This window comes from Aplidium turbinatum, chromosome 5, assembly GCF_918807975.1.
Source record: "Aplidium turbinatum chromosome 5, kaAplTurb1.1, whole genome shotgun sequence".
NCBI lineage: Eukaryota > Metazoa > Chordata > Ascidiacea > Aplousobranchia > Polyclinidae > Aplidium > Aplidium turbinatum.
The window spans coordinates 25793653-25937831 of NC_137476.1; the positions used below are offsets into that span (position 1 = coordinate 25793653).

Consider the following 144179-nt stretch of genomic DNA (forward strand, 5'->3'; position numbering starts at 1 on the left):
CAGAGTTGTATACGTACAGTATAATGGTTTATTGAATTATTATCTTCGAAGGTTCGACTGCAAAAAAAGAGAACTCACTGACATTTCAACTGCGTCATTTTACTATACAGTGAGTTGGAATAGTTAGTCCGATGCTTCCCTAGGACATTGATATTTTCAAACCAGCTCCTGAAACGGAAGCTATGTTTAACTTGTTTCATGACAGGTGATCAAAGAACAAGGATAAACGTTCCAGACTAACTTTATAAAAATGGAGAACTTTGTATTATACTGTTCTGTTTAAACATCAAAAGCCATAATTTTTCCAATTTTTTTTTTAAAAACTCAATATGCACCAATATATTTCAGGCGAATGACAGACGTACTAGGCTATATGAGCAAAGGTGGCTTACAAGCTGAGACCTTAGAAGAAGCTCTTGTAAAAGAGAGAAAATAATCAAAGCTGGACCACTAGTTTTTATGAAAATGCCGTTTTATGACGTAAAACGTAACCATAAAGAGCCCTAATCTTTACGTTTTAGTGCATTAGAGAAATCTGCCCGGTTTAGTGACTCCCCCAACGAATGGCTTAACTTTTCTTTTTTTTTTTCAACCAGATTCAATTTAACGAAACCTTTGAATGGCAAAACAAATTGTAACCTGCAAGTTTCAGGGTTGTAGCCTATACCAGAAAGAAAACTCACTCTCTCTAGGTTAGGCCTACATAACTGACATTAATTGAGGTGGTAACAACTATGCAAACGCTTGGCAAATGCACAAAAAAAACTGAGAATATAAACGTGGCGTTTAAAAAATCAACCGGACACAAACAAATGGATCAATAAAGTACTGAACCAGGACAGTTAAACCTTTGTGTTGATATTATTCTAACTTTTTGTCATTTTTTCCTAGACTTTATGTCAGGAAAGAATGGTAAATACCTTTGACATTATAAAACTAAAAATGCTTGAACTGTATTGACCAATCCGGTTTGCTGTCTGTCAAATGTGGTATTTTCAGACTTATAAATTGAAAACGATTCAATCTCTGCACGATGTATAAGAGCAACTGAATGCTAATACTATGGAAAACACTGGTAATAATATTTTCTTATTCACATTTATCGTGATTACACAATTCTTGCTGTATCTATTAGCTTGCTTGCTGCAACATTCTTACAGGCTTTTGCCTTCTTTATTCGAAAATTCCAGCTGCATCATGGCTGTCAACGCCTGGAGCTTTAATTTGACTGCTTTGTTAACAAGTTGGTTTCTCAAATAACAACAAGTCTATTTCCTAAATTGAACAATAGGACCGCTGTGAGGTCAAATAAGGTTAATGAGTTTATTTACTTTCTCACTAGTTGTTGCTGTGAGGCGAAACAGCTGCGATATTTTAGTCAGTGTTTGTTTGAGTTCTGGTTAGCCACTGGTCATTTTCAGACACCACAAACCGATGGGAAGTCCTGCAACTTGAAATGCTTTTTGAAAGTGTTTTGTGTACGACGTTACGGCAATAGCCTACGCTAACTAGTAGTTAACACTTGAATTGTTGCTGTAAAATTAATTAATTACTAGCTCAGTTACCACACTTCAGCCATCCCAGGAAACATTTCTAATTGTTTAAATTTTACATCACTTAACGTATCTCTGCAGAATAAGCAGAAAGGTTATCAGGTTACAATTAGGCAAATATAGCATTGCATGATGACAATAATAATCCTTACACTGTCAACAAAAACATTAGCTCTCATTGACTGTGACAAAAATAATTCGTTTGTTCCAATTAATGGTTGCCATTTTAATTCAAGATGAAGCAAATAGCAATTCATAATAAAAGTATTTAAATGAACCTGACCGTGGGAATATGCTTCCTAAGTAGCTGCAGTGTGACTGACGATAAAACCTATTATGACTGTCATTCTTTTTATTTTTTTGTAGCAAAGCATAATGAAAGTTTTGTAAGGGAAATTCAAATTTACCCTTTCAATTTTTGAAAGCGAAAGTACAATACTGGAAGTTGGTGATGAAATGTCATTTCCCTGTCGTTTCAATTCTTTTAATCGACTCTTGTTCCATGTCGCCTGCAGGTGTGATAATTCATAAATATATCACACTATGAATGCCAAAACACATCGAATTCAGACAAAAGTAAAGTTTAATAACCCCGAAATTGGACTAGGCTACATACTTTAGGAAGTTTAGGTCTCCGCAGTCCGCAACACTCGTTCTGGGAAATACCCCTACCAAACTTGCCCTTAGTTTAGTGCTTCTTCATTTTCTCTCTCTGTGTGGTTTGATGAAGATTTATTGACTTGTTTATCGACAAAATTGCAACAGCAATAAATGGTACACTGCGTGTGATCGACGTTTCAGCCAACTCTCACAAATTTAAGTTTGTGAAAACTGACACTGCAAGCTCAGTGAAGAGTGAAGCAAAAGTTCTCTTTTCATTAATACTGTAGAAAACAGATAATGTGTAATGTAGACTGTAGATTTCTGCTCAGCTACTATAGTTAACTGATTTATCAATCCGGCTGTACAAACTGCCTCCTTTTCTGCCAACAACTGACTAGCGGTGAACCTTTGCTGACCGTTGATAAAAAGTAGTGGTTTTAAGTCCCATGTCATTTCATTTTTAACAGCAATGATAAAAGCCTGTTCAGAATAAATGCTAACCAAGGAACAAAGTAGTATTGTGTACACAAACGTGCGGTACGTGGAAACCGCACACATGCGCATCGAGTTAATCAAACAAACTCATTTTCAACTACATACCACCAAGCGTTTTCAATCTTCTGAACAACGACGGTTGATTGCAATTGAAGGTTGTAATTGTAACAAGTTACCGTGGCATCTCTACTTGTAGTTCTAGCAATCTAGTCAAACCAAATAGAAAAATTTGTTGCAAAATCCATTCAGAAACGCGTTTTTCTCACCTTTTCTACGAACGTTTTGTGAATGATTAAAAATCCACTAAGTCTTGGAATTGAAAAGACCACTTATAGTCCAAAGCAATAAGTCCATTACAAACAGCAATGTGTGAAGAAAATAACACTAGCATAAAGCCGATTAAAAGTGGAACAGTTTGAACCCAGGGTAGCCAGGTGGTCTCAATTTCTGAGCACACTGCGCCCCGGCCAGCAAATCACATATTTTTAACGTTGATTCAAGATCTGGAGTCTTTGAATGATTGTTGAAAAGACCTAATTTAATGAGCGCGTCATAGTCGAGTAGTGAGAGCCCTGGTACTGTATTTGGAAGGACCTCTGTTCACTACCGCTCAAGAGCACGTGGAGACGACAATAACGTAGGCTACAACGCTATTTAGCTCTCTTGCAGCCAAGATAAACTTTAGCGGTTCAAACGCTTTGTAAACAGTCTTGATAAGATATTTATCGGCTGCATCATGGACTGATTCATAAAGTAGTCTATGGCTGCATGGCCGAGCAAGGCCTCTGAGAGAAATTTTCACTAGGGGTACGAAGAGTCATTCCGGGCCCCCTTTGTCTTGCACAAAACGCGTGATATTTGCTTAGGCGTATTGCACACCATTTTACTGCAGATTTGGACATATTTGCGCAATAATAGTATCAGGCTGCAATAAAAATGTTAGTGTTTTGTGTTGTGCATATCATGTGATCTGTCCCTTGCCAATTTGTGTATCCTGCATTGAATTTGTGTGTCAGTTGTTGATGGTGCTGTTGAGCGGTGTCGCTTGTACAGCTTTAATGTAAAATTTTAAAAGTCATTTGTTTATTTCTCTTAGATGTAGCCTATAATTATTCCTGATGAGGACACTATGTGGTGTCAAAAACTTTTGGATTTAGTAGTTTTTTCTTGTTTTTTGTGTGTTTAGTAAAAAATGTTAAATCCGTTAACGTTACTGAGTATTTTATGCATGTAGGCCTATCTGGTGCAGTCAAGCTCTCTACCGAGGCTCAAACATAACATCTTGTAACATAACTAGATTAGTTATCTGACCAATAACCTTTCTTCACTTTTGCATTCACCACATGCCTAGCACTAGCGGAGGTGAACGAAGTCACTTTTTTTTACTCCAGTTCCGCTCCTGCTCCGAAAGTATTCTCCCGCTCCTGGTCAAACTCCGAAATTAATTTTGAAGTAAAATAAGCGTGAAACTACCGTTTTCAAATAGTTTTTAAAAAACACAAAAATACCAAAAATACCCGGGCTTTTTCTCAAACCTGCTTTTGCTACACTATGCCCTTCCCCTCAGTAGTGGGAGAGGATTGCCAGGACCCCCAAACACGGCTGGCGCTAGAGAGCAGGATATGACGTTTTTTCCGATCGGTTTCCGGTTTGATTAAAATTTTATAGGGGAATTTTTATGAATAATTATATAGTTTAAACTTGACATTTAAATCAAGATATAAATTTAATTTCAAGATAATAATAACTCAAATTTATAATATTATGATGAATAGTTTTGTTAAAAATTATGATAATGCTTAGTTTAAAGTACCTTAACAGTACTTAATTAATTATGCTTGTATTACTTGTAATTTTAATGTGACTTATTCTTAGATTAGTTGTTGGTTTGTAGTTCAAACACATGTTTTTTGTTGTTTTGTTTGTTTTTTTTTTTACATTAAAACAGTCTTCTTTTTTTTTTTTCATATAAACATAAGTCTTAAATATACCTAAAGTATATTGAAAAATCATAAAGGTTTAATAGGCTATGTTATACCAATCTAAACATATTAACTAGTTCAATGTTGCTGCGCTTATGTCTTCAAACCTAAATCAAAGATTAACACTAAGCTTTTACTTTTCTTATTTAGCCTACTAGCTTCACAAATTACTTATAACAGTAAAACTTTTCAACATAAATAGCAAACAGCATCATCATCAAGCCCAAAGTATTAGATTATACTAAATAACAAAGGTGATCAAAGTTTAATATGCTACTTTTTCTTTTTTTTTAACTATATCAAAATATTAATCTAACTAGCTCATTGTTGCTCTCAGTTTGTTAAGCTCACCCAAAAACTAACAACAAGTTTCCATATTTCACATTTATTAACTTCACAAACTACACGAAATGATAAAGTTCTAACATAAAAAGCAAACAGCAGCATGTTTTGAATACAAGTAGGTTTGATTTGAAATAAATCTTCTTTTAATTATTTCTAGTTTAACACAAGTTTTGTTTTAGGTAAACACATATTTGCTGTTTGTTCTTTCACATTTGTATTACATAAAACACATGCAAGTTACATGTCTTTGCAGTATAAAACACTACAGTTATAACATCACTTCTTCAATTGTGTTGTTTATGACATATTGTTTACAACATTGATATTTGTCATTTTATACATTTTACTATATCCACATAAACTTAAATACACAAAGAAACATGACAACATCTCTCCTGTTACTGATTATGTTATTACACAACGCTTGTATTCACGGTAAATATACTCACATACACAAAGTTTACATTTTACTGTGTTCATTAACACTCAGCAAGTTCATTCTAAGATCAAGTGGGTTTTTCCATTTAAAGCTTTTTGTTAAATAAAAGCATTAGTGATTTTAACACTACTCTTTATGGCAGTGTGCAAGTGAAGTAAGCAACTACCCAGGTTTTAAATTTGTAACGGTAAAGTAGATACGCCATCAGAAAATACTACACGTTTTGGGTAGAAGTATGATAAAGCTTGTTTTGGTTGTCGGTATGTAAACATTTTATTGTCTTTTACCCGAAATGAAGTGTTAGTGCCTCCAGAGCTTTGTTGATTTTTGATAACGTTGAGATAGTCATCTTTAAGAAAGGGATTTTGGTTAAGTTTTAGACCCTTTGAGACCTGTTTATTGGACGTACCAAAGCAATAGTAGGTTTTACTGCATAAGCCTACCATCCCCTGCCCTGACCATTCTAATTTAAATAGACCAGGAGTGCGTTTGTCAAACTTTTGCTGCGCAATGCAACACTCCAGAGGAGTGAATTCTCCACCACTGCATTTAATAGAAATAAAATCAGCACGGTGAGAAGGACAAGCAATAGAAGGAAACCATAAGTGGTAGTTGGTAAAGAATTCGACACGTTTTTCTGGTTTTACCACTTCTTCTAAAGATGTTGCAGATATGGCAAAGTATAAGGAATCTGTGTCCATCTCGAGGCATTGAAAGTCTTTACGGTCAACAAATTGATCCAAACAATCGTAGTAGAACTCTAACATCCTTAGTTTAGCGTATCCATAAACAAAGAAACCTATCTGGATTGGAAGATCAAATTTAATAGTTTTCTTGAAACTTTCCACTTCATAACAATTTTCAGAAATTTGGTTCAGTGCATGAAAAAGAGGTTCATTGATAGCGTGCGTGACATTATCTTCATCAAAGTACTCAACTGTTTTGTATTTTTCTTTGTTAGTCACTGTTTTCCCATAAGCTGAGTTTCCCCACAGTTTGAAAGTGTCAGCCAAAATTTTTTTATTTTGGTCCATATCCCCACAACGGCGGGCGCTCGAGACTTGTTTTCCAAATTTTTCAAAGCAATTCTTTGGTTGGTATTGAATAACTTCATAGATTTTTGTAACAACAAGACCATGATTTATATACCATTTTAACAATGGAGTAATCAATAAGACTTTTGCACCAAAGAAGCTTGAAATCAACATTCGTCTGGGTTTAGACAATAGCTTGTTTTGTTCAGCAAATTTCTGCATACACTCTCCTATATCCTCACGGGAAACTTCAACATTTTTAAAAATAGGGCAGAATTCTGAAAAATAACTTTTCAACTCTTCAGGAGTTTCTATATCACACAAGACAAGACCAAACAACTTATCATCTAAAATTAGGTTCAAGAAATCATTCTCTTGTAAGTGATAGAACGGTCGAATGATTTGAGGTGATGTCTTCAAAAAATCTCTAACATCTCTAGACTCCCGTAATCGATGCCACTCACACTCATAAATTTCAACCACTTTGTAGCCCAAATCGTGCAAATACTTAGAATTTTTTTCAGTGTTTTCCCTCAGTTTTTCCATTGAGACACCGTTGGATGCATTTGTCTCTTTCAACAGCCCCGTTGAAGGATCGATGTTCAATTGACAACAGTGGCCGTGCCAATCCATCCTCGGGTTTGATGCGAATGCTTTATACCTTAGTGCAATCATGAAACCAATGCCAACTGGCTTCTTCATTAGGTACAACTCTGACAATGAATTTCGACCAGTAATTAGTCAAAAGTTTGGTTATACTGCCATGCAATGGATAGAGTTTACGGCTGCTGTTGATGGAGTTTTTATTCAGCACAAATTCAATGGTGGTGAAAAGCAGATTGGGGCTCGTCGACTTTATGTAGATGGTTACTGCAAAGAAACTCAAACAATTTATCAGTTTCATGGATGCTTTTGGCACGGCCACTGTTGTCAATTGAACATCGATCCTTCAACGGGGCTGTTGAAAGAGACAAATGCATCCAACGGTGTCTCAATGGAAAAACTGAGGGAAAACACTGAAAAAAATTCTAAGTATTTGCACGATTTGGGCTACAAAGTGGTTGAAATTTATGAGTGTGAGTGGCATCGATTACGGGAGTCTAGAGATGTTAGAGATTTTTTGAAGACATCACCTCAAATCATTCGACCGTTCTATCACTTACAAGAGAATGATTTCTTGAACCTAATTTTAGATGATAAGTTGTTTGGTCTTGTCTTGTGTGATATAGAAACTCCTGAAGAGTTGAAAAGTTATTTTTCAGAATTCTGCCCTATTTTTAAAAATGTTGAAGTTTCCCGTGAGGATATAGGAGAGTGTATGCAGAAATTTGCTGAACAAAACAAGCTATTGTCTAAACCCAGACGAATGTTGATTTCAAGCTTCTTTGGTGCAAAAGTCTTATTGATTACTCCATTGTTAAAATGGTATATAAATCATGGTCTTGTTGTTACAAAAATCTATGAAGTTATTCAATACCAACCAAAGAATTGCTTTGAAAAATTTGGAAAACAAGTCTCGAGCGCCCGCCGTTGTGGGGATATGGACCAAAATAAAAAAATTTTGGCTGACACTTTCAAACTGTGGGGAAACTCAGCTTATGGGAAAACAGTGACTAACAAAGAAAAATACAAAACAGTTGAGTACTTTGATGAAGATAATGTCACGCACGCTATCAATGAACCTCTTTTTCATGCACTGAACCAAATTTCTGAAAATTGTTATGAAGTGGAAAGTTTCAAGAAAACTATTAAATTTGATCTTCCAATCCAGATAGGTTTCTTTGTTTATGGATACGCTAAACTAAGGATGTTAGAGTTCTACTACGATTGTTTGGATCAATTTGTTGACCGTAAAGACTTTCAATGCCTCGAGATGGACACAGATTCCTTATACTTTGCCATATCTGCAACATCTTTAGAAGAAGTGGTAAAACCAGAAAAACGTGTCGAATTCTTTACCAACTACCACTTATGGTTTCCTTCTATTGCTTGTCCTTCTCACCGTGCTGATTTTATTTCTATTAAATGCAGTGGTGGAGAATTCACTCCTCTGGAGTGTTGCATTGCGCAGCAAAAGTTTGACAAACGCACTCCTGGTCTATTTAAATTAGAATGGTCAGGGCAGGGTATGGTAGGCTTATGCAGTAAAACCTACTATTGCTTTGGTACGTCCAATAAACAGGTCTCAAAGGGTCTAAAACTTAACCAAAATCCCTTTCTTAAAGATGACTATCTCAACGTTATCAAAAATCAACAAAGCTCTGGAGGCACTAACACTTCATTTCGGGTAAAAGACAATAAAATGTTTACATACCGACAACCAAAACAAGCTTTATCATACTTCTACCCAAAACGTGTAGTATTTTCTGATGGCGTATCTACTTTACCGTTACAAATTTAAAACCTGGGTAGTTGCTTACTTCACTTGCACACTGCCATAAAGAGTAGTGTTAAAATCACTAATGCTTTTATTTAACAAAAAGCTTTAAATGGAAAAACCCACTTGATCTTAGAATGAACTTGCTGAGTGTTAATGAACACAGTAAAATGTAAACTTTGTGTATGTGAGTATATTTACCGTGAATACAAGCGTTGTGTAATAACATAATCAGTAACAGGAGAGATGTTGTCATGTTTCTTTGTGTATTTAAGTTTATGTGGATATAGTAAAATGTATAAAATGACAAATATCAATGTTGTAAACAATATGTCATAAACAACACAATTGAAGAAGTGATGTTATAACTGTAGTGTTTTATACTGCAAAGACATGTAACTTGCATGTGTTTTATGTAATACAAATGTGAAAGAACAAACAGCAAATATGTGTTTACCTAAAACAAAACTTGTGTTAAACTAGAAATAATTAAAAGAAGATTTATTTCAAATCAAACCTACTTGTATTCAAAACATGCTGCTGTTTGCTTTTTATGTTAGAACTTTATCATTTCGTGTAGTTTGTGAAGTTAATAAATGTGAAATATGGAAACTTGTTGTTAGTTTTTGGGTGAGCTTAACAAACTGAGAGCAACAATGAGCTAGTTAGATTAATATTTTGATATAGTTAAAAAAAAAGAAAAAGTAGCATATTAAACTTTGATCACCTTTGTTATTTAGTATAATCTAATACTTTGGGCTTGATGATGATGCTGTTTGCTATTTATGTTGAAAAGTTTTACTGTTATAAGTAATTTGTGAAGCTAGTAGGCTAAATAAGAAAAGTAAAAGCTTAGTGTTAATCTTTGATTTAGGTTTGAAGACATAAGCGCAGCAACATTGAACTAGTTAATATGTTTAGATTGGTATAACATAGCCTATTAAACCTTTATGATTTTTCAATATACTTTAGGTATATTTAAGACTTATGTTTATATGAAAAAAAAAAAAGAAGACTGTTTTAATGTAAAAAAACAAACAAACAAAACAACAAAAAACATGTGTTTGAACTACAAACCAACAACTAATCTAAGAATAAGTCACATTAAAATTACAAGTAATACAAGCATAATTAATTAAGTACTGTTAAGGTACTTTAAACTAAGCATTATCATAATTTTTAACAAAACTATTCATCATAATATTATAAATTTGAGTTATTATTATCTTGAAATTAAATTTATATCTTGATTTAAATGTCAAGTTTAAACTATATAATTATTCATAAAAATTCTCCTATAAAATTTTAATCAAACCGGAAACCGATCGGAAAAAACGTCATATCCTGCTCTCTAGCGCCAGCCGTGTTTGGGGGTCCTGGCAATCCTCTCCCACTACTCCCCTCTCCCCGCACACGAGAATAACCAACTTTTATGATTTAATTTAGGGTGCTTTTGACAGAACATTTCTGCACGTAAAGCATTTTAAATCACCACTTTGGGCCCCTAATTTGCTCGCAATGCACTCAATTACCTTTCCGGGCCCTTTTGCTACACTGCGGGGCCCCCAGGACTAAAGAATAGCAAGTTTAATTCTTAAATTTAGTCGTTTAGGATGGTTTTAATCAAACATTTTTGCACGTAAACTATAAAATCACAATTTTGGGCCCCCCAACAAACACAGGCCTGGGTCCTCAAGGTTACACCGTACTCTCCGTACCCCCCTCTCATAGGCCTTGTGGCTGAGTGGTGAGAGTCGTGGTTCAGCTTTCGAAAAGGCTCAATGTGTGCCAAACATAATGGGTTCGCTATTAACACGTCAACCCAAGTTTTCAATATATCACACTGAATAGGCTACCATGCTGGAATTTGGAGTAGCCTACATAGCTTCGGCTCATTGCAAGTTTTCTTTACTTCTACTTTCCAAAGTGTGCTTAGTGCCTAGTCGCCACCACAGTGACCAGACCCAGAAGGTAGAAACAGAAATTTTGTTTATACGTTTTGTTCTTGATACACACCATGAAATGAATGCACGTGGCACTATGGTAGGCCATCACGCCCTTCAACTAGTAAACTATTTGTTTTAATTTACAGAAGGGTAAATTTGTCGTTGCTTAGTGTTGCAGCAAACAAGGAACCGAACTACATTAAGATGGTGGCTGCTTAGTTTTCACAATGCGGTGTACCAATATAGTTAGAATAAGCCCTTTTTCACGACTGGCTATTTCGGTTGATTGCAGGCGATTTATATGAAATATATCACTCTCTAGTCTCTAGTACTTCTGTATGTCATTAAACTGATAGATTAGCATTTATATCCTCTGACTGAAAAAGTGTTTTATAAGCTTGAGCCAAGCATTTTTGAATACTTGTTGAAGTGTGAACGCTAATACAGGCCTGCTTACTGCTACTGACAGTGTGCTATCCACTGATGATGATGTTCGTCCTTCGTTTTCGAAGATGGCCAACGAGTCTGGATTAACCTTTACTATGTGGTCGGCGTGCATAGTCAGAAAATGACTGATGAGGCCTATCTGTGCGGTGAAGCTTCTGCTACAGGATGGTCATGAGAAAGATGGTTAGATAGAATACTTGTTCATGGCTCGGATGCGCAGTTCCCATTTTTTAACAGCAGACAGCGTACGTTCTTTCTCGGCTATTCTAGACACTAGATTTCGCTAGAAAGTCATCTACACGAGCGCACACAAGAGAGCAAACCACAAGCGGTTCAATTGATTGTGACAATCATTGTCTCGGATTGAGGCAGCTTCTTCGAGAACTTAATCCTGATAGTGTCACATACTTGTGAAGGCTTTAGATCACTGACGCGGGTCCTGTTTCCAAGACTGACCATTGTCACCAACTAAGTGACCTAGGCTATGTGTTGTCTGCGTTCTGTGATGGGAGAAGAATCTCTGTACATTTTGTGAAATAGCTACAGAGGTTGTTTGCATATGTTTTGCTAAATCGGAGTTGTCTAAGAATATCGGAAAGTTGTCTACTTAACTATCTTAACAAACTGAGATGTTCGGTTACGGCAAATAAGCCTAACCACTTAGCTTTCTTTAAAATTTAAACTTGTTAGCTGTTAAATGTCATGGCCTAGCCTACTTCTAAATTATACCCGAGCATTACGAAACTTCGTTCGCTGAACTGACTTCTAGAATAGAGAATTCAAAACTTTTTGAATTTCTAGCAACTTCACTGAGGGAATCTATTACAAGTTGTGCGCTCTCATGATATCATAAGACAAATTTACGCTTTGCGAGTTTGGCCAGAATTTGCTCTTGCAACGTAACATCACGTAAAAAATTTACACCAACAATACAAGCTCACCATGACACAACCTGTAATGCAAAAAAACTAGCATGTTGTTTGCTGGATCAAGTTTATTTTTATGCAATTACACTACGACATAGTTATTGCCAGCAATCTCAAGGCAAAACTTATCCTCATAACAAGGCATAAATGCAATAATTCACCTTCAAAGTAAGGAAATAAGCGTTGTGTTTAACAATCAATGCACTTTTCAACTACATTTTCATCATATGCTATTTACATTTAAATCGCGTTAGCAGACGATGTTGAAAGCAGATGAAAGATTTCTAATCGAAACTTTAGTTTAATTCAAGCTGTATATTGAACTCCATTATTTAAGTCATCGGAAATTAGGCTTTGGTACAGATTTTCCTCTCGTTTGTGTCGTCGGTAGCGGGTTGCTAAGGAGACCGTTACTGTGACCAATGCTGCCAAGATAATGAAGCCAGACACTCCGACAATCGCCCATAAAAAAGAAGGTGCTGAGTCCGCTGCCGAAGTAGCACTTTCTGCAAAGTATTATAAACCTCTGATTTGTACACAATATAAGGATAACCTCTCCTATTGAAATCCGAAACGCAGGCATAGTGGTTGCCTCAGAGCCGTTGAGAGGATAACTTTGTCCTGGTACCAATGAGATCTCCAGGCCTCAAAATCAAGACCCTTCCAAGAAAAACGCGTTGTAGCCTATCCAACAAATACGAGATGGTTTCTTTAAGCTCCCGGGCTCCTTAGAAAGGTTATGGACCCCTAAAATCATCTCGGGCCTAAAAGTACCCCTAGGACTTTTTGTTAACGCTACTGGGTAGCCTTCAACCAAGCTCAAAATAGGATAATTTTAAAAACAAAATGTAAAATTGTATAATCTAAATCGTCGAAGTTGTCACGGCGCAATGGAAAATTAAATAAAAAGTTTACCGGCTAAGATTATCCTCTACTCAAAGAAAATTGAAGTTAAAATATTTTACACTGCAGATAAATCATTTGCTCAGAATTTTTTATTTGCATTTAAAAATTCATCTTTTTCGGAAACATAAGTAGGCTATAGCCTACATGGAACTCAAAAGACCCAAAAAACAGCATCACGTTTCAATACTCCTTTGAACAAATACTTGTAACATTTATAAACCTACCAGGCAATGTGAGAGCATAACTGTATCCCAACTCTTCGGCGGGAAGAAACATTTCCTTGTTGCTCACTGGAGGAAAAAATGGGACCATGTTGAAGTTCAGGTTGTGGCCGATGGGAGCGCCTTCTTGTGGATAATTTAGAGAAGTCATATTTGTCCTAAACGGTATAAAGCACTTTGCTGAAACCATAAACAAATTATTTAGCTTATTAATAATCATTCGCTATCTCCGCTTGCAGCAGATTGCGCATCAACATGGGTTATTTGATAGGGTTCGATGTGATTTTATGAGCCACACTGCTTCCATGTTGGCTCAAAGCAGATTGGAAGAGGGTGATATGTCACCAGATTATTACCCGATTTATCTTCACTGCGTTATGCAAAAAAGAACACAATCGGTACCCTTTTTAAAGTCTTTGGTTATGACCCGACCTGGAATCGAACCCAGGGATACCAGCACCAGAGCCGAAGGCGATAACCACAGAGCCACATTTAGCTTATTACACCAGTTAAAAATACATCAGAAGTGAGAAATCAAATATAGTTATTAATCCCTAAACCCTTGACAAACCCCAAAGCCTGTTTCACCCTAAAAGGAAGGTTATAAGAAGGTCCTTGTGAAATGTGCGGTAAACGGTTTTCAATTTCAGCTTTCAACGAAAAACGCTTTGATCATTTAATCTTCTATTGTAAACTATCACTTGAGTTTAGGTTCATTTAGGGTAAAAATAGGCGACAAACTATTACTGTAAATGACATACTGTATTAGTAATTAAAAATAAATTACGAATTTAATTCTTCTTTTTTCAGAATACTTTTCAAACCTTATCATCCATTCATCAAAGATCGCGTCTGTGAATGTGTGAAGAAGAACAAAAAGAGGATCATTGGCGGACGCGTGTGTGATTCCTCCAGTACCGTTCAAGAACAAATGAGCAAGATTATGTAAAGAGCGAACTCCTTCGTCAAACTGGCCATTTGCAGCAGCATAGCCTGAAGTACCAAGACTGTGCGTTACATACAAGCAACAATTCTATTTAATCTATTTTTCGTTATTGGAATGCACAAAAAAGCAGACAATGCAAAAATAATTCCAATAGTTAAAAAAAATCTAAATCACCCTTACAAAGTTTAGTTAAATCATAAAATTTCTTTTAAGGAAGCTAAACACTTTCAGCTGTCTTCAGTCCCCCCCGTTAGCTCAGTGGTTACGCGCCAGGCTCAGGATCACGCGGCGCAAGTTCGACTCTCGGGGTTCGCGGTTGAGCAACGCATTTCAGGACTGCTCTCCATTCAGCGGCGCCTAGTGAATGCAATAATTCCAACACTTCAACAATCGGAAAACTTCACTCTGTCAATCTCGGTAACCGTCCCTGCGTCAAGAGCCTCTACAAGTATGCAAAACTACCAGGAATAACCAACCATGGCTTTGTCAGTCCGAGGATAAAGATTCAAAACCAACCAACCAACCAAACCAATGCAACTAATACTTCACAATATTGCAGATTCTACAACTAGCATCACAAACCTCGATTTTTTTAAACTACTTTCTTCGAACAAGGAAATGTTCTCTTTTGGCCTGATTTTTAGCAAGCCAGCTGCGATTCTTCTGTGTTAAACTTGAATTTATATGAAGAAAACGGTTAATTGCTTTTGGAGAAATCCTGTACGGTGGCTAAGTTATATATTGCTTTGCATTTATCTTCTAATGAACTGCTTTGTTATTTAAACCTCAATTTGCTTAGCTAAGTCAACTTACTTTCTGTAAAATTTACATTTACATACCTTCATTCAGACAATAATTCTCAAGTAATATATATATATATATATATAATAAGCCAACTGTCAGAATAAAACTTTGCGTGTAGCATTATTTAGTTTGTGTTATAGTTCGGTAGTAAAGTTACCTTTTTTTGCTTTTAAGGACATTAAAAAATAAAATTAAATTGAAAAAGTTCAAAGATTTAAAAAGCATCTGTCAATAGTTTTGTTCTATGTTCTATTTTCTGCTCTTAACTGGTGGTTGCGCAACTCGTGATTTTAGAAATCCAATTGTAGTTTTCAGATGGGTCTTAATTTAGTTTTGCAACAAAAAAAAAACAAGTACTATAAGTCAAGCATGGTCTAACAATGCATTTATGATTTATTTTGTTACCTTCAAGAGTATTTCTAAAACTTCCATCAGAGTCGGAAAAGAAAGGAGGAGTGTCGTACTCATCAACTTGCAAGCATTGAGCAACATCTTCCGGAGTTGGAAGAGTTTGCACTGATGGACGATCTGTGTTTCCTCCAGGATTACGGCGGATGGGACCTTCACATAAATAGTTATGAAAATGAAGCGACATATTCGTTTTTTCATGTGGCTTGAGAACTTTAGTTTTCCTTGTGGAATTAATCGACCAAACCAAGTGTTCTATTGAACGGCATCCAGGCCGGATAGCGACTGTCAAAACAGCGACTGTCATAATGGCGACTTCATAATAGCGACGTAATGAAGTGAGCGACTGTCAAAACAGCGACTGTCATAATGGCGACTGCATTAAAACAGCGACTGTTATGATAGCGACTTAACACTTTAAACCGAACCAAACCGAACCCAGCTACTACAAGGCAGAGACCTGACTCAGCGAATGAAAAGATACGTGACAATGAACACACGAATCACTGTTGTACAGCAAAATCGAGGCCAGTATGATCTGCGGCAGTTCCTTCGAGCCCTTGCTCACAATTTAGAAATAAACGTGGCTTGATTTTTATTGCAAGACTTTTGGTTGTTTTAAAGTCCCTTTTGGTTTCAATCTTTTTCTAGACCCTGAATTTTATTGCAAGGCTTGACGACTTTCTGTTGTTTGGCTTGACTAGCCTATTTCTTTTTAAATCATGTGACTTCTATGGATAGTCCAAATAAAATGTTGTTTTAAAGTCCCTTTTGGTTTCAATCTTTCACTACGCAGTGTTTGCCTATTTGTGCGTGCATACGTGTGTAGAGAGGTGTGGGGGATGGAAGGTATGTGTGGAGGGGGTGAAAGAGTGCGTGTGCGCGTAAGCCTTGGATTTAATAAAAGAAGTGAGGTCGCTGTTGTGGCAGTCGCTGTTTTTGATGAATCGCTGTCGTGTAGTCGCTCTATTGACAGTCGCTGTTTTAAATGAATCGCTGTCGTGTAGTCGCTCTATTGACAGTCGCTGTTTTAAATGAATCGCTGTCGTGTAGTCGCTCTATTGACAGTCGCTGTTCTGACAGTCGCTATTTGGAACCCGAGCCCTATTGAACGTGTCGGCTTTGGGAAAAAGTTGCTTTTAGGTCATTGCCTTCTCGATTATAACTCACATTGTCAAAAAAATTTTCAACAGTTAATTTTCCATTGCGTTCAAAATTTATAGTTGATTTATTATTTAAAGTTTCTGAAACTTTTCAGCAAAACAAAATAACTTAAAAATTCAAGAGAATGATTTACGTTAACTAAACTCAAATTGGGCGATTCTTATGAGCGGCTTAAGGAAAAGCGGCGAAAAGACATATTTTTGATACAATTTAGCAACAGATGAGAGGGTATTCACAAGACTAAGATATTGATAGTAGTTTAGTCAAAAATCCTCTATTCTATAATTTTTCATGTCTCACAGTTTCCCAGTCCACCTACGTTATCAAAAAAACTTCGATTACCTTCAGAGGTTCCATTGCAGAGCTTCACGTTATCATTAAACCAATCCAAGTTCAAGCAAATTACATCCCAGTCCACAAACCTCGAGTTACTTCCTAACAGAGTCTGATCTGCATCATCGCTTCCTCCAAGAACATTGTCCGTACATATATCACATACTGATCCTGAAACATTTGTATTATACCTTTAAGTTCATTTGTTGTTATTTCTATCGTACAATAGTTTTTAGACCTTCATAGAGTTTCGAATTTCAAGACCGTATACTCAAAATAATAGCCTGATATATCTAAGCTTAATACTTAATTGACACGTATAATGGCAAGTCTGCTTTAATGATTTTGTAAAAACCCAACCTCCAGAGGCAAAATTCCAGTAAGGAAGAGTGAAGGAAGTGTCTCCGCTCATTTCTTGTAAATCACTTTCAAGCATCAGGAGATGCATCCTATGCCATGTAAGAAAAGCGGGACCTTCGTGCGAGAAATCAATGGCTGTGTAAGCTTGTCCAGGTCCAAGCAGAGTGTCGCGCACGGAGTAATAGTGCATCCAAACAAATAGATTGTAGATGGAAACGTTGACAAAGTTTGGAGGATCGGTTCCATTTTCTCCCATCAAATTTCTAAATAACGCATTTACATCTTACCTTTAGTATTTGCTTTGGTATATTTGGGGTAAAACCTGCACACTAGCTTTTCAAAAATGTTTAATTTAACCGTTGTGTTCACTATTATGTCTCATCATCAGGGTGCCTTTACTGCATAGGAGATTTGAGAAAAACCTAAGTTACTACAAAAAACATGAGAGACCGTTTTAAGTAAAGTGATAAAAAAATTGCGATTAGCGGTAATAGTGGCATGTGATTTTTAGTTTTTTCCGTTACTCATCTTAATTTGAAATAATTGTAGCTTTTCGACCAACTTTCATAATGAAACTTGTCTCTACAGCTTTATCATATGTTACCTGTAATGATCTTGTGCTATCACATAATCTGGATGAAAAGTGGTTTTAGATTGATCAAGGACATTCAAAAAAGTTGCTCTGTCTGACTCAGTCATGTTCAGGATGTTTTGTCTGACAGAAAAAGGACGCCTCTCTTGGCAACCATCTCCTTGCCAACCAAACTTGCACTTCGAGCAATCAAAACTTCCAAAGTTATCATTGCAAAAGCATGTCCTAAAATAACCATCACTCATTAACATATAGGTTAAGAAAATTAAGGTAAACTGATATTTAAATGGTAGATTATTTGATGAAGAGTGATAGCTAGAATGCAGTATACTCCTTTGAAAATAAGCATATCGTTGCCTAAGCCTACTTTCTTGCAAACACTTTTATATTTCTCTGGTAGCCTACTCACCTGTTAAAGAATCTTTCCGGCCACCGCTCTCGATCATCGATTCCCACAAGAGCATATTGCGGTCCATGCGGAGAATCGTCAATTACAATGTCATCGCATTTTCCTCTGCCCTCCTCTTCCCCGCAGGGACTCCCTGTACCATTGAGAAGGGGACAACACTCGTGACTTAAGATTGCTTCAGTGGTAGTGCACAGTCGAGGAAATTGACCTCTCACAGAAATGAATTTCAAAGCTAATGAAATGACCAAAAACGCGAAAGGTTTTGCTAAGCAATCAATCATGTTTCACTGAACTCAAACTCAGAGCTGTTTAAAATGCGTTTCTTGCTCCCGGAATATTAAAATTCTGGGTGAAACTGAAAGTGTTCTGCTTTTATACAAACAAAAACAATTCATTTTGATCCTCGTGATATCCGTGATAGGATTATCGTGATTTACTGACTTGTGACTTGCACTATTGCAATAATAAATTGTAATCAATCTTTACTATAAGCAACTTCACAATGCGATAAAGCTTTGCTGAAAGCCGATTAGGCCATGAAACACAATATTGAACTGTAGATCTTCAGTTCAGTTCAGTTGTTTTTTTATTTCTGACCATCATATCAAAACAATACACGTCAACATAGCAAAGGTCAAAAAAAAGGTAGAAGCGACAAAACGCGAACGTTAAAACGTGCTTGTGATCGAAGTAAGTTATTGAGTTGAAAAAAATTTGGCACGGTCGCAACACCTTCGAACTTGCTGGTTACATAGCCCACTTTTAAAATGTAATGAAGATCATGCATACCGAAACTTTGATGTAGCCTGGTATAAGCTAATGTCTTGTAGCCTATTGATGAGATACAACATACCTCGTAAGAGTTCAACAGCTTGGTTTTAAACCAAGAAGCAGTTACAAACTTTTTGGCTTTTGATGAGAAGCATAATGAAGCTATCATTAAAAGTTATTATCAGTGAAAATTCACATCAAAGTTTTTCTTCACTTGCATTTTTATTTTTACTTTAGCCTGTGAACTTTTGGTGGCACATTTAAAACTCAGGTACCGGTATTCACAGTTTGTTTGACAATGGAAAAAAATGCTTTTAGTTTCATGCGGTGGCGTAGCAGCCACCTGGCGGTTCTGGCTCTGCGCCAGGGGCGGCAGGCTGCAAGGGGCGGCAAAATGAGGCTGCACAGTGCACACAGCACGAGGTGGACTTTTTGGAGTTAGCTGTGGAAATTGACAGATTTAAGAGGCTGGTGCGAAGCAGTGAAACCACGTTTGATCGTAATGCAACAGCGTTTGATGTTTTACAGTGGTTAGCTCCCTGGGTTAGCTAAATCACACCTACTTGATTCGACACCATATTTATGCTTGTGTCTGAAACTTCATCTTACCATTGGTGTTTCAACTGCGAGCTGTGAGAGGAGTTTCTCAAAGCTCAGAATGATAAAGTCGTATTTTCGTTCTATCATAAATGATGATCGGCTATCAGCCAGGGGCGCGGGAACGATTTTTGACTGGGGGGGATGAGGCAGGATTATGAAAAAAGGGCACTTTTGTTGCTGAAAAGCCAATTTTTTTTTTAAAGTTTTAAGACAAGATATAGCGATAATGCTCATCCATCAGCTCACTATCGAGTAATGACACAAGTGGCTGGTACACAAAGAAGGGCATCATGCTATGTTATAATGATGTAACTCACTGTGTTGCAGAATTTTGGGTCTTGAATATTATTTTGAGGTAAAAATGAAAGATTATAATTAGGCTAAAAGCGAATAGCAGAAATTGTTATATTGCAAAATGTGCAGTAGGCTACCGGTAGCTTACATGATCTTAAAAGGGCACCATTGCCCCCCCCCCCCCCTGCCCCTCCATCTAGAGAAAAAATTGAAGGCAAGGAGGGCATAAATCGCTGTAAATTGAAGGCAAGGAGGCCTAAATCGCTGTAGCCTACGTCGCTGATATTTTGGAGAGACATGCAATAATTTATATCTCAACATGTGCCGAAAACTTCAACTTCCAGTTTTAATGACATACGAAGCTAAGTAGGCCTATAAACAATATATTACAGTTGGGGAGATTGAACTATAGTACTTTTTTCGATGGATTAATTTGAGATGCAGTGATGATGACGTATGCATTATAAAGATTGAAAAACCAAAAAATTCCGATTTAAGCCTTGGGAGAGTTGCTTGACAAGCAGAAAAGAGTTTGAAGATTTTGCTGTAGGCAGGCAACATAATAATAATAATGTTATGGTTTTATTTATTGTCGCTCTACAACAGCTAAGGTCTTTTAGCGACAGGGCTCATTTTTCATTTATAACAGGTTTACGATGTTATCAAATTATTACCCGACTCATTCTCACTGCGCTATGCAGGAAATAACACAATCGGTACCGTTTTTAAAGTCTTCGGTTTGACCCGACCTGGAATCGATCTCAGATCTACCAGCACCAGAACCGAAGGTGAAACCACTCGGCCACTGAGCCACATGTCTGCATGGAAAACCGTACGCTATACATTAGTTTGATTTAAGAAAATTGCAAAACACATACGGCTTTTAACTCGGTCTTTCGAGATCAATCCTGTTGGTATGATTTAAGTCTAAAGGGCGATGTGAGCATTTCTTTAAATCGTGCAAATGACATAATGACCCAAAGAACATTAAGAAAACAGTTGATGTCATAAGCCATCTGTAATAACCTCTGGTGGCTATACTTTGGTATGATGTAAGTTTGCAATGTTACCAGAAGTATATCTGAAGTCAAGGAAACGGCAGCGAACACGAAGGTTCTCCTCATAATGTTTCTCACAATAGATTCTGTCTTCTTTCTTGATTTTTTCGAGGCAATCTTTTCAGCTGAATCACATGAGGTAGAACTTGTATCAATATTTCCAGTTGCAATTGTTGGTAACGAGTGTTGTTGTGGTTTGTTCTTTTGATTCGTGCTTTGTTCAGTGTTTACTGTTAGGTCATTATTAGTATTTGGGTGGACACTCAGAGGTACGCAACTTGTAGAAGGTACAGTAGTACATCTGTCATTTGAATCTTGCAAACTTTGTTGGACCATTCCTTTTCGCAATGGGTATATGAGCAAGAAAAACAAAAAAGTTTGAGGGAACATAAGAGACAAAACGCTCACTACAAATACAATTGTCGTATTTCCTTGGTCAGGGACAAAAGTACACCCGTATATACTCGATGCATAGTTATGTGGGATGGTAGTGATGCATACGGCAGGGATTGCAACCACGATGATGATAATAATACTCAGAGTACTGCACACTTTAATCGTTTTATTCAAACTTGCAGCGATAAATTTATTTGAATAAAAAACTTTTTGACGAACCCACAGAAAAAGAAAACTAGACATAAGCACTAAGCAGTACAAGACAACAGCTGCATCATTTACCATGTCGCATTCTTCGTCTTTTCCTACTCCAAACCCAACATTGTTTGCCACCTGGTTTGATGCCAGTCTTATCAGGCACATGACGCAGGTGGTGACAACAAAAGTATAAATTATTCCCCCGTTTAGTTTGTCCGAGCTGTTTCCTTTCTTTGCTTTCCATCTTTCTGTTATGATTCCATAATCAATCAGCGATATGAGAATCCAAACTGTAAACAGAGTCAAAGTTGTGTTGACAGTGACCGGAACAATCCATTCTGGATCTTTAGTTCTGTCATAAGCAATCGTTTCGTTTTGAGTTGCTGTATTATGGTCGTAGACTGTCGTCATCATCAAGCTGTCAGTATGATTTTAGCTTTAGTTTTTGCCTACCTCGTGTTTCTGTAACATTATACTTGTCGTTACACAATACACAGCCAAAGCAAAAACTAACAGTAGGCCTAACTACTATAGCCTATATCTTTCAATACCACGATTAGCTCAGTCCGACCCGTTTGCTCAGTTGGTAAAATGCCCGCCTTTACGAATATTTTACGAATAATAAAGAAACTTCAAGATCAAGCAGTGCTGGCCCGACTCTTGGGATGTACGCTTGAGCAATGCATTTCAAGGACTACTCTCCGTTTAGCGATACCTACTGGATGGAAATATTGTACTTCAAACAATAACACTTTAACAATCGGAAACTTTACTCTGTCAAACTCGGCGACCAGACATGGGTCAGTGGTTCAAAGCCTCAAGTATTTTTAAAGAAGCTTTGTCAGTCTTAGGATAAAGATTCAATTAATTGATCAATTATGGGATGGCAAAAGCATAGACTCCAGGCCTTAAAATTTCAAACAACGACAACGCTTAATAGAAAAGCACCACTAAAATGGAAAAATTTACACGACAGTGATCACTTGAGCAACACAATTTAAGGGCAACGGCACCTGGCGGATGAATAATTCCAAGGCAGTGACACTCCGGCAAGCGGAAACTTTACTCTTGTCAATCTCAGTAATCGGGCCTGCGTCAGGGATTCAAAGCATTTTTACGTACTGATGGCCTATATGAAACTGCCAGAATTAAGATCTCAAACAACCTTTCTCAGTCCGACGATAGACATTTCCACGATCAATCAACTATTTAAACATTTTAGTGTCGGACACAGAGTGGTTTGGTTTTCAGGTTATGCAATGCAGGCAAAATGGCAAAAGACTGTGCTTTTTTCTTTAACCCTGAGATGTATTCAATTTCAAACTGGCTACAACTTTCTCAAATAAAGGTACCGTATGCTTTTCACACCACAACAAAAAAAACTCCGTAGGCTACGCCACTGGCGTGGACACTGGTGGCAATAACAAGGACATCAGAATATATCAGTCATTCAAAAGTCTGTATTAAGCCAACTTTATCTATGTAGAAATTTTTCCAAGTAAAATGCTATTATTGATAAAGTAGACGCTGACGTTCTTAATCTCTGTTCCGGTTTCTCGATGTTATTGAAAATGAAAAGTTTTCATTCTTGGATATTGCATATTATCAAACATTATTTAGCTTAAATAACGGATTTGCACATTCTTTTGTTTGCGTTGGTATTTAATACATTTAATATTCAGCATTTTGTTTTCATTTTTTTTAATTTCATTTTTTATCTATGCTCTTTATAGCCTACTCCTGCTGTGATTTTCTTAATCGATCAGTGGGATGAGAGTCGTAATTGTCGCTTACGCCTTATTCTAGGTCTCTGCTACGTTTGACATTATATTGCTTTGTATTGTGATGGTCAGAAATAAAAATAAACTGATTGTTATCACAGTCAAACTGATGTTGACCGTGACAGTGCCAAAAGGGAGCCAGGAATTTGCACTTTAGCAGAACGTTGTTTTTATTTTGTTGTCAAGGGACATGATCCTTGTTTTTTGAACATCATTACAATTTTTACATGGTATATTATTGTATCAGTCTTGCTTGTAAATGATGGTCAACCAACCCTAAACGTTGGTATGTTTTGCAAAAAATCAAGCACAATATTTTTTCTAAACCACCCATGAAGTTTATAATTATTGCAAAATAAAGTTTAGAGTCCACTCAATTTTTTATACTAGGAATGGTCAATTGAACGAGCGGCACAACAGATGATATTGTTTGAGAAAATTATTGCTCTACATATTTATTAAAATACCTTATGCTTCAATGAAATCGTCGTTCTTCACAGCAGGTCTGTTGTAAACTCTTAGCCCACCCATTTCAATGAAAGTTAAGCTCTTTCAAATTGTTCAACGTATAACTTCCGTTGCTTTTTGCAGTAACACCAGATATGGAAACAAGCTTCTAAATGCTCACACTTGCTTGCATCTTGACATATACACAGAAACGCGCAATGATAGGTGTTTTATTGTAGCTCTTATTTTGACGCTTTCGACACTAAGACTCAAATATAGTGATGTCACTTAGGCTACGTCTAAAAACGTGGTGGCCCTTGTGCCACCCCACGGCTACGTTAATGACAATAATAATCCTATTTTTAATATAGGCTATCGTCTATTTCAGTGGTAGGCCCCTAATAGCTATTGTTGTCACAATGCATGTGATTTAATTGTCATATCACTTATTGTTTAAAATTGCCTGCCTGGTATTTCTGTAAGTGTTTTGTCATCAGCGTGTCCATGACGAAAGAAAACATTAGTTCTACCTGCTGCTATATTTTGCACACCACCTTGCCAATAAGGAGAAAACTATGACTAAACTTTGAATTTCAGAAAAAGTTGAAATAACGCCAGATCTAAAATAGGCAATATAGTGACTACGACTGTACTCTGTAGTGACAGTTCGCGTGCAATCACTATCACAACACAAACCAGTTCGACTGCCCATAACTTCTACTCAATGCACAAAGTGGGACACAGTTGAGCATACCTTTATTGTATAGCAATGTAGGCTAGGTAGCCTACCTGTGGACTATCAATGACGTTAAGGCTATAGAAAGATTGGCTTAACATCGTCATGTGTTTACTTTTATGATGAATTCGTGTTGTATGCGAACACTATGACAACTTTAACACGTTTATGCTTTTTTAACTTAATAATATGGAAATAAGGAGGCTTTTTCAAAGAGTCTACATACATCGGGTGAACAGTGTTTGCCGATGTCACTTCACGTTGGAAAATATGAAGGTGGCCAAATTTGAAAAGTCACCTGATTTTTTTCAGCAGCATCAACGTGCGGTAGCCCATAAGAGAGTTTTGGCAATGATTTGGTTAAAGCGTTGCTTTTAGCATATAAAAGGTATACGTTTCTGTTCACAAAAGCTTCGACTTCAGCCTAAGATCAAAATTGAATACTCGCTCGGTCACTAACCATCTGTAGTGGCCAGTCGTGTTGACAGGGGGGGCCCAGGGGTACTTTTAGACCGGGGATGATTTTAGAAGCCCGTAACCTTTAAGAGACCAGGGAACTTGAAGAAATAAAACGTATTTGGAAATAGTGCAATTTTTTTTAGAAATATTTTAATTTAGGGCCCGAGGATCTCATTGGTACTGGGCCCAAGTTATCCTCTTAACGGCCCTGGTAGTAGCATTTCTCGTGTAGGCTAACCATCTTCTCGTGTGCCGACATTAACTGATATACGCAAGGTGAGATTTGTCTGTTTTAGTTGAAGAGTGAAAGCATGCACTAGCCTGTGGCAAACGCAGAAGTTAAAAGCTACGTTGAAGTAGGTGCTATCGTTAGGCTACCCTACAATATGCCAAAATAGCGGTGTTATAGGCCTACTGTGCTACCGCTACCAGTCGGTGAAAACTCACACTCTACAGCCATTCGGACCAAAATTATTGCACGCTGTCGCTATTTTCTTCTTAAATCGACACTGGAAAGCTTTATTCAAGTAGGCTGCTTTGTGAAGTGAAAATAGGCCAACCTTGAAAACGAATGATATCATCTTTCAGTATCTGATTCGTTTAGGCCAGGGGTCACCAAACTTTTTTCTCTGAGGGCCGGATTGCTGCGAGATTAACAGCTACGGCCGGATGCAAATCGCGAAAAGATAGGCTACACAACTATTTAGAATCTGCATTGACTTGAATAGAGCACAATAAATAACAAAGTCAGCGGTGGAATAACAAAGTTGTGATGAAAACCGAAAGGTTGCTGGAAAAGTTATCCCCTGCTTTGATACAAGGGCATCGTGCTCTTGAGAAAACATTACATCTGTCAAAATTTGGCCTAGGCTGTCCCCATTTGTGGTGACCTAATGATAAACAGCAACGTCAGTACTTTACAAAAAGTTTGGTAACTTATTTCGTTAACAGTTGTAGTGCAGCTGTTATTTCCGCAGCATGTGGTGGGCCGGATGAAATCAGTTCGCGGGCCGTAGTTTGGTGACCCCTGGTTTAGGCTTAGTTGCTATTTCAACGTCATCATGAAAAAGAAGTTTTTTTGTGCAATTTTATTCTTATTCTCTAGTATTTCCATCAAAAATCTCTAAAAACGATTCATTTTTATACTTTAAGATGCACTCTTTGTATGTGGCTTATGGCCTTCAGTCGTTTTGTATGTAATTAAATTCATCAAACTAAAATTAGTCTTGGTTAAAGGATTGGTTTAAATTTAACTCACCTTACCATTTCAAAAACAAAACAAAATTCATTTACAATCACAGAAGAATTTCAATGATGTATTTCTTTATAATTTGTGTAGCCTTTCACCAGGATAGAACTTCAAAAATCTATCCCCTGATCTATCTAAGCCTAAGGTGTCCCCACCCTCGCTTCACCAATAGTAAGTTATTTTCACAGAACATTTTACTGCAGGCTATAGCCTATCTCCCTCACTGAAATTTAACCCTATAATTGTAAATTAATGAGCCTATTTGAGTGAGCAGTGTACTGTTTAGCCTACTTCAGAATATTGCAATATTTTGTTAGTTTTTTGTGGGACATAAAAGCTTTTTACTTTCTTCACAGACAGCAAATCAATTATTTTTTACATTGATTGAACGTCTGCAGACGTTGAACCAATGTAAAAAACGGTTAAATTACTGCCTTGGTCTATCCACTTCTAAAACTACGTATGCCAAAGATCGCTGGATTAGTAGGCTAAATAAAATGTAGCCTAGTTGAGCGAGGAAAGTGAGCGAGAAAATTTTACAAAAATAAACAAAAATTAGGCTACATATTAGCCTATATGTTAAAATTACAAGCCGAAGAGCTCTGCACAAACTATAAATGTGCGTGGATCCCCAGCCGGGAGGTTGGAAGCAGCCTTAGCCTACATGATTTAAGATATTGAATAATTATCGAACTTTTGAAGCAGCTTTTTTTAAAACATTAAAAATGCCAAAGTGACTGAGTCTCCAAACAGTTGTGCCTCTCCCCCGGCTGGGTTGGCACGAGAGGCGGTTAACACGGCTCCACAAACAGATTGTAATTATCACAACCAATAATTAAAATCATAACCAACTGAATGCTTCTTCTTCTTTCGTTTGAGGCCGCCACAGATCACGTTGTTACATCCAGGCGCAGCAGCCAATGGATTGTGTATTCATCGAGCGTTATTAGGTCCACATGTCTATCTTGTGGTCGGTATACAGGACATTGATAGATAATGTGGTGTGCAGTTTGAAAATCTGAGCCACACGCACAAGATGGTGAATCGGCGAGGCCCCACTGGAACATGTTGCTGCTAAAACGGCCCACTCCAGTCCGCAGGCGATTGAGCTTCACCCATTCCTTCCGGGTTAGTTCTGCTCCAGGTGGGGTGTTGGTATTGGGAAGGACTGTGAATTGGGTTGGTCTCGCAACTTCTCTCCATTCACGGTTCCAAACTTCGGAAGTGTGGAAGTTCGATTTGCACATAGCTGCAGCCAGTGATGGGCATTATCGGCGATAATTTATCGGCGATAATTATCGGCGATAAATTTTTATCGTTTATCGTTATCGCTTAATTATTTTTTCAGTTATCGTTTATCGTTATCGCCAAGGGCAATATTTGATTATCGCCGATAAATTTTATTTCCGATCAATACACAAGTGGAAAGACCATGAAAAGTAATATTTTTACTAGCCACCCAGTTAATGAAACTAAAATTGAAACTAGTTGTTCTTCAGTGCCTGAAGTGTGTGTGCACAGGTCGTTGTCAGGGGAGGGGGCACGCCCCCCTGCAGCGACGGCCCTGACAACACAATAATTTTTAGAGTTGCAAATTGCAATGCAATGAAATGCATGCAACAAGTCTCTTGTTGTTTTGCTGCAATCGCGAGTGAATTTTACAATTAAAATGTCAGCGCACGGGCGGTACAGATTCCTTTGAAGCGAAGCGAAAGAAATTGGCAAGTGGTTTGTGAAAGTGTCGCAATACCAGTTTACATCGGAAACATGGTCTTTCGCGCCACCTCACGTCACAAACTCAGTTTAAAAGACAAAATTCATACACACAACACAACACAAGATCGGTTATAGACTGTAAGATCGATTTGTTTCTAGCTTGGCGATATAACTTTAATCCAAAAATAATAACCAAATGCGTAAGTGCCATTTAACTTAAAAAGTTAACCCATTTGTGCCGAAAGTGAAAGTAGGCCTATTAAAAAAAATTTCGGAAAATTTAAATATTGCATAATTATGACCTAAAAAACATATCACAATTATTTTTTTCCTAATTGTGTTTGTACTTTTTGAGAAAAAAGCCGTCCTATATATAAGACGCTAGGCAAATCCATTATCAAATTTCACAAGTTTCTTGTGCGTAATGCTTAATGCGCGTAATGCTTAAGCGTTATTACATTTTATTTATCGCTCAAAGTGATAAATGGGAAATGTCTTGTTCATGTTTTGTCATGTCATTGTTGTCATCGAGCATTTATTGAAATGAAAGTTCAAAAAATATGAAGATGAAAATTAGCAAAGTAACACATCAACATCACTGAAACAATTCATTGCGGAATATGATATTGCTTGAAGCATTTGACATGCAGACCGACATCATATTTTTTGCATCTTGTAGTAGTTTTTGCATGACAATAGGCGCATCGAGTTGCGTGGTAAAATTATGCTAAATACAGTATTACCTTTCTCATTTACCTATGCGACATAGCCTACCTCAATCAAATATTTTTATTCCCACTAATACAGTGCCTATATTGTAATTCTTATCTCAACAACTCTGCGTTCTGCCATTGCTTTAATGATGGTGTTCACAAAGTAAACAAAAAAAAAAATTATCTGAAATTATCAGTAAATTACGATAATTATGTTATTGTTCTAAAACAAACACCACTAATTTGACAAGCGTGATGGATTTCACAGTATGCACATTTTTACTACCAATAACGCTTAAGATTACTGATAAATTTTCAAGCATTTTGCGTTTTTTGGAATCTTTTCAATTATTGCTGACTTTGCTGTAAACAGCCCTTTAAGCAGAAAGCAAAATACAAAGTTTGAAATTTTTTATGGTATTTTCATTTGATTCAATTACCAGCTCAGTGGCCGAGTGGTTTCGCCTTCGGCTCTGGTGCTGGGGTAGATCTGAGATCGATTCCAGGTCGGGTCAAACCGAAGACTTTAAAAACGGTACCGATTGTGTTCTATCCTGCATAGCGCAGTGAGAATGAGTCGGGTAATAATGTGATAACATCGTAAAACTGATACAAATTAAAAATGAGCCCTGTCGCTAAAAGACCTTAGCTGTTGTAGAGCGACAATAAATAAAACCATAACATTATTATTATTACCGGTATTTGATTCAATTATTTTGCCTACTGCACGTAAGCGGCAGTGTAGCTCAATTGATAAAAGCATCCAACTGGTATCTGAAGGTATAATTATGAGTACGGCAGTTACCTCAGTGGTTTGATTCTGGATCAAGAGGTTGAAGATTCAATACCTACTGCCGCTGTTGCGATTCTATTTATGCATAACTTACAAAAAGTTTTGTCCCTTTACACTACAGTATATTATGTTCGATTTTTCGTCATGTTGATGAAAACAGTTCGTGCTGCATGGGATGGGGCAGCGCTAATCAAGAAAAAAAATTATCGTTATCGGACATTATCGGCGATAATTTATCGTTTATCGTTATCGCTTAACTTTTTTTGATTTATCGTTTATCGTTATCGCTTTAGGTATTTTTCGTTTATCGATTATCGTTATCGCTTAACTGAAAAATGAGTTATCGCGCCCAACACTGGCTGCAGCATGTCGGGAGAACGGGCGTCGAGATTTCAAGCGCTGGGGCTTTTGGGAGTACGAGTTTAGAACAATCTGGTTGAGGAGGTGGTCATCCCTTGACATAGCTTGTAGGACCAGACTACGTACGTGGTTTTCCCTACGAAGTCTATTTGGAGCGATGCCTGATAGTACCGGCAGAAAGTCAGTGGGAGTTGGAAGCAGGCAACCGGTGATTATTCTCATGGTGGTGTTGAGGGCAGTGTCAATTTTGGAAGTGTGTACGCTGCGGCACCAAGTGGGGGAAGCATATTCGGAGGTGCTGTAAACAAGTGCAAGAGCACTTGTACGGAGTGTGGATGTACTAGCACCCCAGGAAGTTCCAGCTAGGCATCTCAGCAGGTTGTTGCGTGCTGATAGCTTAGCATGGAGGGCTTCAGCATGGTGTTTGTAGGTTAATTGTCGGTCGAGCTTCACTCCTAGGTAGGTGGGACACGGGTTGTGTGGGAGTGGGTTTCCGTTGAGAGAGACTGACAATTGGCGCGTAGATTCCATGTTGCAAAGGTGAAAAGGTGTGACGGTGGTCTTTGCCAGGCTCAGTTTCAGCATCCACAGCTTCAGGTAGTCTGCGATTTGGGCCATGTCATCTGTAAGTGCTTCCTCTACCACATGCCAGGACTTGTCAGAATTGAGTAGTGCCAGATCATCAGCATAGCCGTACTGGCGTGACGTAGTCTCTGGCATGTCACTAATGTAGATGTTAAATAGTAGGGGTGATAAGCATGATCCTTGCGGAACACCGTTTTTTAAGCGGCGGGGCCGGCTGCACTGCCCATCACTCGTCGCAAAAAGGTCCAATTTGCAAGAATATTTGCGAGAAATCGCACTATCTTTTTGTCTGGGATCATGCGGAAGAGCTTTAGGGTTAGCCCTTGGTGCCACACAGTGTCATAGGCAGCAGTGAGGTCCACCAAGATTACTCCTGCTTTGTTGCCCTTCTCAAAACTTTCCTCTATATCCTCGGTAAGCTTGACTGCTTGATGAGTCGTACAGCGTTCGTGCCGAAATCCAGCTTGTTCTTTTGGTAGCTGGGGATCAACAACTGGCTCAAGTCTAGTTAGCAGGAGCCGTTCCAGGATCTTGTATCCAGGGACTCATGTTGCCAACCTCCTCGTAGTGAGTCCTGGTAATTCATATTAATGAAGCGAATGGCAACAATCAGAGACCGCAACTCACAGGGCACCTGGGGTGGTAAAAGGATAAACCCTCGGCCCCGGTGTCCAATGAGAGAAATTCATCCTGTCGGAGTAACAATCTTGCAGCTAAACGTTGAAGGCCTTACCAAAGCCAAATGCGACATGTTGGAACTGAATGCTGAGAAGTTTAAACGTTTAGCATAATCGATTTAAATTTGGTAACTTTGGTTAGTAACATCGTGTTTCCAATTTTTTTCCTCCTTTTCTTCTTCAATAGCCTTGTCCTTGCCTGAACCAGGCATCGACGTCCTCGGATGGATAATTAAACCAAGCATTCCTAATGATATAGGCTAGCTTATGGTGCATAATAATAGAAAAACTCACTGTGGAAAATATAGGCCTACTTCCTTTGCAAAAAGTCTTAGAATGGGCATTATCAAAACAGGAGGATATTGTTCGAGGGAATGTTTACCAAGAGCTTCTCGTTTATTACATTGAAAAGTATAAACTTGCAGTCCGTACGACAATATTCGAAACACAAAAACATCTTTATTTAAACAAAAATAACTTTGAAAAAGTTTTTAAGAAGTGCTAGAAAAGAAATTGAACACCTTAAAGGCAGCATCCTAGGTGACTGCCTAGCTCACCTTATGGACGCGCAGGACCTGACCATCACAGGCAAGAAGTTACAATATAGACTACTTAAGAAAGTATTTGGAACAATTCATATGGACACGTTTTTGCAAGCAGCTTATCTTCTTTTTCTTCTTGTCCGTGCCATTAGCTCAGTGGTTACGCGCTGGGCTCAAGATTACGTGGCACAAGTTCGACTCTCGGAGTGTGCACTTGAGCAACGCATTTCAGGACTGCTCTCCATTCAGCAGCATCTAATGGATGGAATAAATCCCCCGCAACAACACTTTAACAATCGGAAAACTACACTCTGCCAATCTCGATAACTGGCCCTGCGTCAAAAGCCTAGGCCTAGTCTATACAAGTAAGCGCGAAACTACCAGGAATGATCAATCAAGGCTTTGTCAGTCCGAGGATAAAGATTCAAAACCAACCAACCTTTTATCCACTCTACAATCTAAGTTGGTTATTGGGTGGTTTTGGCCTACTGATATTTGCCCAGAGGTGGGCAGTACCGAGCTACTTTTGGAACGCTACCACTTGCTTGCTACTTTCTTGGTAGCGGCGCTAAGTTTTTGTAAAAGTAACGCTTGCAGTAGCGACGTTACTTTTTCCTAAAGTAGCGGAAAAGCGCTGGTCACAGCGGTAAACCATTATCTCTTCGTGGGAAAATTGTAACGTAAGATTCCCAAATCCGTTCGTCTGCATGCAATGACCCAAAAATAAACACACTTTCGAAACGTCTATTCAAAAGTGTATTCCAGTAAAATTAGCCCGAGGCTATCGAAATGACTGGTGCAACGCCGTACACCTAAAAACTGTCACTACAATACAAATTACTTGGATAAAAGACGGAACCTTTGTCCAGCTAGCAAGCACTAAGCCAACAGTTAAATGTGCGGCCAACTTTCAAACAATCATTTTACGAATGACCAGAATAGATATCAATATCTCAAATTCACATAGAAAGTAACTGTGACGCAATAAATGAAAGACAATTATGAAGTCATTCCAACAGGTGTTTAAAGCTGATGTAATATTTCCTGTTTAAACAGGCCCAAACAAGTCCAAACAAGTTTGACACAAGTCTATGAACAATGGTGCAATTTTGGCACATTTTCTAGCAACTTCCATGACGTAATATTCAGTAGACTTGAACGGTTTTATATGACGTTTGATTTGTACAGAGATTGGCCGTAACAAGCGCTTTATTGCCTTCAGTAGTAGTCTACTTAAACTTTCTAATTTAATAAGAACAAAAACATTATACAGTAGAATTCGCCTATAGTGACACCTGAAGGGACCGCGGAAAAAGTGTCACTATAAGCGAAGTGTCACTATAGACGAATGATGACGTCATTGATAACTTCACCTGTGCAGTATCTGCGCATGCGCATCCCATGTTGGTTTAATTCAAACCCAGTCAGCAAATCAATCCTTTATGGTTCAACCTCTGCATACGTTAAATCAATGTAAAAAAATGGATTTGCTGGCTGGGAACTGGCGAATGCTGATAAGGACAAAATATGATTCCAACTTAAACTGGAAATACACCGTAAAGTGTCCTTATACGAAAATTTTTGAGCCCAAGGGACAGAAATGTGGTGTCACTCTAAGCAAAGTGTTCTTATACACGAAGTCACTATAGGCGAAGTCATTTCTATGCAAAACATATGGTTTGCAAACGGGACTTTGCAACAGGTGTCACTTTTGGCGAAGTGTCACTATAGCCAAAGTCACTATAGGCGAATTCTACTTATAGTGCCAAAAATGTTAAAAAAGTGATCAAAACAAGATTATATTTGTTAAATTTTTTAGGGGCACTCCCCAGTGGAAACTAGGCTCAAATTCTTTGACTGTTTTTTTTCATTTATTTTTTCCTTGTAGCTGTAGTAGTATTTTCCATTGTACAGTTAATTTTCGATGTTTATTTGTTTACTTTTTTACTATTTTGTTTGGTTTCAAATTTGCATGATTTTTCTATATTTATTCAGGAATAAACTACTGTACTGTATTGGAAATGTTGCATCGTTTATTGTATTCTGGCAACACTGTCTCCACATGATTCTTCCTGATTCCTGAACTACATTGCAGATTTACACATTTTACAGTATTTGCCTCAGTTAGGCTCATCGGCCACTGACTCATTGACTGTTGATTGATTCTGGAACAACATCGAGGTCATGTGTAATTTTTAGGGAGATATGAAAGTAGCCACATACTGTGAGCTTTGCAGTCAGATTAAAATGATTCATGTAAAAAAAAAGAAACAAGCAAATCTTTGTGCAATGATCATTCATTTGAGTGACACTGTAGGCTACTCAACATGTTAGTGTAGTTTTTCTAAATTATGTCCCTTATTAGTTGCGACAGTTAGTTTTTCTGCATTCCTTTGTGCAATGGACATAGGCTAGTAAGATAACCTATTACATAGCAAAATGAGATGTTTTTTACCGTACTTATTGCAAAACAATGTACGGTACATGTAGGATGTGGACTAGAGGTCAGACAAATAAGCTTTGTGGTTGGGTTAGCTTGTAGACCTAAATTTAATAGATACCTTTATGCAAAATAAACAATGAAAAATAGTATTAGTGTTGTAGAAACTGGTGGTGCCAGCCTGGTTCGACACAGACCACTGTTTTCCCATGATGCAAAGTAAGCGATTGTTCAATGTTCATATATAATATATATTCATACATTCTTTCATTGATTCTGTGTTGTAACCTCCAATCAGATGAGATGTTGTAGACAAAATGTTATGGCAGTGGCTATTTGACCGGCGCCGGTCTTTGAATCTGAAACACTATTTGACCGGTCATGACGTCACTCTATAGGCACTTCTTTCTTTTTCTCTTTCAAAGCAAAAGACGAGAAGAGTGCGTATATAACTTGTAAAATCGACGATTATCTTCAACTGATTGGATGGCGCGTGGGTTACGTCTCTGGTTGGTGTTCCAGAAGGAATGAGTTCGATACTTCGCGGAAGCGTTTTTTTTTAATTTTTAACTAAATTTTGACCCGAAGTGACTCAATCGTTAGGCTGCTGCATTTTTGAAGTCAATTTTTATTTTCGGAAGCCTACAGCCCGATTTTTTATGTCTTTTCAACTATGAGTAATAAAGTCAAGAGTATTTTAATTTTCTTGAATTTGAGAATTTCTGTGGATAATTTTCCGTTCGTCATAAGAGGATGTGACCGTGTTTGCCGAACGACGCAAAAATGTAATGCGTCGTTCGGCAAACACGGTCACATCGCAAAAATGTAATGCGTCGTTCGGAAAACACGGTCACATCCTCTTATGACGAACGGAAAATTATCCACAGAAATTCTCAAATTCAAGAAAATTAAAAAACTCTGACTTTATTAACTCATAGTTGAAAAGACATAAAAAATTGGGCTGTAGGCTTCCGAAAATAAAAATTGACTAAAAAAATGCAGCAGCCTAACGATTGAGTCACTTCGGGTCAAAATTTAATTAAAAGTTAAAAAAAAACGCTTCCGCGAAGTATCGAACTCATTCCCTCTGGAACACCAACCAGAGACGTAACCCACGCGCCATCCAATCAGTTGAAGATAATCGTCAAATTTACAAGTTATATACGCACTCTTCTCGTCTTTTGCTTTGAAAGAGAAAAAGAAAGAAGTGCCTATAGAGTGACGTCATGACCGGTCAAATAGTGTTTCAGATTCAAAGACCGGCGCCGGTCAAATAGCCACTGCCAAATGTTATTTACATGCCTAAAATCTGAATAAGTTTAAGCCTGGGTCTAATCTTTATGCAGTACCTTTTTTTCATTTTATTAGTGCCCAGTTAGTGTTTTTATGACATATGCAAACTTGATATCACAATACAATTCGTTTGAACTTCTTTGTATAGGCCTACTTCATATTGGAGTGACAAAGAGAATGTTTGGAGCTGGTATACAAGTCCCCCCCTGGTAACTCATGACAAAGACAGGACTCGACCAAACATAAGGGTGAAACTACTTTACCTTCTCTTTACTGTTCACACACTTCAATCCACATGTTTTGGTCAATTCCTCTTTGTCATGAGTTACCAGGGGGGGGGGAGACTTGTATACCAGCTCCGAATGTTTATAGCATTGTATTAATAGACAGGAGTGGGCAACACTAAAAGGCGGAAATGCGGAAACACGGAAATAAGCCAAAATAACTTTAGAATTAAAATAGTCATAGTATGTAATGATCTCACAATTGCTTCTAAAAAATATCTTTTAATGATATTTCAACATAAGAAAATGTTCGGTATTGAGTTGTGTCTAAACATGGCATTTCCGCCTTTTTCCTATTTCAATAAATTCCATTAAATTTTGAAATTTACTCCAATAACTGTGGAATTAAAACAGTCAAAGTATTTAATGACCTCACAATTGCTTCTAAACAATATCTTTCAATGATATTTCAACATAAAAGTAGGTTCGGTGGTGAGTTCTTGTTAAAATCGCATTTCCGCCTTTTTCCATGTTGCAAGTTGCAACATTTCATTCTTTCATGATGAAGTTATCGCTATGTTAAACAATATGGACGCCAAGATCGTATTTTCGCGTTTTCTACATCGGTGTTAAATCGCTACTTCTGCGGACAATAGGCCTATACCATTTCAAGCCCGGCTTATTTTCGCGTTCCGCATTTCCGCCTTTTAGTGTTGCCCGACAGGAGTCAATCTTTTATCTTTACTGTTGTAATTCTAGATATGACAGCTATTATTTAAAGGAAGTGAATAATAATATGTATCAGCTAAAACGGAATGGGCCTATCGAGTACCGGTACACAGTTTTGTGCGGACTGCCAGGAAAATCATACCTTTCACATAATTTTAAGTGACGGCATATATAAATTAGATAATATTATGAAAAAAAAATAACAAAATTGAAAAGTAATGAGATGAAATAGATACAAGGTCGGTTTTAGTGACTTTAATTGAAATATAATATGTAAAAAGAGTTCACAAGCAACAGCACATGTCTTAACATTTTGTCCAATTTCAGATATCTCTTTTGTCCTTGTGGAAAAGTTATCAAAGTATTTTCTATATCAACTGGGGAGTGTTTTCAACGCTTAGTTGGTCACACAAAGTCTGTGACAGGTATCTCTCACCATCCAAAAGTAAAACTTCAGGTGGTGTTTATTTGTGCACACTGTACTGTCATGCGTTGTGGATTTTACATCGTTTGTTGTGGCCATTTTACTGTAAAATGTGTGTATTTCATCTTGTTGAACTAAATTAATTTGCCACATATTTATATTTGGACAATACGGTATATATATATATATACAAACAAATTGTTATATGATAGAGTTTTTATCAGTAGTTGTGTAATTTAGTCACTTTGTGTCTAATTTTCTTGTAATCATAAATTATGTATATTATATAGCCTATTCTTTTGTGTTAAAAGTAGCTGCATCTTGTTCTGATCACTTTAGCAGCTCAGCTAGTTAGCCTTTTTCTCATTTTTTCTATATATATTGACTTAATGTTTATGTCATTATGATTATGTATATAATGTATGAAGTGGAGAGTATTGAAAATCATATATATATATAGTGATTGCTGTATGCTATTTAAGCTACTACTGTATTACAATTTCTATTTTTTAGAATTGAAAGTATATAAACAACTTTTGATCTACTTTCAGATACTATCATGTTCATTTGATCAAACAGTTCGAGTGTGGGATTATGAAGATGGAACGTTATTATTGACCTGCAATTTCTCCGAACCACTGATTGGAATCTTCTGTCATCCTTTTTACCCTTCAGTTGCTTTTGTTACAAAACAAATCGGCACGTTATTGTAAAAAAAACGATTATATATTAGATGTGTTGTTGGTAGACTGCTAGCTCAATCTATACTTTGCTCACTGGTAACACGCAATAACATGTAGTGCAATAATTTTGATGAATTGTTGAGATGTGTTGGTCTGAATATGGCTATCTGCGCCTATCTTAAACATAGATTCAATTCTGTACTATTTCAAGTACCTACTCACTTTTGCTGGATCCTGCAATGTACATAGTGATGTGATTTGAAAGAAGTTCTATTGTAGCACCCAAGTTGGATAAGCTGTTTTGTGGCTACCTTCACTTAAATGAAATTTCTTAGCACTTACATACTTTTTGTTTGCACCACTGATGAGTTTTTGCAAACCTTTTCAATAATATTGAATCTTTATACAGCAATGTGTCTTTTGCCAAATGTTGAAAGTAGCTGCTCGTAGTGCTCGTGTTATATGAGTTTAATTTATTGTTTATATTTTTCAGGTAATTCCAATGAGCTATTCAGGTTTGAACTCAAAACAACACAAGCAGGTTCCAATGAACCCGAGTGTTACCTGATAGCAAAGGATTTATCCCAGCATGGTGATAAACAAATTGGTCTTTCATCCACGTTTATGGTGATCAGCGATGATCGAAAGTTCTGTGTCTACAAAGATCCATGCTTCACAAAAAGGAATAAGAAAATAAGGTAGGAGAGTGAAAGTGACGTGCCTCTCAATAAGTGTCAAACCATTGGCTGCATTGCTGAGTGGAAGGAAAGCTAAAGAAGGGAGCCTTGGCTTGACATTCAAAAGGGCTCTGGTTTGACCCAACCCAAAAGCATGTCACCGTGTGTTTCGCGAGACCCTTTAACCCTTAAACGCCTATGTGGGTCTCTAGTGACCCGAGCTGTCTTTACTTCCCCCATATCTCTTGGGACGTCTAGCCATATTCCGTGTGACTTCCAGTATTCTCAAAGCATTTGTTCTTCTCCCATTTCACATTTATAATTTTAAAAATATTCCACTGGTAAAATAGTTACTGCTGTTTTAGAAGAAAAAACTTATAGGGTCTCTAGAGACCCATGTCAGGTAATAGTGCAACTTTTTTTGAATAACAGTTTATTTTGCCAGCAGTAACTCTTTAAAGTAGGCTACCACAAACATTAAACTTAATTCGTATAATCAATAAACCATAAAGCAACTTCCTATCTTTTCAATTATTGGTGAAAGTTTTGTATAGTTGAAAATAGGCGAGAACTTCCCGTTGAATTTGCAACAAGAAAGACGAAAAGAGTTGGATCAAGCTTGTTTGGTTTTAGTGACAGGCAAACGTTAGTATCGTATGTGCCAAGGAAAAACAAAGTAGTAGTTTTACTATCAACTATGCATAATGATAGCCAGAGCCGGATTTAGCTGATGGAGGGCCCGGAGCACTTTTAGATCGGGGGGCCCCCGAGCAAAACAAAACACCTCTACGTCTACAGTAGCATTAATCCAGCACTGCACTGCACAGCATTTTGAAGAAACTTCAAAGGCTGAAAGAAAAAAAATAAGAATAACATAAAGTCACATTTTTTCCATGTAGGGGGGCCCTTCAAAAGTCGGGGGGCCCGGGGCACCTGCACCCTTTGCCCCCCTAAATCCGGGCTTGATGATAGCAAAGTCGATGCAGATAAAGGTTTACCTGACATGATACAAGACTATAATGGTACTAAAGCAGCTGTTGACAAAGTTGACCAACTTTGTCACAACTACAGTGTGCAGAAAAGGACAAATCGCTGGCCACTTGCCTACTTCTACAACTGCCTCAATATTGCGGGTATCAATAGCATGGTGGTCTTCCGAGCTAAATTTCCAGGAAGGAAAAAAGAAGCAAGTCATCGACGCCAAATATTTCTGGCAAACTTAGGTATGAGTTTGCTTCATCCATGGCTACAACGTCGAGTGCAAGTAAAACAGCTTCCAAGAGCTGCTAAACTATCGCTGCAAAAATGTGGATACATAAATTGACATCGACTCTTCTCAATCATCAGCTACACATGGGGGTGGAAAGTGTAAATGACGGCGGTGCCACATCTGTCCATCTCTCTGGATCGTAAAACACCTCATGTGTGCGAGGAATGTAATGAGCCGTGTTGTATCGATCACCTGCAAGTCACGGTTTTATGCCCCGATTGTGCAGCATGATTCTTGTGCTTAGCGTCATCATGGCTAGGCTATCACATTAGAGCACCTAGTAGCCTAGTAGAAAGTTGCAATTAATTGCTTTTCTTTCACTAACTTTAGCATTTGTTGAGTTTTGAAGTTATAAGTTATAATATTTGAAGTAACACTATTTCAATTCTTTTCTGTTGTTAACAGTTTGCAGTGTTGATCTTAAATTCGGTTACTTTTGCACAAAAAAAAAAATGTTACATTTGCAATTATTGCAAATTTTGTTAGTTTTTTTCGAAGTAGTATGCTTTGGAGTGTATAATAGTGAAATTGCAACACAGTGATTCGTTTCATAACCATATTTAAGAAAGATGTACAAATTAAAAGATAAAGCAATACCCTTTAACAGGCCGGGTCATTTGAGACCCAGATAGGTAATAACGGTTGGTGAAACACATAGGCGTTTAAGGGTTAAGGCATGTCTGAAGGTGAACAGGAAAATTAGCTTCTTTGCCTTTCCGTCCACTTAATCTAAATTTTCAACTACCAAGAGTAATTCTGGATACGACAAAAAAGTATCAAACTCAAACGTCGTACTCAAAACTCCTTTCAAAAATTAAGTGTTCCCTGTGTGAAGTATTGGGGATTGTATATAAAATAGTGAGTGTATATATCTGATCAATTAAGCACTACAGTACAGATAGATTAACTTATGATTAATTTCGTCAGAAATCTTGTCAAAGTTTTAATAATAAGAATAGTGAGCAGTTAACTCTTTGGTTATTATTTTCAGCCACACTTTGAAGCAAGCTGATCCGTCAATTACATGCATTTCTTGCCACCCCACTGAGGAAACATGCGCCACTGGTCATTTTAATGGAGAAATCAGAATATGGTACTGATCTTTTCACAAGGTTTACCTTGATATATATAGTTTCCATAGAAAATGCAGTACTGGGTTATTTGGCATGGGTATTGCGTTCGCTGTTCTTGCAAAAACTTATACTGGTAACTTGTTTTCTTAGTAACAAGGGTATACTATACAATAGCTTCATATTGTAGTTGTAGAGATTCATAGCATTTAGTCTTCAACTGAACTCGCAGTTAGCTTCTTTTTCACGCAGGTACAACATCGCCGATGCTTCGGGAGTCGTGACAAATGTTCGCCATTGGCATTCCTTGCCTGTTGGTGCACTCGCGTACACTTCTAGCGGCTCGATGATTTTATCCGGCGGCCACGAGGCGGTGCTAGTGCAGTGGTCCGAAGAAAATCGTGATTTTCTGCCTCGACTAGGCTGTGAGATATCGAACATTGCTGTGTCGGAGGACAGCACACTCTATGCCACGTCGCATACAGACAATTGTACGTGCAGTGTACTTTTTTGAGAGTTTTATAAAGATTTTCACTAGTGAGCTAGAAAGATGTTGTGCTAGATTGGCTGTTGCGATAAGAAATTTTTATATATTATTTTGACCCCTGTAACCAACTCAACTACTTTTCAGCAATTCTCATTATCACCAATTATTCCACGATAAAGCAAACCTTTGAAGGGTTCACAGCCGCCAGTCAAGGTACATTTCTGTTTGTTCATTTTCTTTTTGATTTTTCTGTTGTCAATGTCACAAATGGCCAAAGTCATTTAAACCATAATATCAATCTTCTACACTTGCAGCTTTACCATGCGGCCTGGAGTACGACCCAGCGACAAAGGCCTGCGTCACTAACGGGAAGCCTGGCCATTTGCTCTTTTATTTCCCACCCACAGACACTCAATTGTATAATGTAAGTATCAGCTTCTAACCAGAAACTCAGTCCTTTTTTTACATTGATTCCACGTTTAGCTGACGCCGTAATGTAAAAAAAGGACTGAGTTTGTGGTTTGGTTGTTGGAATTTTGCATTCTTGTGTTGGTTTGATCGAGTCCATCCTATGTGAACATTGGAGACAGCTACCAAGCCAGTAAATGACGTTGAGTCAATGCAAAAAGTTTTTTTTTTTTTTTTGACTAGATGTTTGTGCCAATTCGGCATCATTTGTTGCGACAAGTTAAGATTTATTCAAACTAATGGCATCTGAGTTAAGCTATGCTAAATTGATTTGTGACAAAAACAATTCTGTTATGTTTCTTGGCAGCCGATTTGTAGCAAGAATTGACAGCGATAGACACGTGTTTCGCCCATGAGGCTGGGCTCATCAGTATCGCACCGTATTCTGCCACAAGTTTATTCGACCACCGCTTTACCAGTCAGTTTAACTCTTATCTTTGTGGAAACAAAGAAAGAGCCAACAAAACCAGCAGGCGCCAGGGCAGAGGACATTGTGAAGAAAGGGGCGTTCTTCCCGGCTATCAGCACAAGGCTGAGCACTCACTAGTACAGCGAGCAGCTGCGATTCGCCAACCATAACGGTGTAGCTTCCACGCTAGCCATTCAGACCATCCAATCAACAATATGTTTCTCGGCAGCTGATTTGTAGCAAGAATTGACAGCGATAGACACGTGTTTCGCCCATGAGGCTGGGCTCATCAGTATCGCACCGTATTCTGCCACAAGTTTATTCGACCACCGCTTTACCAGTCAGTTTAACTCTTATCTTTGTGGAAACAAAGAAAGTGTGGAAGGTGTGGAAACAAAGAAAGTGTGGAAACAAAGAAACAAACTTGTGGCAGAATACGGTGCGATACTGATGAGCCCAGCCTCATGGGCGAAACACGTGTCTATCGCTGTCAATTCTTGCTACAAATCGGCTGCCGAGAAACATATTGTTGATTGGATGGTCTGAATGGCTAGCGTGGAAGCTACACCGTTATGGTTGGCGAATCGCAGCTGCTCGCTGTACTAGTGAGTGCTCAGCCTTGTGCTGATAGCCGGGAAGAACGCCCCTTTCTTCACAAAAACAATTCTGTTAAAGTTGTCCTTGGTATGATTCTAACTCAACAAAATCCATCCTTTTTGCATTAATTTAACGTCTGCGCTCTGCGGTTATCCTTATTCACTATTTATCGTAATCGACTATACGATCTCTTGCACACTTTCTCTATTTCAAACTTACTAATCAGTTTTTATGGTGTCTTTTACATGCATTTGCAGTTGGATATAATCAGCCGTAATTTCATTTCGTCAGTGGATTTAGAAAAGCCGTTGTCAAGAACTGTAATCACCAAAGTTGCATTCACCAAAACCAGGACAAAAGGTAGCTTGCTGTGTTGTGACGTTTTGCTCATGTTTTTACGGGCAGTAAAATCTATGTGGTGATTCGAACGCATGTGGAGTTCGAATACTGCGATAAAATTAGCTACAAACGTTGCGTAAACCGACAATACCATGTTTAACCTATTGAATGTTTTTTTTTTTAAGTACTGCAAATAACAAAGAAGTACAGCCACTTTATTTTGATTCGACATAAACGTGACATTTGTATTATAGTATTATAGACTTACCTCAAGTTAATAAACAAATGCATTTTTTGCTGAAAATTTCTTAACAACAGTTCGTGCAACTTTTTGAAGTATTCTATGTTTGTTAAAATATAACTTTAACTCTAGTATGTGTTGCTCTTATTGCCAAGCACTGAATGTTTTACTTGTTTGTTTTTTTGCAGAAAATTTAATGGCAACTCTCGAATTTGATAAGAAATGCGAACGCGATCAAAAGTTGAAGTTTTGGACCTACGACAACACAGAGCAGAGGTACGGTCTGCTTTTAGTGTCGCATACGTTCTGTAGAATGTTCTATGCTGTCAACTGGTGCGGCGTTTCTTCAAAGCATATATTGCAACCATGTTGCAACGTAATCATGAGCTTGCTGTCTTCTTAAAAAGAAAATTTATGAACCCAGTGGTGATTTCTTTTAAGATGAAAACTGGTCTTTCTATTATTCTGGTTGTTGGTGAATGTTCACTGCTTGTTGCCTGAATGGTTTTATGTGCAGATGTTCTACCGACTCAGATACCTGGTTTTGTAAAGGAATGGCAATTGTTAAATTTATTAGCAAATGACAGTTTTTGAATATTGTTTACTTTTGGTGAATCATCTTCTTTACACAGTGCGACGCTTTCCTCAATACTTTTCATGTTTCTGCAAGTGTAATCAAAATATTTCTCGTGTGTTAAAAGGCGTTAGAGCTAAACCTTTTCTCTAAATTCACCTCTTCATTGTAACGCAATCGTCATAACCCTCCCATGATGTTTGCAGCTGGCGATTGGAGACGGTGGTGACGTCACCCCACTCCAACAGCGATGTGACGTCATTGAATTTCCAACCGTCCGCTGCCATGTGCGCCAGTACATCCTTGGACGGGTCGATCAAGATTTGGGTCAAGACCAACGAAGGCAAGTGAATTCCTTTGTCAGTCGATGTAGTTTTGTCGCTGGTTAGGTCGACATAAAAACAAGTAATTTTCAAACAATTCGAGGTGGGATATTTTTTGTTTTTTCGGATATACTATTATGTAGCACCTTAAGCAGTGAAACATGATTACAAGGTTGTTTTGGTTTTTATTTTACTTTTGTGAAAAAATAATTGTTTTTTTAATTAAATGCAATACAAGACTCATTCTGTAGTTAAGCACTCTTAGTTTAGTCAAAAAATGTAACAATTTCGGTGCTTGTTTTTGTCCAAACGTATGCCCGGTTTGGGAAAAAGTTAGAGGCGTCTCGAAGTGAAAGGATGATTTATAAGATTATTTACACTGGAAACTAGCTTTTTGTTGACAAAGTTTCATATATAGGTTGGTTTTGTGACGGATCCACATCTTATCGGCAACTCCCAGCTGTAGACTCCGCCTTTTCCGAAGACGGATCTCTCCTTGCTCTTGTGGTAGGAAGCACTGTGGCCATTTGTGAGCCCGACGCGGTTGAAGACATTACTGTTCTATCATCTTTTCCCGTCGCCGTGAAGTAAGAGTGACCTTGATTACTTGTGTGAGACGTTCTGTCTTATTGTTTGAGCTTTATTTTTGGTAGATAGTTTAGTACGATTACTTTATTTTTACATTCGTCTCGGAGTTTTAATCATCACAGAACATGTTCTGTTAAAAAATAACCGTTAGGTTTCGCTAGTGCGCGATCTGACAATCCAGCCGAATCGTGGTTTGTAGTTTGGAAGCGTGAAATCGCGTTAGGTTAACGTTTGGTTGGTCACGGGTTCAAATCCCCACCGGCGCGGGAAGTTGGTCGTCTATAGAACGTTTTCATTCACACAACTTCCGTTCACAGTAGTCTTGCTCTTAGGTAGAAAAATCCACCAACAAATTGATTGAACACATGCATAACGTTAAGTCAATGTAAAAATGATGGATATTGCTACCTGGACAGCCACTTTTTGCAACATTGATTGCTGCACCAAATGAAGATTTAAACAAAATACATTCGACTATACTTTTGGCAGTTAGCTTATTAATGCACGTTATGAAGGACGTCTAGATCAACTCGACACACTAAAACAAATAGTACATGCAAGTATGTCGAATAAACATGAAATGTATGTCATGTGTTTAAGTATTATGCATAGATGAATACATGTGGGTTGTTAAACAAACCTCAATGTTATTACTTCATTGAAGTACTTATGCAGCATCTACTTTGTAAAAAGCTTGATCCAAGAGCGTTTGCAAGTAAAACCAACCCCGATTTAAACTGTCGACATAACTTTGTTTACAGTCTACACTACAGTATTTTGTTTATTTTTCATAACGCTCGGTCCTCTGGTAAGTTTTGGCAGCAAATGCTTGCGTAGTAATTTATTTTAAAATTTATCACTTCCGAGTTTAACCTTTTCGTTTTGTTTGATGTAATATTAAATGTTTGGCAGAGACCCGGCTGGTAAAGTAGGCCCCTTTTTTATTTGCAGACGTTGAATTTGCGTAAAAAGGATCGATTTTACGAGCTGGGGAAGAGCTATTGGCTTATCTCTTTCTCTTCTGGCGTTAGGACAAGTTTGTGACGATTCTACGTTAATATTCGTTGTGAGGTTGCGCTCGCTGTAATTGTGTTCTTCCAAAGAAAAGTAGTGACACTTCAGCTAACCAGTTCCTCTTTTTACGTTGCTCAACGTTATCAAACACTGAAATGATGTAAAACGGCAACTTTTTTGGCTGGAACCTTACCAACACCCGTGTGTGTTCTGTCATTTCTTTCTTTTTTGCAGATCAGTTCTGTTTGGTCGCCAGTCATGCTCTCACCTCCTGGTGGTTGCCACATTGGATCAAATACAGTGCTGGAATATGATCTCTTGCTCTCTTCAGTGGTATTCTGAAGTTTCAGACTTCAACTTTATGATTGAAGACAAGTGTTCAGAAAACATGGCGGTTTTCACAAAGCGCAACAAAGGTGAGATTCTCGAATAATCGTTCTCACCATCAATGAAATATAAAAGGTTTTACTCATGTCAGTTGTTAGTTGGTATCTTTTTTATTTAACTCTCGGACAAATCTTATGGCTATAAATCAGCTGCGCCTTCCTTGGAAAACACTAGCCGTGTGACATAATAACGTTTTCATGCTCAAGCATTTTGAAAATGCTTTTGAAAATGTCCTCAATATGTCATTTTGCCTATTCCGTGCAGCATTGCAGTGGTAGGAAGGTTGGAACTCGAGCAAAAAAGACTATGTTGATTTCGTGGGTTCCATTTTTAGTTCAAAGGATGAAAAGCGATATTTTGACGAATCGGCTCTTTTGTGAGTTTTGCAGCCCTTCAAAATAAATCAATCAGCTGCCATACTGGATTACTTGTGTCCCCTGCAGGCACGTTTTCAGTTGCGAAAGGGACATATTATCTAGAGTTCATGGCATGCTCAAGACAAGATGCGTGGCATGCTCACTGAGGGAGGTTTGAGGATCTCTTCCTCTATCGAACGATCTCGTAGGGTTTTTAGAAAAGTTGTAGGATTTGCAAGGCTAGAGTTAGATCACAGTGGAGTTCAAAGAGTAGAAATGGATGGAGCTTTACTATTTCATTTATAGTGATGTTGATACTTTGACTGATTGCGGGTTGGCGCCCCTTTGACTATGGCTCTTGATTTCTCTCATGAATATGAACAGTATGCTGCTCTAGAGAGAAATGCCGACGGCTCTCCTTGGGGCTATGGTCTATTAAACTGATGCTTTGATTTAATGGTCTCAACTTAGATTACATTTTTGCACGTGCTTTATAAAACTTGAGAAAGTTCCAACTGACTTTAAAGTTTTTGTTGGGCGGTGTTAACTTAGTCATGAACTTCTGCACATTTGAGCTGATGACTTATGGGTATTTTTTCATTGTTTTGACCTCATGAAGTTGAAGATAAAATGGTAACGTGGCAAGCACCTGAACAAAAGGAACAGACGATTTGATGCATGGAGTATAGTTTTCCCATGTGCTCCACTTTCCATCACACTCTTTTGTTTGGTTGCAGAATTGCGTGTAGATTTTCTCGCATCCCGGCTGGTTAATGTGGTCCGAGCACGCGTACGTGCGTGTCTTAACCCGATTCTCACAAGTGTTTCCTTCACAGCTCGAGAATGACTTTAAATACTGAACATATTTATTGGGCAGCCTTTGTATATCGTATCACATTTCATTGTCCGAATTGTTTGGAACAGAACCTTCGACCACAAGGTGGTGGTGTTTATCTGTCCAAGCTGACAGCGCGTTGTGTGTGACACCTTTGAGGACTTTAATTATTCCATTGAGGATTTTGTTTTGTAGACGAGATTTATCATCTTGCCCAAAGAATGCACATTTGTTTGATGATACCGAATTCATGCGTTTTTTGCTACATATATTAAACTGCAAATATACACACTGTTTTAAAAATTGTGCATGTATATTTCAAAAAAAAGGCAACACTTTGTGTGGAAACAAGAACAAAAATAAGAAAATGATTGATTTTTTTGCTACTCACTAAATACAGTACAATGAGCGCTTGGTTGTTCAAATACTATCACAAAACAGCAAGCTGTCGTGGACAGAGCATCTTCTTCATATCGTATTGCGATTATAAAAAACAAAGGTAATAAACGTCATGTGCTATTACACAGCTGTGTAGGTAAAATTGGTGGTAAAATTACTGGAATGTTTCAATAAGGCGTCCAGCAATAACGCCGCCAATTATGCGATGGAAACGCATCATTTCATGCTCTTAAATATACCAATCACGTGATGTTAACTCGTAATGACCTTTTGTCATCTCATCCGCTGCGTAGTGAACCAGGCTGGAAAAGCTCGCCTTTCTGATGAGGAGTTGACCTCTGATTCAGCTTTTCAACATGGAGGTCAAGAGTCGTGACTCACGACCCCGTAAGCGAAGCAAGCTATATTTGGAGTGGAAATATTTTTTAACACATACTTGGATCGGAATTATGAATGTTTTAGTGCAGTCTATGCTTCGATAAAAAAAATTGCAAGTGTTTTAATCGTCGTGGCGTGTTGTATTGCGTGAACATTCTGAAAAGGGATGGAAACTGCTTATGTTACTAAAGCATTGAGGTGTTCATCTCCGAAAGTTTTTGCTTGAGATGGTTTAAAGCGAGAGAATATTTTGAGTACATATGCGCAAATGAATAGAATAATCATGCAATGTTACTTTGGCTTTCACAGCTAGAGGAATTTCAATTTCAACAAATCATCTGAATAGTCTATTACTATTACCAACAGTCCAACAGACAGGTCCTAAATGATCTTAAATGTCCCAAATGTAAACGAACTTTTAAAGCTAAGATTGGACTCATTAGCCATTTTATAACTCATCGTTAGCGTTTTTATTGCGAAGACCATCATTCTCGAAGACGAGGGATAGCCATCATCAATGTCTCTGGCACTGTGCAGTCTTTCAGCATTGCTGTTGGACAACTGTAATCCTCACGTGTGAGCGTTCCAACAAACTCCACAATTATTCCGAAGCAGTTTCTTCAAATGTCACCAACATTGCAACGTGAAAGGACACTTAGCAGTTTCCTTCAGCAATAATATTTGTTTTCTCTTTTAATTGAAAGGCTTCACGTATTCGTCCAAGTCATCACCTCTTTGCAAAGAGCGTGTACCTGTGTATGTATTCTTATACACCGACTCTCTGCTAGTTGGTGAAACCGGGGCTGAGTGACAAGTGGATGAGGTTGCTGGGAGGGTAAGTCGTCTTTTGGAATGTGTATGAGCTCTACTGAAGGTTGCGTGGATTTCTGAAACGGGCCTGTGTCGACGAGGGGGTTTGGTGGGCCTCATCTGTGAGGGGGTGACTGGTAACGGTCGCTGAAGATTCGGGCAAGATGCCCGATACATGTGAGCTCTGGGAAGCATATGTTCGTATTCTGATGCTTGAGTGCTGTTTGGAAACCGGAACTGATTGTATGTTGTTGATGGGTCAGTCTGGTTTGTAGCCACTTCAAACGACAATCTTTTCTTTTTCTTTTTTCGACGCTTAATATAACACGCAAGGTAAAGTATTATGCCAAGTAACAACACAATAAATATTGATTGGATCACAAACACATATTCTTTAATTACTGATGAATTATCTAATATCTGAGGCTCAACGACCTCCTGTTTGGTTGTGGGAGTCTGTAGTGTGGTAATGGCAAGTTGTTTGCTTCTGTTATTGAGTTTTGCCTCCGGAATGTTGAACTTATTCATTTCGGTTGTGGATAAAGGCAGTTTATTTTTCTCTGTTGTAGATTTAAACGTTGTTTGTTGCTTCGTTTCGGTTGATTCTAGTGGCTTTTTTGTTGTTGATACGGTTTGTTGAATCGTTGTTGATGCAGGTTGCTGTTTTGTTGATGCGGTTTGTTGAATGGATGTGGTTGATGCAGGTTGTTGCTTCGTTGTAGTTGTTCCCGGTTGCTGTTTTGTTGTTGTTGTTGATACAGTTTGTTGTGTTGAGGCAATCGAAGATGTTGCACCTAAATTGTTTGATAATAAACTTTTACCACAATTTGTGTGTTGTATTATTACCAGTTTAGGCTAGTTCGAACTTACACAATTAACTAAAATCTTCACTTCTACACAAGAAACTCATTGCTTTCATATTTTCTCTGACCTTCGGATGCCACAGATTCATTAAATTAATTAAACTTGTGAAAAACACAAGAACTTCTTTCGAAATAAAAACCACAGCATGCCAGGTTCAAACATAATTTCTGTCACATGACTGAACACTCTTGGATACGAAGTCACATCTTTTTGCTAGTGAACGACGCAGGTTGAACTGCTGCAATCGCGACCGAAGAGGATTCTTAGACAAAATGATTCCATATCTTTCGTGATTCTTTATACACAGATCAAAGAATTTTGCCGTTTATAAATAAAAAATATTAACGTTGCCGCATTATCCGAGCCAGTATTGTCAAGACTCAAGAGTTGGGTTTATAACACTAACAGCTATGCCAGGGGTTCCCAAACTGGGGTACACGTACCCCCAAGGGTGCATTTCGACTTTTCAAGGAGTGCATTAGATTAAGTATAAGGATATTCTTTCCATATAATACCTTCTAATCTGCCTTAAACTATTTTTTATCACGTGATGATGTTAATAATTTGAAGACCTGAGATTAAAAACTCCTTAGTAAGTCACATTTTTACCCCAGTAGAAGCTTTAACTATACAACTACAGTAACTACCAAGTTCACATGAGTTATTTTGTCCAATCACAGCACACTTATTTAGCCGATATATTGTTTGTTTGATTGATTGATTGTAGTGTTTGTTTAACCTTGGATGACATTGTTATAAATAACTTTGTGTGCTTTGATTGGTACAAAATATCATGTATGCAATCTTCTAATGCAGCTCTACTGTTAATTTGTTGCAATATCTAAACTTTCTAAACCCAAAAATATGTGAAAAATTTTAGGGGTACACGAGCGAATCTATAAATTGACCAAAGGGTACCGATGAACAGAAAGTTTGGGAACCCCTGAGCTAAGCGAACGTCTGATGGCACTTTCACCAAAAATAATTATTGCGTTGCTTAAATATAGCAAATCTTCCACTCAGCTCCTCAATGCAAGTTTAACCAGTTTGAAAAGTCCCTAATAAGTAAATTTTGTTTATAACCATAAGTGGTCTAAAAGCGTTCTATGCGCTAAATCACCGTCAGTTTTAATGCTTTTTTTCAATACCTGGCCAGTTGATTTGAGGCTGATTTGATGGGTTGCAGGAGACTACTTGAGTCTGATCAATCTTTGCCGTCTTGGCACAGTTCAAGCTGCTTAGATTCAACTTCACGCAGAATCGTTTCCGTATCTGAAGTTCAATAATATCCGAGTGAAGCATATGAACAATCAACAGCACAATAAACACCAACGATCCTCTCAATCTTGGTGTTCCTGATGACCTTCACACGAGGCGATTGTCACCGCAGAGTTATAAAATTCCCATAAAACGACCAAATTATTTGATTCCAATTTCTGTTACAAGTAGTACTTAATTGCATTATACAGTTAGTTATCAACTTTTGCACATTTGAGCTGATGACTTATGGGTATTTTTTCACTGTTTTTACCCCATAAAGTTTAAAATAAAATGGTAATGTGGCAAGCACCTGAACAAAATGAACAGACGATTTGATGCATGGAGTAAAGTTCTCCCACGTGCTCCACTTTCCATCACACTCTTTCGCTTGGTTGCAGAATTGCGTGTGGATTTTCTCGCATCCCGGCTGCTTAATGTGGTCCGAGCACGCGTACGTGCGTGTCTTCACCCGATTCTCACAAGTGTCTCCTTCACAGCTCGAGAATGACTTTAAATACTGAACATATCAACATAAACTTAATTTGTTTCAAGTGATACAAACTTGGGAGAGGAGTGAATTTGCTGTACTATAATTAGACGATAGACAGCGTAGCCGTAATAATTAGACTCAACCGATAACAACACTATTCAACCAAATTACTATCATATATTTATGGTATTTCAAATGAAGACTACAGAATAAGTTGTCTGTAGGTTAGCTCACTATTCTGGAAATCTATGTGAAAGTTGAACCAGATTCATGTTATATTTTTTTAAGTCACGCCGCGTAACTTTTCGATACAGGCTACCATAGGGCAAGAATTAAGACACATCAAATATCATCTTCACGTTGTTTATGATCCACACTGTCGTTCTCGAAGGAATGTTTACACAAAACTACACTCTCCATTGCCCGCAATAATATCGTATCAAAGTTAGGTGAGGTTTACCCAGATTCCAGGTTGCTCGCATTTTCGGCAACTTCGATATTGTTCACGCCAATATCCATCTCGACATGTGATGTGAGGAGCTATGGACTGGCTGCAGGTGTTGTATCTTTCCCATTGGCAATCCTTTGCAGAGCTGCACGGCGTCCAAGAACCCCATTCGTACCCAACCTGGAAAAATATTTATTATTAACAGTACACTTCTCAACTTCACCATATTTTTTTGTTTGGTACAAGCACATTTTTAACCTATATCGTTAAACTGTTTTGCATCACCGTCTGTTGACTGCTTGAAGCGTATGCTTCTTTTTGAACAGCAAGCACAAGTACAGTAATTTCACTCATATTCAGTAAAATTATTCAATCCCTTTTTTCGCCTTGAACATAATATTGAAAACACAGTTATTGCAGGATTTTAAAAACTTATTCAACGTCCGTTTCAGCAAAAAAGTAACGTAACGACCAGTCGACCATACGTCTGCTAATTAGTTGCGCTCTGGAAATTAAAATGAGTTTTAAAACAGTCTAAAAACCATGGCCACCTAAAGATACGGCCTGATTTGTCACATTTTGCAGAAATTTCCAAGTTTTTCTAACTTTGGACGAACGTTTAAATAATTTTTTCTAAAAATTAGATTTTTACGCTTTCTTTATTCTTTTCCCCAGATGACACAATTGGTTTTAACATCCTCACATGTTGAAAAACAAAGAAAATTTGATTTTGTAGATTTTAGTCAGACTGTTAATTTTCAATAACAGTCTGATTTTGCGTTTTTCAACTTACTTTTTCTCATTTGCTACTGCTTCCCCAAGGCAACAAAAAAGTTTTTTGTCATTAGGAAACTGCAAAAAGTAAAAACATCTCAAAAAATGTCAGTCAAGCACTAGCAGTAGCTGTAATCAAAATCTGCAAAATGTGACAAATCAGGCCACATCTCCAGGTGGCCATGTAAAAACCTATTTTACGAACTATTGTTGCGAACTATTGCGATTGATGTTTCAATGTTTTTAATCGGTCTGCAGTTAAAGCAAGCCGTTCTTGCTGCAACGTTCTGTGAATTCATGCAAGCCAAAGCCACCTGGTCGGTTCTCTCGCTTGTTAAAATGAAGAGGTTGACTTTGTTGTATTATTTTTAACTTGTTCCAGCGTAGTTTTGTCAGTGTTAGGTATGTATCTCTAAGTTTCTGGGCAGCCGATTGTAGCATCGAATAGACAGTGATAGACACGTGTTTCGCCCATGAGGCTGGGCTCATCAGTATCGCACCGTATTCTTTCCACTTGGGTAATCGACCGCCGCCTCATATCTATGTTGTTTGATTCGAAGCAAAGTCGTCATTGTGAGTAGAGTTCAGTAGAGTCATCGTAGATACAAACCTAACTCTTATTTTGCAGTTTCGTTTAAAACTTTTTGTACTTTGTAGTGGTTAAATTGTTGTTTTTTTCTCCCAAAGCAGTTTGAACAATATGAAGTATTGATGCCACGTGTAGCTTTGCAGAATTGTAGCACAACCGTGATGTTCCAATTTTGTTTTCCGCTGGTTATTCACAACCATGACAACGATCTATTCTATAGTACAGTATAATAGAATGGCATCGTTTCCCGTTTATTTGTTGCAGCTCTGACGTGATATCCGTTTGGCTGGTGCTTTTCATGTCCGATCGTTTCCAATGCATTCACAATACGGTCTGTTTCAAATTGTATAGCTGTCTAACTTTTTGATAAATTTTAGGTTGTGATTTTTGTGCCACACCTTGCGAAAAAAAGCTTTTCACACAACGCTATGTTGCTACAATTGTGATAGACATGCTAGGTTATTTCAACAAGATAAACTATGCCAAGATATCAAAGTTAACAAACGTCAATTTGTTTAGTTTTAGTTGCTGCATAAAATCTGTGTTTGCAAAGCCATCTATTCAGTTCGGTGTTTATTTTTATTTGCTAAAGTTTTTGAAAATATGTTGGTAAGTCTTACAAATGCATTTAATCCATTAGCTCTATTCACAGTAAAGTCTAACGTAATGTTACGCGTCCTGACGTTTCCACTACGTGAATACATTGTTTACGGTTATGAGTTCAAGGGAATATTTAAAGCAGCACACTTATTATTGAATTTTTATATTTAAGTTTTATGAACAAGTTTGTGACGAAATGCAAATCTTAAATGTATGCTTTTCTGCAGATAAAAAATTAGCAGTTTAAGCCTTCTTTTCAAAAATAATTATTATTGAATCTATTGGACGTTTTTAAGTGTTCGTTACGGTGAAACAATAATGATAGTTTTCTAAAAAAAACTTATATTCTCTTTATTTCTCCAAACAAACACGAAGTTAATATATTTTTAATCGATTAAAAATATGGCAATCCAATCTGCACCACTTACCACATTTGCAGGCTCTTTAACTGATTTTGCTTCACTGCGTAAACTATCGCCACTCAATAAAATAATTAATAAAACAACACAACGATATTCCATTTTACTGAACCAACAATGCTGCCCTGTCTATCATCACTCATGATCTATCCTCTCATTGTATCTGTGACATCAAGCAAGGAAAGACTACTACGTTTCACTTCCGTTGTGTTTTGTTTCTGGATTGCATGTTGTGTTGCACGGTGTTGAAAGAAACGTCACTTTTGTTGTTTTACCGTTAGACGACGTTAAAGCAACTCATAATCGTGTTTTTGTGCATATGCAGCAAGATCTGAAGGCTGCCCAAACCGGATGTTGCCACACAGGCATTATGGTTACGTGTCCATTGCGTCATTTTATGATTTGTGAAAGTGGAATGATGACGTTTTGTTGTGATTTTGAAAACAATTCTTGTTTTTTGTTACTTTCCAGGCAGCAAAACCCGTCATTTTTACATTGATTCAACGAATCAATGTCAAAATCACCGATTTTTCTGTCTGGGTAAAAGCTGTGGGCTACGTGGGAATCTGGTTACTTGCACTTCAAATCGGATAATCCGGTTAAACAGATAAAAAACATTCCAAACTGAAATTTTGATCTGAGTGTAACAACTGATCCATCCACCTACCTCCCAATTGTCGTTGGCTTGTGATTTTCTGATTTGATGCCAGTTGAAAATTGTAAACACGTAGATGCACTAACCTGATGCGCATGGAGCACTCCGGCAATGTTTTATTTACCACCGTCTGTCCGCAAATCTTTGTATTTAATTTCACCCAAGTACACAGAATCTGGAGATTTCCAGTGTTTGCAAACAGTCTGAAATAGATTGGACATGATCTTGAACGAATGAATGTGAACAATCTGACAAAGCTAGTTTGAAATAAGGTAGTGAAGAATGAGGAAAAAAATACCAAACAAAACATGGGAAGACACTGTGAAGCATGACCTGACAAAAAGACGTTTGAAAATGAAGATGCCAACAATAGAGAAAAATGGAGGAGTCTCTGCAGACAACTGGTCGACCCTGATTTTTCAGGATGATGACCAGGCTTCTTTGAAACAAAATGGAGGGAGACGCTTGAGCGATGTAGAGCGCACGAGTGTAATGGTAATGTAGAGATCACTTACCTCGTCTTATTGCCACTTATCTTCCAGCTTGGCTAAGCCGTAGTTTAGTTTTGAACTAACTTCTTACTTACAATTCTTCTTGCTTAAAATTTCAGTTTACGTCTTTCGACCATCTGATCGAAATCCAATATTTTCCTGCAAAGGTGACATCAACGTCGTGGCAGCTTGCTTCGTTTCAGACCTCGACGAAACGATAGATTGGCTCAATAATTCTTCACTTTACTTGGTATCTAGTGATATTGTAAGTATAATGTGTTTGCTTTTGTTGGTTCATTGCGTAGTTACTTAGTTTTTGAAGAAAAGTTATCACAAAGCATGTTTGTCAACCGCCATCGATTTTAAGGCTAACTTTATTTAGTGTTGGACTGTTGGTTCACATTTGTGGACCCGTATATATCGCTTCATAATCGTTCAAAAGTTCAGACAAATTTTAAAACTACACGTCCCGGTAAAGCGTTATTGTCTACTGTACCTCTATATAGGGGTGTTCAATTTCGATTTTCGATTTCGATTAAGGTGATATTCGAAATTCGTTTTTCGTATCGGATCATATTCGAAATTATAGCAGTCCTTTCGGGTGAACGTGGTTGAAAGTAACGCGAGTGGCGCGAAATCTGTCTTGTCGCATTTTGCAAGCGAAAAAAGACTTCGACGCATGCGCATCGTCGATCACGTGACTATCACACGTTCTCGCCAGGGTTCTCGCGGGTCCATCGGCCAGTCCTGCACCAGGGATGCCAGGTTGGCATTTTTAATGCCAAATTTCACAAATTTCTCTCAAGAAGGAAGATAGCTAGGTTGTGCAATAGCAGAAAGTGTAGGCTGAGCTTTGTCGCAGATTTATCAATTTTTTACCGAATCCATAGGCGCCTAAGCCGTGGGGGCAGGGCCGTAGCCAGACCGCAGAGCAAGGGGGGGCAACTTTTTTTTAGGGGGGGTGGTGGGCGAAAAACTTTAAATGGGCAAAATCATAATTGTAGCTGTTGCTTGAGAATGTTGAGATTTTGCCAAGGGGGGGGGGGGGGCGAGGCCCCCGGCTGGCTACGGGCCTGCGTGGGTGCCAGGCCCCCACGCATATTTCTGTGTGGGGGCAACTTTTTATGCTGTATTGAATATTGATAGCCTACATAAAACAATAGATGAACTAGCGATCGGCAGCAGGAAAACACTTTTTGAATGCAAACCGCAACAGCTATAATCACTATGGACGAGTTGCGATGCTACAATCCAACACCAGACAACAAAATCTGTCATTTTTACATTGATTTAATGTCTGCAGACGTTGAATCAATGTAAAAATGACTGATTTTGTTGCCTGGGACATAGCAAAAATCTACCATTTTGTGTCGATTCAATGTCATCAGATGTTGAATGCACCCAAAAACAACATAATTTGCTACGTAGACGGAGCGTGCGTTTAGCTTTATGCGCTTGCAAACATACTCGATGTCGCTTTCGAGTCGAAACCTCTGCACTCTGCAGTGAAATGTCGCGGCAGTGAATCGCTCGCTGTGAAAATGAACTTGAAGTTTTTGGGATCCCAGCGACCTCGGCTCCAGCGGAGCGATCGTTTTCAAAAACTGGCCTGACCTTCACGAAGCTGAGATCCCGACTGACGGGTGACCATGTCGATCAGCTTGTGTTCATAAACACCAACATGGGCCTGGAGCTGTAGACGTTATTTTGTGTTCTTTTTTCGCAAATTTTCATGGCTTTTTTTCGCGTTTTCTAGCGAATTTTCATGTCGTTTCTTTCAATAAAATCTCATTTTGCTGTTTAGTGAAGTGAATAGTTGTGATATTCGAAATTGAAATTCGGAAATCGAAAACAAATTAAATTTCGAATATTCAAATAATCGAAATTGAACACCCCTACCTCTATAAGACAAATTCACACACACATTGGAAAGCATTGCAAGTGAAACAATACCATGGAGCATGATTTTTAAAATTAACGAGGAATAGTCCTCGTGTCTTCTGAGAAATATTATTCACAAAGCTCACGTTGGATTTTTCAAGCTTTTCCATTATAGCGAAAAAGGGCTGCTCGGCCGTTCAAACATCAAAAGATGCAATTTTCTTGGTCTGGCGACCAGTGTCATTTCCGTCCTCTACTCCATTCCAATACGATGTTTTTGGTGCTCTCAACGGCATCATATAAAATTCGAAGCCCCAAACTATGAAATACGAATGTGTTGTCGCGTTTTTTTTAAGAGGTTGACTTTTTGTGCACATCAATACGCAGGCAGTGATAGGTTGAGGTCAAATGTCTCCTTTTTTGTTTTATTGTGTCAGTTGAGTCCAGTGTAGTTTGCGGAACAATGCATATGACGTCACGCCAAGAGAGGGCAGTTGTGGTTGTCACGTGACGACCGGACGTACGACGTCATTTTTTGTGATGTAATTCAACTCCGTGAATCTGGTTCATATCACGAGTGATTGCAAACGTGAACTACGTTTTTCGAAATGTCGCACGTGCCTTTACTTTTTGTTGCCTTTTGAGAAGAAACCTCTCAATGAAACATTACAAGAAGTTGCTTTCCCTACAGCACTTTTAAATACTATCATGTACTCATTGACACTTTCAACTAAAGTCGTCAGTTCATTGTTCTGACCGGTGGCTATGCGAGTAAAAGCAAAACCCTCATTGCAACATGCAATACTAATATGTAAAGTCCCGTTTTGAAAATGTTTTTGCTTACCGTTTGTGTCTGGTGCAAGTCAGTAATATTGGTTCGATTTAAAATCATTCGATCAATTCACTATAAAAAGAACCAATAAGCACACATAAAATGAAAAAAGACCAAGTTGTTTGCATATCTTTTTTCTGTTTGGATAAAAACGCCAATATGGCAACTCTGCATCAAAGTGTCGTTCCACCACCATCACAGCACTAAAATCTTTCTTACATCACACGTCATAATAAGCATTGTGACGCAAATGAATTATTCGAGTTTTTAATAACTTTGCTGGTTAAGCGATGAAATGGCAGCAGGATGGCACTTTGATCTGGATCGTTTTGTTGCATTTTCTTTGCATGATGTTATTAAAAGCGCAGTTTTCTTTCATTTGCTGAAAAATATTGTTGGATAAACTAGAATCTTTGGCGAAATTGGAGATTAGATTAGAACTACAATTAGAGTAAGCAAGCTTTTACTAAATTAGATTAAAATTAGAAATACAGTAGGCTATCGACATTTCGCTTTTCGTCTACTTTGTCCAAGTCTGCTGTATAGCCTATAAAAAGTACATTATTTTGTAAATCAGATAAAGTAAGCCTTTTTGTGTGGCGGATACGGCAGAACCCGATGTAATTTCAGATTTTCTTGATCTAAAATACGTAATATTCACTCTGGTTTTCTCGTGCATCAAGATGTTGAGTTCTAGCTTTTAGCCTTGATTAGCTTTTAACATTTTACTGTGCATTGAAGTTGGCATTAAGATTTAAACAAATATTTTGTCCTTGTTGCCGTGTAACTTACGGTTGGCGATGTTTCTTTGTCTTTGGCATGAGACTATTTTAAAGTCCCTCCTATGTGTAGACGGTTCACAAATTAAGCGACGTCGCCGACCTCGCTGACAAAGGCAACCAATCACGTCCAAGCATTAAGGGCTCAATAGCGACACCTATGTCTTCTCTGCTCTCGACAAAAATTGGAAAAGTTGGAGAGGACTTGACGAGGACGTCACTCCGCCAAGCCACTATGGAGGTGACAACAATGAGAACTTTAGATCTTTTAAAGTTTGTTTTTCTTCAAAAAATTCTCTCAACTTTATTCACGGCGTAGTGTATTTGCAAAGTCGAATTAATGTAAAACTACACATCAATGCTGAAATCGTGTTTTTGCTAAATGCCTCGTATTTTCCACTGTTTTGGTCATATAATGTAAACCCGTCTTATTCACCTGCGAGTCTTCAATCTCAGGAGGCAATGCATCACATTCTGAACACCCCTGTGCACGTCCTTCCTGCGATGTCGATGCTCTGTGATCAGTTCGTGTCTTCTCTTCTGTTCGATGCAACAAAAGAGGAAGAGAAAGTTGGAAACCTTGACGAGTGAGTAAAACTTCGAGAGAAAAGTGTAGTTTGTATTTTAATAAAAATTTCCATCGCTTTATTCAGATTTCTAAGAGTTGAGCCCAAATGTCTGCGGATTTTGTTCTCTGATGCGCGCTACCAATTACAAAACGGAAAGTTGTACAGACATGTAGCGAAATAAGTACGGATCAATATATGTGCAATTTGGGAAATTTAATGCTTTACTATTCTATTTTATTATTTTCAGTTCTCTTGTTAAACGCAAACCACTCGAAGATGCCCAAGGAGCGATTGACGCCAATGACGTAGTTATGGATGACGTCACATCTGAAGAGGTTGACCCCATCAAGAAAGACTTTGATTGGTTGGAAGGTTTCTTTGCTAATAAATTCACAAACCAACATTGATCATGAAGGACAGGACTAGTCAAAACAAAAACTCGTTGCATTTACGTTGACTCTGTCTCTGTGTGGCAGACATTGAATCAACGCAAATTTGTGTAATATTAGTTTGCAATAAATGCAGAGTCGTGGAACTGTTTGTCTGTTCTATCCCTGGTTCTGTATTACCATTTGTATTTTTTCCCAAAATTTTTTGCTGAGGTTGCTTCTGCAATGCATTCATATCTTAACAGGTAGTTTTCACACAGGGGCGGGTTAGGAAAACGAACCAGCGCGAAAAGTTAGACATAAAAGTGACCCCACTGTGATCAAGCCAATTTGAAGGTTAAGTTTGCATAATTTAATAGAAAATACTTTCATTAAGAGCCCGATCGAACGACAGTGGAAGACGCCACACGCGAGTTTCACCCCTGTTTGAGATCATTACTGGTGCATATCCATTATCCATGTGTCTTGAGCGGGAATCGAACTTCCGTCTAGATTCTGCAACGGTGTACGGCTACGCGTCAAGACAATGAAGTTAGCTCAGTGGTTACGCGCCTGGCTCATGATCATGCGGCGCTGGTTCGACTCTGGGGGAGTACGCTTGAGCAACGCATTTCAGGACTGCTCTCCATTTAGCGGCACCTAGTGAATGGAATAATTCCCCGGCAAAAACACTTCAACAATCGGAAAACATCATTCTGTCAATCTCGGTAACCGGCCCTGCGTCAAGAGCCTCTACAAGTATGCGAAACCACCAGGAATAACCTATCAAGGCTTTGTCAGTCCGAGGATAAAGATTCAAAACCAAGTTGTTGTTACGGTAACTCTTGTTTCGTTGAGTGAATTGCCGTCTTCCAATGGCTTTACAAATCCTCACAACCCCCCTAATTATTATAAAAATACTCTCCTATCTAAGAAACGTGTTTTCTTGTTCACGACAGTGACATTCGTCATTATCAAGCGGTTCACCAGGAAAATTTCCGGTAGGACAAATCACCGCCAATTCAATTAGCCGACACTTTTCTAATCTTAGAAATACTGTAATTACACCAAAAATTAAACTTGCCTACATGAAAAGAAATTTATGATTTGTTATAAGTTTAGGTTTAAATAGTCCAAGTAATTTACATGAAGGAAAATGTCATACAGCCTACTTAAACATCCTTGCAATGTCAGTCTACTGCTATTAGTAGGCCTACTGTATAACAGTGACGTTCGGTGGCTTAAACCGTTGGGAAAGCAACTTGGAAATATGCTTGGTCACAGCGGTAAACCATAATCTCTTCGTGGGAAAATTGTAACGTAAGATTCCCAAATCCGTTCGTCTGCATGCAATGACCCAAAAATAAACACACTTTCGAAACGTCTATTCAAAAGTGTATTCCAGTAAAATTAGCCCGAGGCTATCGAAATGACTGGTGCAACGCCGTACACCTAAAAACTGTCACTACAATACAAATTACTTGGATAAAAGACGGAACTTTTGTCCAGCTAGCAAGCACTAAGCCAACAGTTAAATGTGCGGCCAACTTTCAAACAATCATTTTACGAATGACCAGAATAGATATCAATATCTCAAATCCACGTAGAAAGTAACTGTGACGCAATAAATGAAAGACAATTATGAAGTCATTCCAACAGGTGTTTAAAGCTGATGTAATATTTCCTGTTTAAACAGGCCCAAACAAGTCCAAACAAGTTTGACACAAGTCTATGAACGATGGTGCAATTTTGGCACATTTTCTAGCAACTTCCATGACGTAATATTCAGTAGACTTGAACGGTTTTATATGACGTTTGATTTGTACAGAGATTGGCCGTAACATAGCGGCCCCTAGTTATGACAGTCTAACATGGCATAACTAAAAAAGAATTGAAGGACAATCGTGAGCCAATGAATAAAACACACGATACACAAATTTTTTGAATCACTCACGTTTAAGTTAATACGCAAATACAAAGGGCATGCAAAGAATGAACAGCAATACGAAATAATACACGATACATGAAATTGGTACCATAGGTACACGCTAAAATGACGCTATATACAATGGTTGCGCTAATAACCGACTGTTCCGGGCTCAGACAAGGGTCGGCCACCGCAGACAAAACCAAGCTCAAACCCTAACACTTAGGTGTTCTTTACGGGGGCGAGGCACGAAATATCCCTCAACACGTAGTCTACTTTTACTTTCCCCGTACTCTCATCATAGTTGCAGACGGCAACTTTGGCTCTACGAACCACAGGCTTCCCTTTCCTAATTTGTGGAACTACCTCATGCACCCTCCCAAGTTGATACTTCCCACGTTTACCAATGTCTTGGAGAGAACCTACCACTACAAGTTGACCAGGCTCCAAATTCTCGGCCATTTTTAGCCATTTTTTCCGGCCCTGAAGACCTGGCAAGTAAAAATCGATCCATTTACTCCAAAACTGCTGAGAAAGTGACAAATTGAACCGATAATCCCTTCTTAATTGGTCACGATCATGTGGTTGCCCAACAGCACAGTATGGGTCTAAGTATGGGGTCAAAAGTGAGGCAGGGGTGATGACAGTAAAATCCCTAGGGTCGTCACTCAAAGGTACCAAAGGGCGTTCGTTCACGATCCGAACGGCACTACCTGTGTACGTAAGCAGTTCAATAAAACTGGGCTTACGTATTGAAGAGTCCAAATTGTGAAAAAATGCAATTTTAAATTGTTTAACCATTGCCTCCCAGGCGCCACCTTGCGCCGGAGCATACGGAGGTATAAATTCCCAGTTTATCTCTCTCTGTCTCAGGGCGTTGTGAAATTCAGCTGATTCTATCAACTCGGGTAACTTCTTAGATGCTGCCTGAAAGGTACTTCCATTATCGGAATAGATAGCATTAACCTGCCCACGTAAATCTGTAAACCTTGTAAAGGCAAGTAAAAAATCACTCAGCGACAATGACGTAACCAGCTCAACATGAATAGCGCGAGATGCCATACATGTGAATAAGAGTCCCCAAGCTTTTTTGTGACTCCTACCTTCAACAAAGGTCAATGGTTCAAGATAGTCCAAGCCGCAATCAAAAAAGGGTTTCCTATGGGCAGTTGTGCGAGACAAAGGTAAATCAGACATGAGCTGCCTTATAGGCCGAGCTTTCTCAATCGCACATACACCACAATCATTAAGATACCTCTTCACGGAAGCATTACCATTAGCGATCCAAAACTTCTGTCGCGTAGACAACAAAGTGTGCTGTACTCCACAGTGCGCATTTCGATTATGATGCGACAGTACAACAAGCCTAGTGAAGGGGTGCTTCGAAGGCAAAACAATCGGATGCTTTGCTTCTAGAGAAATCTCGGGAGAATTACTTAAGCGCCCTTCAATGCGGATTACACCACCATCATCTACACAAGGTCTGTACTTTTTAAGTGAACGCAATCCTTTCAAGCGTTCCTTCTCACGTTGCGAAGCGCCAACACTACCCCGCTTTATCACTTCCTCAAGTGCATCCGGCGATCGTTTGGTCATTAAATGTAACACATCGCCATACACGCTTTTCTGAACAAACTTCACAGTTAAGTCTAAGGCTCTATTAAGATAAGAGGCGTCCAGTTTTGGCTTCATAAAGCTACGCTTTTTCGTTTTACAGCACAAAAATTCAACAAAAGCAACCAAATAAGCAATTCTCTTTTTCATAACATACAAAGAAGGTGCGGCCTCGATCAATCTGTGAAGGCCACCCTGTCCAACGTCAAGCGACCCCTCTTCGTCACGAAGATATAGGCTATGGACAGGTACTGGAGTGGGGTTTTCTACAGATGGAATTTCTTCACACTGATAGAGAAGACTAGAACCATTTAACCACAACTCTCAATTGTCGTGAACTAATACATACTTTATTACGCAAGCTTATATTAGCTTTAACAAACTAAATGGAACATCTAAATAAATATAAACAAATGAATTAAGCTTAGTACTTCAGACAATAAGATTATCAACCTGAACCGCACCTCAACATAACAAGCAAGTAAACAGAGTGGGAGCGCCAACTGAACAGTTGCGTTGGCCAAAGGCATTATGCGTGGAACGCGGCAGGAGTTTCTACTGTAGCATACAACGTAAATTACACGACACTCACCCCTTCATAAAAATTACAGTACAATAAATACACAAACGCTCAATTGTAGTTCAGCCTTTTTGGCGGGTTTTTTATACGAACAGAACGCCAGTTTTTCTGTGTTTGCAATTCAACATTAGGTTCAATAGGTTGCGTGTTAATAGCCGCACCATCGTCTGCAGAGCTCCTCTCACAGGTAATTTCACGTTCGACGTCATCAGAAACATTTCTAATTCTGGAGTTCACTTCATTCGATTTCTCCACTTCAGCAGGGTTGACGGGGTCGGCAAAGTCTCGTCCTGGCGCTGCCAAGTCTCTGGCAGATACAGTTGCTTCCCTTCCATTTGGGAACTTTACCACAGCATAGTTTGGATTTGCATTCACAAGTTGAACCTCGTCCACTAGTGGATCGTACTTGTTACGTACAAAACGTTTTACCAGTACCTTGTCTTCTTCAGTCAACCACGAAGGTACACATAACCCAAAAGTTGAACGTCGTGGAAAATTAAAAAGTCTTTCGTGAGGCGTTTCATTTGTGGATGTGCACAATAACGATCGAAGTGAATGCAATACTTCAGGAACAACTAATTCCCATTGTGAAATTTCTAAATTTTTAGTACGAAGAGCTAACTTAATTGCATTCCAAACAACACCATTATAACGTTCACACTGTGAATTGCCACGAGGATTATACACTGACGAATGTGTTGTGGATATGCCTCTCTCACTTAAGAACTGTTTTATATCTTTGGATATAAAGCATTTTGCATTATCACTATGCACTACGGCTGGCATACCAAACATGTTGAACAAAGATTTCAAACAAATAATTACGGTATGAGAAGTAGTGTTACTACAAGGAAAAACAAAGGGGAAACGCGAAAATTCATCAACAACAGTTAAAAAGAAATGATTTTTAGTATTTGACGGCAATGGTCCTTTAAAGTCAATACTCAATCGTTCAAATGGTTGCGTTGCTTTAATCAATGTAGCTTTTGGAGGTTTGTAAAACCTTGGCTTCACTTCACAACAAACTTTGCAATTTGTGACCAATCTTTTCACATCATCTATCGAGTATGGCAAATTCATTGTTCTTACAAAATGTTGCATTCTCACAACTCCCGGATGACACAAATTTTCATGAATTTCTTTCAGTGTGTTCCCAGTTGTACTGGCACAATACGCACGAGATAAAGCATCAGATGCCACGTTAAGTTTGCCTTCGCGATACACGATATCATACGAATACTGTGCCAATTCGACTCGCCAACGCATTATCTTGTCGTTTTTTACTTTTCCTCTTCTTCTGTGGTCGAACATAAAAGCAACTGAATTTTGATCAGTGATCAAAGTAAAATGTCTGCCTAAAAGGAAATGAGACCACTTTCGAACCGCTTCTATTATGGCAGTAGCTTCTTTTTCGATACTGGAATATCGCTTTTCGTTCGAATTCAGGGTCCGAGAAAAAAACGCCACAGGCCTTCCCGCCTGATGTAATATTGCGGACAACGCAATATCCGAGGCATCAGTTTCGACTGAAAAGGGCAAGTTTTCATCTATTACCTTCAAAGTGGCTTCTGCCAAGACTTGCCGAAGTTCGTTAAAACACGAGATAGCTTGATCACTCAGGGGAAACCTATTACTATCAACAAGCGGTTTTATTTTGTCCGAATATTGCGGTATCCATCGAGCATAATATGCCATAAGACCAATAATTCGTCGTAGCTCTTTGGCTGAGGTTGGAACCGGCATTTCTAATAACGACTTCACTCTTTCGCGATCAGGGCTTAAACTGCCATTACTTATTTCATACCCCAGTAAGTTGATCTTGTCCGTGGAGTAGGTGCACTTGTCATTATTGAAAGTGAGATTGCACTTGTTTGCAACTGTTAAGAAATGCTGAAGGTTTTCATCATGTTCTTCCTTTGTCTTACCGCACACGGTAATATTGTCCAAATAAGCAAATGTGCCTTTACAATCATTGCTCTCGATGATATTGTCAACAATTCTTTGAAACCAAGGTACAGCATTTGTTAATCCAAACGATAGTCTTTTGCTTTGATACAATCTACCATTGGCTTCAAAAGCTGTATAAGGCCGATCTTCCACAGGAATTTCAACTTGATGGTATGCACTTTTCAGATCCAATGTGCTAAAAAATGAATAGTGAGCAATCTTGTTGACCAAATTTTGCATGTTAGGCAATGGATATCCGTCTAACAACGTAAACTTATTGATAGTTTGACTGTAATCAATGCACATTCTTTTCCTGTGATTTTCTCCAGATACCACAAGGACTTGAGCTCGCCATGGTGCAGTGCTTGGCTCAATTACACCTTGCTGAAGATCTTTTTGTATAGTTTCAGTTATAAACCTTTCGTTAGCAGCAGACTGTTTTCTGGACTTAGTCACAATAGGCTTACAGTTGGGCGATAAATGTTGAAACAATCTTGGACAAATATCCGTTTTCACGCATTTTAGTGCCCCCAGATACAAAGGAGCTTCGCTACCGCCAAAGTTAATTTTTACGTGCTTATGCTGAGCCAAGAAGTCCTGCCCCAGAATAACGTCCGTTAACAAATTATCAAGCACGATAAGTTTCACTTTATCGTATTCACGTCTTTGAAAGTAAACTTTAACAGTAGAAAATCCATCGCTTTGTGAAGTTTTTTTATTCACGGCCAAACCAATTTCATTAAACTCCGGTTCGATAGGAATTGCATTCTTTAAAGCAAAATGTTTGCTCACATGACTTAGGGTAGAACCCGTGTCCACAAGTGCTCTTGCAGTAACACCGTTAATACACACAGTGTAGTTAACTTTATTTGGAGCAGAATGTAAGGAGAATAAAGAAGCACTAGACGGATTTTGTGAAATTCGTTTTCTACGAGAACGACACTCTCTTGCATAATGACCAAGATAACCACACTTATAGCACTTACTGTTCTTCGCAGGGCATCTTTCTCTTCCATGATTGTCAGGACAGCCACAGTGGGAGCATTTTTTCTTCAAGTCAGCTGCAGCACAACTTTCATTTAACGGAAGTCTTTCACGCAAAGAAATCTCTTGTTCAGCCGATTCTCTCTGAGAACACTGTATCGTGTTGGTAAATGTTGATGTGTTTCCTTGGCAGTAGGTTTGCTGTTGATTTGAAACTAGAAAGGCATCAGAATTTTTCTGAGCAATATCTAATGAGCGAGCTTGATTAAAAATAGCATCGAGGGTTATGGTCTCTTCTCTAATATTTTCCAAGAGTCTTTGACGTATTGATGCAGACAATATCCCTGATATAAAAGCGTCACGAATCGCTTCATTGCGGCAAACTTCCGCGGTTACGGCTTTATAATTGCAATCTCGAGATAGCCGCTTCAAGTTTAATACATAATCATCTAATGACTGTTCTGTCTGTTGTTTGCACGTCATTAGAAAATGTCTGGCAAATATGAGATTATTTGGTTTCACGTATAATCTTTCTAAAGTTCTTATTGCAAGCTCATAAGTATTACATTCACTGATGTAATCGTAAACATCCTTATCAACGTGGGCGATCAAACATCGCAGTTTATCGTCATCACTGATCTCTGGTTCAGCTGGAAATGCTGCAAGAAAATTCGCGAATGTTCGATGCCAATGTTTCCACTCTTTACTAGCTTGACTAGAGTTGGGATCAGCGCTGAACAAACTGGGCTTTATAAACTTGCTATCCATCTTCAATTAGTTTGTTAAATTGTCGTGAACTAATACATACTTTATTACGCAAGCTTATATTAGCTTTAACAAACTAAATGGAACATCTAAATAAATATAAACAAATGAATTAAGCTTAGTACTTCAGACAATAAGATTATCAACCTGAACCGCACCTCAACATAACAAGCAAGTAAACAGAGTGGGAGCGCCAACTGAACAGTTGCGTTGGCCAAAGGCATTATGCGTGGAACGCGGCAGGAGTTTCTACTGTAGCATACAACGTAAATTACACGACACTCTTTCTTTGTAATAAGATTTGGCCTTGTGCCAACATCAGCTGGGTTCATATCGGTAGGGCAAAAACGCCAATCCTGGGCTCCAGACAACAATAAAATATGCTCAACTCGACGCGTAATAAACTTATTCAAACGTAAATCAGGGTTCTTAACCCACTGCAACACAGTCCGAGAATCACACCAAAAATACTTACTGCAGTCGGGCATCTTCAATGCCTCGTAGGCCTGCTTCACGAGTCTTGCTGTATTTAAAGCGGCAACAAGCTCTTTCCTAGCTATCGGCCAAGAAAACTGATTTTTTACAACAATGGTAGATTTACCCAGAACGAAAGACACACTCGGAACTCCGTTAACCAGTCTACGTAAGTAAACAACAGAAGAGAAAGCTTGATTCGAAGCATCACTAAACCCATGCAATTGATATGAAACAATATCATCAGGACTGCACACACCAGAGTTTGTAAAATACCATCTCGGTAACGAAAAATCCTTAAGCAGGTCCAAAGAGCGAAGCCACGACTCCCACTCTTTAACAAAGCTATCAGGGACCTCGGTGTCCCAATCAAACTTGTCTATCGCCAATTGCTGAAGTATAAGGCGTGCTTTTAGAAAAAATGGCGCTCCAAAGCCTAGCGGATCAAAATTTTGTCCAAGCTGACTGAGCATACTTCGGCGCGTGTGTTTAGCTAAGGGCTTTAAGGAACATGCGATACGCATCTCGTCAGACTCGGTTTGCCACACACAACCCAATGTCTTCGCTGATGGCAAAGTCATATTTTCAGTCTGAAAGTCAATGTCACGAATCAAAGGTGAAAGCATCTCATTATCCAAATTTGACAAGACAATCATAGACTCCTTGTTAGCACTCCACTTAACAAGTTTAAACCCACGGCTATCAAACAAAGCAATTGATTCATGAGTGATTTGCTGAGCTTCCTCTAAGCTATCAGCCGAAAATATAAAATCATCCATGTACATATTATTTGCAATATTGCAGAGAGTCAATTCACCAGCACTGCTGGGATTCTGCTCGATCATTTTCTTTATAGCCAAGCAAGCGATATACGGGCTACTCTTTATTCCCCAAGGGTGTACACAAAAACGAAATGGTACAATCTTTCCACTTTCAAGGTCATCATCTTCAAACCACAATATGCGAAACAAATCCCTTTGCGACTCAGGTAACTTTATTTGAAAGAAGCATTTAGTCACATCAGCCATGAGACCAAATCTACCAAGCCGAAATCTAGCCAAGACATCTACCAGAGGGTTTAACAAGTCAGGACCCGAAAACATTACATCATTAACACAAGTTCCTCGAAATTCAGACTTGCCATCGTAAACAATGCGCTTTTTTAATTGTGACGTCACAAAGTATGGTAAATACCATTCAAATCCCTTGACATTTCCTGCTTCACCAGCACGCTCAATATAGCCATTAGATTTAAGATCTTTCATGGTGTCAGTAAGGAAATCACGAAGTTCAGGTTGTTTTAAAGCCTTCTTTCTTAAAGCAGCAGCTCTATCTGACGCCAACACAAAATTGTTAGGTAGATCAATATCTTCCTTCAACGGAACAGGTATCTCAAATCGACCATCTTTCAACTCAATATTCGGTTCGACAAGTTCTCTAGCCAAAATATCATTGCGAGACAATTCACAGGTTTCATTTTGCAAAGTCAAATCCTGAATGACTTTATTCAGGTCTGCTATTTCCATATCGCGAGACTCAATTTTACGCTGAAAGCCAGAGATGACATCCGACTCTGAAGACGTCTGCACTCTGCACACTTTAGCAACGCTTTCAACTAAGGGTGACTTACCACCACAAGCCAACCAACCGAGAGGAGTGAGTAAAGCATGCGGTTCACTGCGATTTTCACCAACACGTTCTTCTTTTGCCCACATCAAATAAGCGTTGTCATTGCCAATCAGTACATCTACAGTACTACAATCATTCAAATGAAACATATTCACGTCATGAAAATGACGGAAACTACTTAAATCCTGCTTATGTGGTAAAGTCTTAACATCGTCAGCCCAAGCTGGGTTAACCACCGAGGTTATATCACAAAACAGTTCATCAGTCTCTAACGACTGGATGTTGAGTTTAACAAGGTCAGCACAAGTAGGTTTCTGACCAGCCAGAGTATCCATTTTAAACGACGCTTTATCATACGGTTTAAGACCAAGTTCGCACACCAAGTCACTCGAAACAAAGGTCAACTGCGAACCAGGATCATGCTGACAATACACCAACTTCGATTTGCCAGTCATTGGATTCAAAACACGAGCAGCAGTAACGCGGTTAAAGGCTGCTTTAACATTTCCAATCTTAACATTACGCACAGGAACTCTGGCACCAGCATCATCTTTACCGACCAAATCCAGAGAATCACGTGACGTCACATAAAAATCATGCAGAAGAAAATAGTGTTTCCTATCGTTGGTAGGTCCACACTTACGACAGTTGTTTGCATGATTACAGTCTCTAACCATATGCTGGCGCAAACAATTCAAGCATTTGCCAGCTTTCACAATGACATCTCTCCGATCTTTAGGTGTCAAGCGCAAAAATTCTTTACAATTAGACAAAAAATGATATTCAACTTGACCACGTGACGAACAACAAAAACACGCCGGTATGTCACTATGTCTGGCCACACCACCGCGCGGTGCGCCAACAGCAGTCGAGTACTGCGAACTCCCTGAAATCACATTATCATGGGGTTTTACCGACGTCTGCCTAACCGGACATGAAGGCAATTTTCCTTTGCCAAACTTTTTAAAATGCTGCGACTCACCAGAATCGCCCATTAGCATAATGCTAAAATCAGTCGACTTGCGCGTTTCCTCCCGTACTACAAAATCAAACAAACTCTGAAAAGTAGGTTCCTCAGTGCTACCATACTGATCACCTAAAAAGTCAAGATAACGCTGCTTAGCGTCAAACGGGAGTCGCTTAGCCAAATCCAAAACAAAACGTCCTTCTAATTTATCACGCTGACCATAAGCTTTCGCGTAAAGCAAACACTGCGACAATTCATCTTTAAACTCTTTCAAATCACTGGAAGAGATAGAAGTCAATTTGCTACCATAGCGATACTTTCTAATTTCTGGTTCTGCGAAAAGACCTCCACGAACTCCAAAACGTTGGGACAAGCGAGCTAACGACATTTCTATCCTGTCTTCCTCTGACAAGCCAGGAGTGTCAGAAACCAAATTAGCAATCGTTTGTGCAGCTGTTCTAACACAAGCTGCTTGCAACAAAGTCAAACGAGTTCCCTTAAAGGGCGAAGCTGCCATCAAGGCCATAACACGATTTTTAAAGAAGACAAATGGCATATTATTACCATCGTAACCAATCAAGGCCGCCTTATCGAAGAACGTCCTACTATTTTGGTATTCAAAAAAGCAATCCTGCTGTTGAGAACTCGATTTAGCGGGAGAAGACAAGCTATATCCCTTAAGGGGCTGAGTGGGCTCAGTCACATGCACAGCCCGATCACGATCCTCACACACGTTAAAATCAGGAGACGCGATACGCCTCTCACAACCACCCAAATTACGTGTAGCTGGGCGATCAAAAACTAGCGGCGCTGAAAACTGTGAAGGGGGCAAAGCATTACTGCTAATGGCGGCCCCGTGACCTGTACGCTCTGGGGGAGGAGTTCGGTTGTAATTTGCAGGCCTTGGCTCTACAGCCTTCGGAAGACCCTTAGCCGCGGCCCCGAGACCTCCTGAAACAGCTGGAAAACATGTGGATTGTACAGGTCCACTTACGGATTGAACAGGCGTCTGGAAAAGGTTAGGTAAATTAAACTGTGATTGATGTTCACTTCTGGAATGCCTAGAAGAGCCCTTCCTAGAACTACGCCGGGAGCCCAACTCAGAACGATATTCAGCTAAAACTACCTCTTTACGTTGTTCGGCCCTCAACTGAGCGTCTTTGAGTGCGAACTCAGCAGCTCTCGCTTCGGCCTCAGCTCTCGCGGCAGCCTCTGCTCGTGCGGCCTCAGCAGCTCTCGCGTCGGCCTCAGCTCTCGCGGCAGCCTCAGCTCGTATGGCTTTAGCAGCTCTCGCGTCGGCCTCAGCTCTCGCGGCAGCCTCAGCTCGTATGGCTTCAGCTCTTGCGATGGCCTCAGCAGCTCTTGCTTCGGCCTCAGCTTGGATCTGGAGCTCCTCTCGTCTTAACTGTAGGTTAATTTGTGCAACTATCCGTGACGAGCTCTCAGACATCCTAGTTCTTACATTTGAGGCGCTATCCTCAGGATGTATGTCAGCATCCAACCTATCTGAGAACTCACTTTCTTTTTGTTCGAAGTTATTTTTTAACGAGTTAAATTCGGGATCTACCCTATCACGAAGTTCTGCCAAGATTGCAGAGTTAACAATTTTACTCAAAAGAGCATGGAAATGCCGTAATTCCTCTTCTAAAGTAGATAACTTAGATCTAAAAATTAACAGTTCCTGCTTATCACTCAAAGAACCTAGGGCTACAGAAAGTTTCCCAATTTGAGTCAAAATATCCCGTCTAAGATGCCGGGCCTCTCGAACTGACTTAGCCTCATCGTTAATGGGTCCCTCCCCAGAATGGCCTGCCCGACCGCAAAGAACATCATCAGGCTTAAACTCAGTCGAGTCGACGGCGGTCGAGTCCCTGTCACCACCGAGTGTAGACATATTAAATGTTAGGGCTAAATTTAACAATTAAAAAATTAAGTTACACAAACACACAAAATTACAGTAGTTATAAAAAACTTAACTGCAAAGACCGTAAAAATACAAAAAAGAATTTAAATGCACGATACCGTAGCTGTACGAGTATGTGAAGTCCAAACGTCCACAAAACTTGCTTGGATTCTTCCACTTGAATCTTCAAGCACAGATGGATTGCCTTTAATCTTCTTTCTTGCCAATGAATGTCAAAGTTATTTTTTTTCTGTACCAAACTGAGAAGAAATGTCTTTAATTTTCTTTGCTTCTTTAGACTACCAACCAACAAGATCTTCTTTTATTATTTCTTTGCTTCTAAGTGCTTCTTGGCCTACCAACTAACTAACTTCGTCTTTTATTTTTTATGGTCACAGCGGTAAACCATAATCTCTTCGTGGGAAAATTGTAACGTAAGATTCCCAAATCCGTTCGTCTGCATGCAATGACCCAAAAATAAACACACTTTCGAAACGTCTATTCAAAAGTGTATTCCAGTAAAATTAGCCCGAGGCTATCGAAATGACTGGTGCAACGCCGTACACCTAAAAACTGTCACTACAATACAAATTACTTGGATAAAAGACGGAACTTTTGTCCAGCTAGCAAGCACTAAGCCAACAGTTAAATGTGCGGCCAACTTTCAAACAATCATTTTACGAATGACCAGAATAGATATCAATATCTCAAATCCACGTAGAAAGTAACTGTGACGCAATAAATGAAAGACAATTATGAAGTCATTCCAACAGGTGTTTAAAGCTGATGTAATATTTCCTGTTTAAACAGGCCCAAACAAGTCCAAACAAGTTTGACACAAGTCTATGAACGATGGTGCAATTTTGGCACATTTTCTAGCAACTTCCATGACGTAATATTCAGTAGACTTGAACGGTTTTATATGACGTTTGATTTGTACAGAGATTGGCCGTAACAATGCTGCAGCAAGGTAGTAGGCACGAAGGGCGTAACCGTCGGGCGAAGGCAACACTTCCAGCGGGAGGCCTCCCCCAGAAATTTTTGAAAAACACTTCCAATTTGGTGCGCTCTGAGAGCATTTCCAAAACAAATCAAAAATAAAAATCTGTCAAATTGTGCTTCGCCTATGTCGTGATCATACATCCATTTAATGTTTAGAAGTCATGAACAATCTTAATTTTAACGTTGCAGGACCAAAATCCTGTGTTAGACATGGAATAATATTTGTAAAAATGTTTAATTCGTCATGAATGTTCATTCTCAGATATTCAGTTAAGCCTACACTACAAAAACTAACACTTAGGCCTAAACATTACAACCACAAGCAATTAGTACAAAAAGCTGGATAAGTTTGCCTCCTGCGTATAGAAGCTTAACAAACTAAATATTGCATCCGCACCTGAACATTCATTGGCGAAGTAACGTTATATCAACGCTGTAAAAAGGGCAAAGGCATGGCCATGAAAGCTAGTACAGTAGGCTAAAGTACATGGCGAGGAGACATCAAAAAACAGCAACAAGCTTGTTGGCATTATGATGCTGTGCGTGTACCGTGACGAGAGTATTCTGACGAGTTAGTCTAGTCGCTCTAGCGAATGTAAGCATTGACGTCACTGGAAAAGCACAACTAACCTACCATAACACATCTGATTGGCTAAGCAGCTGGTGACGTTTTGCAAAATGATTGAGGATTGGATGAAACGAAGGCGTTTTTTGACATTTTTGAATCTGGGAAAGCAAGTTTGATAGTTGCTTACCTGGAGCCTCACTGATTGTTTCTGACAGAAGCGTTTGCGTCAATTGGCATTTATAGGCAAGACATGCGGTTTGGTGAGGACTTAGACTACTCACAAGCGTTACGAGTAATTCTAGTCACCAGTGGCGGCTCGTGGCCTTTGGTGGTGGGGATGCTGCAAATTGAGATGGCAAGTATGACATCACAATGCAACAGGAACAGACGAGCGCCGAAGGCGCGAGCCTCCTAGGGGGGTCTGGGGGCATGCCCCCCAGAAAATTTTGCACTTTTATATGCTCTAAAATGCCATTCCTGGTGTTTTCAGGACAAAAAATAAAGATTTTGAGCAGTTAAAAATGTGGACTTTTAGAACTTTGAAATAAAAAAATTGCTTTTTCTTAAAGGTTGGTGCAAAATAGGAAATCTGAAGTAATAGATGAGAACATTTTGCTCATAACATGAATATCAGTAAATCATTTTATTTTTTGTCATTAACGCATCCGACACCAAAAAGATACTACTAACTACAATTGTCGATAGCCTATAGGCCTACCAGCACCTTAATGAATGGGAAAAGGTGGCAAAACCTTGAAATGTTTAAAACGTGCCTGAATAGAAAATCATGTAGTAGGCTATGTCTAGTTAGCACGGCCACAAAACCTAAAAAACAAACAGTAAACAATAAAACATAAACAAGCACAAATGTAGTAATGAATGATATCCTAATGAAAAGTGTTGTGGATTGAATTTGTCAGTTCCAATATTGATGTGGATGAGCACTCAGCAGTAATCATAATAATAATAAGATGGAAAAAGAAAACCGGACATAAAAGAAACCCATCCTCAGGCAATAGCATGTTTCGATATGGCCCAGGAGAGCAGATGTTGAGCTATTCCTATGGTCAAACTGCACACCACACAGTAGCCTACAACGATTGAGGTTTGAGATCCAGTTTAAGTTATTGTTTCTTGTCCTGGTGGGTGATGGAATGGATGAGCTGGTCGATGATGATGTCCTGATGGTGTTGATGAAGCTCTCATCTCCTTTGGTGTCGTGTTAGTTATGGAGTGTTGCGTTTGCTGTTAATATCTACAAACATAAAAGTACAGCACAAGCAGTCAACATTATTGTTAGGTAGGTCTAATCTTTTGTAAAGTATTTCGGATTGCAATTGGAATCTTCATAAGAATGCAAAAACAGCCTTTCTACGTTGTCTTTCTATTGTGTATCCGATCCGTTTTGTTTGCTTAAATGAACATTGCTTTAGTTTGTGGACAAAAAGTGACTTTGTATCACTCTTTCTAATTGAAGAAGGAAATTCGCTCTATGTTTTTGCACCTGTGAATTCTATTGAATGCTGAGTTACAAGCGTTTTTGAGAAGTATGGAATGTTTAGAGAATCATTATCATGGTTTCTTGTACACAGGCTGTGAACCTCTTTGACATATTTAAAACGGTTGGAGAAGCAATCTGGTAATAAATTGTTGTAAAATTTAAACACGAAAACACCATTTTCCAGTTTGAACACAATTGCTCAATTGATATCGGGATCTTGCTACAACTATCATTGTTGGGGCAAAAAATACGATGAATTCAAAGCAGACTTTTTCTCCTAATTTACAAGTAACAAGGAAATGTCCAACATGAGAGTGACAACATAGCCTATACAATATACATTGGTTAAAATTATTTGCAGTATCATTTATAAGCACTGTTTTGTAAATAGTTACCAGTTTTAACAAATTAGATAGGCTATTAATAGGCCTAACCCGAAACATTAAAAGATTAATTAATCAGTACATACTTAACTTTAGGATGTCTTCTGAAGATTTGATTATGTGTGTCTGTGAATAAATAAATACAAAACTGTTGCCATTGATTGTCCAGACATCTCTTTTCCCAAATTGGTGTTTTGCATCATTGACGAGTTGAACTCTCCGCTAAGTAGTGAGTTACTCAGTCAAGGCCATGGATGATCCAGCAAAGTTTTTCTTTTGCTGAAATACAAGATTTCTTGTGGATTGTCTGACAAATTTTATTATGATGGGTTATTTCATCACTATGAATAACAAATAAACAAAAGACACAAAGTTCCTACAGTGGATGCTGCACATGCGCTATAACTACTACTAGGGTGGATACAACTTAGGTAAACAGTGGGATAAACTACAAAACATAAGTTACTTACAAATCAACTGCTTCATATCAACTGGAACCAAGCTTATTTATAGACAAATCCATTCTTCTTGTTTTCTTTTGAGCAAAAAGGTAAATGACTTTGTCGTTAATGTCTGGGAGATGAAAACATTTTCCTCCGTTGAAATGACGGCAAGAGCATTTAGTGATTAGAGCCTTTCTTGATTGATGGTACTCCTCAGAAAAGTTTTGATTCTGTTTAATGTTGAAAAGCAGCGTTCAGGCTCTGCTGTGGTCATAGGAATGGTCAGGGGGAATTTTACCAGTTTGGAAATTTCACTGAGAGCATCATTTAAATTACTTTTCTGAATAAATGTCAACACTTCAAATAACGCGGAATATTCATGCATGTCCGACCTGCTGCAGAATACTGCAAGTTCAGTTTCAAACTTTTCTTTTTCTATGATGATGATGGGATATGCTTCAACAGTTACTGCCACCTCATGTATGGGCAGTTTATTCTTAAAGCTATTGAAGCTTCTCTTGTTGAACAATTTTGCAGCTACTAATTGTTTGGTGAAGGAATATCTAGCCATTATGTCAACGCATATGCAGTCACACACCTCCTTCGCTTCAGCCATAAGTGTTTTTGAAGAATTCTCACAGTACTTTTGAGTTTCTTATCACAGAAATTGCACTTTTGAAATTGCTTATATATTCATGTACTTTCAACACATCAATATCTCGAGATTGCATTTGGTTGAAAATCACTTCAACATGAGGCATATTTGATGAAACAGCTGCAACCAACAGAGCAATTTTTCGTTGGTAAGTTAATGCAAAATACCTGTTGCTTCTGAAATGGTATGATCAGTGGTTGATGTACACTGTATTTCATCAAGGCAGAATTTTAAGGGTTCCAAATGTTCATGAACTTTATTAACTGTTCGTATATGAAAGTTCACATTGACAGCACCACGTTGCAGCCTCCCATGTCATAACCTATCCTTCTACCAGTCTAGAACTTGCTGCACAAGTAGACTAGCACTTATAAACCATCAACACACAACCTGAAAATAACAATGCGATGTGGAATTAATGTAAATATGGCAGACCCTGCTCAGCAAAATGCTGATAAAAAATCTAGCCAATTAAGAAGTTGCGTTGTTCTTACAGTTACACCCCTAGATTTTTGACCTTAACTTATTATCACAAATAAACAATGAACCTAGCTTAAATTTAATTAAGTAAGAACGATAATGATAACCTAGTCAAAGCTTTATCTTTTAGTGCAGAAAGCAAAGCACATTAGTCTAACAATGTAACAGCATCAATCGCAGCCACCTAACATTGTGCTTGAAACCGATGAAGTGTACTTGCAACAATAGCTAGCCTGACAGGTGAGGCAACTGCAAAATTTGCAGTTCGGAATTGTGCAGTTTTAAAGCAACCTCAGCCAAATTATGACGTCACCATTCCTGTTAGTTCTTCTTTTATAAGATCGCAACTGCAGAGCTTGCAGTTCAGAGCTTCCAAATATAAAACTTGAAAAATCATAATAATTTTTGAAATTATGAAACTTCTAGTCCGTAGGATCCAGGCGCGGATTTATGGGGGGGGCCCAGGGGGCCCGGGCCCCCCCCGAAATATTGTGAGGAATTATTGTTGAAATTCTATGTATCCGCATCAAATCGTTTGATGTACGTCTAAACAGCTGATATTTGTCCCAAGGCGGACTTAACTTATCTGGGGGGGGGGGTAATTTTTTGTTATTATTATGGTTAAAATCATGCATCGATCAGACTCCTTTATTCCGTTATACAACTGTAAATGCATTTTAATAGCAACATTTGTTGGTGCTGACTCAGCTGAAACCAATGCTGAACCAAATGACGTCAGTTGAAACAATCTGAAACCTTGAATGGCTGTTTTATAGTTTTTAGCCTTCATTATAATTTCAATCAATTGCCGTCTATGCTTGCAAACATACAAACATCCAATTGGTCATGGACACTGCATACAGGGTTTTAAACCAGATTTCAAGTTTACTTTGCATGCTTAGCAGTTTTTATTCAAGCAAAATGTATTTTTCAAACATTCACAATTGATGAAATGGCTGTTTCTTTTAATGTCTATTTTATTTTATGGCATATCGTATATGTCGTAGTATAGTGGTATAGTGGCTTAGCCAAGGGGAGGGGGGGGGGGGGGGTTACAACCCCCCCCCCTTGGCACGCGTGTGACATCACGATATTGAGAATGAAGCTTTCAGTATCTATGTCTCTTAAACAAAGTTTTCCTAATTTTAAACGAAACTGCATTAAAAGAGCGAGTTTTGCCAATACTAAACATTCAAATATCTCAGCCAGGAATTAGCAACAAGAAAACATAGAGACTTAGGTTTATTACCGAAAAATCCGAAGAAAACATGATCTTATCCTTTTGCTATGCCACCAGACAGCACCATTTTATAAGAATATTTATACCCACATTTTTGTTGAAAATGCTCTCAGAATGCACCAAATTCAAAGTAATTTTTCAAAATTTTCTGGGGGCTGCCCCCCAGACCCCCCACCGGCCGTCAAAACCCCCCCTTTCAAAATTCCTGGCTACGCTACTGTCGTAGTATCATTGTTCATATCTGCTTTATCTTTTTCTTTCTGTTTAATTGCTTTTCAAATTTTCTGGCCCCCCCCGAAAAAAACTCCTAGATCCGCGCCTGGTAGGATCTATAGAGAAAATAAAAAAAAAACGTAAAATTAATAAAAAAAATAAATTCTGAAATGTGCAGGGGGTGCTGCAGTTCTGCAGTTTCTATAGACGAGCCGCCACTGCTAGTCACGAATATAGTAATTTTCAACTTAAATAGACGTGATAAAAATAATAAGAAGTTAAACCTAGAATTCAGTCATTATATTTTGCATAGTTTTTGCTAAGGTAAGCACTGCTTTCCTTCACCGATCGTCACTGCCGTATAATGAGATTCGGTTGCAATTGAGTCTTCGGTATCTTTTTTTGTAAGTTTCGGATATAGGCTAGGACTTCATTGCTGTTAATTTCATGCCTGACGGTCTATCCGTCGCTTAAGCGTGTCCTACGAATTTGAACTTATTTTCCGCAGATGAATCAAAATTGATTGCAGTGAAAGTTCACTCGGACATAAATTCGGAGAATACCAATCCAGGTTGGTTGGTTTTGAATCTTTGTCCTCGGACTGACAAAGCCTTGATGGGTTATTCCTGGTGGTTTTGCATAGGCCTTCTTGTAGAGGCTCTTGACGCAGGGCCGGTTACCGAGATTGGCAGAGTGAAGTTTTCCGATTGGTTAAGTGTTCTTGCCGGGAATTATTCCATTCACTAGGTCCCGCTGAATAGAGAGAAGTCCTGAAATGCGTTGCTCAAGTGCACACCCCGAGAGTCGAACCAGCTCCACGTGATCTTGAGCCCAGCGCGTAACCACTGAGCTAACGGGGCTGACTGAGCAGGTTACATAGGCTACCATGTCCTTAGTCGAAGCTCTTCCAAGAAGGTAAGCACTTTAACATAGGACAGTTTTCCGTGCGAACCAGCTACCACCATTGGGGCGCATTGGTTGAGAAAGGCTGGACAATTTTCCTTATAAACTCAATTGATTACAGTCATTAAGATCATTCTTGCACTCAGTTCAGTTGCAGAAGAAAAAAGAACATTAGCAGAGGATGGGAATCAAACCCACGCAATCGAAATGACTATTCCCTTGCCCTAACCTTAACCCATTAGGCCATGCTGCTTGTGGCGATACATTCACTTAATTTTCTTTGTATCAAAAATCTTTCGAGTAGATCGGTCAGAATATCACGTGCTGAGTCGCATGACTGAAGGTCTGAATCAGCTGATTTGCAAGGAAAACTGTCCTATTGCCTACCGATTAACAACATACAGGGAAACAGTAAAATCCATTTACATGGAGAATAGCAAGACGCACCACATTTCGAACAGTTAATGATGCAGATAGTTGTTTTATTGGTGAAATGAACAGATTCAAGCAAAACTCTATCTTTTATACCATTTTCTTAAAATCTTGTCAAGACTAATCTCCAAACTAAAACGGCTCTCATAGGTTGAAATTTCTTCACATTTTTCCACCTACGGCAAAAGTTGATCTTTGATTTTATTAAATGCCATGGGCAAAGGTAGGCTACACTACAAAAAAATGCCGTGTTGTAGTTATCATTATAGTAGGCCTACATTTTTATATCGGGTAGGCCTAAGTGTTTCATATAGGTCAACATCAAAAAAGTTGGAAGGGTTGAAATTCTTTTTTTTAATGTTAAAAACTCTTCTGCTGCATAAATTTTGATTTTTTTGTGTGGTAGCCTAGTCATCAATTTCTTATCACTAAAAAATACATTTACATTTTCTTCGTCGTGTTTTAGTTTTCGTTTCTCATTTAATCTAAAGCCTCTTGGCAAGTTCTTAAAAAACTCATCAAGTGGAGTAATTGTCACCGATATATTTTGGTTACTTTTTTTGAAGAAATTTCCAACCAATTTTCTTGCTATAATACAAAATATCAGTTTGCCTAATCAAAGCACATCCAAACTGCTATGTTAACCGTGGTCATTGGCTACACAAATAGGCCTACTTATTGCAATATTTCCGGTTTTAATCGTGTCGGATAAAAGTATTTACTGCAAGATTTCTCATGTGAAGATAATGCAAAATGATTTCAGTTCTTCAAAATTTGAAGTCGCCTGAAAAACAAAATAATGTCCAACTGGCAATCAGCACTTTTTACATCATGCAAACGTTGAATCAATGCAAACTTAAGCTGATTCTTGAGCAAAGTATATCATGGATGAAGCCTATACTGGTAAACAAGAAAAAAATATTTAATGGTCTGTCTCTGCACCCTATGTGAGAGAAACCCCTTGCATCAGTGGCATAACCAGGGGGGTACTCCAGGGTGCCATCAGTGGGATACCTCTTGCATCAGTGGCATAACCAGGGGGGCGCTTGCTCCCCTGTAAAGTTTATTGTCTCCTCTCTTGCTCTTCAGTAAAAATGCAGCTAATAAAACGTTAATCAGAGAAAGTAGTATTCGGTTTCAATTTCGTATCTCAGTGCAGTAGGCTACATTCAATCGCTTGATTTAACCAAGTTCGGTTAAACACATTTGTTTTTTTTATCATCCAGCTTAAAGTAGTAGCCTATATGTCACGATTGTGTCGCTTTTCCGGCAATTACAACCAAACCAGAATCAGTAAGAGTGTTTGTTGTGTGTTTTGAATCTTTATTCTCGGACTGACAAAGCCTTGATAGGTTATTCCTGGCAGTTTCGTATACCTGTAAAGGCTTTTGACGCAGGGCCAGTTACCGAGATTGACAAAGTGAAGTTTTCCGATGATTGAAGTGTTGTTGCTGGGAAATCATTCTATCCACAATACAGTAGGTGCCACTGAATAAAGAGCAGTCCTTAGCGTGCTAGAGACTTCTTCTTCATTTGCCTTGCCTGAACCAGGCATCGACGGCCTCAGATAAATAATTAGACCAAATATTTCTATTAGATCATGTTGCTTGGATGATTGTTTCTGTCTTGTCGTTAAATTGTTTTAGATAAGTTTGTCTGCTAGGTGCCCGCTTTCCAAAAAATTTACCAGTTAAAGAGAGATGCTCCAGTTTTTGCTTTCTTATTACATGGCCGAGAAATTTATATTGTCTGGTTTTCATATTGCGAGAGACTTGCTTGCACAAAATCAAAACAATAAGCATTTTTGCAGATGTATTGAGCTTCTTAATCCTCACGCGGAAACAGCTTTACCAACGCCAATGTGGCCTTGAAACTTATGATTTTTTTCTAATTATTCACATCCACAATTCCACATATGGTGAACAAGAAGGGCAAGAATTTAAAATACTTGATGCAGCTTATTTTTTGTGATATTTAAAAACCGAAATGTGATAGTTTTCGTTTTCAACTTAGCTTTTGGTACTAACAGCGTCTATGAAAAAGACAGAAGAATTCCTTCCTGGTTATAAATACAAGCAGAGACGCTGAAGGGCTAATATTGGCCGGTACCAATGAGATCCTCGGGACTTTAATCAAGACAATTTTTAAGAAAACGCGCTTTATCTAAAGAATATGCGATGGTTTCTTCAAGTTTACGAGCACGTTGGAAAGGTCACGAGCCCCTACAATTATCCTGAGCTTTGGTCCAAAAGTAGGCTACCTCCTAGACCACCCTGTCAACGCTACTGAATACAAGTGTAAGTAGTCGGTGGCACTGCTAAGTGCTAACATTTGAGTTTCTCAAACCAAACCGTTGGCAAGTAGCTTCTATGGAGGCCATAATACTTTCGATGCTTACAATGCATGGGCTATACTTGTGTGGTAGAAAGCGATTGATCAGATGATTCGGACACATTGGCTTGATTCTACTCAGTGATATTAATAGCCTACTACTCGTTATGTTCCAAAAAACAACAATTTGCTGTTTTTAAGTCACCAGAAATAATATTTTTGCTAGTTTAGATAAAACCAGGAAATGGGATAGGATGGAATGGAAGATGGAATGGAAGGCACAATTTGGGATGAAAGATGGAAAATGTCAAGGATGAAAAGGATAGAAGATTTGGATGATGGGATGGAAGACAATCTTCCATTATTCAATCTCAATTCCATCACTAAGTTTGCACCGCCATATCAAGACATACAAAAGTTGTAAAATAAATTGAGTAAAAGATTTCGTTTAATTAGCCTACGTTTTTTAAACAAAAATATGTCGACTTTTTGTGAGTTAAACCAGCGCGACTTTTGGCGGACCATTGTTTAAGGAAGTGAATTCGACAATATTCACATCTTATTTAAACGTATTTATTTTATTATATATTTTATTTGTTCCTATTTTATTTCAACGTAATGCAGATGCTTGACATTTGTCACCTAAAAAACACGGGAAGCAGCTGACTGGATGACTGATATAGTCTTTCGCTGCTTCCTGTCTGTTGTGGAATTGTAATGATGCTACTTTATTCGCATTATTTATATTTGTACCGTACTATTCTCGCAACAGACGAAATAAAAGGTTTCGATCAAATAGGTTGAGTTTACTTTTATCAAACAGCATCTCAATTCAATTGAAATTGCAGTTTCATAGGGCTACAATTTTCATACTTTTTTATTTGTCCTAATCTGGCTATAGCAATTTGCAGTGTAACAACAGTATCTCACAAACAGTACCTTTAATTTATGGTTGAGGCAATGCCTACAAATTGCTGTTTATGCGACATTGTCAGTGACAAAGACCGCAGTGTGCTTTCTTTTCCCACTTTCCCACAAAACAAGGTACTGAGAAGAAAATGGTCAAAGTTTTCTTCAAGTGTTCGAAAGTGGGATGGGCCATACAAAACTAGTCGTATATGTTCACTTCACTGAAGATGATTTTGTTAATACCATTCAAGTAAAAATGCCTACAGGCATGTGTTGGAGTGTACCGTATACTACAAGGTGATGCTCTCGGAAGCAACAATCGGATTGTGATGCCGTCATGCATTGTTTGGCGAATCCGAAACAATTTTCCAGATCCAGATGGCCGTTACACAGGATGTCAATGGCCAACTGAAGGCACATTATGAGAGAGAGAGAGAGAGAGAGGGAGAGAACTTTTATTTATTTTTGAATAGCGATGATGAAGTAAATATGAATGATGATTCGTACGATTTCTTCATTGTTCACTTCAAGTATATTTTAGGTTTTGTAGGAACGCATCCAGTACAGTTTTATTAAACTGTAAAAAACAACAGATCTTTGAAAAAAGCAACTGCTTGTACCAACTCCAACCAAACTGTGATCCATCAATTACATCTAGGAAGCGTTTGTTTCTTCCGTTGCTAACGACGTCCACTTAGGATGACGTAATACCACCAAAGTCGTCCCAGAGCAGTGAAATATGGAGTTTCGCCTGTGGTGGAGCTGCGGAGCAGTCGTTTGATTAAATTACGCCCTAACCAGTCGAGCTACGAGGTTAAGATTAAAAAGTTCGCTAAGTGTAAATCTGCGCTAGGAAATGCTTTAAAAAGTTATTATACTTGGTTCCAACCTGTCAGGGGCACTTTAAATAGTTTAAAAAAGTGAACAGTGGCAGAAGGCAACAATACGTTTTGCCTCTTTGTTGCAATACACAACTATGCATATTTAAAAGTATCGGAATTATAGTAAAACCACTACGAAAGATAAGTGAAAAAGAATAGCCCTTTAAGTTACCCAAAGTCGGCTTCGACTGAGCAGAGTTTGATTGATTGCAAATACTGTACGTTGCAGTTAGGCTACATGCAGTAAATTGAACTTAATAATATCTCATGTATAAGTTATCTTGTAATGCAGCATGCTTTTGGAACAGAAAATTACCTTTTCACTTTTTTTTTTTTTAATTTGGGATTCTTTTATCAAAGTTTGTACCTTAACGAGTATGGAATACATAATATTTTTAACGCAGCTCCCGTAAGCTAAAAAAAGTGACTTCGTAATGATTTACTAAGAAGTCCGTCAATCTTACATTCGATCCAACGCTACTCCACAATAAAAGTCAATAGACTTCGAAACCTTATATCAATGAAAGTCATACAACGTTGAAATCTGATAGAAAATTATCTTGTTGTTTGTACAAATACCCCACGATAGAGACAAAGATTTTCCATTTCCATCAAGCCCTGCACGCAGAATTTTGTGCAACAGTTGAGAATCAGAAAGAACAAAGTAACACGAAAAGTACTAAAATGTTGGACATTTATCAGAATTATTTCTCTTGCAATAGTTGCAGTGTTTGCCTGATGAATAAAAAAACAAAAATTAAAAGAAATGGCTTATTGTATTGTTTTACTGTTTTTTCCACCCCAGACAGCAAATCAACTGTTTTTTTTTTATATTGATTCAACATCTACAGACGTTAAATCGATGTAAAACACAGTTGGACTCAGAAGCAACGTGATGAAGTGTTTAGACATATATTGGATTGCAGAACACAATGTATCTAACTGTATCAATGTATTGTATTTCATTTTTTTCGTATCTAATATGTTTCTCAATTGAAGAATATTCAGCTACGTAACCTTCATATTTTTTGCAAAATTTAACACTCTTTTTTACGATAGCTTCATACTTGATGCAAAGCCTTTAACTGTACATGTGACTTCGTGACAAAATGCACTGTACATTATCAAATTGGAAGTTTTTACTTGTCTTTAAAATTACAATAACAGACTTTTAAAAATAGCTCCAAAAACTTATTAGTTGTGTATATGAAAGATGCATTAGCTTACAAGTCAAGCTCTGACATTAAAATTTGGCTTGTATTGCAGGGAGTGACTCACGAATAGTTTGCATAATTACTTTAACTCAAAATAATCAGGCGATAACTTTGGGCAAATAAAATGGGAAATTCCGATAAACATACATCATGCAGCGTGTGTCTTGCATACAGACCATAAAAGTCTTTGTTGATATTTACCACTTTCCAGTAGGCTTCAAGCCTGGTAGACCTTACTTCGGTTCACATGCAATCTTAAAGATTGCAGAACTGAAACTTATTTGAAAGTATTTTTGCATTTTAATTGCGTATATCAGTCATGCATCATGACTTAAACAGGAAGCTTTGACAAAATTACACTACATAAAAGCGTCAACGTTGCAGTTAGGATTTTTTGACGAAATGGCAAGCAAAATGATCAGCGATATATTTGCTGAAAGAAACCATAATATATCAGTGGGAATTATGCTGTTTAGAAAGTTTTTAATAAATTACCGAGAGGTTTTTGGAGACGTGATAATAGGAAACTACAGCACGACAAACAAAAAAGGGAAAAAGTAAATGTATTTTTCAATAATAAAAAACTAGCATATTGCTTATGCAAAAACAATCATAGTGCGTAGGCTACAAAAAAAAGGGTTTTCAATTCTGAAGAAAACAATTTCAACCCTTTTAACGTTTTTTATGTTAAACTGAGGGAAGAACAAGCCTTTTATGAATACCGTAAAAGCGTTGGGGGAGATCGGTGACCAGTAGGACGCTTTACCAGTGGCATACTACTGCTTTATTGAACCGTGGTGAACGTAAATGACCGAAATTTTGTCTGTTGAAGCGCGATACTGGTCAATGTCGTTTAGCGTAGTTTAATGCGAAAATTGATATAATTCAAGCATGACATCAAAAAGAGTTTTTTTCACTTGTTAAAGGAAACAGGAGTGGTCATATTTATTTCTTGCTTTTCATCAATGACTTAGTAGAAAGTAGTTTTTAAGTTGAGTTAATCCTTATAAACTTGTACTGCCATTAAGCAAAATTGCAAATTTAATTTTTTTTAAGTTTTGGACTTAGAGGCAAAAATATTTCAAAATGGCTTCTGGCACCAGTGGGACATTTTGTTCAGGGACCTCTGGGACAGTATAAAAGTATACATATACAACATATATAACACAATATGATGGTGTTGACAAATCCTTTCTTCAAAAAAGTCATGAAGGATTTAAATAATTTCATTACGTATTCTGTTGTGTTCTTTGTAGTGTTTGTTTTGTAAGTTTGAAAGTTTTGTTGAGGCAATCTATTAAAACTATTTAATTCAATGTTTGTTTGATGTAAAGTGTCGCAACAATGCCTTGTAATGCATAACTGCATGCATGGAAGCAATGTAAAATCTCTATTGTTTTTTATTTGGCATCTAATTTCTTGTTGCACTAAATGCATTTTCAAAGTGTCCCACTGCTCCCTTAGACACCAGTTAGACAATTACGGTTAGACACCAGTGGGATACTTTAGTGTGGCATCAAACACTTGAAAACTTGCTTTCACAGTGTCTTAGACAACTGACACATTTTTATCACAATAAAGATAAATTTTCTGCCGGAAAATAAAAAAGTTAAAAATTGCTCTTGCAAAGTTTTTTTTTTTTTTTTTTTTTTTGTGAAACACCTTTGTTGTTTCAACCCTCTGTGACAACCGGTGCTTCCAATTTCGAATAAAATTTCTAAACCTGAGGTTTCGGGTATTTTCGGGCTTTGCATAATAATATACTGCGATGTGGCCAGATATTAAACTAATTAGTGTACTCTTTAAAATATAGAAAGATATCAGAAAATACACTTTCATAAAATGCTTATCGCTAAAACACGCTGTTTTCAAGTGATTTTTACAATATCAAAGCACGAAAATCATAGGGTTGAAACTTTTATCATTCAGTTGTTTCTCAGTTTTGTGTCGAATAGTCCGATGGAGCTCCTTCGTAACTTTTGTAACCTGAGTGAACCTTAACTGTTTGAATATTTATTTTTTTGTTTGAATACTCTGTTGTGATTGTGTAACAAGAATGACGCGAATAGCTTAACACATTTAAGTAAACGTTATTACGATGTAGCTTTGCAACATTGATTACCACGTTTCAACATGCGTTGCAAACATTGCAAAGCGACTTGAATATCATCTTTGAGACAAATAACGTTCAAACCAACTTTGTGGCGATTTAGTGGCGGATATTCATGCTTCCCCTTCCGTTAAATTTTTGATGTTAAACTTTTGGTTGCATTTGTTAAGGAGTAAAGTAAGAATTTCCTATTGTTCTGCAGTTGCCATCTGGATTTGAAAAAATTGCATAATAGCTTCAGGCATAAAATAGGCTAAATAAGATACAAACAACAAATAAATAAGCATTGGCAATGAACACATGATATGTAAACTATTATTACTGCTACAATTTCAGGTTAGATCAGCTTTGGTTAAAAATAAAACACTTTTTGTAGTGTTAAGCAAAATGTCTGCTAATTGGTCTATGGGAAGTGACCAAAATATTTCAGTGGGAATTATCCCGTTTGAAGAATTTTTCAAAAACTTACCAAAGGATTTTTCGGTCAATGAGAGAGGAAGAGTGCAACATAATAAAGAAAAAGTAAATGTATTTTTTGGTGACCAAGATAATATATCTACAGCTAATACAAAAAGTATGAAAGTTCTGACAGAAGAAAGTTTTTCAATCCTGAAGAAAAGATTATTAACCCTTCCAATATTTTTTGATGTTAATCTTTGTGAGGAACACAGTCGCCATCAATATCGTATTACCACTACATACACATCATGGCATTCATTTGTAGTGTACATTTGTCCATGGCATCCAATAGTCGAAGAACAACTTTTACCATTGTTGGAAAGATGCGAAGAAACATTTAAACTAGGAGGTCGCTTTTGTTTGAAGATTAGTCTTGACAAGATTTTAAGAAAATGGTATAAACGTTACAGAGGTTTGCCTGGATCGACTTATTACTGCAATGAAGCAACTATTTGCATCTATAACTATTCGGAACCGATTGGATGTTGCTACTCTCCGTGTGTATGGATTTTTCTGCTTCCTTGCATGTTTTTAACCGGACCATGTTACTTTCTTGCAAGAGCTTTGACTTGCGACGATTTGAAATATGACCTGGATGCGAGTGTGACTTTGATGAGGCGTATACTGCCACCACCATTGACTGGTGCAGAGTTGTTGTTGAAAACACAAATGTTGTTGAGACAGAAGCATCCAGCAAGCGGTCAATCAGCAGCATTCAGTTCCACCAATTTCAGTTCATCTGCAGGAACAAGTAGATCTAACTATTAAGGACAAAGTGGAGAGGCAAGAAGACCAACCACCAAACATGGAACACACGACGATATAGGCCCATCCACAACTTACAGAGAAAATGGACCTCGTTCTCAACAAAATCCTAACCAATACAATCAACCGTAGATCGCAAGAATGTTAAGTTACCATTATACTGCATTTACGTGTGGTTGCACTTTTTTAGCCTACAACTAACATCAAGCTAGAAACTTTCCTTTATATAGCTTTGTTCAATTGAGCTTATCATTTGTTTGTACAAATGTAGGAATTAGGAATGTAATATAAGTTTGTGTATTTTGGATTTGTATGCTGTTTGTTTCGATGTTTAACGAAAACCTCCTACATACTACTTTTACCACAGTGGCCAGTACCACTACTAACAGCAGTCAGTTGTAGCCTATTCCTTTCTTTGAATTTTTTTTTCTATAATTTTGCGACAACCCACAGCAAAGTAGGCCACACTGCAAATCACAGCAAAACCACAACAGCTGGAAACAGCAACAGAAAATGTAGTCATGGGGTTAGCAGCCTGCTCCCAATTGCAGTATAGGCTATTTTTTGCATGCTTTTCAGTGTCTCACCGAAATACAGCTACTAGAGCAGTAGGTTATTGAGCCGATATACTTTCGAGCATTGTGCAGGCACTCTCACCACTCGGCCACCAAGCTGATAGAAGAGAACATCAATCAGTGAAACCAAGGTTACATTCTGAAAAAAGAGAGTTATAACCAGGGTATGAGATGGAATGGAATGGTAGACGTTTTTTCCATCTTCCATCCTGAGATGTTCTTCCATCCATCATAGAAATCTTCCATTCCATCTCAAAAATGTCTTCCATTTTCCATTCCATCTTCCATCTGCATATTTTGTAGCTAAGTTTCAGCTGAAAATTTTGCAGTGATATTTTTCTGACGATTGCATTCCGTTTAGTGTAGAAGTTAGCTTACAACTACAAAAAGAATTAAGGGCTATGGAGTCCGGAAAAAAATGTACGACTCCGACTTTTTGATTTATAACTGACCGACTCCAGACACGCCAAAATTCCACCGACTTTATGACTTCGACTGCATACTGCACAGCCCTGGAAGAATCTATGGTCTTGTTTCGGTGCAACTTCAACACTTATTGTGCAGGGAGCACAGCGAAGTGGAATGCGTTGGAGTGGCTGTTATTTGTGTTCTGTCAATTTATACGAAATATCAAGGGGATGGTATCACGTACAGAATTGTTTGTTTTTCTATGCTTCCAGGTGTTTCGTCAACAAGTCTTTGCGGGTTGAGGTAGCGTAGGAGTGGGTGCTTTTTTTTAGTTATGTTTTCTCGGTGATTACTGTCCGGTGTGTGTTATGCTAGCTTACTCATTTTTCTATCACTTAAATTTTATTTAAAATTGGGAAAAAGTTTGACATAGAAAACCTCATGCTTTATTATTTTCCACGGTTTATTTCCATATGGATAAAAGTTATGCGTTTGATGTATTAATTTTCTACCATGTACCGCACCGGTATGTGAAACTATATTGAAATAGACTGATGTTAATTGCTTTATTTTTATTGTCACAGTTTGTGTTTTAGTTTTCAAAGCGCTTTGCATGCTGCCGCATCATGTCATTGTTTCTCACTCTTTGATTAATTGTTCAAGTCTTTACAAAAATAGAATCATTCAAGAGCAAAGTTTTTCAATGTAGTGCATTTAAATGTCTAAACTTAAGTAAAAGTATGCTATTGTTACCATCATGAAGCGTGTGAGAGAGAGAAACCTGATAGTAATAATAAGTTCACTTTTTCGTTTCGGTAATTCTTAATTTGCACATGCTTTAGAGTTAGACCAACAGAGCCCCACACATTCACGTTTTGCAGTAGCCGTACCATACTTTACCAAGTCATCACAGAGAAAGAATGTATCCTTCCCGCTTACTGTGACGTCACAGCGGTGTTGCCGTTTTTATTTTCGCAATTGAATGAGTGCCAGATTCGCCGATGTCAACGAAAGTTTGCAAGCGTGTAACTTATTAGCCTGTTGATATTTTTTACGATTTGCTGGTCAGGGAAGTTTGTTAGTGTCATCTTTTTGGTATCTTAGGTAAATTTAACGAATTTATTTACCTGTCAGAGGCATTTTAATGTACTTTCGTATCCTCTGACCTGCCTCTAACGTTCATGTTTTGCTTTATTTGAACAAACTTTTCATCGTTAGCAAAGCTCTGTCGTGGCCGGAAAGCGGTTCAAAAGTGCTAATTATTATTGTTAATCTTCGTAAGCCACTTAATACCGAAGTATTTGCATAATTGCCTTATGATTTTATTGAGTCGTTAAAGCGTACTTTTTTCACTTTATAGGCAATCAATGAACCGTTGTTTTCTTTGGATATATATTTAATCATGAGAGATATCAAGCGCCATTGTCGAAAGGGCGCTACTCCGCAATCGACGGCATGTTATTATGCGTCTTGTCAAAGACACGGCCACATGCTCTTGAGCGGTGTTGAACCGGCACCCTATCGAACGTCGAACCATAGCTCTTACCACTCGGCTATGCAGCCAACCGATGCTCATTGCTCACACAAATATGTTGAACCGAACAAGCTCAACATTTTTTTTGCAAACTTTCGCATTTTTAAAAATTTGTTTTTATCCAGCTGCTGGTAAAAAGACGCGAGATAAAGGTGCTGCTGTCAGTTTCGCAAGGAAGATTAATTAGATGCAGGAGAGTTGGAGCCTCATCAGGGTTCAAGCAGAAAGGAGTGAATAGCAATAAGTCCTTTACATTCGCGGCAAATCTCGAAAGGGGTTGTTGAATTTGCTTGCAAGAAAATGAATAACTACTCGACTGTATCACCATGGACTTCTTAATAGTAGGATTCTTCTATTAAGAAGTCCATGGTATCACTTTCCAGGCAATAATAGTTGATTTCGCAATTATGACGCAACACTGATTCTAACTTTCTCGCCTAGCTTCATTCATTTTGTATAAAATGCAAGTTGACTTTGTATGATCTCGGTGTGTTCACGGGGTTCATAGGCTCTGGCCATACATAAATGTCTCGCGGGCCGGACTTTGGACACCCCTGAACGAAGCGTAGGCTACAAAACCAAAACCAATTTGCAAGATCGTCTCAATGATGGAGGCTCTCGTAACAACTTTTTGCTTTTATTTAAAAGTAATGTCACAATGGTAGATTGGATTCAGAACTAACAAGAAGCAGCACAAGACTACAACAACCGTCGAGCCAACTGGTTTCTGATGAAGGCTTCTATTGATTGAACAAAAGATACAAAAAAGCCAATTCTCATAGGCTACTCTACTTTTGAATAAGACACAGGCGATGGCTGAAAGAAAGTTGAAAAACAAGTTGAAAGAAAGACCTATATAAAAATTTAATTAAAACTAAGAAAAATTAATGGATATGTCCGAAATGTCCAGTTAGCAAAAACTGGGTAAAAAAGGTCAATGCAAAGAATAAAACATTCATTTTGATCTAGTTACACGATTTGCTTACACAAAATCAAAACAACAGTCGTTTTTGCAGATGCATTGAGCTTCTTAATTCTCACACCCTGACGCGGAAACAGCTTTACCAACGCCAATGTGGCCTTGAAATTTAAGATTTTTTTCTAATTATCCACATGCACATGTGGTGAACAAGAAGCTCAAGAATTCAAAATATTTGATTTAGTTTTTGTGATGATTAAAAACCGAAATGTGATAGTTTTCGTTTTCAACTTAGGTTTTGGTATTCACAGCGTCTGTGAAAAATAACAGAATTCTTTCCTGGTTATAAATATAAGCAGAACCGTTGAAGGGATAATATTGGCACGTACCAATGAGATCCACAGGACCCTAATCAATACATTTTGTTAGGAAAACGCACTGTATCTAAAGCAAGGGTCTCAAACTCAAATTGCTCTGATGGCCAAATGAACACTTGTAAATTAATCTGAGGGATGTTATACACAATAAGAAGTCAATTGTCTCTCCGTTAGCTCAGTGGTTACGCGCTCCACTTAAGATAAAGCGGTGCTGGTTCGGGTCTCGGAGTGTGCACTTGAGCAACACATTTCAGGACTGCTCTCCATTTAGCTGCAGCTAGTGGATGGAATAATTCCTCGGCAACAACACTTCAAATAATCGGGAAACTTTACTCTGTCAATTTCGGTAACTGGCCCTGCCTCAAAAGCCTCTACAAGTGTGCGAAACTACCAGGAATAACCTACCAAGGCTTTGTCAGTCCGAGGGTAAAGATTCAAAACCAACCAACAAACAAAATAACACAGTGAAAACGCAATAAAAAAGGTACTGTACAGTAGTAAGAACACAACAAGAACGTTACATCGCAAGAAAAATTAGTAAGAACAAAGAGATGAAAAAACACTGTACCAACGCAAAAACACGAAAACGAAACGACGGACTTGGAGAGTAAAAATCTTGCAATCAACTTTCAAAAACGCAGAAAAAACTAAACCCTTGAAGAACTGACTTCAGCAAGTGCCTGGGTTACTATTGCAATAACGACACAATAAGTGAATGAGCAATGTGATTGCGATGTAACAATACGAGTTTCTCGTACGCAAAAAAATGGCTAGTGTTAAAGAGTTGTGTGAAGTTTGATGGGCATTTTCAGGTTTTTTTAGCAATTTTAGAGTGAATTTCATCTTTCTATTGTTAATTATTTCAAAGTTTAAAAACGCATCGCGGGCCGCACCAAAAGTCCTCGCAGGCCGCGTGTTTGAGACCCTTGATCTAAAGAATAAGTAATGGTTTCTTCAAGTTTACGGCCTTTTAGAAAAGTTACGAGCCCATACAATTATCCCGATTTAGACACATTGACTTGGTTTTACTCAGTGATGTTAATAGCCTACTACTCGTGTTGATGACTCTGTCCCAACAAACAACAATTTGCTGTTTTTACGTCGTCAGAAATAATATATTTGCTAGTTTAGATAGAACCATAAAATGGGATACGATGGAATGGAAGGGACAATTTGGGATGGAAGACGGAAAATGTCAAGGATGAAAAAAGATGGAAGATTTGGATGATAGGATGGAAGACAATCACCATTCCATATCATTTCCATCGCTAAGTTTGCACAGCCATATCAAGACATAGAACATTTTTAAAATAAAGAGAGTAAAAGGTTTCTTTTGATTACGTTTTTTAAACAGAAAGATGTCGATTTTTTTGTATTGAACCAGCGAGGCTGTTGGTGGACGATTATTTAAAGAAATGAAGTGAACAATATTCACACTTTGTGAGTATGACAATGACTTACTTTCACTTAAGTTTAGACATTTAAATGCACCACATTGAAGAACCTCGCTCTTGAATGATTTTATTTCTGTGAACAATTGAACAATCACTCAAAGAGTGAGAAACAATAACATTATGTGGCAGCATGCAAAGCGCTTTGAAAACTGAAACGCAAACTTTGATAATAAAGATAGATCAATTAATCAAGTTTATATTAGTATACAGTAGCTTCACATACCAGTACGGTAGGCCTAACTTGAAGAAAATTAATACATCAAACGCATAACGTTTATCCATGTGGAAATTACACCGTAGAGTCATCGACATAATAAGTTGTCGCAAAATTACAGAAAAAACAAAATCACAAAGGAATACAACTGACTGCTATTGGTAGTGGTACTGGCCACTGCGGTATAGTATGTTGCAGGTTTTTGTATAACATCGAAACAAACAGCATACAATTCCAAAATACACAAACTTATAGTACATTCCTAGTTTCTACATTTCTAGAAATAAATGATAGCTCAATTGAACAAGATTATATATAACAGAAAGTTTCTAGCTTGATGTTGGCTGTAGGCAAAGCGCAATCACACGTAAATACAGTTTAACGGTAATTTAACATTCTTGCAATCTACTGTTGATTGCACTGGTTAGGATTTTATTAAAAACGAGGCCCATTTTCTTTGTTAGTTGTGGATGGGACTATATCGTCGTCTGTTCCATTTGGGGTGGTTGGTCTTCTTGCCTCTCCACTGTGTCCTGGAAAGTTAGATTTACTTGTTCTTGCAGATGTAATTTGGTGGTATTGAATGCTGCTGATTGACCGCTTGCTGGATGCTTTGTATCACCGTTCACCCTGGACCAGTGATTGGTATACGACACGACAAAGTCACACTCGCATCCAGGTCATGTTTCAAGTCGTCGCAAGTCAAAGCTCTTGCAAGAAAGTAACACGGTCCGGTTAACAACATGATAGGAAACAGAAAAATCCATGCACACGGAGAGTAGCAACATCCAATAGGTTTCGAAAAGTTAGTGATGCAAATAGTTGCTTCATTGCTGTAATAAGTCGATCCACGCAAACCCCTGTATCTTTTATACCATTTTCTTAAAATCTTGTCTAGACTAATCTTCAAACAAAAGTTATCTTCTACTTTTAATGTTTCTTCGCATCTTTCCAACAACGGTAAAAGCTGTTCTTTGATTATTGGATGCCATGGACGAATGTACACCACAAATGAATGCCATGATGTGTATATAGTGGTCTTACGATATTGATGGCGACTGTGTTGCTCATAAAGTTTAACATCGAAAAAAGTTGGAAGGGTTAATATTCTTTTCTTCATAATTGAAAAATCTTCTTCTGTCCTAACTTTTATAGTTTTTGTATCAGCTGTAGAAACAATATCTTGATCACTAAAAAATACATTTACTTTTTCTTGATTATATTGCAATCTTCCTCTCTCATTGACCCTAAAATCCTTTGGTAAGTTACTGAAAAATTCTTCAAACGGGATAATTCCCACTGAAATATTTTGGTCACTTCCCATAGACCAATTAGCAGACATTTTGCTTCACTACAAAAAGTGTTTTAATTTTAACCCATGCTGATCCAACCTGAAATTGTAGCAGTAATAATAGTTCACATATCATGTGTTCATTGCCAGTGCCTATTTATTTTTTGTTTGTTTGTTTAACACTTATTTAGCCTATTTTATGCCAGAAATTATTATGCGATTTTTTCACATCCAGATGGCAACTGCACAACAATAGGAAAGTGTTTCTTACTTCACTCCTTAGCAAATGCAACCACAAGTTTAACATCAAAAAGTTAACAAAAAGAATTGCATAAATATCCACCACTAAGTTGCCACAAAGTTGGTTTGAACGTTATTTGTTTCAAAGATGATATTCACGTCGCTTTGCAATGTTTGCAACGCATGTTGAAACGTGGTATGCAATGTTGCCAAGCTACGTTGTAATAACGTTACCTTAAATGTGTTAAGCTATTCGTGTTACTTTTGTTGCACAATCACAAAATTGGTTGCACAAAAAAGAAATATTCACACAGTTAAGGTTCACTCAGGTTACAAAAGTTATGAAGGAGCTCCATAAACTGAGAAACAAACTGAATGATAGAACTTTCAACGCTATGATTTTTGTGCGTTAATGATGTAAAAAACACTTGAAAACAACGTGTTCTAGCGTTAAGCATTTTATGAAAGTGTGTTTTTTGCTATCTTTGTATATTTTAAGTAATACACTAACTAGCTTTATATCTGGCCACATTGCTGTTTATTCAAAACTAGAAAATACCCGAAAACCAGGTTTTGAAATGTATCCGAAATTGGAAACATCAGTTGTCACCGTGATTACATATGACAAACACAACAACAATCTTGCGTTGTGAGCTTACGCTTTCAGCGATAACCATTGCAGTTGCAGATGCGCTTTATCGTTTTCAAAAATTTACTGTGAGTGACAATTGAAACATCCCAGCTGACTCAATCAGTCATTTTCACATAGATTCAACGTCTGCAGATGTTTAATCAATGTGAAAAAGGACGTTTATCATTATTTGATCGAACTGTGCGGAAGACATTGGTGATGTTGCGGATTTGAATTAAAGTTGTTACTGCAGTTACAGCCACTTTCTGTTCATACACCAATTATATTACGTCATTGCAAGACACAGCTCTTCCAAGAAGATAGCCTAACACTGACCGATAACAACATGAAGAGAAACAGCATAACCCAAGTAAATGCAAAATAGCAAAATACAATGCGCTTTGAATAGTTGGTAATGCAAAAGATTGCGTTTTTGTGTCTATGAATAGATCCTTGTGGACCTATTTTTTTCACATACCATCTTCGTAATAGCTTGTCAAGATTAATCTCCAATGAAGAATATGTCCTTCATTTGTTAATATTTCTTTGCATTTTGATAGCAACGACAAAACTTCTTCTTTGATTACTAGATGTCATGGACAAATAAATGTAGATGCACTACACAGAAATACCATGATTTGGTAGTAACGTTTTCACGGTATTCAGAAAAGGCTTGTTTTTCCCTCAGTTTAAAATAAAACACGTAGAAAAGGGTTGAAATTTTTTTCTTCAGAACTGAAAAACCATTTTCTGTAGCCTACGCACTATGACCGTTATTACATGAGCAATATACGCTAGTTTATTATCATTGAAAAAGACATTTACTTTTTCTTTGTCGTGCTGTAGTTTCCTATTCGCACATCTCCCAAAAACCTCTCGGTAAGTTCATTAAAAACGCTCTAAATAGCATAATTCCCACTGGTATATTATGGTTTCTTTCAACAAATATCACTGATCAAAGCAGTTAGCCTTATCGAAAGTATATCCGAACTGCAACGTTGACGCTTTTATGTAGTGTAATTTTGTCCAAGCTTCCTGTTTAAGTCATAATGCATGACTGATATACGCAATTAAAATCCAAAAATACTTTAAAATAAGTTTCAGTTCTGCAAGCTGATTGCGTATGAAACGAAGCAAGGTCTGCTGGGCTTGAAGGCTACTGTAAAGTGGTAAATGTCAACCACTACTTTTATGGTATGTATGCAAGACACAAGCTGTATGTATCTTTACCGGAATTTCCCATTTTATTTTCCAGAAGTTATCCACTGATTATTTCGAGTTAAAGGAATTATGCTAACTATTCGTGAGTCACTCCATACAAATACAAACCAAATTTTGATGTCAAAGCTTAGCTTGTATGCTAATGTAACTTTCATATACACAACTAATAAGTTTTTGGATCTATTTTTAAAAGTCTGTTATTGTAATTTTAAAGACAAGTAAAAACTTCCAATTTGATACTGTACAGTACAATTTGATACTGTACAGTGCATTTTGTCACAAAGTCACATGCACAGTTGAAGGCTTTGCATCAAGTATGAATCTATCGTAAAAAGGAGTGTTAAATTTTGCAAAAGTTATGAAAGTTATGTAGCCTAATATTAGGTACGAAAAAATGAAATGCAGTAAATTATAACAGTTAGATATATTGTGTTCCGCAATCCACTACATCAGGGGTGTCAAACTCAAATGCACCCCGGCAAAAATTAAAAAATCAGTACACGTCGCGGGCCAGACTAGTTCAATATTTATTGCAAAATAAAAAATATCAAAATATCTCAAAATTCTCCAAAAAAGAACCAAATCGCCAAACCATAAATATGAAGCCAAATGTCTTCAAAAATCGCCAGATTTATCGATTTTGGCGATAAATTCGTCAATATGGCAACCGTGGAATCTACCCGGAATGTCCTTTATACAAATATGCACTGTACAGGCTACTTATAAACTAAACGTTTATTAAGTTGTAATCACGTATAACTTCATTATTGTTTATTTTAGTTATGTAATTTCATTATTACCGAAGTTTATTACTTTCCTTTATTTTATAACTTTCTCGCCAAGTTTATTACTACCGAAGTATTTTCCTAATTGCCTTTTATTTCTTTTGATATATATTTAATAATGAGATATATCAAGCGCTATAGTCGAAAGGGCGCTACTCCGCAATCGACGGCATGTTATTATGCGTCTTGTCAAAGACACGGCCACATGCTCTTGAGCGGTGTTGAACCGGCACCCTATCGAACGTCGAACCATAGCTCTCACCACTCGGCTATGCAGCCGACCTATGCTCACACAAATATGTTGAACCGAACCAGCTCGATATTTTCTTTGCAAACTTTCGCATTTCTAGAAACTTGTTTTTATCCAGATCCTGGTAAAAAGACACGAGAGAAAGAGGTGCAGTCAGTTTCGCAGAGAAGCTTAATTAGATGCAAGAGAGTTGGAGCCTCATCAGGGTTCAAGCAGAAAGGAGTGAATAGCAATAAGTCCTTTACATTTGTGGAAAATCTAGAAAGGGGTTGTTGAATTTGCTTGCAAGAAAATTAATAAATACTCGACTGTATCAACATGGACTTCTAGTAGGATCCTACTATTAAGAAGTCCATGGTATCACTTTCCAGGCAATAATAATTGATTTCGCAATTATGACGCAACACTGATTCTACAGTAACTTTCTCGCCTAGCTTCTTTATTCATTTTGTATAAAATGCAAGTTGAATTTGTATGATCTCTGTGTATCCACAGGCCAAAAACAACACATTGTGTAATAGTAGGCGTGGGCTATACATAAACGTCTCGAGGGCCGGACTTTGGACACCCCTGAACGAAGCGTAGGCTACAAGACCAAGCTTCCCTTTGCAAGATCGTCTCAATGATGGAGGTTCTCGCAACAACTTTTTGCTTTTATTTAAAAGTAATGTCACAATGGTAGATTGGATTCAGAACTAACAAGAAGCAGCACAAGACTACAACAACCGTCGAGCCAACTGGTTTCTGATGAAGGCTTCTATTGATTGAACAAAAGATACAAAAAAGCCAATTCTCATAGGCTACTCTACTTTTGAATAAGACACAGGCTATGGCTGAAAGAAAGTTGAAAAACAAGTTGAAAGAAAGACCTATGTAAAAAATTAATGTATTGAGCTTCCTAATCCCCACACCATGACGCGGAAACAGCTTTACCAACGCCAATGTGGCCTTGAAATTTAGGATTTTTTTCTAATTACTCACATGCACATGTGGTGAACAAGAAGCTCAACAATTCATATAGGCTACTTGATGTAGCTTAGTTTTTGTGATGGTTAAAAACCAAAATGTGATATTTTTCGTTTTCAATTTAGGTTTTAGTACTCACAGCGTCTATAAAAAAAGACAGAATTCCTTCCTGGTTATAAATACAAGCAGGGCCGTTGAAGGGATAATATTGGCCGGTACCAATGAGATCCACCGGACCCTAATCAAGACACTCTGTTAGGAAAACGCACTGTATCTAAAGCAAGGGTCTCAAACTCAAATTGCTCTGATGGCCAAATGAACACTTGTGAATTAGCCTAAGGGCTGCAATACGCAATAAGAAGTCAATTGTCTCTCCGTTAGCTCAGTGGTTACGCGCTCCACTTAAAATAAAGCGTGGCTGGTTTGACTCTCGGGGTGTGCACTTGATCAACACATTTCAGGACTGCTCTCCATTTAGCTGCAGCTAGTGGATGGAATAATTCCTCGGCAACAATCTGGAAACTTTACTCTGTCAATCTCGGTAACTGGCCCTGCGTCAAAAGCCTCTACAAGTATGCGAAACTACCAGGAAGAACCTACCAAGAGATGGAAAAACACTGTACCAACGCAAAAAAACGAAAACGAAAAAAAAACAAAAAAACACCTAAATGAAACGATGGACTTGGAGAGTAAAAATCTTGCAATCAACTTTCAAAAACGCAGAAACAAAAATAAACCCTTGAAGAACTGACTTCAGCAATTGCCAAGGACAAGGTTACTATTGCAACAACGACACAATAAAATTAGAATGAGTTTTTGATTTCATTGGTTGGATATCAGGTGATGCTCACCGATAGGTTTTTAAATGAACTTCTGAGTGTTGTATTCGTTTCAATTTTCTTTTAAACTACTTGCAACAATTATGAGACAACAAGATTTTCTGAACATGAAAAACAAATGCAAGTTAGACGATCCCTTTTGCATAAAAGAGTCACACAAATGAACATCCAGCACAAATCGCATATTATGCTTTTATAATGATGATGAAAACAATCAATCTTTAGCACAAGGTTTACAACGCATTATTTGACAGGTGGACGACTTCATAACAAATGGAAGTTTATTTTTAGTGACATAACACAGAGCACAGCGTTGTCCTTAAATATCTTTATTTTTTTTGCAAGTTTTTATCAAATTTAATTTGCTGTTTTACTGAACAAAACTTTATGAGTTTTGGTTTGTAATTTGATAAAACAAAAGATGACATTTGGGAAACATACGTTGAGACGATTGGCAGACATCAATTGGGTGTTGAAGGTAAGGTAAATGAAATGATGCAAGGCAAAATGAAGACAAACTTGGAGAGGTGTTGTACAGATGTGAGCTGACTTGTCAAGCATCGAGAAGCAAAAAGAATAACAAAGGAACTAAACAGCTGAAAGTTTATTTTTGTAACAAAACACATACCGTACCTATTGTACTTTGCTTTAGTTCTTTTTTTTTGTAGTTTTCAATTTTGTAAAACAAAAGATGAAATTTGGGAGACAAATGTTCAGTTGAGACGATTGTCAGACCAGATATATCTATTAGTTGTTGAAGGTGGTTAGAAGGTGATTGGTCCGTCCCGATAGCTAAGTTGGTCAGCGCACGACTTTTTGAACGAAGAAGCTACAAAATCAAGCGGCGCTGGTTCGACTTTCGGAGTGAACAACGTCTTCTAAGGACTGCTCTCCATTCAGCGGCACCTATTGGATGGAATAATTCCCTGGCAAAAACCTTTCAACAATTGGAAACTTCACTCTGCCAATCTCTCGGTTACCGGCCCTGCGACAAGAGCCTCTACAAGAATGCGAAACTACCAGGAATAATCTATCAAGGCTTTGTCAGTCCGAGGATTCAATACCAATCAATGGGCTCTATCCAAGGGGGGGTGAGGGGGGTGATCACCCCCCCACTAATTGGAGTGGGGGGGTGATCAATGCAAAATCACCCCCCCACTCATTTGGCTTTGAAAAGGTTTGTGATATTTTATTGATCAAATTTTGAAAAATATATTTTCGCTGTTAGCACATTTTGAATTTTTTATTAATATGAATATATATTTTATTTCAATATGATTTTTTGGTTTGGCAACCCTGAACTACGAGCCAAGCGTTTACACTGTGTTTTAACTTAGTTTGCTTGGCAGCCACTTTAACAAGAAAAAATTCTGCCACTGCAAATGACTAGAATGACACCGCCAACCAATCAGAACATGTCATAAGAGGCTACCGTCCAATTGTGACCTTTCTCGCACTTAGCCAGAGAGTTAATCTTTGTTTTGAACTTTATTTGGTAATTACAGAAGAAAAAAGAGCAATAGCAGTTGTGAGAATCGAACCCGCGTCAATGAAATGACTACTTTCTAACCCTAACCCCTAAACAGCCAACCAGCTGTCAACTTAGTCGGCAGCAGTGGCCGAGCGGTTAGCGCGTTGGGCTCGCAGTCGAGAGCCTGCATGTTCGACTCCACCCCCCCGCACTTGCTGTTGTTTCTCTGGGGAAGAAACTTCACTATGAGTATAATGCCTCTACTCAGTGATCGATTTCGAGTAATGGGTAGTACCAAATTTAAGTCATAAGTAGAGTAGACAACCGGAAACAGACATTGCCATCGGCTGCAGCGTGGGTCAGGTGTACGTCAGAAGGCGTACACCGATGCATAGCGTTCAAGTCCGCTTTCTCGCAATGCAGGGTAAAAATATGAAAAACAAATAAACAAACAAACAAACAGCTGATAGAAAATCCAGCACTTGATTTGCTTTGTATCATCTTCTTTTCGCCCTTTTTCACGTCACGGAAAACGTAGTTTATGATTGGTTCGAGTTTTCATTTGCAGTGCCAGAAATATTTCTTGTTAAGTGACTACCAGTTTGCTTACCCAAAAATGCTCTTTCCGAAACATACTTTGTGAAACGACTTGGAAACCCTATGCTTCGATCAGAAAGAAGCCGATGCTGCAATGGGGGTCTGGGGGGCGTAGCCCCCCAGAAGTTGAAATGACTATGACGATTTTAGCCCACTGTCCAAAAATCACCCCCCCGAATTCTAAAAGTGGATAGAGCCCCTGCCAATCATCAAATAAATTCTTGCAGCAAAGACTTGGCATTACAGTAGCAAAGGCTTAGCAAACAATTTCATTTGTACAAGTTTCAGTAAGCCTACTGTTACAATAAAAAGCTGCGGTAATAAAAATTAATAATAATAATTAACTAATGTGTCGTCGCTTTTCGTGATCATTTAGGCCAGGGTGGTCCAAACCCTGGCACGCGGGCCGCATGCGGCCCGCGTGAAGCTTTTGTGCGGCCGCGAACACTTTGTGCATGCCGGAATTATCAGTGCTAAATCCAAGGTTTAAAAATACACCTACGTTTTATAAATAAATTACATTCGCCACAACCCTAAATAAGTCGCGCATAATCGGGTCAATAGGTAACTATGAGGGAACAATGTCGGTTTGTGACGACACAAACGTGCGTTGATATTTTGCTGTTGTTGCTAGCACTTTCTCCGTTATGAAGCGATTAAAAAGCGACACAGGGAACAGAATGGCTGATGAAACCCTGGATCTGGATGCCTGCTTACGTCTGTCGACCACTGAATTTAAACCAGAGATCGACACTATATGCAAAAGCAAAAAACAATAAATTGTTTTGGTTTGCTAATTTGTTGACGTGTTACGTATCGTATCTTTTTTACTAGCTGAAAATCACTTTTTGAGTCGCAAGCAGAGATTAAAAAGTGAGTTAGTCGTACAGCAAAACATTAGGTCGATCAGAACAGCAAACTCAGTCCTTTCATTGCAACTGTATTTTGTCAACGACAAGATTTGTTAATGTTCATAGTCTGCGAACAGTAAGAATGTAGCTAAAACAGATCGAAATCTATAGAAAAGAAGTTCAAAATCGCAACCTAGTTAAGTTTTTATTTAACAACGTTTCTACTTTCAGCAACGCGTTATCATTTCTCAATTTTCTCACTATGTGGCCCGTGAAGTTTTTCTCACACCCTAATGTGGCCTTTCATGTTCGCAGTCTTGGACCACCCTGATTTAGGCTAATATCATACAAGATTTTACGTTCAAAGGCTCATGAATAGGGCGATTTTTTGTTACTAAAGTGACTTTTTTGGTTGTATCAATTAACAAAAGAAATGTAGAACCAAAATTTCATGGTTGTGGGGTCAATGTTTAAAAAGTTATGAAGTTACCAAAAGTTACTTTTTGTGTTTTTAGGTTACTTTTCATTTATTAGGTCACTTTATTTTGCATACTTTTTTTGCCTAATTCCCTTATTTATTTATCTTTCATCGCTACTGTAGAGATGAATTTACATTCTATGTAATGCCAAGACTTTTAATATATCTTCTACTATGGTACGGATTTTAGGTTTGCACGAGCCCATGCTTGTTCGTATAGTGTGTATTCCCGAAAACTCGTAAAGTAATTTTTACGATGAAACAAATTGTGTTAACTGTATTTAACCACTTGTTTCCCCTGCGACAGCTAAAGCGTTTGGTTGGCAGAAACTTTCTGCCAGAGAATGTAAAACATTACATACCGGCAGTGTTTTTTTAAGGTGTTTTGGGAAACCGAAACGGTCCCCCAAATTTATCCAGCGGTTTCCCAAAATTTGGACTTGCAACTACAGTAGCCTAATGAATAATTCGTTTAAGCAAATATGGCTATTTTTTGGTATTTAAATGAAACACTTGCGGTCTCTTGAAACTACTTAGCGGTCACCCAAACCAAGCCTTAAAAAAAACCTGCATACCGGTATGTGTAATTTGAATGTGCAACTATAATTTGAGCACAAATTGAAGCTAATTTAAATGTGTTTTTTTTTATGTTGAATTGCTGCTTTTTCTTTCGCTTTCTTGTTTTCGATGAATAAACTTACTTTTTGGTTACTTTTTCGCAAAAATAAAGTCACTTTTTTGAATTTTTTAGGTTACAAAAAAATCGCCCTACTCATGAAGCTTTGATAAAGCTTTGGTAGAGAGTTTGCTTTAATTTTAATTATGTTATATTTGTGTATGTAATACATCATGTTAAACCCGCTGAAGTTACTTTGTTTTATTTCTTCATGAAGCTTTACAAAAGTGAATTTTCACTCTCTTCTTGCGATCAGTAATACAATTTGAACCTCCTGAGCGATTTTTACTTTGCTTGCTTTCAACCAGCATATGCGACGTGACATAGCTTGAAAAAAAAAACTTTGGGAGGTGGAGGGCAAAACAATTAGTCCGCCCCGATAGCTCAGTTGATTAGCGCGTGATTTCGTGAACGAAGAATCTTTAAGGTCACGCGGCGCTGGTTCGACTCTCGAAGCGTGCGCTTGTGCAACGCATTCTAAGGACTGCTATCCATTCAGCGGAACCTAATGGATGGTATAATTCCTTGGCAGCAACACTTCAACAATCGGAAAACTTCACTCTCTCAATCTCGGTAACCGGTCCTTCGACAAGGGCCTCTACAAGTATGCGAAACTACCAGGAATAACCTATCAAGGCTTTTTCAGTCCGAGGATAAAGATTTAAAACCAACCAACAACCGTTGAGAGAAAATATATTTTATTGTTTGAAATATAGAGTGTGTTTAAAAATATAGCTGATCAATGCAGCAATAAATTTATGAAACGCAATTCAACATGTAATACAATGTCGTTAAAACGTTTTAATAATATTGAATACATATGTTTTGGGAGAGCAAGATAACATTTTGTGGGGGATTGCAATGAAGCACACGTTTAGTTGAAATTTTATTGTTATGCATCGTTTAAAAAATGTTTTGATCAAAAATCTCTCAAAGCAATTCCTTTTTTTCACTTTTAATCATAGACTCCTTAAGTCAGGGGTCGGCAACCTACGGCCCGCGGGCCGGATCCGGCCCGCCAAGCAAAATTATCCGGCCCGCAGCATTTTTTGCAAATTGTAGTTGGCGGGCCAAAACGAACATCCCATTATTTTATGCTGCCATTTGGTTTTACATAACAGAATTAAGATTACTAAATGTTATGTAAAACTTTCGCAATTTTTACTTTTCCATATTTATCCGTAACGCTCACTTGTAATCACGTAGCCTGTGTACTTATGCCGCAACAATGCATAGTTAGGGCATTGTCGCCATTTTGAATTTTCTTGATATTCTTTCTCTGCGAAACTACAGGAGCCGATATTTTGAAGACATTACTTCAATGCCTTGAAGTCACGAATCTGAATCTCGCAAAACTGGTGTCAATAACAACGGATGGAGCCCCTTCAATGGTGGGAAAAAATAAAGGTGTTGTGGCTTTGCTTCAAAAACACATGGAAGACCAAGGAATTAATAACAACATTGTAACATTACACTGTCTCATTTATCAGGAAGCATTGTGTGCAAAGGTACTAAGCTTAAAGAACGTCATGGACGTAGTGGTGAAGGCTGTAAATTTTATTTTGTCTCGAGGGTTGAACCATCGTCAATTTCGCCAATTACTTTTAGAAGCAGAGAACCAGTATGGTGACTTGCTCTATTTCTGCGATGTCCGCTGGCTCAGTCGAGGCGATATGCTACAAAGAGTGTACGCGCTGAGAGAAGAAATAGCAACCTTTCTTGAAAATAAAAACAAGAAAGCGGCAGAATTTCGCGATCCCCAATGGGTCTCCATTTTGGCATTTCTCGTCGACTTAAAATCGCATTTGAACAAGTTGAACTTGCAGCTTCAGGGAAAGCACCAATTGATACACGAGATGTGGAGTTATGTACGTGCATTCGAAACAAAACTACAACTCTGGGAAAGTCAGCTGCAAACTACAAATTATGCTCACTTTGCTACACTGCGAGAGAATAAACCTACAAGCAATAATTTATTTGCTTCTGTGATACGACATTCAAAAACTGAATTTTCGTCTCGCTTTGGTGATATTCGTTCTCTCGAGAATGATATTAAGTTGTTCAGTACTCCATTTGATGTACAGGTGGATGCAGTACAAGAGAAGTATCAAATGGAACTAGTTGAGCTGCAGTGCAATAACGAGTTAAAATCAAAATTTCACGCTGAAGGTGTATCACTGCTTGACTTTTACAATAAATATCTCGAATACAAGCGATATCCCACCTTGGTTAATCATGCCAAAAAGATGGCATCAATATTTGGTAGCACTTACACGTGCGAACAACTCTTTTCGTCAATGAAACTCGCCAAGAGCAAGTTGAGGACACAACTTACTGATGACTAGGGCAACCAAAAGTCAATAAAGTCAAAATTTTTCTGCCTTGTTCAAAGTTTATAAAACGTCCACAAACTAAATTTCAGGCTGACACGAAGAGAGGTTTCAAAGTTATTAAGTAAAAAAAAAGTCAAAATTCATGGTTAGGTCAAAATTTTCTTTTAATGTAGTTTTTCTTCTCTCTATTGATATTTTGTTAAAGCTACACAGATCCTGATTTTTTGTTGCAATTTCTGTTGCTATTCTGACGTAATAATCGATTTGTTGCAATTTCTGAGGTAATAATCTTGTTTCGCCCACTACTGACGATTGAATATTAGCCAACTACCCTGCTGTTGATGAGTTGGTTGCCAGGGTTAAAGCAGTGACCATTAAAAACAGGTCAAGAAGAGCTAGTTTTACTTCCATTGGCCAACCTCCACAGCCAAATGTAACTAGATGGGCCCTTGGTTGAAAGCTGCTTTCTATTATTCAAGAAGTGTACCGAAAGTAAGAAATATTGTGGAAGGCTTCCATGATGGTGGTGTCTTGCTGCGGCGTGATTAAGATGCTGTAAAAGCTCCCAATTTAGCTACTCACCTTGTAGAAATAGAGGAGCAGTACAGCGCACTGTTCGATTCAATTCAGAAGATGGAAGACAGCCGATACACCATTCAAGAAGCTTACCAGATAATGAGGTCCCTTAACTTTGGTGTTGATGGCTGCCGAATTGGAAAATATATTCAAGCAAGAATCTCAAGGAATGACATCAAGTGCATTGTGAAAATGGGACGAGATGATATTTCACCACATTTTTATAGCCTGCTGAGGAACTCCCAAGCAACTTCTGTATTTCTCTATTTTAGGAAAAAATTTGGCGAGAAACAGGAACTTCAAAGGCGATAATGTGAAACATTACTTGATGTTGAAGTATAATAGTGCAGAACCCTCTCAGTAATTTCCGGACATTTAAAGACTCTCCATATTTATCTTTTGCAGTTTTTCGAGTGACTTTCATTATACCTGTTTGCTGTTCGTTAGAAGTGGTGTCCTTGAGTCTTCCACATTTTTCTCATATTTAAACAAGATATCCTTACCTAACGGTTTGATTTCTAATATGCTTTGTATTTCGCATTTGGGTTGCAAACGCAAGAAAGCTATTGGTCAAAATTAGGTCAAAATTTGTAACTTATAAAGTCAAAATTTCAAGTTTTTAGGTCAAAAACTTGGTTGCCCTACTGATGACCACTTGCAAGATGTTATGATTCTTGCCTCATCCAACCTATCACCTGACCTTCAGAAACTTTCTAGCAGGAAACAACATCAAATATCACATTAATGTTGTGCTGTCAATAAATAAAGTACTTGGTGTTTTTCGTTACCAATTGTTACTATTTTTCTTTATATTAATCTACCTATATAAGCCTATAGTAGCTAAATATGGAGATACTCTGATAAGAACGCCAATTTTAACAATATTATGAAAAGTAAAGAAAACGGAAGTGCAAATTGAAAACTTGTACGCCCGTTGACATCTGCGCAGTTTTGTTTTGGCCCGCGACTAAAGAAAGGTTGCCGACCCCTGCAGTAAGTAAAGGACTGGAACCTCCCATGCTCGGGGTTTGTAACTTGAGTCTGAATGATTAACTTGAGTCCTGGCTTAAATGACTTCTAGAGAAGCTAGAAACACAATCTTGGATTCTATATTAGGGTTTTTGAGGATGGCGAGTTCAATAGTGTTATTTTCAACAATACCTGAGGTCATTCTCAAGGTCAAAATATCATATTTTAAGGTCAAATTACAGAATTTTGGTCATTTTTGCCCATTTTTGCGTCTAAATCGTAAAGTAAAACTGTTTCAAAGAAGTCTGTGACGAAATATGATATTGTGCACCTACTGCATCTATTGTGTAAGATATTTTCTCTACACTGCGTAAGTTCTTTGAAGTTCTTTTTATTTATTTTCGGAAATATTTTGGTGATTTCATATGCCCTAGCAAAACATTGCGGTTCCAAGCCTTTGTGACGTAACAATTTTTTGAAATCAAAACTGTAATTTGCATGGCAAGACTGAAATGCGTTGCCGGTTTCGTTTTGCTGAGTTGTTATCCTTTGTAGATGCACCTTTAGCTAGTAGTATAATGCTGCTTGTACTACTTTAGCTAACATTCAATTGAAAGCTTATGTCCTCAATGTAAGTGACAAAGAAAAACCTTTGGGATGCCTCAGGGGGCAAAAAAAGCTTTCCAACTAGTGATAGACATTGTCTATTATAGTGTCATCTTGTTATGTATTGTCAATTTGTGTATTATATTGTAATCATTGACTCTTTTAGATAATAACCATAGTGTTAAGAAATACATATGATGTTTATGTAATAGCATATTTCGTCACAGACTTCTTTCAAACAGTTTTGCTTTACGATTTAGACGCAAAAATGGGCAAAAATGACCAAAATTCTGTAATTTGACCTTAAAATATAATATTTTGACCTTGAAAATGACCTCAAACGGTGTTGAAAATAACACTATTCAACTCGCCATCCTCAAAAACCCTAATATGAAATCCAAGATAGTGTTTCTAGCTTCTCTAGGAGTCATTTAAGCCAGGACTCAAGTTAATCATTCAGACTCAAGTTAAAAACCCCGAGATCGTCAGTTTCCAGTCCTTTACTTAAGGAGTCTATGCTTTCAATTGAAAAGTAGCCCGTAGCAGATATAGGACCGAAGCAAATATAGCGCTTATACGCTACAGCTACGTAGTAAAAAGGTAGAAGAGCGTAGCTATCGCTACCAACCAAAGGAGTGCGCTGATGCCCACCTCTGTTTGTAACTTAAATTTCATCAAGTTATCTCTCGTAAGAATTTATGAGTCTACAAAACATTTAGTAAAAGTTGACAGTCTACAATATAGTTAACAAGATCAACTTGCAGGAAAATATTTGTTTGAAAGTCAACAAACCAGGTGAACATTTAGATTTAGACAATAGTTTAATCAACCAAGCTTTTCACGCAACATTCTAATTAATTTTAACGTCGGAAACTCTGTCAACATGGCAATGACATAAGCAAACAAGTAACCTAAAACCTGAGATGTGAGAAACAGCATCATTAATGTTGGAATACTAAAGTGCATCAACGTTTCTTGATTCGTCGTCAGCCACGAAATAATCATTGGATGCACTAGGTATGCGCAGTAAGTCAACCTGCTCAATGGGATAAAGACTCTCCAACTGAGAAAGGTGTTAATTGGACCTCCATAACTGTTTGCACAAGCTACAGTCAACCACGCCAACCCAATAGACCACGTTGGTCTTGCTAAAGCGTAGAAAAAAGCGGCCAGTACATTGTCACTAACGTGTCCGTAAGGAAGTGATGGATACAGCCCAAACAACAAAGCACAGTTAGTGCCAGTGGCAACTGTCCAACCTATTGCGACAACCAGCTTTGACATCTTGATCTTTTTGTAAGTGTGAAGAATGTAACCAGTTAAAATTCCCATGATGTAAGCTCCAATTCTGTACCACGGTTTTGCATACATGTCGTCCAGGTATACGTTGGTGCGTGACTGATAACGGATGTTGTTTCTGTATTTTGCAAAAGCGGGATATTCAAGAGATCCCTTAGTTAGTCCATGCAACACATCAAGCACTGGGTCTTTGTTCGTGTAAGCGGACACGATGCCTGTCATGATAATGCTTGTTGTGACCGTCAGTGCAGCGACTACCACGCCAAATCGCTGACTTCTATAAAACAGATACAAAAAAAGTGAAGAGAGGATATAAAATTGGAAGTCGTTAGCCAGATACCAACCCCAAGTCATGCAGCTCTCATGAAAATCACTTGGAAATAGATTGTTGACGTAAAGCAGATTGGTGTACCAGTATTTGGAACATTGCGAATGAATGTTTTTCACAAGAGAAAACCAAAATAAACCATCACCTAACTTTGGGTAAACACTCACATACATGAAAATAACAAAAGCATATGCAGGAGTAAGTCTAATGTACCGAATGAAATACATAGAAAAGATGTTGATTTTACCACTTCGTTTTTCTACTGTTGGAAGATTGACGAAGATTACAAGAAGTCCGCTCAAAAAGAAAAACGCATCAACGGCGAAGAAAAGGAACCACCCGAGTAATTGGGAATGCCAGTGGTAGATGTAATAATTAATTATTTCTAATTGATTATCTGTTTGATACAGCATGTTTAAAAAACTATGACCAAGTATAATCCAGGCCATACTCAGGAAGCGCATTCCATAGATGCAGGTGATGTCTGTTGGCTTTTGCTCCGTGTCCAGCAGCCGCTTGGTGTTTTCAATAAGTGAAAATGACATGAACAATCGATATGGAAGTCCATGTTTTGCTTGCTTAGTTGTTGGTAACAACGACGAACCCTCAACAGGAGCTGCAGCGACGTCTTCTTTTCTTTCTTTAATGTACTCCCACAACGTAGATGCAAGAACAAGAAGAATTAACACAATCAACAGGCAAAATCCGCTGATATCTCTAGCTTCCCATTCGTCATTCTCTTTCGGACAACCAATCTTCACCGAGTGCTTTCCAGATGAACCAGAAATCAATTCCCGAATGGAATCATCACTACAAGTGTGAGGAAAACAAAATCCCATCGTAACTCCTTCAGTTAAATTTAAGTTAAGCATTTCGTCATGTTTTGGTTTACCGATATAGACATGGCAATATTTTCCACTGAAATTGTCAGCACGTATGTTCACACATTCATCATACCTTCCGAACCATCTTACATTACCTTGGAATAAACCACTTTCCAGTTTTCCTGAAGCATCAAACGTTTTCAAAGCGTATAGTTTCGAGCGTTTGGCGTCATCAACAAGCTGCTGCAATGATTGAACACATTCATCCACATGGATGTCAGATGATAGTGGAGATGTTGCTGTGATTTTGAATAAATTTGATTCCAAGAAATTCCAATAATCGATCCCATCGTGTAGTCCTTTCATAGGATTGTAGTAAAAGGTGGTTGTGTTTGCATTTGTTTCAAAGCAGAAAACTAACAGAACAATTAACAAATAAGAAAATATCATGATTCATAAAAAATAATTGTATTCACATGACCTATAAATGAGTAGAAACAAAATGACTTTTATGTTTGTTCAATATGAGTAAAAATAACTGTGAACGACCTTAAAAAACGACAATAACACATTTGTTTTCTTCGTGATTTGTTCATAAAAAACTTGTATGTCCTTAAGTAGTATCAATTTAATTTTATGGAACGTGCGTGGAACTGGCAGATATCTCATGATTTGGCTTTGTTGTAAAGCATTCAACCGCATTGATTCCGCCTTTTATTTGCAAACTAGAGTTTTGAGTTGCTTTGATTAATCTTTTAATTACATCTGAGTTTCTTTAAAATTATCAGAGAGCATAAGATAAGCCACGCTGAAAAACATGTCATGTTGCATTTTTTCTATGGCCTATACATTTTGTTTCTAACTTATAACAAGAAGCATTAGGACAATTCTTGACATAACTCAGTTTATCTCATAAAACAAACAGACTGATGTGGTAAGTATTTTGTTGATTTATTGTCGGAAAGCAACAAGGAGTGAGTTCTTGACCCGCCAATAAACTTCTGCATGTACTGGTACACTTATATTCACATAAATATTTATGTATGTTGTTAAAATGTTTTATAGAAACGAGAGATTGAAGGATGCTGAAAAGAACTTGACATCGGCTATCTAAACTGCTCTGCTTTTGTTGCTTGAGAGATTACAAAATTATTTTTTCTCTACGAGGATTCAAACGTATTGATATATCTCAGCAGAAGCACTATTCGGACCAATTCAATAAATTCAATTTTTTTATTCAAATGCTGGTCTTCAAAAGCTTATTTTTACAAAAGCTTACCTCAAAACGGTGTAGGCCTATATCTTTTTCTCAATAACTTTGGACGTTTGTGATTTGGAGCAAAGTTGTTTGTTAGGTTGAAAGAATCTGAAATCAATACCTCGTTTTTGAAACTTATTTTAACGTAATCTATCAGTCAGCCGCTTTTGTGCCTTTTTGTTTTCGAATACATTTCCGTGACAAAAGATTGGCTTTTGTAATAACGCCATCAACCATATAGGCCTAGTTGCATTCTCTGACTGCATCTCAAACGCTATACTATAACCATAGGCCACACAGCAATTTTTCTAAAACAGTGTTGCACAAAATACATATCTGATAAAATAAGGGAAATATGTTGAATTGAATTATTTTTTATACGGATCGATTTCCTTGTCTCATAAAACTAACTATAAAAAAAAGAATAACGATTTTTACCGTTTGGCGTAAAAATTTGTATATTGATGTTCAGTTGTTCACCTTGGTTTGCATAATGAAAAATCAAAATCACAACAAAGAATTGCCCGAAGTAATTTTCACAGCTATTTGATCCTTCGCGATGATATCAGGTATAGTTTCTATCAGATGAAACCTGTTCAAACTTCTTTTTTTAAACTATGGTTCATTCATTCTTCTTAAATAATAAATAACTTACTTCATTTTTGTGTTTTTACTTCGACTTTTTCACAAGCAAGACTTTACACAAAACAACTTCAGTGTAAGCCTACCTAGTAAGTTATTTGCAACGTGAGTCGATTGACCATAGTAGCCTAACTGGTCCAGAAAGCTGTGGCCAAAACTTGATTACTTTTTATCAAAATGTTTGCACGTTGGGAACAGCAATCACTTTGTTTCAAATCCGCAAATCACTTTTGTCATTGGTTCAACGTCTGCAGACGTTGAACTAATATACAACAATATTGGTTTTCTGGGTTTTTGGTTCTGAAAAAAATCATGATGATATATTGTGACGTGATCTACCAGCTAGCAGTAGTTTATGCTCCTTTTGTTTTTGGGTGTGTATCAATTAAAAAAGCTGGCTTTTGCAGTAACGCCGTCAACCGCAAACTGCATCTAAAATGCTATAACAAATTAGAAAAAAATGTAGAAAACTTTATCTTACAAATTTAGTTGACAACATGAAAAAAGCCATTTCAATTGTTTAGACGCAAACGTGCATTTTTAAAATATCAATAACCTTCAATTTTGCCGAAGGAAAAAGCTAAAACTTTAGTGATTTTTTTTATAGCAATCAGCCTAAAAAATTTTTTTTTTAAGATTTGACATCTTGCTAAGTGTATTTATTTTTTGTAACGTTATGCCACGACTTTGAGTTTGTCACGCAGAACGGGAGTTCCATTTGGCAATGTACAAACGACCTCCTCTATAGCCTATACCAATACGATTTGACTACACGATTATTATCACTACGCTTTAACAAAACTGTTTGCAAAATTGTTTCAGTCAAAGTGATCATTGTTGATAAGTATGGAAGCATATCACTTTTGTAATGCATCGTGACATAGTTTATCAGTCAGGAGTTTTAGACGCTTTTTTTTGGAGTGCATAAAGGCCTAAGTTGGAACGAGCTCCTATCGAAGCAAGTAACTACCTTTGGGTAGGTTCAGTGCCGGATTAAGGGTCTGTTGGCCTGTAGGCACATTTTATAAGTGGCCCGAAAATCAGGGTTGCCAACTAAAAAATTAGAATTATCAGTGTTGCCAAATCATTGTCACAAAGATCGTTGTTGCAACTATAACACAGGGCACCGTGCAAAAACTTGATCATACGCCTAACTAAATGACACCTTTGCACGTTTTTGCGATAGAAAACGAGTTAACTAGTTTTTGGAGGTCAATCTTACGGAGTAGATCGCTTTCAATACACAAAAGTGGCAGTGTACCAAGACGTTGTTGGCACATTGTTGATCGTTTAACGTCTAGTTATGAAAACGAGGGTCCCCCGAGCAATTCGTAGCCATTAGAGACAAGTACATTCTATAAGTGCTACTTCAGCGTTTGGAAATGCATTATAAACACCAGTGGTGTGCACTGTGCAGCATTTTAAACATCTTCTGGGCACTTCCTGTTGCAGCTGTTTCATCGCGTCTTTGCTCTTTATAGTCTTTATACCAACACATAAGCTGACGAAATTCTGATGGAAAGTCGGAAGACAGGTCCTTTGAATACACACCAACCAGACCTGCAACTGCAACATCGATGTCTTTAACAGACATGGAGTCGTACTCAGTCAAAGCCCCAAACCTCTGCAGCAACATGGAATAGGCCTATGCAATATGCATCGATACGTTTCTGTAGTGCACTCTTCAGTTGGTCGATGATCACATAAAATGTGTTGACTAAATTTTGCTGGCCCGACATTCCTTCCACATCATCTGTAGCAGCTCCATGACTGACATGCTTCTGCCGCTTTGGTGCTCGTCGACTTTCGGATTTATATTAGTCCTCCCCGTTAGCTCAGTGGTTACGCGCCCGGCTCAAGATCACGCGGCGCTGGTTCAACTCTCGGGGTGTGCTCTTGAGCAATGCATTTCAGGACTGCTCTCCATGCAGCGGCACCTAGTGAATGGAATCATTCTCCGGCAACAAGACTTAAACAATCGGAAAAACTTCACTTTGCCAATCTCGGTAACCGGCCCTGCGTCAAGAGCCTCTACAAGTAGGCTATGCGAAACTACCAAGAATAATCTATCAAGGCTTTGTCAGTCCGAGGAAAAAGATTTAAAAATCCAAAAAAACAATCAATATATGCTGCTGCCACAGCGATCACGTGCCTGCTGCTCATGGCAGTCAAAATTCTCTCTGCACTCATCCAAGAATTTATCCAAGCTCTTCAGCAGACCAATGGCTGGTGTCAGTTCGATAGTGGAACTCTGAAGCAACTTGCTACTAGTATTGGAGCGCTGCAAAATATTGTTCCAAAGTATGCACATTAGGCAACTTCAAGGGTGTTCATGTGTTTGGCCAATGCACCTGCTTCATTTCGTGTGCTGCCATTCTGAGTAGCATCCCCAGAGATTTCCTGGAAAGCACTTTGAAACTTGTGGTACCGTACCCAATTAAAACTGCAATTAAAATGACCAAATTATTACAGATTTTAAAGTGGCCTGGATTTTTGACTGGCCTGTAGGCACGTGCCTACTTTGCCTAATGGTTAATCCGGCACTGGGTAGGTTGTTGTTCAAATACCATGTGACACCATTACGCTACCTTACTTTTCTGTATTCGACCGCAAGCCAGACAACAAATCAGACACTTTTTACATCGATTCAACGTCTCTAGACGTTGAAACAATGTTATAAACGAATGAATAGCTCCCTGGGATGTGCTACAAATTACAAAGTGCTTCTTGATCATATTATAACCAAATTGGACAGTGTGAGTGTGAAAACTGAACTAAACACAATTGACACAAGTAAAATGTTTACTAAAGCTCTTTGCTTGATTTAATTCTTATATCAAGTGATGAAACAGTACGTTTAAAAAAGTGTATAGACTATAACATGTGGCTCAAAAAGAACTTGAAACATTTTTTTGCGGTGATTTTGTCTCATCCTTTACAAATGTTGAGACAAAGCAAAAGATTTTTACAATGCCTCCGGCAAAACAACAAGCAAACGCCAGTCGGAAGCCAATAACAATTTCATTGAAGCGTGGACGGTGTCTCCGCGTAACAGATTAAAGTCGAACACAAAAGAATCGACCCGTCACACTCAATTATAAGGCAATTAAGAAGCGATTTCTCAAGTTTAATAAGAAAAAAATATGACCAACCATCAAATTATTTGATTTTTCAAGTTGTGCTGTTGAACAAATTGCAAAGGACTTTCGATGCTGTGTTATCAGATATATTATTTGCATCATGTGAAAATTTGATTGATCTATCTTGCGTAGTTTTTGAGTTACACGAGCTCAAAGTGCTAGTGTCGAACCGACCTCCCAGTCCGCAGGTCAACTGGCCAAAAAACGTCGCAGGAAATAGGGTTAAGGTCTCGTCAGTGCGGTAAATCTTACACAAGACAGGAATGCCTTATTACTAGGGCCCGCAAAAGTCAACAAAGTCAAAAATTTTTAAGGACCTCGTCTATCCACGAATCAAAGAATAAAGTTGTTTTCAACACCTAGGGAACTGTGTCTAAGAAGTTTATAGGTCAAAATAAAGTCAAAATTCACAATAAAGTCCAAAATTTTCAATAAAGTCAAAATTTGTCAAATTATGGCTTTTGATAAACTTTTTATGTTTCTTGAGATTAATTTTTGTCAAAATCCTCGTAGAAGCATTGTACATCAGGAACTGCGACACAATTAAAATAACCCATAAAAGCAGGAAATATGTCACAATGAGCAGTAACTTTTATCGAAAATTGTCCATTGTTTATCCATTGTTACGTATTTAAATAATTTTTAAAAACACTCCCTCTTCACAAACGTGGTCTTTTCGAAGATCAACAGTTTGGATTTTAGGAATAGCCTACTGACACTCTGTAAAACAAAAATACCTATGAAAGCTAAACCGTCTTCAGCAAAAGTTACACAGATTTGTCGAGATTTTCCTATCGCCAAAAAACACGACACACTTTTTATAATCCATAAAACACCTTGACTTTTCGACAAAATATTATTTTTGGGTCTGAAATCGACAAAATATTATGTTTGGGTAACTAGTATCAATTCAAGGAAGAACTGTGCCCTCAACAAATTAGCAATTTCGATAGGTCAAAATAAAGTCAAAATTTGATAAAAATAAAGTAAAAAAAAATTTTTTTTAGGTCAAAATAAAAATGGCCCTACTTATTACTATATACGTAATGCAGCGTGGTGATTTGTCCATTTATGGCAAGCACCGAACATTTAGGTACTTTCAACCATCTTTCCAGAGTGCTCAAACTGCTGGAGCGATGAGCTATTTTAACGTCATTTTTTAATGTATTTGAAGTGGTGGATTCAGGATACAGTAAAGTGTTTAGCTTATATTCTACACATAAAACTTTATGTTTTACCATTATTAATCAAATACCATTATTAATCACATTACCATATTTTATCCACATGTTGATGGACATAATAAACGAACTTGCTTCTACAAGGATTTAACAATTAAGGACTTCCATTCAACAAAAACTTTAAATTAATTAAAGTGTTTTGTCGATATCCCACAGAAACCAAATTATTGTTATCGTTTCAACCCTACTCATGTTGCATCACTGAAATGTCTGACGAGTGCAAGTTAGGATGCAGGTACTGACACATTACGTACTGTAATCCTGACCTACCCTGACCTTGGTTCACACCATTGGAGAATAGGCTGTTAGGTAATCTACCTGTCTGGTATTGCAGTGCCCATACCCGACCGGCCGATTCACAACGAGTTTTGTATTGTGACTGGATGTCTGACTCCAACTATGACAAACTGCTTACCAATCCTTGCAGATATTCAGCCTACTGAGCTTTACTATTGCAGTCTCCTTCCGGAAACTGCAATAAAGAAACCCCTCTGCACCGATTGCGCAGGAAGCAACGCAGTTTTTTAGACTTTATAGAACTAATGCAGCAATCCAGATAGAAGATATGGTACCTCATTCTCATTCAAACGGAAGAAAGCGGTTAATGAAAATAAAAACATCCTTTTTAAAAGTTAAAGTACTTCTGCTTCTTCGGTTATAGGCAAATTGTTCGTAAACAGTTGTTCGTAAAACAATTCTTCGTAAACAGTTGTTCGTAAAACAATTGTCCGTAAACAGTTGTTGGTGAAATGTAATCCGTAAAAAGTACTTCGTAAAGCATGTCTTCGTATACATCAAATCTCAATTGCATGCACGAAGAAATGCTTTGGGAAGAATTGTTTTACAAAGAATTACTTTTACGAACAATTATTTACGAACAATTGCTTACGAAAAATTGTTTTACGAAGAACTGTTTATGAAGAAAACCTCGGACACCTGCTTCTTCATATGTTTTCTCCAATAGAATATTCGCAATAATCACAAGTGTTGCACTCAGTGAAAGACAAAGTGGTTAGTCATTTCAAGAATAGAGAACAGACAGCTCCGGTTTGAGCTTGTCTTTGATTAGCATAGGGCAGTGGTTCCCAACTCATGGGTCGCGACCCAAAGTTGGGTCGCCTGATAATTTTTTTGGGTCGCTTGTTTTTCAGGCGTATTGTATCTTGGGCGAAAAAAATAACAATAAAAAAAATTTAAAATGTGATGAGATCGATCACAAAACTGGAAAATATAAACACAAGTCATGAAGCGTTTCATGTCGAGACATCGGAAAGCTTTGTAGCATGATCGTAGTGCAAAAAGTTTTAACAATTTTCGCTTTTATTATTGTTATTATTATGATTAAATGTAAACCCAACAAAAATTTCAGTCTCAAACATAAATTAACTTGACAAAGTTACGGGAGATATATTGTAACGTGCATTATATGTCACGAACGCTATGTCGGAAAAACTATGACAAAGTTTTCAACACGTTGGACCACGCATAGTTTGGTGTGGTAAAACGCATCAAAGACAAAGCCCCAAGTGCTGTATGGACTTATTGCTTTCTCCACAAAGAGGCTTTTGCTGCAAAAAAGCTGTCTCAAGAGCTGCACGAAGTGTTGAATGATGTGAAGTGTGTAAATTTCATCAAAACAAGTCCACTAAATCGGCATTTGCTTTCGTCTTTGTGGATTCTGATTATTATCAAGCATTGCTGTTGCACACAGAAGTACGATAGTTGTCACGAGGTCGTGTCCTGAAGCGAGTTTTTAATTTGCGAGAGGAGATTGCTATCTTCCTGAGGCAACAGAACTGTGTGAGATTAGCCGAGAAGTTTTTGCAAGAAGATTTCAACGCAAAAGTTGCTTACCTTGCCGATATATTTGACTCTCTGAATTATCTAAATTTATATAGGCCTATGCAAGGCAACGGTTTTACGGTGATTGTTCGCGCCGCAAAAGTTTCTGCTTAACACAAAAAACTCATATTCTGGAAAAGTTATGTTACCAGAGATGAGTACGATATATTTCCTCAGCTAACGCAATATATCTGTTGCAATGAAGTTGATATTAAGCAAACGATAATTAGACACCTAGCACAGTTTGCCAAAAAGTTTGTCAAAACAGTTTGCCAAACAGTTTGCAAACCAGTTTGCCAAAAAGTTTGCCAAAAAGTTTGCCAAAAAGTTTGCCAAAAAGTTTGTTTGAATCTCTAACACTTAATCACCAAAATGATTGGATAACTGATCCATTTGTTGGAAAAAATCTGCCTCAACTTTCCATCCATGTTGCAAAACAGTTTATGGACATAACGACAGAAGTAGCAAACCGTATTTCTTTTGCGTTCTTCAAAGACAAATACCCCAAAGATTCTGCAAACATCCACTTTTGGGCTTCCATGTACAAAGTGTATCCCACAGTTTCACAATTAGGGATTCAAAAACAGATTCCATTTGCAACAACTTGGCTTTGTAAATTGGATTTAGCGCCATGTGTGTATTGAAAACTGAACAGCGAAACTGGTTGGAAGTTAAAGCCGACATGCGGCTATGCCTAAGCAAAATAACGCCTCGATTTCAAAAACTCACTGACAGCAAGCCAGCACAGCTATCTCATTAGTGATTTGATAAACATATTATTTTCGGAAAAAGTTACTGCTTTTGTAGTGCAGTTTGTTTGCAACACAATCTTGCATGGCTTTTAAAATATTACGACAATTTGCTTGGGTCGCAAGATTTTAGCGAAGTGAATTTTTTTTTTAAATGGGTCGCCTTAAAAACGAGTTGGGAACCACTGGCATAGGGTATTTCACAACATTTTCTAAAACTTTTTCTGGAAACTATCTTGCATATTGTGAAGCATTTTTCAAATTAAATAAACTGCTTGCTTCAAGATGATTGGTGAACTTGAACCTTTCTTAACACTGCATTAAGACAACATCACATACTTCTTTAACATCAATAATTTGGGATTCAGGCATTCTCCTTGTGGGTGAAGGTGACTCATTTTCCGCAGCAATGTCTTCCCTTACTCTTTGTATTGCTGACAGAAAATTATCACGTGAACACTGCACTTTGATAAACTCAAGCTCCACAGACTGCAGCTGGGCAAACAATATGTCAACATGAGGCATGATTTTCGAAACAAAATCTAGCCAAAACACATATTTTGGATCTATGAGCATTCGTTTTATACCAGCAGAAGCAAAGCCAGTCACCGAAGAGTTGCTTTGTTTCAAAGTAGAGCAGCATTCTATAAGTGCGTCTTTTACTTCAGATACATAATTCACTGTCCTGCTTTTAAAATTTCATCGTGTTGCTGATAGGCGAAGAATACGCCTTTGAGCAACTTGGTCCAAAGCAGCCATTCTTTGAGGAGATTTGGAGAAAAAACTTGGGATTCCCGAAAGACTGTTAAAAAAGACTCTGACTCTGGTATTCTGCGATGTGGCTTTTTGTATAACCAAGTTTAGCTGGTGTGCATAACAATGGACGAAGTGTGCATTGCTATATCCTTGTTTGATTCTTGATTGCACACCATTTCTTGCACCACTTATAGCAGCAGAACTATCATAAGTTCGTGCTATAAGTTTTGATGTATTGCTCCCAAGCAAAACTTTAAGTTCCTGAAACAGGATTGAAGACAAAGCTTCTGCTGTCTGGTTAGCAAGTTCAATAAAAAACTCTTTCAACAGGCTTCCCATGACTTTTATACCTAAGTACAATTACCATCTGTGTCTTCTCTGAGATGTCAGTAGTTTCATCAGAAATGATTGCTACAAATTCAGATTGTGATATTTCTTCTTTGATTTTGCTTTGGCAAAGCTCAAAAAGCTCAAGCTCAAGAATCGTTTCTAAAAAATCATTTTGAATAGTTTTGTATGTACGTTTGAATACCTTTGCAGAATTAAAATGATTTTGGAAGCATGAGTCAAGATTGGAAGCAAAACCAATTAACCCCATGAACACACCAGGATTTTTTTAGCCTTGACTTTCATCATGCCCCCAGCAATTGAAATTTTCCAAAAAAAAATTATAGGCCTACAATCTAAGATCCTTGACAATGCTGTTCTGTTCTTCACTACTTCTTTATGTTTAGTACTGGAGAGTTGATATCTAGAATCTATGAGTGAAGCAATATTAGCTCTGCCAAGCACTGAAAGGCTCAAAGTATTGTTCATGTTGGAAGTTGATCTACTATGCTTCTCTGTCTTTCTACTTAGATGTTTCAGGTCTTTCACACCTACTTTGGTCCAGGAATGTTCTTAATCTCCACCAAATAGTAAACAGGGAAAGCAAAGGAAAGCATTTTCACTGTTGCAGCCACACGACCAATCATGATCATCATAAACATTGGTGTTAAACCCTCTTGCATAGGGAAAGGTCGGGTTAGTTTAGCCACTTTTTGCATATTTGCAAGTGTAAGTTGCTTTTATTTCTTCATTCACAGTGCTTTACATTCTACGTATATTAAACAATATCTGTAGGAAGTATGAGCCTTATCGAACGACGACAACCGGGTCCACAGGTTTTCAAAAACTAGTGGTCAAATGGCTCAACTAACACCATGGTGAAGGTTAGTTGAGCCACATACTGGGATTAGTTGAGCAGCATTTATTAGTTTTGAAAACACAAATTCCACGTTTCTTTGACAACCCATGGCCACCTGGAGATGCGGCCTGATTTGTCACATTTTGCAGATTTTGATTACAGCTACTGCTAGTGCTTGACTGATATTTTTTGAGATGTTTTTACTTTTTGCGGTTTCCTAATGACATGAAACTTTTTTGTTGCCTTGGGGAAGCAGCAGCAAATGAAAAAAAGTAAGTTGAAAAACTCTAAATCAGACTGTTATTGAAAAATTAACAGTCTGACTAAAATCTTCGAAATAAAATTTTCTTTGTTTTTCAACATGTGAGGATGTTAAAACCTATTGTGTCATCTGGGGAAAAGAGAAAAGAAAGCGTAAAAATCTAATTTTTAGAAAAATTTATTTAAACGTTCGCCCAAAGTTAGAAAAACCGGGAAATTTCGGCAAAATGTGACAAATCAGGCCGTATCTTTAGGTGGCCATGGACAACCCTTAGGTTGTATTTAAAGTAATAATATCAATATATGAAAACAGGTTAACAATTGTTCCAAGAGTCGCTCGTAACTCACTGTATACATAAAATAATGAAGGTATCCAAACAACACCATTTCATTAAAGCTTGACCAAGTTTATGTGCCTTTGTCGAGTTTTATGTAGTTCAAAGAGATTTATTGCACCGTAAACAGACTTATCCAACGGCTGCAATCTATATGAGGTGTGTGGAGGTATCGTAAGCAGTGTAACGTCGTTTTCACGTGCATAATCAATCGCTAGAAGGGAAATGTGACACTCATGATTATCAAGAATGAGTAGTATTTCATTATCAAGCAAACCTAGCACATCCTATAACCTAGCACATCCTATCAGCTGTTGAATACCTTAACCCTACATCTATCACTTCTACATTCATGGCTCATCGCTACTCTGCGAAACAAAACCTAACTTTCAAAAATCTGTAAAGTTATTCGGAAAACATATTTTCCCTCTTTTCTTTCTTTCAAGGGGGTCTGCAGCCCTGCAGTCCTATAGCACGAGCTGCCACTGAGTTAGACTATTACTTATTTCTGTTTATATATGATTATGTTTGTATATAGCCTACACTTGCTAATTAAAGTGCTCAAAGCAACGTGTATCTTCGTGTATATAAAACACGCGTTATTATAATTGGCCTAATTAACATGTTACGCATATATCTGATAACTAGGGAAACTTTTTGTTGCGGTAAAAAGATACATTTGTATTTGTTTTTGATAAAAGTTGCAGGAGGCTAAACAGCTGCATGAGTGGCCTGCGCAAGGATATCTTGCACCCTAAACAAGCTATAATTTCTGCACCCCATTGCTCAACACTTTTACTGTAGCGCATGGATGGTCAACTGCTAATCGATTGTGAATAGAACATTTCTTAATTACTAGCGATCGATCCAGTGTCGGATTATAGGTATTGTAGACCTAGATCTTAATTTCAGTCAAAACGTCTAAGACCTATTTGGCTCGCAATAGAGGTAGTCTATTAACTACACTTTTAGCAAGCTATTCCGCCGCTATGATGTAAATGGCCACTGTATTAGTAATTGGTTCTCATTCCTTTCATTGCTTTCAACCTCACTTCAATTCCTACCCAAGATCATGTACTGCTCTCTTATAGTGGGCCGAGGTTTTGTGGGCCTAAAGCTTCAGCTTCATGAACAATCCTGCACTGGATCGACGGTCGGTGGTAACTCACCAAACAACTTTTTACCTGTGACACTTTTGCTGCAATTGGATTTACATTCATCGTCAGCACTGAGCAGTATATTCATGTTTCAGTTAATCTAGTTCTTTAAAATAAAGTAGGCCTACAATACGAAAATAATATTTCACAACTGAAGGTTGGTTTAGGAATTTCCTGAATTATGAAGTATCAGGTGTGTGAGGATATGGGGGTTACCAGTCACATAAAAATAAAATTGCACAATACATGTTTAATTGCGCAGTGGTAACGTTCAATCGCATGCAATGAGGAGTATATCTAAACTTTTGTATTTTATTGCCATGTTGGCTTACATGAGGTATTATCAGTTGTTCTTTATCACTCATCTGTGCAAATTACCCTGATAAACAGCAAATTTTAAACGGAGACCCGATTAGGTGATCCTTATTCAAATATAATTCTATTTGCATAACGACCTTCTGATGATCCCTCTTTTTGGGTAAAACAGGCTGTAGAGATTTTAGAGAATAGCAACTATATCTGATGTAATTTTCTCTGCTTGGATTTTTTGCTTGGCATTAAGCACTTGTAGTATTTATAGTATCTATTGTTTAAAAATAAAATTCTGTTGAAAATTTAAACAAGAAAATTCAAAATGCAACAAAGAGGTCATTTGAGCATCGAGTGTCTTTGGAGGACAGTTCATTTTTTTTTTGAGAAAATAGGATTACGGTAGCCTTAGCGCAGAGCTGTCCAAACTTTTTCCCAGGCAGACCAGATTTGATAACGCAGATGTGCATGCTGGCCAACAGCCTCTGACAATCTTGACTGGCGTAAAAAGAACATACGTAACCTATACCACACTATTGCATTATTTTAATGTCATTTTCATACTGTACTGTAAAACAAAGCAATATGCAGGTTTAAGTATTTTGTTGTATACATACCACCGGATATGATAAGTTAGGCTATTGGTCTTAATTAGGGATTGCAGATCATAAGGAAGAGAAGCTACATCCGCTTTTCGCTTATCCGCAACACTAGAAAGGTTACGTTTTTTTCTGATTTACAAAATTATGTAATTTTTACGGGTTATGTTGTGTTTTGAACTCATCTAACAAGAGTCTTACAAAATTTTCTACTTGTATTCAAAATTGCAAGAATGCTTTCAAAAGGCGTACACCCAAACTATATCGTGAAACAAAACGAGAAGCGCTGATTAACAAAAACGCGAAAGAGAAGACGTAAGGGGAACGAAAGCAAGGTACGTCGTTTCAACGAAAACAAACCAAAATACACAATACCTCCCCAATAAAAATTATGACCACCCATAACGAAGGGGTGGTTAGCGTCTTCTATGTGACCGCCTCAATACATGTCCTTGATTCGAGACCGATGACGATGATGAGTCCTCGGTTGCGATCGGCGTCGAAAGATCAGGAACCTCGTCGGCTGTCGATGAATCAGGAACCTCGTCGGCTGTCGATGGATCAGGATTCAGGAACCTCGTCAGCTGTCGATGAATCAGGAACCTCGTCGGCTGTCGATGGATCAGGAACCTCGTCGACTGTCGATGGATCAGGAACCTCGTCGGCTGTCGATGAATCAGGAACCTCGTCGGCTGTCGATGAATCAGGAACCTCGTCGGCTGTCGATGGATCAGGAACCTCGTCGACTGTCGATGGATCAGGAACCTCGTCGGCTGTCGATGAATCAGGAACCTCGTCGGCTGTCGATGACGACGTGAGAGTAGTCCCCTGGATCCCCGTTTTCCGGCGAAATGTAACGCGGACGTAGCTGGTTAATATGGCGTCTCCATATTGGACCTCGAGGGTCCGCTCGAACCTGTAAACTACGATTCCCATGTCGCTTCACCACGAAGGCAGGAACCCAAAGAGAGCTTCAGCTTTGCCTGGAACCAAAGTACAAAGCATAACAAGGATCACCAACATCGAACCTAATTGTTTTACAGTTTGTTTTCGAGGTGGAGGACTCGTCGACGTTTTCGTGACCTGAGCTGAGGAAGGAAGTAAGATATCTAATTTAGTACGTAATTGGCGGTGGTTTAACGTCAATTGAGCAATTTGCTTGGACAGCTTGTTAGTGCATTGCGCATAGCTCACTACTCCGGCAGTACCAATTGTTACTCATTACATATCACAAAAAAAAGTCACCGCGCTGAGTAACAAAAGGCGTTGCTGTCTAGTGTACATTAACTGCACTGAGAAGACCGTAAGGTTTAAACAGTGGCGTCCTGTCTGCAGTTAGTATTATAGCAGTGACGTGCGGTGAGGTTCCTAGATGGTGAGGCACTAATTTTTTCAAGTCACTTTTACAATAAAATTTTTTAACAACAAAAACGGTATCATACTAATCAAACAAATTAGCAGCATGCTTTCACATTTATTAAAAATAAAATCCATGCGCCTAACCTTTTGGACTAAAACAACTGTAACTTTGTTGTAGAGACCCTTCTTTAGTCCACACATTATCACAAGATATTGAAAACAAGAGACAAGGAAAGCAGAAAAGGCGATTTTTAAAGCGTAGCCACACAACCACTTCTTTTTTGAGTACCAATCTCTTTGAAAGTTGCGAGTTATTTTTTTTGTCCAGTCATCTAATGCAAACCTTATAAATTTGGAACAGGTCTTCCTTTATTTATGAGTTCAACTTTGGATTGAAAGTTTAGTTTTTAAAAATCTCTCAGATTTAATACCAAATCTTCCTCCATTTTAGATAAATTTTATAAGAAACAATCCTTTACACTGCAAGAAGTCACGTGCAGGTACTATGCGGGCATTCCAGCTTGACGAAAAAGGTTTCATAGCTGTGACGTCACACTTGAGGCATGCCTCAAATCGTAGCTAAATCGTTCATGATGATCTCTGGGCGACTTTGCGAAAGAAAAAGGCACGCATAATGCAGTGTATGGAAGTTTTTTGATCTGAAGTGAGGCAAAGCTGGCGTTGCCTCTCCTCGCGTATTTCAACGATTTTGACCACGTGAACGCTCGATATGAATGTCGCCACAGAAACAGAAAAAATTAAAGAACAGTTTGGGTGTAGAAGCGTAAAATTTGTGGGAAAGAAGGCACGACTACAGCAATTCAAAACAAATTAAAGCACCTAAAAACGTGCAATATTTACTACTTTTTAACAAATAATATTTATTCTGTGATAACCATTTCTTTGATATAACTTTTGCTTTGCCAGATGTTGGCAGGTGAGGCACTGCCTCACCTGCCTCCCCTGACTGCACGTCCCTGGTATTATGTAGTCTACTTTTAACTCGTTGAATTCAGTAAAACACGAAAATGGTTCAGCATCTGGTAAAAAAAAGAATAATGCTAATAATAATTAATTAATAATAAGATCTGCTGGTCTGTTTGTTTTTGATTACAGAGACATCGTTGAGCGTAATTGGACCCATTCGATCACGAAGAAGAAGCGGGATAGTTCAAGAACGTGTTTGTTTTCAGATTTCAAGCAACCTGGTAGACCTTCAAGACTAACTTTGAGAAATATTCAATTCACAAACGTTCAAATTAAAAAAAAAAAAATAGTTTCTGTTGTATTATGAAAAACAAAAACACTGGTGGTTTCCGATTTTGGCATTCCTCACAAAATATAGGCAAGGCATTACAATTTCTCTCACTGATTAGAAACGTAAGATCTTGGACAACTTTTAAATCAAATTTCAACAAGACATTTTGGAGACTGTCACCCAAAATAGACCTGATAGCTCTTGGTTTTGTGAAATGGTTAGACTACCAGCACGTTTTTTATTAACCGCTCAATTGTTGTTGTTAATTACGAATATCAAGACAACGCGGATATGCACCACTGATGATCCTAAGTGAATGGGCAATGTGATTGCGATGTTACAATACGAGTTTCTCGTACGCAAAAACAATGCCGCGACAGTACTGTTAAAAAGTCATGTGAAGTTTGATGCATGTGTTGTGTATATGCATGTTTCATTGATTCTGAGAAAGCATTTGATAGAGTTAACCATGAGAAACTGATTCACTGTTTGTCCAATATTGGTATGAATGGCAAACACTTACGTTTTATTATCAATTCGTACTGGAATCAAAAAGCATTTATTCGCATGAAAAAATATTTGTCTAAAGGAATTGATATCAAGCGTGGAGTACGCCAAGGATGTGTACTCTCTCTCTCTCCATGTCTTTTAATTTGTATGCAGAAATGATTTTTCGACGCATTGATGATATGAAAGGGGTAAATGTTGGAGGTTTGAACATAACAAATTTACGCTATGCTGATAATACTGTTCTGTTGGCTGAATCACAAGAAGATCTTGAAGAAATATTGGACAATGTCAATTTATTTGGCAAAGAATTTAATGTGAAAATTAACCCTAAAAAGACTAAATCAAGTAAATCAATGATAATCTCAAAATCACCAGACACTCCAGTACTCCAAATTATAGTTGACAATGAAAATATAAAAAAAGTAAAGTCTTTTTTTTATCTTGGACATTTAATAACTGAAGATGTGAGGTGTGAACATGAAATTCTAAGGCGGATAAAAATTGCAAGAACTATATTTGGAAAAATGAAAAACGTTTTAATCAATCAAAGTTTAAATTTATCAATTCGTCAAAGGATGTTGAAATGCTATATCTGGTCAACCCTTTTATACAACTCTGAAACTTGGACAGTAGACTATCACAAAAAATAGAAAAATGGATCGATGCCTTCAAGCTCTGGTCATACAGGCAAATGTTAAAAATTTCATGGTAACAAAAGATCACTAACGATGAAGTATTATCCAAATTCAATTCAAGCAAAATTCTCTTACAAATAGTTAAAAGAAGAAAATTGAAGTATTTCGGACACACAATAAGGCAAAACTCATTACAAAGATCATTAATAGAATGGAAGATAAACGAAGGCATACCAAGAATGATTTGGACATCAAACATCACTAAATGGACAAAATTAAGTTATGAAAATGCAGTAAGAATAGCTCATAATCGAGAACAATGGCGCATTGCATCCAACCCTCAATACGAGAAAGGAACATAATGATGATGATGAAGTTTGATGGCCATTTTCAGTTTTTTTGAGGAATTTTAGAGTGAATTTTATCTTTCTATATCTATAGAAAAATCATCACTATAATTGTTAATTATTTCAAAGTTTAAAAATGCATCGCGGGCCGCACCAAAAGTCAGCAGGCCGCGTGTTTGAAACCCTTGATCTAAAGAATACGTGATGGTTTCTTCAAGTTTACGGCCCTTTAGAAAAGTTACGAGTCCCTACAATTATCCTTGGCTCTGGCCCAAAAGTGGGCTACCTCCTAGACCACCCTGTCAACGCTACTGAATACAAGTGCAAGTAGTCGGTGGCACTGCTAAGTGCTAACATTTGAGTTTTTCAAACCGTAGGCTAGTAACTTATATGGAGGCGATAATACTTTCGATGCTTACAATGCATGGGCTATACTTGTGTGGTAGAAAGCGACTGACCAGATGACTCGGACACGTTGGCTTGGTTTTACTCAGTGATATTAATAGCCTACCACTCGTGTTGATGACTATGTACCAACAAACAACAATTTTCTGCTTTTACGTCGCCAGAAATAATATTTTTGCTAGTTTAGATAAAGCCAAAAAATGGGATACGATAGAATGGAAGATGGAATGGAAGGCACAATTTGGGATGGAAGACGGAAAATGTCAAGAATGAAAAAGAATGGAACATTTGAATGATGGGATGGAAAACAATCTTCCATAATTCCATTTCAATGCCATCACTAAGTTTGCACAGCCATATCAAGACATACAAACTTTTTAAAATAAATTGAGTAAAAGTTTTCTTTTGATTACGTTTTTTAAACATAAAGATGTCGATTTTTTTTATTGATCCTGCGAGACTGTTGGTGGACGATTGTTTAAAGGAATGAAGTGGACAATATTCATACTTTGTGAGTATGACAATGACTTACTTTCACTTAAGTTTAGACATTTAAATGCACCACAATGAAGAACCTCGCTCTTGAATGATTTTATTTCTGTGAACAATTGAACAATTAATCAAAGATTGAGAAACAATGACATTATGGGGCAGCATGCAAAGCGCTTTGAAAACTAAAACGCAAACTGTGATAATAAAGATATATCAATTAATCAAGTTTATTTTAGTATACAGTAGCTTCACATACCGGTGCGGTAAATTGAAGAAAATTAATACATCAAACGCATAACTTTTTATCTATATGGAAGCTACACTGTGGAATCATCGAAATAAACCATAAGGTTTTCTAAGTCAAAGTTTTCCCTCAGCTTTAAATAAAACTTAAAGGGCGGGGAAACCCAAATTAACTTTGCGAGTTTTTTGTTTCAGCGTGATGTCATTGTGTACAACATGCGTTTTAGCAATAAAAAAATCCAAATTTTCTTGCCCTCGTGTCGCTAAGGCCGCTTTTGTCTGATACCCGTTTGCGAGGTCTCGTTGCACATCAAGCTGTGATGCTGTTCGCTGTGACGTCACAAGGTACATATAGCTGTGGCCAAAAGTTTAAGACCAGACTTGATTTATGATGATTTTTGCATTACTTCAAAATACTGCATCAGATATAAGATGATGCATAAAGATGATGCAACTGAAACAATATCTGATGCATTATTTTAAAGTAATGCAAAAATGGTCATAAATCAAGTCTGGTCTTGAACTTTTGGCCACAACTATATGTACCTTGTGACGTCACAGCGGACAGAGTCACGGCTTGATGCGCGCGAGACCTCGCAAACGGGTATCAAACAAAAGCGGCCTTAGCGAGACGAGGGCAACAAAATTTGGATTTTTTTTTTTTGCTAAAACGCATGTTGTACACAATGACATCACGCTGAAACAATTCGCAAAAAGTTAATTTGGGTTTCCCCGCCCTTTAAGAAATAGAAAAGTGAGTAAGCTAGCATTATACACACCGGACAGTAATCACCACAAAAATAAAAACAAAAAGCAACCACTTCTACGCTGCCTCAACCACAAAAACTGGTTGACGAAAAACACCTGCAAGCATAAAAAAACAAACAATTCTGCACGTGTTACATATCCTCCTGATGTTTCACATAAATTGACAGAACACGAATAACAGCCACTCCAACGCATTCCACCTCCCTGCGCTCACTGCACAACAAGTGTTGAAGTTGCGCCGAAACAAGACCATGGATTCTTCCAGGGCTGTGCAGTCGAAGTCGTGAAGTTGGTAGGATTTTGGCGTGTCTGGAGTCGGAGTCGGCCAGTTATAAATCGAAAAGTCGGAGTCATATATTTTTTCCCGACTTCACAGCCCTCGATTCTTCTTGCAGTTGTAAGCTAACTTCTAACACCAAATGGAACGTAATCTTCAGAAAAATATTGCTGTAAAATTTTTAGCTAAAATTTAGCTACAAAATTTGCAGATGGAAGATGGAAGAAAAATGGAAGAATTTTTTGAGATAGAATAGAAGATTTCTGTGATGGAATGGAGATGCAAGGGAAGAAAATCTCAGGATGGAAAATAAACTACGTTAGCTGTAGGCTTAAAAAGGGCAACCACACGTAAATACAGTTTAACTGTAATTTAACCTTCTTGCAATCTACTGTTGATTGCATTGGTTAGGATTTTGTTGAAAATGAGGTCCATTTTCTCTGTAAGTTGTGGATGGGCCAATATCGTCGTCTGTTCCATGTGGGGTGGTTGGTCTTCTTGCCTCTCCACTGTGTCCTAGAAAGTTAGATCTACTTGTTCCTGCAGATGAACTGAAATTGCTGGTATTGAATGCTGATTGACCGCTTGCTTGATGCTGTTGTCTCAACAGCATTTGTGTTTTCAACAACAACTCTGCACCAGTTATTGGTGGCGGCAGTATCTTCATCAACAAAGTCACACTCGTATCCAGGTCATGTTTCAAGTCGTCGCAAGTCAAAGCTCTTGCAAGAAGATAACACGGTCCGGTTAACAACATGCAAGGAAACAGAAAAATCCATGCACACGGAGAGTAGCAACATCCAATAGGTTTCGAATGGTTAGTGATGCAAATAGTTGCTTCATTGCTGTAATAAGTCGATCCACGCAAACCCCTGTATCTTTTATACCATTTTCTTAAAATCCTGTCTAAACTAATCTTCAAACAAAAGTTACCTTCTGTTTTTAATGTTTCTTCGCATCTTTCCAACAACGGTAAAAGTTGTTCTTCGATCATTGGATGCCATGGACAAATGTACACTACAAATGAATGCCATGATGTGTATATAGTGGTCTTACGATATTGATGGCGACTGTGTTCCTCATAAAGTTTAACATCAAAAAAAGTTGGATGGGTTAATATTCTTTTCTTCAGGGTTGAAAAATCTTCTTCTGTCCTAACTTTTATAGTTTTTGTATCAGCTGTAGATACAATATCTTGATCGCCAAAAAATACATTTACTTTTTCTTTATTATATTGCAATCTTCCTCTCTCATTGACCCAAAAATCCTTTGGTAAGTTATTGAAAAATTCTTTAAATGGGATAATTCCCACTGAAATATTTTGGTCACTCCCCATAGAGCAATTAGCAGACATTTTGCTTGACACTACAAAAAGTGTTTTGTTTTTAACCAAAGCTGATCTAATCTGCAATTGTAACAGTAATAATAGTTCACATGACATATCATAGACTTGTTACACAATCACAACATTATTTACACACAAAAAAATAAATATTCAAACAGTTAAGGTTCACTCAGGTTACAAAAGTTACCAAAGAGCTCCATAGGACAATTCGGCACAAAGCTGAGATACAAATTGAATGATAAAAGTTTGAGCGCTATAATCTTCGTGCGTTAATGATGTAAAAATTACTTGAAAACAAAGTGTTTTAGCGATATGCATTTTATGAAAGTGTTTTTTCAGCTATCTTGGTATTTAAGTAATACACTAACTAGTTTAATATCTGGCCAGTAGCCACATCGCAGTTTATTCAAAACCCCGAAAATACCAGAAACCCAGGTTAATTCAAATTTGGAAACATTGGTTGTCACAGAGGGTTGAAGCAAGAAGGTGTTTCAGAAAAAGAAATGCAAAGACAATTTTTAACTTTCTTATTTTTCGACAGAAAATTTATTTTGATTGTGATAAAAATGTTTCAGTTGCGTAAGACACTGTGAAAATAAGACTAAACAGAACTGCCAGCTTATTTATTGATCCCAGGCATTGATTTAAAATGTGCTATTAGCAAAGTTATTCCTCGCATTAACCAACTGGTGGAGAAAAAACAATTGAGCTACATCCATCTCGTTAAAACTACTTGCAATGTTTTTGTCATTTTTTAATTCTTAATTTATCTCAGAGACCTGTGCTGTTATTCCTTTGTTCGTTAAAATTTCTTGCCTGGCTTTGCAAAAAAAGCTAAAGATTTTAGAGATTTTAATAAATAATAATAAAATCTCGAAAGGACCGCTGAGACTTCTGTCAATGCAAAATTAGCACCGATACAAATAGCATGCAATTTCAGATGTGTCTTGAAAAGTTAGATCTACGTGTTCCTGCAGATGAACTAAAATTGGTATTGTATGCTGATTGACCCCTTGCTTGAGAATACTGTTTTAACTACAGCAGCAGCATCAGTCATTGGTGGCGACGTTGATTTATGCCTCAACACAATCACAATCGCATCCAGATCATGTGTCATGTCTTCGAAAGTCAAAGCTCTTTCAAGAAGGTAACATGGTCCGATTAACAACATACCGATAAACAAAAAAATCCAAGCACATGGAGAATAGAAAAGTTCCAAACGTTTGGAATAGTCAGTGATACAGATAGTTCCTCCTTCACTTGCATAAACCATTCGAGCAAATTTTGATGGCTTGCATAAAACATCTGCTTTAAACTAATCGTCAGACAAAACAACCTTGTTTTAAATATTTTTTGCATCTTTCCTGCTTGTTGTTCTTCGAACATTGGATGCCATGGACAAATGTACACTACAAACAATGCGGTGATGGTAGGATATTCATGGTGACTGTTTCTTTGATACAACGTAACATCAAAAAAGCTGGAAGGGTTAATATTTTTTCTTTGGGGTTTAAAAACCTTCTTCTGTCTGAACTTCAATTGTCTTTTCAAGGGTAGTGCATATTATGGTCACGGAAAAATGCATTTACCTTTTCTTGGTCATGTTGCAGTTTCCCTTTCTCGTTTATCCAAAGGTTATTTTGTAAGTTTTTGAAAAACTGGTTAAACAGAATAATTCCCACTGAAATATTTTGGCTGCTTTCCGAAACCGAAGAGCAATCAGCAGACAGCCAGACACTCTGCTTGACACTATACAAAACGTGTTTTGTTTTTAATCAAAGCTGGTCAAGCTTGTAATTGTAATATTTATAACGCTAGCTCACAAATCATATGTTCATTGCAAATGTTTATTTATTTGTTGTTTTTGGTTTAGGCCTAACACTTGTTTATTTTATGTCAGAAGCTATTATGTGATTCTTTCACAAAAGATTGCGTTTTTGTGTCTATGAATAGATCCTTGTGGACCTCTTTTTTTCACATACCATCTTCGTAATAGCTTGTCAAGATTAATCTCCAATGAAACATGTCCTTCATTTGTTAATATTTATTTGCATTTTGATAGCAACGACAAAACTTCTTCTTTGATTACTATATGCCATGGACAAATAAATGGAGCTGTACTACACACAAATACTATGATTTGGTAGTCACGTTTTCACGGTATTCATAAAAGGCTTGTTCTTCCCTCACTTTAAAAAAAAAAGAAAAAAACGTTGAAAGGATTGAAATTTTTTTTACAGAACTGAAAACCTTTTTTTGTAGCCTGCGCACTATGACCGTTATTGCATAAGCAATTATTATCATTGAAAAATACATTTACTTTTTACTTTGTCGTGCTGTAGTTTCCTATTCCCACGTCTCACAAAAACCTCTCGGTAAGTTCATTAAAAACTCTCTAAACAGCATAATTCCCACTGGTATATCATGGTTTCTTTCAACAAATATATCGCTGATCATTCTGCTTGCCACTTCGTCAAAGCAATTAGCCTTATCAAAAGCAAATCCTAACTGAGACGTTGACAGTTCTATGCAGTGTAATTTTGTCAAAGCTTCCGGTTTAAGTCAAGATGCATGACTGATATACGCAATTAAAATGCAAAAATATTTTCGAATAAGTTTCAGTTCTGCAAGCTGATTGCATTTGAAACAAAGTAAGGTCTGCTTGGCTTAACGCCTAGTGTAAAGTGGTAAATACCAATCAATACTTTTATGATCTGTAATCTGTATGTAGACCCAAGCTTTATAATGTATCTTTACCGAAATTTCCCACTTTATTTTCCAGAAGTTATCCACTGACTATTTCGAGTTAAAGTAATTATGCAAACTATTCGCGAGTCTCTCCATGCAAATACAAGCCAAATTTTAATGTCAGAGCTTAACTTGTAAGATAATGCATCTTTCATATACACAACTACAGTAATAAGTTTATGGATCTATTTTTAAAAATCTGTTATTGTAATTTTAAAGACAAGTAAAAACTTCTAATTTGATACTGTACAGTGCATTTTGTCACAAAGTCACATGCACAGTTAAAGGCTTTGCATCAAGTATGAATCTATCGTAAAAAGGAGTTTTAAATTTTACAAAAATTATGAAGGTTACGTAGCCGAATATTCTTCAATTGAGACACATAATATCCGCCCCGATAGCTCAGTGGTTACGCGCCGGGATCAAGATCACTCGGCGCTGGTTCGACTCTCGGGGTGTGCGTTTGAGCAACACATTTCAGGACTGCTCTCCATTCAGCGGCACCAAGTGAATTTATTAATTTCCCGGCAATAGCACTTCAACAATCGGAAATAATCTTTAATATGCGAAACTACCAGGAATAACCTATCAAGGCTTAGTCAGTCCGAGGATAAAGATACAAAACCGACCAAACGTTAGGTACGGAAAAAATGAAATACAATGCATTGATACAGTTAGATACATTGTGTTCTGCAATCCACTACATGTCCAAACACTTCGGCGCGTTGCCTCCCAGTCAGCAAATCAACTGTGTTTAAATCGATTTAACGTCTGCAGATGTTGAATCAATATAAAAAACAGTTGATTTGCTGTCTGGAGTGGAAAAACAGTAAAACAACAAAAGAAGGGATTTCTTTTGATTTTTTTTATTTATCACTCATAAGGCAAACACTGAAACTATTGCAAGAAAAATAATTCTGATAAATATCCAACATTTTAGTACTTTTCGTGTTACTTTGTTCTTTCAGAATCTCAACTGTTGCACAAAATGCTTTGTGCGAAGCTTGATGGCAATGGAAAATATTTGTCTCCATCGTGCGGTATTTTTACAAAGAACAAGATAATTTTCCATCAAGTTTCAACGTTGTATGACTTTCACTGAAATAAGGTTTCGAAGTCTGTTGACTTTTATTGTGGAGTAGCGTTGGATCGAATATGGGATTGACGGACTTCTTAGTAAATTATTACGAAGTCACTTTTTTAGGCTTACGGGAGCTGCGTTAAAATATTATGTATTCCACACTTGTTTAGTACAAACTTTGATAAAACAAGTCACAAAACAAGAAAAAACTAAAGCGAAAAGGTAATTTTCAGTTCCAAAAGCGTGTTGCATTTAAAAAATAACTTATACATGAGATTTAAGTTCATTTTACTGCATGTGGCTTAACTGCAATGTACAGTATTTGCAATCAATCAAACTCTGTTCAGTAGAAGTCGACTTTGGGTAACTTGAAAGGGCACTTTTTTCTCTTATCTTTTATAGTGGTTTTTGGTTTTACTGTAGTTCCGATATTTTTAAATGGACATAGTTGTGTATTTGCAACAAAAAGACAAAACGCATTATTGCCTTCTGTCATTGTTCACTTTTTTAAACTATTAAGTGTACTTTTGTATCGTCTGACCTGCCTCTGACGTTCATGTTTTGCTTTATTTAAAGAAAAATTTTATCATTAGCATAGCTCTGTCGTGGCCGGAAAGCGTTTCAAAAGTGATAATTATGATATTGTTGTTATTTTTCGACAGCCACTTATGTACCAAAGTATTTTCATAATTGACTTTTATGTTTTTGAGTTCTTAAAGCGTAATTTTTCACTTTATAGACAATCAATGAACCGTTGTTTTCTTTTGATATATATTTGAATTTAAGAGTTATTTTAATTCGATTTTAAATTGAAGAAATGGTTGTTTTTACGTTAGTTCTAGATCTTGCAACGTGAAATCAACAAAAAACTAAATTATTTCCTAAGCTAGATTCATCTAAATGACAGCTAGATTTGAGTAGGCCTATTGAACCAACAGATATGCAATAATGAGTAGGAAAATAAGCATGCTTGTAACCTTGACATGATTTTATCGCCTACAATCTTTCTAAATTGGAGATTTAACATTTCAGGAAGAAATCAGACAGATAACGCCCTCGTAACAGTCTCGCGCAAAGTACAGCAAGCACCGCTTGCGCTCACGCAATGTAATTACGTGTTTGCCATTTAGCTGAAAATGAAAACGATTCGAGCGCTTAGATTTTTGTTTATTGAAGATCAGATGTAGATTTTCAAGTTGTTCGTTGAATGGAAAACGTCGTTTTTGTAAATTCATGGTCAATTGGTAGCGCTATTCCTATTTTAAAGCCTTCATGCATTTAAGGTTGTAACCGACGCTCATTTTGTCAAAAAAAGCAAAGAGAAAAACTATTCACTATTCAGTAATAGTCAAGAAGACAGGCAAGGCAACTCAATAGTTTTAAGTGTTTATGTTAGCAGTTCTAGTCAGGATTTTCAATAAAAATCTTAAATAATTCATTAGCCAATTCTTTTCTAAATCTATCTACAGATAGTCTTCGTACAATCACAGTGCCAACGTTTACAGGCTTATTGATAAGACATAGAGTTGTACAGTTACAAAATATGTGACTATCACTGTATTGGAAAAATTCTATTACATCGCCAATGTTCAACAAAGAAGACTTAAATGGGTTTGTAAGTTTGGGAGCCCACAAATACTAATTGCAGAAGGTTTTAATAGTGAGAAGTTAATAGATATATGGTTGTATGGTTTAGTTAATCAACTTTTCTTGTAAAATTGTGAGTGATCGATATACTGTGCAATGTACATGACTAATTTTGCAGTGCAAGTTTTTGTGACGTGAATAAATTCTATAATTACGACAGACAATAACGTATGTAAATGTAAGTCGCATCATTACATTTTGAAAAGAAGCAATTTGGTGATAACGATTTCTTTAGCACGACTGAGTTTTTATCATGGATTGATAGAGTGCAAAAAGTTCGTGGCACCAAGTCCCAAACAGGGGACCATCTTCTTGTGTGCCCTCAACTAGCCACCCAGTGCAGTAGGTGAGACCTTTTAATATACAACTCCGTCGCAAAAGAATGTGTCAGTTTGCGGTGTATCAACCAAATTAAGAAGACTCAATAGGCGAAGAAGCGCGCAAAAGCAGTGAACGTTGAGAAACATATTTAATTTCTTAATTACCCACACGTGGGTTTGTTTATTTGCAATTATGCTTTAATGCTCCGGTATTAAGTAGGTGCCTCAACATTAATGCGTAGTGTAGATTTAGTGCAATGAGGCAATGTTGCAACGTGGGCAAGAGATGCTTTGGTGCTTTGAATTAAAACGTTATTTTATGTTAAGATTATCCTTTTTGTTTATAATAGAATTTAACGTTCAAAAAATAAAATTAAGACGTCTTTTTTCCAGCCGCTCAGAAACATGTTGATGTACTGATGTTAAAAAAAAATTGCTCGAGAAGAAACTGCATTTTAGCTTGCAGTTGTAACTGGAAATACATTTGTCACTCTGCAGATCACAGAAAATATAGAGATTGCTTTCAGTTTATTCAAATAAAGCGAGTCGTCAACAGTTTAGACACAAGTCAATATAAACTTTTTCCAAATTTAATTCATATATTCCAGTGCAAATCTGGATTCCTAACCAGGTTCTTCAAAAAGCAGCAATCACAGGCTAAGTTTAAACAGCGTTTAGCTTAAGTGTTTCACTTCATTTTGTCACAAATATTTCTTGTCTGTGGAGATGTAGGGACACTTTTCTGTTCTTTGGTAAAATCCTCAAAAGTCTGGCCATTTGTCCATGTCAGTGCAGGGTAGGATTATTATAAGCGTACATGTTCTGAAACTCCGATGCCTAGTCAAACCAACATTTGTTGTGCTGTTGTTGATGGTTGTGTGGAATTGAAACGTCATCATAAACGATCTATGGTAACCTCATAGGTCTATGTCAAGCTTGATTGTGATTGCTGGATACTACAACATTGCTGGTTAATACTTGAGACACATAAATAACAAACCATTTAATGATAACTTTGGATGGAAAACAGATGGAATTTCTGCCCCAATATATTGTTGATAAGAGTGTTGAAGAAATCGCATGCAAAAAAAAAATGGACAAGTAGAACCAGCTAGAATGGCAGATTTGCTTTAGAAATACTTTTCAGCAAAGGTTGTCTAAATGTCTAGTTCAAGTCTATTAGTTAATCCTAACTGAATAAACAAAAAGCGTTTTTTTTTTTTTTTTGTTCACAAAGCTGAAAACTCTAGCTGTCTTGGGATTAAAGATTGCTCATAAACGATTGTTGTTTTCTGTAGAACACCAAGGTCTTGAAAACAACAACAGAAGAAGTGCAGTAAAAGCCAGTGTTTTAATTTGTAGAATGTTAAAATTCTTGCATGCAGAGTTGTAGTCAGCAATACTTTGTTATTTTTGAAGACAGTTGATATTTGCATTAATTAGAAATAAGCTCGAGTAGTTTATATAAGATTGTGTTACACAGCAGAATGTTCTAGCTTTGCATGCTTAAATGAATATTAAAATATTAAAACTTCTTCGAGTGCTTGTAGATTACGTACGGTATGTCTATTTTCTGATATATGTACAATGGTTACATACAACCAAGTTAATTTTCTACAATTTTAAGTTTTACAATAATACAATAGTTTTACAAAAAAACAAAAAACGTAGCGAAATTGCGTAGAAATAAACTGTGGTATTGAAGGTTTTATTGACATTGGATTTTACTCGTTGTCCAATTTTCTGTCTGGGAAAGATTTTAGAATGTTGTGTTTTTCTTTAAGCGTGTATGTGAATGGTAACTAATAACATTGCTCCTGGGATTATGTGCTTTCAACGAAATAGGTTTACTATAAACTTCTGTACAAACATGTACGTAGCAGTGCTATAAGAACTTTGCGGTAAATGCACCACCTTACGTTTTTAAAGGTTCTGCAAAAAAGATAATTTTTATTGATTAATTAAACAGTCTAAGAAAATTATGCTTTAAACTAAAGAATCAAAATGTTACTATAAACTTGTCATCAATTTAATCCATTATATGAAAACAGAAGTCTTGTTTTGGAAGTACAAGGGTAAATGATGTGATTTTGCATCATGTTGGTTGGACTTATAACTTCATCACGTCAAAAAGCAGTGTAACGTTATCTAAATAAATTTCTCTCCTTTCTTCAACTATTATTTCTCATTTGCACAGTGGTCTTCAGTAGATATGAAGCACAGCTGACGATTTTTAAAACGTGTTGTTGCACAAAAATCTCTTACCATCCTAAGGCTTCCACAGCAGGCTGAAAGTCGAGGTTAATTTATCAAATCGTTGTACTTTAATTTTGATTAAAAGCGCAGGAACTATTTGAAATTTTGCACAGAATATTTTTAAGCATAGTAGGTCTATCGTAACTTTAAAAATTAATCTTTTGAATCGCTAATTGAAAAGTTCCGAAATTGGATGAATTTACATCAGTGTATGTGATTTTTAAATGAATTTCAATCTTGCGTTTTTTTTCCGTCTGATCTATATGGTTGAAATATTTACCTTTCTATAGTTGACATCAATTTCTTAGCAGAATATTGTCATCATTTTCATGTATTCACCTTACGTGCTATAAACTTCTATAACTAAATTTCATCAAAAGCATGAATAGATATAATACTACAAAACATGTTGTGAATGTTTTAATAAAAACATTCACGTTAATCCCATTGTCTTGTTTGATGGGCGTTTTACAAAAGAACATTCTTTGCAAATGGCGTCAAAAAAAGATCAGTTTTTCTTATCTCTCATTCATGCTTTTATGCGGAGCTTATCAAGGAATTACATTGATCCATGGCTGCCGCCCGAGGTTGGGCTTTTTTCCTGCTTTGTTTTCTTTTTCCATCCCATCATGACGAGTTTGCGATTGCAGATCAACATTCTACGCTGGCATCGCAACTCTTGGTCGTTCTTCGCATTTACGCCACCACAACATCTTTTATTGTGTTTTACTTATTTGTTTATTTTCAAGCTTTCTGGAGAGCTATAGACCGGCACTTTATTACCCAAATAACAATTCGTGCAACGTTTTAAACTCTTCAAGTTTATTCCATTTTTTTCCATTTTCGGCGTGCTGATAATGTAAATCTCTCATGGTCGCGAGTACAGTTTGTGTCCCGGAAATACTAATGAAAAACATTGATGTAATATCATCAAAAAACTGAATCAACGCTACTACCAACGTATTTGTTTGAAGCATTTGGTCACTTTGTATCAAAGACCATCGAAATATATTTTCATCAAACATTTGACATTTTACCACAGCAATGGCTCACGTATGTCTGAAGATTACCTACTTTTAAAAATGAGCTTCGCCATTTCTTCAGATAGCGCTAAATCTGTCCAGCGCGACTCCCAGTTGAAAGCAGAATAGTTTCTGACAGATGATTATTTCTTTAATCACTTCTTAAAATTCACTTACTTCTTTCAGTCCGCAAAAGCTTTCCATCTTTTGCTCAGAGACGTCTGTGACATTATGCAATAATTGTACAGTACATTGGTGTCAGCAAGTTGTGACGACTCAGTGGTACCGTTTGTTGTGAGAGTCTTGTGAGAAATAAGCAGTTGTATGTTTTAACACCAAACTTTGGCAATAAAGAAAAAGTCATGAAAGTTATCCCTTTATACACAGCTTGTCTGTATTTTTCAGCACAATTGCCTTATTAGTGCAAAAGGTTAATTACACCTTTGTTATATTATAATCTTTGCCGCTTGTTTTCACGTGGAGGCATTTAATGGTTTATAGAAATAACCTCGTAAGAAAGAATTAGTTAAATTAAAGATGTATCTTCTGCGTGCGTATACTCAGCAAACAATGATATGATGGCAAAAAAGTCAGTTGGTTTTGACTCAAAAAGACACGAATAACATACAGCTTGTAGAAGTCAGTGTTTACCAAAAAATAACCTTTTGATGAAAGAAATATGATGGGGCAACACTTTGCATCATGATGTGGCCTAGTGGTAATTAACGAACAGTTTACATTGAAGACAATATTTTGCTTCCAAAAAACGTGAAAATTTTAAATTGGCATAACGTCGACCAACGTTGAAACGATGCAAAAACCGTAAATCGTTTTCGCCAAGGCGTTTTTGTCAACACGTTAGACTAGGTTAAGTCTTGTCGCTAGTTAAGCTTGTACCAATCGTGCCCTGACCGTACCAAGCAAACGTATACAAAACATACACTACTCTGTATTTTAAACTTAACGCTTCGATGTTGAAAATAGATGCTCTGGGGTTTCCAATGCAGGATTTTCGATTTCAACTGTTTATCCTCTTCAAATGTAGGCTACTTTTTCTAACTTATATTAATATGTTAGCACTCTGTATCAAAATTATAGCAATAAAAATGCTTTTACCTAAGATTAGACCTTCAATGATTTAACATTTTAAATTCAAGTGGATCTTGTCATCAAAGCCATATTACACAGCGCAATACACAGTTTAAGTTTATAGATTTATGTTGCTGCATTATTTTTGTGTAATGCATGATGAAAAATTGGAAGTATTTTTTTTCGGGTAGATTTTTTAACTTTACCATTTCATTACGTGATCAGACTATTCATGTCATAAAATCATGTTGCCAATGCAAAAAGTTCTCAGAATAGGCTTAGCCCTAGCCAGTTACGCTACAGGAATTTCAACAGCGACTACTAGGCTATTTTTTAATCTAGAAATAATCAACTTGTCAAAGCGTTATGTCACAAATACTGTTAATTCAAAACATCTAAAATGCATTGAGTTTCTAGCTAAGTCAAACACTAAACCATAGTTGTGCAGTTAAAAAGATGTTGCTAATGTCATGCGTGTATCAACGACGCTTTTTGATAGCTATCAACTCTTCCTATATGTTAGAATGATAACATAATCTGAAGTGTTTCTTAAAAGAATAACCAATTAAACAACATTTGAAAAAACCTGCCCTAACTAAAAAATAAACATTGAAAGGCATAGGAAACCTCTGGTGTTGGACGATTTCTTACGCAATATTGTCATCTGTGGTGTATGTGGACACCCCTGTTGGGTGTTGAATGATGCTACAGGCGGTCTTATAAGCAGTAGTTAGTAGGCTACATTCAAGTCGTTCTATTTGCGAAGTTTGAAAAGACAGGCCACCCTTTCGGAAGTGCTTCGGCATCAGGCTTAGAAATCAACTCATTATGTTTGCTACTGCAATCCTTCTATTAAAATGTTTTTCTTTGTATCTCAGTAGTTTTAGCTTTGTTTCTCAGGAGAATGTTGTAGTTGTAACGTTATTACAAGGGTTTGCCTGTTTTTTATTGGTTTCAGAATAGGATTTTTGTTTTTAGTCTAAAGCAAACTCTTTTTTTTTTAGTAGTTGAGATCGTTTTTCGTTGATTTGACGTAAGAAAGTATTTCTTAGCAACGTGGTAAGCGAGAGAGTTCTTTTTTTCTCTGCATTCGATTGAAAAAAAGTTGGCAGAGTAGCATGCAGATGTTGAAACCTGCGATACTGATGAAGTACAACATCGTCAGAAACACCACCAAAGTGAACGGATGTTGTAAAAATGCTTTTGTGCTCA

At 37.6% G+C, this 144179-nt stretch overlaps 4 protein-coding genes across 4 annotated transcripts; 2 read left to right on the forward strand and 2 right to left on the reverse strand.

Annotated features, from left to right (window-relative positions):
* Positions 1-12453: 12453 nt before the first annotated feature.
* LOC145771068 (5,6-dihydroxyindole-2-carboxylic acid oxidase-like) lies at positions 12454-22018 on the reverse strand. Its single transcript, XM_082582812.1, has 9 exons — positions 20917-22018; positions 18291-18513; positions 17894-18106; positions 17290-17552; positions 16939-17100; positions 15430-15585; positions 14099-14267; positions 13278-13432; positions 12454-12653 (listed from the first exon to the last, which is right to left on the reverse strand). Exons 1-9 carry the CDS (start codon positions 22016-22018, stop codon positions 12454-12456), a joined length of 2643 nt encoding a protein of 880 aa, XP_082438938.1.
* Positions 22019-34160: 12142 nt separating this feature from the next.
* Positions 34161-59858, forward strand: LOC145770146 (WD repeat-containing protein 75-like). The gene is made up of 17 exons (XM_082581732.1): positions 34161-34324; positions 36679-36808; positions 37327-37474; positions 37952-38156; positions 40397-40498; positions 40728-40966; positions 41107-41175; positions 41277-41386; positions 42694-42796; positions 43205-43292; positions 43797-43933; positions 44332-44500; positions 45750-45931; positions 55390-55535; positions 58836-59003; positions 59219-59349; positions 59579-59858. The coding sequence occupies exons 1-17, from the start codon at positions 34245-34247 to the stop codon at positions 59736-59738; spliced, it is 2367 nt and encodes a 788-aa protein (XP_082437858.1). The 5' UTR covers positions 34161-34244; the 3' UTR covers positions 59739-59858.
* Positions 47238-54226, reverse strand: LOC145770118 (uncharacterized). The gene is made up of 5 exons (XM_082581701.1): positions 54134-54226; positions 51755-51922; positions 51115-51321; positions 50693-50816; positions 47238-49474 (listed from the first exon to the last, which is right to left on the reverse strand). Exons 1-5 carry the CDS (start codon positions 54224-54226, stop codon positions 48564-48566), a joined length of 1503 nt encoding a protein of 500 aa, XP_082437827.1. The 3' UTR covers positions 47238-48563.
* Positions 59859-106143: 46285 nt separating the features above from the next.
* LOC145771070 (general transcription factor II-I repeat domain-containing protein 2B-like) lies at positions 106144-107100 on the forward strand. The gene has a single exon (XM_082582813.1). It carries the CDS (start codon positions 106144-106146, stop codon positions 107098-107100), a length of 957 nt encoding a protein of 318 aa, XP_082438939.1.
* Positions 107101-144179: the final 37079 nt, after the last annotated feature.

Coding starts and splice junctions, on each gene's coding strand:
- LOC145770146 (XM_082581732.1), top strand. CDS start 34,245: ATGAAAAATAGTATTAGTGTTGTAGAAACTGGTGGTGCCAGCCTGGTT. Junction 34,325..36,678: donor CTGTTTTCCCATGATGCAAA/GTAAGCGATTGT, acceptor GTCCAATTTCAG/ATATCTCTTTTGTCCTTGTG. Junction 59,350..59,578: donor AAAGTTGGAAACCTTGACGA/GTGAGTAAAACT, acceptor TATTATTTTCAG/TTCTCTTGTTAAACGCAAAC.
- LOC145771068 (XM_082582812.1), bottom strand. CDS start 22,018: ATGACGACAGTCTACGACCATAATACAGCAACTCAAAACGAAACGATT. Junction 17,553..17,893: donor ATAGCACAAGATCATTACAG/GTAACATATGAT, acceptor TGCGTTATTTAG/AAATTTGATGGGAGAAAATG. Junction 17,101..17,289: donor CTGGAATTTTGCCTCTGGAG/GTTGGGTTTTTA, acceptor CAAATGTTTCAG/GATCAGTATGTGATATATGT.
- LOC145771070 (XM_082582813.1), top strand. CDS start 106,144: ATGGTGGGAAAAAATAAAGGTGTTGTGGCTTTGCTTCAAAAACACATG.
- LOC145770118 (XM_082581701.1), bottom strand. CDS start 54,226: ATGGAATATCGTTGTGTTGTTTTATTAATTATTTTATTGAGTGGCGAT. Junction 51,322..51,754: donor GCGAGCAACCTGGAATCTGG/GTAAACCTCACC, acceptor TGATATGTTCAG/TATTTAAAGTCATTCTCGAG. Junction 50,817..51,114: donor CGTCTGTTCATTTTGTTCAG/GTGCTTGCCACA, acceptor ATTGAACTTCAG/ATACGGAAACGATTCTGCGT.